At 35.5% G+C, this 144,179-nt stretch overlaps 1 long non-coding RNA gene across 1 annotated transcript; it reads left to right on the forward strand.

The window, feature by feature from the left end:
- The first annotated feature begins 209 nt into the window (after positions 1-209).
- LOC131757802 (uncharacterized) lies at positions 210-96,455 on the forward strand. The gene is made up of 4 exons (XR_010840819.1): positions 210-413; positions 588-627; positions 27,168-27,265; positions 93,279-96,455. It is a non-coding gene; the product is annotated as an uncharacterized lncRNA (long non-coding RNA).
- The last annotated feature ends 47,724 nt before the right edge of the window (positions 96,456-144,179 follow it).

Raw genomic sequence — 144,179 nt, forward strand, 5'->3', positions numbered from 1 at the left:
GAAAATGAGAAAGGGAAGCAAAGGAAGACCATCTCAGAAAGCAGGACTCTGTATTATTTCAATCACTTTGAGAAAACAACAAAAGAGGGAGCTCTAGAGCCATGAAGTTAGAAAAGATAGCAGGGCTCATTCCTCCTTTCAAAAAAGACCCGAACACTCATTTTACTTAAAATTGAGCAATAGAAAAGGGTGAGTAGAACGTCATACCCATTTAAAATAGAAAAAGGGAGAGACAGGAGCACAGGAGCCTCCATACAGATTAGGAGAATTCTCAAGAGATGTGCCCTCAGAGATATGAAAACTGTAACCTAATATTTCAAAACAAAATACATTAAAAACATAATAGAGAATATGGATAAACAACATAAATTTGAATGATGAAAATGAAGAAATACACTTCTCTGAAGAAAACTGTTAGTAAAGTGTTTTTGAATATATATGTAAACTGTTGAATGCTGATTTCAAGTCTAATAATGTGGACATAATAGTAACCTCCCTCTCTAGTACCTTATACCTTAGGAGGGGTCTCTGGTTTTATGAAAGATATAATTTAATACTGCCTTAATTCTCTGTTCCTTCTCTTTCAGACAATCTTCTTATCTTCTTTGAAGCCATCCAACGATTGGGGTATGTATTAGAATGGTAAGAATTTATTTTTGTGAGGAATTTTATTGAATAGGTCATGCTAATAGAAATAATGTTTATAATTTCAGAAGTTAGAATAAATAAGCAAATTATATGTGTGAGATGGATGTTATTTGTTACTTTATTGCTGTTTTGATCAAATCTCAGGGGTGATTAAATCTACTGAAATTTATCAAATTTATCATTTATCTGAAAGATGACCTTTTCTAAACTACCTCGTGCACTTAATCCATTATACGAATGTACACTATTCCGGGAGGAGAGGATTTCCATTTTTCTAATATTACCCTTCTTGCAATCAATGCTATTCTCAAGAGGATTTTTGTTTCATGGACTGGATGTTCTTTGTAAATTCTCAACATGACCTGATATAAAAATCAATGCATCTTTAGGTAAGTTCATTTCTATTATTAGATCTCACTGTAGCTTCACGCTAACGTGTTTCGAAATATAAGCAGCGCCCTACCACAGGGTATGGCTTTTTCCTGGTAATGCATTAAATTTCATTATGGTAAAAACCATTATAGCAACAATAAAATCCACCACAGGTTTAAAAAAAGTCGCTGAGCTCCAGCCGATTGCCAATAATATTTGTGCTTTAATGGTCTAATTACAATACTGGTCTTAATTAAGTTAAAACGTGCTTTTTGTCTAGGTTATATCTCTATTTGTGATCTGCCCCCGTGATAACGAAGGCAGATTTTCTAGCTCAGTAAGGACTAAAGGAAGTGCTTTCTGTGAAGAGAGGTAAACAGCTTCTCTGGAAGCCCACAGCAAAAGAGGAAAGCAAAGCAGTGCACATAGCATTGCTTACAGGATAAATCTGCATGAGCAATTTATTTCATGGAATAAAGAGAGGATGATTAATTCTGCATTTTGCATATTCATGAAGTAAACCTACCCAAATTAAAGAAAAGGTGCCAAAAGATGTCCGGGGGCATTTGAGGTCTGTTTTATTTCAGTCCGATTCTGATGGAGGAGGTGGTTAATTATCCTGCAACTTGGTTTTTCTAGCCATAGTAATTAGAACATTCCAGCGCAAGGAAAGAATTTAGACACTTTGAAGTGGCTGTAGAAGGCTCTGCCCTGGACTATAATTTTTCTAGAGTCTAGAGTACACAGAACACTTCAGTGATTATATTTTCTATTGATCTTATTCTCCCATCAGAGCCCAACTCTTCATAACTCTCACATGTGTTTGGAGCTGTGTGGCTTTCTATTGATCACCTCCTCTTCATTATCCATTAAAAAAAATTTCACGTTCATGGTATGGACTTCTTAATGATGTACTTGATTGAAATAGTCATCTTACGCTTTTCAAGTTTAACATAGCAAGAAGAGAGGTGATTTTGAAGCAAAAACATTATTTTACATATTCAAAAGAGGTGTGAGTCAGCAAGGTTGCAGAAATTCTTTGGGCCTGATCGCAATGCCAGTCAAGTGTTCTCATGATAAGTTAGAAAGTGTTGTAGAGGCATTTATGGGACACGATGGAGAAAATAAAGCTTTATGGTAAAATTTCAATACCTAGTTTGAAGTATTTCCAGAAAATTAGACATGCACAAAATAACTACATATAAGAATGGTCTAAAAAGACAAGTACGGGGCTTCCCTGGTGGCGCAGTGGTTGAGAGTCCGCCTGCCGATGCAGGGGACGCAGGTTCGTGCCCCGGTCTGGGAAGATCCCACGTGCCGCGGAGCGGCTGGGCCCGTGGGCCATGGCCGCTGGGCCTGCGCGTCCGGAGCCTGTGCTCCGCAACGGGAGAGGCCACAACAGTCAGAGGCCCGCGTACCACAAAAAAAAAAAAAAAAAAAAAAAGACAAGTAAGTCATTGTTGGGTTGTCCACCAATTTGGACAATAAGAGCTCCTGTGTCCTTTGATGAGCCCTATTTACAGTTTTAGGCCACTGCTGAAATCATATTTTTTTCTCAATGGTTAGTGTCCTATCCTTAAAATTTTGTAACATCATTTTGAATCTTAAAAACATCCATATTCAAAATGTGCCTTACATTTCCATTATTGGATGCAATGAGCAGCTTTTTAACATTTCATATTCTGTTGTTTAAGGCAAAAGCATTGTGAAAATCATAACCTTAACGTTAAGTACTCATGGGAGACATGGTGCAATATTTTTTATACTCCAACATGGCTGTTTAAAATAAGGAAGAAAATTCCCATGGCTGTCACAGGAGGAATGTGAGGCTCCTTATGAGAAAGTGGGGTGAAAGTGGAAAGAAGCTCTTTCAATATCTTCAGGAGTCCTTTGTTTTAAGGCTTCTTTCTCCGAGGAGTAGTGGAGATTTCAATGATTGTCCCTTTTTGTATTCTCTAGCTTTGCATCAGAATGGCTAGCAAATTCTCCAGTAGGGTACAATTCGTCTTGATCCTCATGAACAAATAAATGAGCAATAGCAAAGATTATTGAAATCTATTACAAATCCACAGAGCATGAAAACTTGAGGACTATAGTCCCTTCAATGAGAGAGCTAGATGCTTCTGTAGCTATCTATTTGAGGGGACCTTTTATTAAGGAGAAAGAAGATAGGAGTAAGTTTCAGGAGCCTAGTGGTTTTAATCCCAATTTGCCTATTACCAATGATATAACTTGGGGAAAGACCCTCAACATTTTCAGGTTTCTATTACATAAAGGGTCAAATAAGGGGATTTCTCAGGCCACTTTCATGATAACATTCTGAGTGGCTTTTATTTGTTATATTGTTAGAAGATTTGTATATTTTAGTTTATAAGAAAAGATCACATTTTTATTTTATGCAATTCACCTAAGGAAATTGATAAAGGGATGAAGACACAGCCTAAAATAATTCTAGAAAGTTAGGCCATTTCCCTCCATGTATCTTCTGGATTCTTTATAGATGTATTTAAGAGATTAAAGAGAGAAGACCAAGAAGAAAACCAGCATTGTTCAGTGATACATCTTTCAGTGTCAAAGAATTATTTAACATTTTGAGGACATTTTCCACCAGAATTCTTGACTGGTCATGGAATGTTATAAAAATTCATCATTTTTCCGGAAAAAGAATGACTTTTATGCTAATCAATGTTCTTTGTTCATTTCCTGGACAGAACTCTTAGCTCTTCGATAACAGGCTTTTCTAATTCTGTTTTGTAATTGCAGTAAGGCATCTTTGAGGATTTATCTCTACTGATGCAATGCCAGCAGTATGTGGCCTTTTCTTGAACCCATCAGAATTGTGACTTTTCTTTGAACTCTTGGCTGCTTGGTGCTACTGACCTTGTTGCTCGTTTATAACTTGGGTGCCATTTATCACTCCCAGACTTACAGATATTATTGTGGAAAGGGACTGAATGCAATCATTCATGCTGTTGCGTCTTTCTAGTGGTGCCTTCCAGCTTCCTTCCTTACAGGATAACTGATAGGGAGAGATTAGTGACAAAGCTGTAATTCTATTGAGGGGTTGTGATGTAACTGTATCATAAACCATGAAGTGAGACTCAGGAGGTTTGAGATCACGAATGCAGAGATTAAGTTACAGCAGCCATAGTCAATCTCTGTCAATATGTGTTTTGTGATGGTTTGTAATCTGCCTGTAAGATATTAGCTACCTGTAGAAAATACCTTTTTTTCTTCTAGTATTGACTTTATTACATAGCTTCTGCAATTTCAGAGCTTAAAAGAAATATTGATTTTTATTTTTACAAATACATACAGACATTTTACAGGCCATTAAAAAAACTTGCTCTTTGTTTTGGTGATATATGTGTGTGTTTTTTTTTTAATCGTAGTATAATTGACATAATGTTATATTCGTCTCAGGTATACAACATAATGATTCGGTATTCGTAGTAATATATGTTTTAACTCAAACTTTTTGTAGGTTTGTTATACAACACTTGAAATAGTCAGGTTTTGATATTTTGCAATTGAACTTTTTATACATGTATGAAATTTTAAAAGATAATTTATTGAGGTTGAAATTCACCAAATAAACGGAACCATTTTGACGTAAATAATTCAATGACATTTAGTACATTGATAGTACTGTGTCACCACCACATCTACCTAGTTCAAAACACTTCTATCCCCCAAGGTAAAACGCCATACCTATTCAGCAGTTTCCCCCCACTCTCCCCAGCTCTATGTATAAAAATTTTTAACTAAAAAGAAATGAATTGACATTTTATTTGCTTAACACTCAGAAGGAATTTAAGCCATTATTTTGGAATCCATATCATTTCAGTTAATTTGTGCCTTGAGCAGCACTTTTGTAAGTTATTTTGGGGAATGGAGTTTGTCCAGGTGACAGAAGTCTGTGGGAGTATTAACAGATATTTATTTAGGATGCCAAAGAACCTGGTTAAGCTAGTATACATAGATTTCCTTCCTGCAGGATTTTTTAGAAACCTTTTGGGTATTAATAAACTCTGCTTCTCTTTAGTCTAGAGTGATAGTATACAGCAACACCTGAATTATGTGCCTCATTTTTCCGGGAGCATTCTGAGTCTACTGTTGAGAACCTCTCTTTGTCAAACAGTAATCTATGTCTAATTGTGATATTGTTAGAGGAGAGTATCAAGAAATAGGAGGTTTTTACTAAGGGAATTTTAAAAAAATGAATCAGATTTTTAAAGCTTATGCTGACATCCTACTCTTAGTTAGAAAGAGCAACGTGCTGGGATTTAGGATTTCTGGAATTTTTTCTAGTAAAGAAAAATAAGAGTTAACATCTTAAAAACATTTTAATATATTATCTGTATTTCTATCAATAACCCTGAAAACTAGGTATTATTTCCCTAATATTATAGATGGATAAACTGAAGTTCATGGTTAAATTATTTAACTTTAGTCACATCAAAATATCTTCTTCTGGGATTAAACGATTTGCCCAATATATCATAATTATAAAAGGCAGAGTAGTAATTTGAATTCAGAAGTCTGGGCTTCCAAATCCTGCAGCCTTTTTTACTCTGCAGCATCACTGTCTAAGCATGAGCTTTAGACTCTGGTTTCCTGGGCCTTGGTTTTCATATTTATGATAATGAAGAAACTGATGATCTCTAAGTTCTGTCCTAGCTTTGAAATTCTGTTGCTTAAATCCTGTACTATTTCCTAGCCTGTCTAAAGATATAGTAAAAAGGAAATTTTATATCCCTACATCAGGAATACCAAGATCTCAATATGTGTTAAAATACACTCTCAAATAAATGAGCAATTATGACAGCTGACATTTATACAAACCTCCCAGAACTCAGAATGAGTTATAGAATCAAGGGAGGAACTCTGCCCTGCTTTTATAAATATAGTTAAGACCAATGTAAATATATGACTTGCCTTTAACACTAGGGTGTCTTAGACATAGATTGAGCTTGCAAAGAGGGTATGTGTGTGTTTGCCTTCCCCTGGCCATCCTTGTTCATCAAATAAAGGAGTCAGTTCTGGAGCTGAGGAGGTCTGTATCCAGGTGAGAGAGGAGAGAATGTCAAAATAGATTCACCACCTTTAAATCAGCTCATTTGTTATTTTATTAGAGGAAAAGATTATAGAGTAAATAGATTTGGTCAAGCCTCAAATGACCAAATGGAATTTTTTCTCTCACCCTTAAATTATTTTTTGCCTGTTTACAAAGACCAGTGTTTCTCTCCCTTTTTCTACACACATGCATTGCCGAAAAAATTATCAAATTTCCCTTCCTTCTAATTATAATAAAGCTTCTTTAAATCACAGTAGCATATGCATATTACCACTTATGAAGATTTTATAAGCTTTATTTTCTATGGTTTGTATTAATAACTGTTATGATATGACAAAGTACTTTTTGTTGGCTTTGTAAAATTTAAAATAAATATCATACTGAATATGTTTTTCAAACCATGTGTCCCCGTTTCCCTCACCTTTCACCCTGATATTCTGGTATCTTCCCTCAACCTTGTTCTATATTGTAAATCACCCCTTTCCAGGATAGAAAGTAAATTTCTGTTCTCATTTCATTTTCATAAGACTCTTCTCCATTTTTAGATGAGAAACTGAAAACAGAGAGTCTGCATAGAGGAGAGGGATTTGGTAAATCAGGTCGTTGTAGGCTAATTGGATCAACATCGGAATAGGAGGAAATGCTCAAAAGATTTAATTCTTTCAACATGTACACCTCCTACAAAATTATAACAGGTTTCAAACATCTTTTGAAGACCAGTGGGCTTTTAAAAAGCCCACATGTTTGACTTTTATGGTTATTAACAGAATTATCTTTGGGAAAAATGTGGTAGCATCATAACTTTTCCCCAAAGCCTCTCTTAATCTTTTGATACTTAGTCATCTGTTTTGGGGTCAATGTCTTCTCTTCAATTGTTTCCGTGCATATAAGTGAAAGCAGTCCTCCAAAACCACTTTCATGGACTTCATGGAATCCCACATCTTTTGCAAAATGTGTAATTTTGCTTAGCCATCCATGTCCACTGTCAGATTTTCATAACTCCTGACAAAGAACTGATAGACTGGTTTCATTAAATGGTTGGTATGATGGGCAGGAAGAGAAGTTAGAGTCGGGAAAGCAGGAAAGTTTTCATTAGAGTCTAATTTTTAAGTTATAATTTTATGATATATTTATTTATGTTATGTGAATTTGTGAAAGTGGTGGGTCAGAAAAGAAACATTCAGATACCACAGACACCTTTTAAACCACAGATCCTTCTACAAAATAACTTTTGTGTATGTAAAATAGTTTATTGTTTATATGTGAATATTTTATTCCTAATAAAACTGCTTCTCTCAGATATCTCACCACCATCCAGATTAAGCATTCATTTCCATTTGTGAGCCCACCTAAATTTATCCCTCATCCATCCCCAAAGAGAGAGGTATCAGAAGTACACAGTTAGGGCCACCAATAACTAGCTCTTGAATATATCCTAGGGTTCACAGCTTACTGACCATAGACTATGTCAAACACTTCATATAAGTAGCCCTGGATATTGACCTTCCTGTTTAAGGACAGGCAGCACTGCAGCTCCGCAGCACCTGGAGGTCTATGAAACCACTTTAGGGACACGTGGCTGGTTCCAACATAGGGAATGGATCTATGCAAGGACTCATAAAATCTGAATGATTTATCCAAAGTAAACACTAGGATATTGCCCCCTCTGGTCCTTTCAATGTAGGGAAGGAATATAACAAGCTACTCTTGCTTTTCACTAGAGGATGTTCATGAAAATTTTCATGACTTGTTTCATTGCCCAAAAGATTGATTTTTCTCATAGGAACAACTGTAATGGGTGGTAGGTGTCATATTTCTGATCAAGAACCCAACATAAAACTAATCAGAGCAAAACATCTAACAACTATAAAAATCTACAATAATGCAAACTATCAAAATCTTTCTTGAAATAAAAGAATAGGGAAAAATATACTGAACATATCAGTTATATAAAAAAACTATCATTATAGATTTGACTAAAAACATATAGCTAGTTGTGATAAACACTCTCTAAGTGACTTTTATTTGCTTCCTTAGAAATTAGAAAGTATTCTCTGATATGATTTTTTTCAGCTAGCTTTAAGAGCTGTCCAGGGAAATGTGAATGCCTTATTTTCCTTTCCTCACTTTTTTTTTTTTTTTTCTGTAGCAAGCAGATGTGTTTTGCAGAAATAATCTAGAGTTTCTTTTATTTTGCCAAGCCAGCGTATCATTAAATATTGAGTGAGACTACCAACGGCGTGAAAATTGAATAAGGATAGTGGTGAAATTTACCAAAAACAGTTAGTTGATAGACAGTGAGCTCCTCATATAAAACTATTCAGGGAAAGTTCCTTGAAGCAAATTTTTGTGCTTCTTAGTGTCAGCTTTGTTTACGGCATGTTCAGGTTACCAGAGCCTTCACTGGAGATGAGGCGGTCTATGGAGGCTACCAGGATAATGCTTCCCTGTAGACCTTGGCATTCCTCCCCCACCCCCCACCCCTCCTTGCAGTTGAGTATGTTGGCACTGGCTCAGTATTTACTCTCTCCCCGTCTTGGGATGGACTACACAGGGTTCTCTGATCCTCATGAGCCAGAGGCATTCTATTCATCTCTCCCAGCCCTTCACTGCCATACATTTTCTAAAGCATAAGTATGTTCTTGCCCAACCCAAGGACCTGGTTTATCGTGCTCATTTTAAAGAAAGAATTAGTATACAGTAATTGAGGTGGGGAGTGGGAGTTAGCTTCAGAGATGGTTTCACATGTTAAACCACTGAAGTGTGGAAAGAATCAAATGTGAAATTGAAGCCTGGTGTGAAGGAAAGAACAGTAGACTAGAATTCCGAAAAGGTGTGCTACTGATAGTTCTGCTGCTGCTTTGCTGTGTATCTTTGGGAAAATATTTAATCTCACCCTGTTTCATTTTCCTTATCTGTACAGTGGACCAACTTTAACGTCCATAGCTGTATGTTTATAGGTGAAATATGTCTTTGTTCCCTTATGCCATACCTCAAATGGCAAATGCCAAATGTACAGACTGGATTAAATATGTATAAATATTAATTTAGACATTCTTTTCTTAGTTACCGTATAGAATTCTTCATCTTATTTATATCAGTTGTATTAGTCAAGGTGTTCCAAGAAAAAGCAGAACCAATGGAATATATATATATATATATCTTCATATATATATATGAAGGTATTTATTACATGAAAGTGGTCCATGAGTGATAATGGAGGCTGAGAAGTCCTGAGATCTGCAGTCTGAAGGCTGTAGACCCAGGAGAGCCTCTGGTGTAGTTCAAGTCTAAGACTGAAGGCCTGAGAACTAGGAGAAACTGATAGACTCAAGACTCAAGATGAGACAATATTTCAGTTTGAGTCTGAAAGCAGAAAAAAACCAATATTCCAGCTCAAGCCATCAAGCAGGAGGAGTTCCCTCTTACTCACAGGAGGGTCAGCCTTTTTATTCTATTAAGGGTTCTTCAACCCCTTGGATGAGGCCCACTCACATAGGGGAGAGTAATCTGCTTTACTCAGTCTACTGACTCAAATGTTAGTCTCATCCAAAACACCCTCACAGACACACCTAGAATAATGTTTGACCAAGTATCTGGGGACCCCATGGCCTGGTCAAGTTGACACATAAAATTAACCATCACATTAGTGAAAAAGGAAACCATATAGGTAGTATGCATTTATCTCTAATCTTTGGGATTATCTATTTGATATCTATTTTCTAAAAGGCTTTAAAGATGTTTGAGAAACTAAGAACATCAGAATCACAGGGGTCACCCTAAGAGCTCACCTGACGCCAGAGCATTTGACTTTAATAAGACCCCTTATGTGGAGAGGATGACAGCTCCTTTCTTTGATCTGTATCACAAAGAGTAGAGACTGGAGGCTCTGAAGTATAATTTCCTCTTGATAAAGATCTTTTATCCATGATGTCATTTAAGCTTTCTTGAAGCTCCTAATTTTAATCCTTACCATCTTTCAGATTGATGAAGCCCACTGAGTGAAAGTGTGCCTTCATTTTCCAAAAATGCCTCCTTCATGTTTCATGAACATGGTCTCTTACTGGTACACCCTAGACTTGAAAAGAAGCATGCCCTTCATGGTTTCATATTTTTCACATATATCTTTTTCCTGGTCTTTATCTTTTCAAACCCCAAATCTGAAACTGTCTTTATTCTATTTTCATCTGGAAATTTGTATGCCACATGGCTTAATTGCCCTTGAGTTCTGAAAGCCACAATTGCTACTCTACATGAGTAGGTGGAAATTGGGCAACAAGGACACTGGATAGCTAACTGGAAGAGAAGGATGGTGATTTCAGGGTCAGAATCTTGGGTTCATGGTTAGTGTTGTGGGGCTTTGAACTTGAGCACAAATTCTTGCCCACAGTCTTCCCTGTCTTGTGAACACTGACTTACTTTGCAAGAGTTAACTCCAATATTCATGTACATTGTGACGCCTTCCTTCAACTTACCAGGCACAGTTAGTTTTCCTTTCCACATTTCTGTAACACAAATGCATATTTACTGTGAAGCAAAACACAGTTCAACCGCAGTTAGTTATGATTTGAGTCCTGTTCCGCTCATTGCAGTCACTAGAGCATTTTCAGGATAAGGCTAAGGGGAAGCCATGTTAGCTGTAATAAGGAAATACTGTTTGGAAAGTTTTTGATATGGCAAGTGAGAAATTATAGACTCCTCTTTGGGACATTTATTTTTTTTTAATGGGAGAAAATTTACCTAAAAATTAACGAAATATGCAAACAAAAGCAAAAGAGAAAGGTGAGAAGGAAAATTAATCAAAATTACTTTGACAATAAGAAGCAAATTGTAACAAAACATGTTCAAAACATACCCAAAATAGTACCTGGTTAAGAGAGACAGATGTTTTTCCAGGGCAAGGAAATTAATAGCTATAAATTGTCAGATGATCAAATTAGTGAAGAAATGAGTCATATGAACACAGTGGAAAATGACTTAAATTTTTTGCCGTTTGGACAGGATTATTGACTTTGATGAAGATAACATGAAACTCCTAATGACATCTAAGTAATGAAGATATCTGTGACAAACTGGTTAATAAATGTTGTCAACTCAGAGTATGTGAGATAGTCAATATGCAGGAATATTCTAAATGCCTGGAATCTTATACGAAAGGAACTTGATAAGTTTTCTCAAATTGGATAATGATCCTAAACATTTTTATAACATTACCAATAACAAGTTGTGAAGATAAAATTTTCTACAATATCAATACTAAAATAACTTTATTAAATTGTACTAGAGAAGAGACTGAATTTGCCAATCTTGTGAGGTTTATAATATTTTCAGCTTTTTAAATTTTGCAACTTTTTCATGATTTATTTTCTCATTCTAAATATTCACATACTTGCCTAATTTTACGTTTGTAAGTTTATATTCTTTTTCATTAAGAAGTTCCCTCAAGAATGTAAACTGGTATAGCCACCATGGAAAACAGTATGGAGAGTTGCCATATGATCCAGCAATCTCACTCCTGGGCATATATCCAGATTAAACTCTAATTTGAAAAGATACTTACACCCCTATGTTCATAGCAGCACTATTTACAATAGCCAAGACATGGAAACAACCTAAATGTTCATTGACAGATGAATGGATGAAGAAGATGTAGTGTGTATGTATACAATGGAATACTACTCATCCATAAAAAAGAATGAAATAATGCCATTTGCAGCAACATGGATGGACCCAGAGATTATTTTACTAAGTGAAGTAAGTCAGAAAGAGAAAGACAAATACCATATGCTATCACTTATATGTGGAATCTAAAATATGACAAAATGAACTTACCTATGAAACTGAAGTGGACTCACAGATATAGAGTACACACTTATGGTTGCCAAGGGTGAGGGGATATGGGAGGGGGATGAATTGGGAGTTTGGGATTAGCAGGTGCAAACTATTATATATAGAATGGATAAACAACAAGGTCCTACTGTATAGCAAAGGGAATTATGTTTAATATCCTGTAATAAACCAATGGAAAAGAATATGAAAAAGAATATATATATATGTATAACTTAATCACTTTGCTGTACAGTAGAAATTCAACACAACATTGTAAATCAACTATTTCTCAGTAAAATAAAAAATATTCCCTCAAATTTTGGGCCCTACAAAACTTGAATCATCCTGCATAGAATACTTCACATTCTAGTAAGCATTTATTTTATTTTAATTTTGCTTTCTGTCTGTTAATCCTTTATGAAGGAAACAAGGACTTTGATCTTTAAAACCTGTGTACCTAGCACAGTACTTGATACATAATTGTAGAAATTGCTTGATAAAGGATTATGGGATGTTTGAGTGTCTGACAGGGATTGGTTTAGAAACCCAAGGTGATTCTCAGAGTCCTCTGCTTTTACTAGTAAGATGATTGACATATTTAAAGGAAAGCCATTATATGATAGCAATTCATCATTTTGGAAAATTTAGAAAATATTGATTTGAGTAATACAGATAATCAAATCCTCCAATGAAAGCATAGTGTTCAGCTTAGAAAAAACATTTTTAAAGGTATTTGATTTCATCCTTCCACAGTTGTGATTAAAAACATAAAATTCTATGTCATAAGTAATGATGACTATTTTGAATGTGAAGAGAAATTTCTATTGCAAAAAGACTTTCACCTAAACTTACTTTTGACTTTGAGTGCAAATTACAAATAAACTCTGATAAGATTCTCCTTTAACGTTAAGAACACATTTAGATATTCTTAGCACTGTTGCCGACATTCCCGAGATGGTCCCAAACAAGGATCCTCCTGTCCCATATCAGTCACGCCTATTGAAGGAAACTGAGTTTGGCTAAGAAGCAAAGGAAAGCTTACTTCTCTGATCAGAGAATACAGAGGCGGGAACTGGTTCTAGACCACAAGCTCTCAGGCTATGGGCGGGGCTGCTTTACAGGGATCCCTCAGTGAGGAGGGGAGGGAGCGGAGTTCTCGCGAGGCCAGTGCAGCTGCGCTGCTCAGGCTCCAGATCGCAGTGCCAGGTGCAGCACATCCGCACACAGCCCGCTGCCGCCGCCGCCATCTTTGATTGCCGTGCTTTTGTGTGCAGCTTCTGCACACGGTCCCAAGCTGAGGTGTTGGTGCAGCCATTTCACACCGGGAACTCTGGTCTGAAGGACCTGGCGGGAGGCCTCTGCACGGGCACCCTATGAGCAAGTGAGACCAAACTAAGCACCAAGGAAAAAAAACAGGTTTGACCTTATTTTATTACCCAGATTCTATTTTTATTCCCTGGGAATTGTTAATGGACTTTGCTGGTAACAGTGTTATAATCATTATTATTATTTTTTTTAATGTTTGAATATATCTGGAGCAATGAGAGTGAGGCAGTACTTTTGGTTATGGAAAGTTAAAAACAAATATAAACCAAAGAGAGCTCTGAGTCTCGCTTCAGTGAAGGTGAGAGGCACTTTCATTTTCAAAGAGTAGAAAATTCATACTGCAAATAAGTTTAGTTTATTCCGTATGCATAACAAATAAGTTCTAGAAAAGGAAAAATGATAAAGTCAATTAAACATATTCGAACCTCATTCTTGTAACAGACGATGATATTTTGTACTACAATACAATAATGAGTGAAGTTTGAATTCATGTTGTAGATGTACAATTAAACTAAATACATAGTTTCTTAACATTTCCTTAAGATTAGACATGTGATTAAACAAAATTTCTTTAAACTTTATCTTATTATACAATATTATGTCTTTATTTTATTTAAATATCATGATTTAGAGTATGCAGTTAAAATGCTGTTCAGTGATAGGTATTTCTTCATTTGTTTCTTTTTTTAAAATTGTAATAAAATCTAGAAATGGGGATTTCAGGCAGTATCTATTTCTGAAAGCTTTAGGATTGCTTCTTACTTATCTAGGCAGACTTAGATATGCTTCTGTCCTTTTAAATGAGACTTACCGTCCTGGAGAGGAGGTGATGACTTTTGAATGCTCCCAGAAGAAAACATCATAGGAAAGAAAAAAAATTTGCTGCTTGAGTGCTTGGGTTTCAAGACTGGGGAATACAGAAAATCTGAAAAAGCTCCTCAGTGACCCACTAGAGAAATATTCCCCTCCAGTTTTTTTCCCTTCAGCTAGATGTTTAAAAAGATAAGCATTCTCTTTCTCTCACTCTCCCAAAGCATTATTTTATACAAGTCACACTCACTCAATCAGTAAAAATTTACATATTGAAAGCCAAACACTAAGAGTGTCGGATACCATGGTATGTTGCAGCAAGGGTATGAAGAAACAGATAAAAACATACCTTGCTCTCGAGTAACTCTTGGTCTAATTTTGGGGAAAATATTATGATAAATGCTAATATTATAAGCAAGAATAGAGTGCTATAAGAGCAGAGGGGGCAATGAACTAACTTGGTTTGAGTGAATCAGGAAAGGAATCATCAAGCAGACTGAGCACATGTTTGTGTTAGAGTCATAAAACTTTAGAACTGGAAGGGGATTTATACATTACCTAACCTACAAATTAGGTATAAATTTTAAAATAAAATATTGAAGTATGCAGTACAAAGTTGAAGCTTTTCATTGATTTATTCAACAAATAATTATTGAATACCAACTATGTGCCCAGCATATTTCTAGGCATTGGGATTAACACTGTCAAGAAAACAAAAACAAAAGCAAGCTTACTGGACTAAGGTGATCTAGAGGCTCCTAAACTCCCCTCCTCCCAGGGACACACAAAATATACAGCTACACCTAGAGCAACCACCTGAGAAAGACATCCAGAAACTAGCTAAGTGACTCCTACATATCAAGTGAATGAGAAATGCCTATATCAAAATGGGTAGGAGAGGCTGAGACACACTCTCACCATAAACCTCACCCCTGACAGGGTGCCCATGGGAAACATTTCAGCTTTAAGGATACACACAGATTGAAAGTGAAGGGATGAGAAAAGATATCCCATGAAAATGGAAACCAAAAGAAACAAGGGATAGCTATACTTGTGTCATACAAAACAGGCTTTAAGCCGAAGACTGTAACAAGAGACAAAGAAGGTTATTATATGTGATAGAGTGGTCAATTCATAAGAGGATATAACAGTAAATATTTATGCACCCAACATAGGAGTACCTAAATATATAAAGCAAATATTAACAGACTTGAAGGGAGAAATAGACAGTGATACAATAGTAGGGGATTTCAAAATCCCACTTTTAACAATGGATAGATCATCTAGACAAAAATCAATAAGGAAACATTGGACTTAAACTACACATTAGACCACATGGACTTACCAGACATTTATAGAACATTTCATCCAATAGCAGCAGCATACACATTCTTCTCAAAGGCACATGGAACGTCCTCCAGGAAAGATCATATGTTAGACACAAAATAGGTCTCAATAAATTTGTGAAGATTTAAATCATATCAAGTATCTTTTTTGACCACAATGGTATGAAACTATAAATCAATTACAAGAAGAAAACTGGAAAATTCACGAATATATGGAGGTTAAACAACATGCTCCTGAACAACTAATAAGTTAAAGAAGAAATCAAAAGAGAAGTCAAAAAATGTCTTGAGACAAATGAAAATGGAAACACCAATCATACCAAAACTTATGGGATGCAGCAAAAACAGTTTTAAGAGGGAAATTTATAATGATAAATGCCTTCATAAAGAAAAAAGAAAGATCTTAAATAAACAACCTAAATTTACACCTCAAGGAACTAGAAAAAGAATAAACTAAGCCTAAAATGAGTAGACAGAAGGAAATAACAAAGATCAAAAATGGAAACAATAGAGACTAAGAAGACAATAGAAAAGATCAATGAAACTATTAAGATGGAATTTTGAAAAGATAAGATAGACAAATCTTATATGTGGAATCTTAAAAAAAGTAGAACTCATAGACACAGAGTAGAAAAGTGGTTGCCAGGGGCTGGGGTGAGGGTAAATAGGGGGAGGTGGGTAAAAGGGTACAAACTTTCAGTTATGGGAGGATGAATAAGTTCTGAGGTTCTAATGTGTAACATGGTGACTATAGTTTGTTGACTGAAAAAAAAATGCACAACGTGAGAGTTGTGAGTTAAGCTTTATTTGGGGCAAAATGAGGACTATAGCCTGGGAGGCAGCATTTCAGATAGCTCTGAGAAACTGCTCTAAAGAGGTAGGGGGAAGGTCAGTATATATGTGATTTTGGTGAAGCGAGAGTACATGCAATCAAGCACATATTTTTTGCAGAAAGTTGCTGACAGTCTCATGAAGGTTACTGCTAGTCACGAGGAGCAGATGTCACCATGAAGGATTTTAGTGCTTTTCTAGATACAAGGAGATGCAAGAATTGGTCTCATAAAATCTTCTCCTGAAAATATCTAACTATCTGAAGACCTGTTTTTGCCAGTTTTTCCCAGAGCACAGAGTGCCTCATTCCTGATCTCCACCCTGATCTCCTTTCAGGGGGTGTTGAAGGTCAGCAGCTGCAGCAGCTCCTGATTTAATACTTGTAGAAGTAGATGGCAAGTGCCAATTTGTAGCTGGCAAGTTGATAACACTGTATTGTACAATTGAAATTTGCTAAGAGATTCTAATTTCATCTCTAATTTAAGTTTTCACATTTAAAAGCTAAATAGTGAGGTAAAGGATGTGTTAACCTGATGCAGGGAATCCTTTCAAAATGTATACATATATATATATATATATATAAAATCACCATGTGTACACTTTAAATATCTTACAATTTGTCAGTTATACCTCAATGAAGCTGAAAAAAAATAATTAGAACCTTCAGAAAAGCCAAAAAAACAAAACAGAACCCCAAATTTGTGTCCTCATGGCATTTACATTTTAATGGGAGTGAGAGTCACACAACTAAACCTATGGTACATCAGATGGAGATAAGTAAATAACTGTTATGGACCAGCTGCACAGGAAAGGAGTATAGAGACTGAGAGAGGTATTATCATTTAAAATAATCTGGCCAGGTAAGACCATTGAGCAAGACCTGGAGGAACTGAGAGAGAAGAGATCTGGGTGTATTAGAGGGACAGCTGCAAAAGCATTCCTAGCAACAGAAAAACACAATATAAAGACCATGATGTGAGATTATATCTTTAGCTTTCAAGAACAGCATGGAGGCCAGTGTGGCTGGAGCATCACATGTGATGGGAAAGCACAGGAAATGAGTTTAGACAAGACATAAGGAGTTAAATCACATAGGATCTTGTAAACAGTTGTAAATCCTTTCAACTCTACTTTTAGTAAAATGAAATATGAAATTGTTTTGAGTGATGGGAAGACAAAGTATGACATGTATTTTAAAAATAATTCCTCTGGCTTCTATGTGGATGCGGACAATAAGAGAAGAAAAGGGTCATTTAAAAGTTGCTTTCGTTACCCAGGTGAGAGATGATGTAAGCTGGACCAGGGAGGAAGCAGTAGAGGTGGTGCGATGTGGTTGGAATTCTGGGTACATTTGTAAAAGGAGCATCAACAGGGCTTGCTAAAAGAATGAATGTGGGGTATAAAAGAATGAGTAATCCTAGATGATTCCCAGGTTTTTGGCCTGAAAGCTAGAATGATGGTGAAGATGAGATGGTGAAGAATATAGAGAGCAAGTCTGGGATCATAATTAGAGTCTATTTTCATACACATTAATTTTGAAATGGCTAATAGGTATTCAACTGAGATGTCAAGCAGTCAGTTGAGTATAAGGACACTGAGGAGGAGAGAAGAGCTGGAGATTTAAATTTGTTGATTCTCAATATGTAGATGATATTTAAAGCTCCAAGGCTGATTGAGGACCAGAAAGGGAATGAGCACAGAAAAGAGAAGACGTCCACTGATTGAGCACTGAACATGCTATCGTTTGGGCATGGTTGAAAAGGAGAAGCCAGTAAAGGGAAGTGAAAAGGAGTAACCACTGGGAAAGCTTTACCCTAGAAGTGAGTGAACTGAGAGTGTAATGAAGGGAGAAGTGATCAAACTACTGCCAACTGCAGCCAAAACCTGCTAAAGGATCAAGTAGAATGAAGCCTGAGGAATGACCATTTGATCTAGGATCATACAAATTTATCAGTGACTTTGAAACAGTTTAAAAGAAGTGGTAGTAGTGGAGAAAGTCCAAATGGAGTAAGTTCCAGAGAGAAAGAGAAGTTGGAAATAGCAAGTATAAATCCTTTTTTGAGGAGTTTTGCTATCAAGAAAAACAGAAAAATGAAGTGGTTGTGAGAAAGGGTTGTGGAATTAGGAGATATTTTTATTTTTAAGTATTTTAAGAAGGATAAATAATGGTTTCTATGCTGTCCTGAATATTCAATAGGAAAATTTACTGATGAGGGAATGAGGATAATTACTCTTAAAATATCTTTGATATGGTCAAAACTTTCTTTCACTGGAATGTAATTTTTATGTCTCTTGACTGAATCAATTTAGAATCTCTTGACTGAATTTTGAGTCTCTTAGCTGCTTTTTGATTAGTGGGAAAAACTAAAGCAGTGGTTCTCAATCTTTTCTGCCCAGGAGAATCACTTAGGGACATAAAAACAATCAATGCCTAAGCCCCAACTCAGGACAGAAAATTGAGGCTTTCTGATTTATCACATACTTTGGAAAGGTCCCTAGGGGATTCAAATCTAAAACTAGCCTTGAGAACTACAGAAGTAAAGTAACTAGAAAATAATTAATAATGAAGATAATAAAATGCACTAGGGCATGGACTTTTAAAACTTAGCCTCAGGCTAACAGAAGAAAAAGCAAGACCACTTATCTGAAATATCTATAACATAGCATGTCCTGATTTATTTAATTTCAAAGACAATCTAATAATAAACATTTGTTTTTATTATGGTAGATTTTAAGATGATATTTGCTGAATCCTTGCAAATCAAAAGAGGTGATTTCTAAAAAAGTGCCAGGCAAGTAAAAATTGAATTCTTCTGGGTTATTTTGCAGCAGGAAAATTAAATGGAAAGATCTTAGAATGGTTGGAAAAAAAGGAGAAACAGATTCGTATTACAAATGAGCTCTCCTATGAAAAAGTTTCTTCTAACTCTAAGCAATTATGAAAATATAATGGTACTATAATTGGTTGAGGATTACCTACATTGCTTTGGGGGATCTGATATACAAAGTGTTTCTACATATTTTGTCATTTACCCTTTTTACAGAGTGGTAAAACCTAGACTCAAACACGAAACTTGGTCTTCGAACTCTGAAGTCTATGCTCTTTGCACAGTTGTTGGCTAATCTTATGAATTAAGCATCAGTCGAGGATGTGGAAATTTATAAAGAAAGCCTCTGACAGAGTTATTGAATGAAATGGATAGTTATTCTTATTTCAAGATTTGTGAATCATAAAATATTCTCCATGTTGCACAAAATGTAACATGCCACAGCTTAAAATTTGCAAGGACACCTTGGTTTTCATCTAGACTGTAGTTTGGACATAGCTCATCTGTCTAATGAATGTCATGGTTAATCTGTGACATTGTTAGTTTTCATATATCTGGGAGGAAAATATTTATGATTGCTTGAAATTTTCAAACCCTAAAGATCAACCCTAATAATTTTCCATAATTTTTCCTTTTTTCTAGTTAATGCTCTTTTCTTCTCTTTGGCCATATCATTTCCAAAGTGCTATGACTCCTTTTCTCTATAATGTTCATCCATTCTTTTCTTTCTCCTATCTCTACCCCATTTCCTTTTTGTCCTTCTTTTGCTCTTTCTCCATTTTCTTGAAGGGAATATTTTGTCCCTATTTTTTTCTATTATGTGATGGTTTATGATATAGTACTGAGTTGTATAATCAATTAACTAGGCCTCAAACAGCATGTTTTAAAAGGAAATAGAAAAGAATATAAAATACCAGACATTATAGCATGTAGAAGGGTAGGTATTATTTTATGAAACTTTTTTCCATTTTACAATTTCATATAAATATATAAAAATATTTGGAGTTTTTATATATATATATAAAGCTATATGTAACATGTGCACATACATATATGCATATATATATAGAGAAAGATATATACGTACACTTGTCCATGATATAAAATATATTTTTTATTGGAAGTCACAGTAAAAAGTTAAAAGGCACTGGAGTAATGAGTGTTAAGGACTTGATAAAATTATGTGGAATTATTTTGAACATCATATTTTAAAAACTCAACCAAGTATGGGCCATAAGCCAGGGTTTATGACTATTTTCCTTATGGTGATTATTTGTTTTAAAATTTTTGTGGTAGCAGAATTTGGCCTTATTAACTTTTGCTATAATGTTCATTTATATTAAGTATATTCAGGTTGGAATGGGTTCAGTTCACAGAACAATCTAGCCCTCAGAAAAGAGGTGAAATGAGGAGAGATTTTTTTTTTATATTCATACCTAAAAGCCCAGGCAACTTTCTCCTCTGGGAGGTGGCTTCCAACTCATTATTCATATATTCTTACACACAAGGTTTATATTAAAAGCCATTTTTTTCCTCATGAAGAATTTCCTCACCAATATTTCATGTACCAACTTACTAAAACTAAATGTTTAATGTGAAAATGATGGGTGTGGTTTTGTATTAATAAAGCAAGATTGTTGCCCACACTTATTTTGGAATTAAATGTTTCACTCTTTCCTTTTCTTTACATTTCTTTTCCAGTAATTGCTATGGGAATAAAAGTGAGAAGTATTATTTAACTCCTTTTTTTATATTTAAGAAATTCATTTCAGAGTTTTATCTGACATAAAGTAGGTAAAAACTCTATGTCCCAAATAATTACTTGATTATTTTTAAAGTTGGCTTAGATATTAATCAAGAAGTAACTGACAACTTACTGTCTGGGTAGCAGAATTAAGAGTATGATATAATTCCTACAATGTAAAATTTACAGTCTGGGATAAATAATGTTTATTTTGCATAAATAAAATTAGAGAACTAAATAACACAAGACAATCTGAGTGTAGATATTTTAATATGTGCATCCCTCATTGGCCCTGGTCCACACTTCCCAATTGCTACCAACCTTATACATTCCTTGACATGTTCTGGCAATGAATGAACATGGTCCATTATTACATGGGGGTACTCAGAAAATTTTGTTGGGAGGGTGGACTTTCTGTGCTCTTGAGACCCAATAAACATCAGCAGGAGCCACACAGAAACACAGAATGAGAGACTATGAAGAGCCTCAGAGATCCCATTTTAGGGATTTGGACACTGTGATTAAAAACCCAGAGGTTCAGGGCCTTGCCCACAGCCATGGACTCAGTAGAAGAGAGATCATCAAAACCGGGCCTTCTGTGTCTGGCTGAGGGCTCCTTCTAGTAACGGTTGTTTCAGATGTCTTGAAATATACCAAAATAGGCTGTGATCAAGTACCCCCAAGATAATGCTACAAACACAAGTCAACCATTTAGTCATATATCCATTCACAAAATTGCATACATATGTGTTATTTTACATGATCTGTCTAAATGTTTCAATTATATATAATTGTGTAAACCTTATGTGCCAGGCAGGTGAGCTATAGTTTTACTCTGACTTGATGAACACCCGGACCATCACTACATAACCTCTAAGAGTATGTATATGTACTATCCCTTGCTATCTTAAGGGAGAATAAGATAGTAAGAGAATGCAAAGAAAAAGAAAATAGGTCATTTCACTTCATTGCGAGATGATGCTTATTGTGTTGTACTTAAAATAGAACCTCTATTTTCATGTCTCTAATCAATGATAACATAGTATCATGGGTGCTCCTTTAATTTGTACAGGATCATGTTACACCAAATTAAATTTTAAACTGGTACAGTACACTTTTAAAGTATATTTGGTTCATATATCATCTCCTACATATTTTTAGTTGCTGTCTTTTTACTCTGTTTTGATGTCAGAGAACCCAGATATATTTGTATGATTCACCAAATCTCCAATAATCTGCACTTTGAGTAAACTCATCCATCACAGGAGGTGCCTTTGCAAAATTGTGCTGACTTGCAACTATCTTTATGAAACTTTTTTTGTAAATCATCACTAACGTTTTTAATAAGTTTTAATTTTTTATGAACTGTTGTTAGTGGCCATCTAGGATTTCAAATAATGCAGGGAGAACAAAGGAGTTATAATGTGATTGTCAGGGCAAAGAAATAAAACATGTTTTTCAAGGTTCTGTCTATGGTATAATCTCAAGCCAAATCATAAGAGCCTGAGTCTTTTCAAAATGTTTCTGAAGTTAAGTACTCATTTAGTGTGCCCTACTTTTCTACAACCATAGCATTCATCTCACTTTACTGTACTGGCTTTTTAGTTGTTAGTCTCCATTAAGAGGCTTTATAGTCTATGACCTCAGACCAGGTCCATCTTTTCACTGCTCTATCATTTGCACCTAATATAGCACCAAGCACTTTACAGGTAGAAAACAAATTTTGTTGAATTAATGAGGGATACTCTGAGTAGTGGTAAAATTTCACCTATTTCATTTGTGTATTTGTTGGGACATAATATTATTCGAGTAGTACCATATTTAGTAATTAAAAACAATGATACTTTGTTGTATTTTTCCAGACTTATTTCTTGAATTATCTAAAAGACTCTGAAAATATCTACAGTGTCCAAAGAATAGAGCTAGCTCTACTACAGAAAGCCTGCCAATGTTAGAGCTTCTAAGACCCTTTAATCATACCAGGTTGGACATACATTCCAAAATGTATGTAAAATCTTTTCCATATGTTCTGTTTAAATTTGTTTGTTTAAAAATAAAAATATGGGGCTTCCCTGGTGGCGCAGTGGTTGAGAATCCGCCTGCCAATGCAGGGGACACGGGTTCGTGCCCTGGTCTGGGAGGATCCCACATGCCGCGGAGCGGCTGGGCCCGTGAGCCATGGCCGCTGGGCCTGCGCGTCCGGAGCCTGTGCTCCGCAACGGGAGAGACCACAACAGTGAGAGGCCGGCGTACCACCAAAAAAAAAAAAAAAAAAAAAAAAAAAAAAAAAAATATATATATATATATATATATATATATATATATATATATATTTCACTACTATTTAATGTTAAGATTGATAGGAGAACATGCATGGGATTTGCAAATAAGTATAATACATTGCGGAGCACTTCATTTTTTTGACAAAAGTATGTGACTTAAAAAATTTTGACTATCACTGTACAAGACCACCATCAATACATATCCAGAATACCAAGGTGACATGAAATACTAAACGGTAATGCATTAGTATGTTTTCTCTTCATTGACATAAATGAAGATGGTGTAAACCATATATACTAAATCTGCATATATTTTAAACTAACTTTTAGAGATCACATGGTAAGAAGATTCTGAAAACCACAAGAAATGACAAATACACAGGGAAACCAAAGGGAATTGAGGAAGCTACAATACAGGTGCAGTAGAAAGCCAATGACAAGTGAGATTTCTCAACAAACTGTGGAAAACTCCACAAATTGGCATTGATGAGAGCTTGAGTAGACTGCGAGTTTGTGAATATTGGGACAACATATTGGAAAACTAAGTGGAGCCAGAGGCCAATGAAGTATGGAGATGAGTGGTATCAACAACAACAGCAGAAGGTAGAAGAAAGGAGAATATTTTCTTCAAATAGTGATGGAAAATAATTGTTAATCTGGAATTGTATACCACTGAACCTTTAAAGGAGAAGGACAAACTAATGCTTTCTGCAGACAAAAATGGAGAGCATTTCATACCAGCAGACCTGCTTTAAAGATGAACTAATTTCAAAGGAAGGTCTGAGATGCAGGAAGGAATGGTGAGCAAATAAAATAGAAAATATCTGTGTAACTCTAAGTAAACTTACCATGTGAAATAATTACAACATTTTCTAATTGATAAGGGTAAAAATTGAGAGAAATTAGTACAGAACAATAAGAGACTATAAGTTTGGAAATGAGTGGTTAGTGTTAGAGCATTCTGAGTTCCTTTATTTAGGAGCAGTATAAAAAGATGGATGAACTTTAATATTTCAGTGAAACATACATGTTAAATTTTCTAAGAAAACAGCTAGTAGAATAGAAACAGAATGTTTAAATACCCAAAAAAACTGATGGAGGGAGAAAACTTGGATTTTTAAATGAAGTGATTTAACTAATTTAGTTAAACATGCAAAATTATAATATGACAGTAGAGGGCAGGGTATCCCTGATACTGTGTTGATAATTTCTTGGAAGTGCAAAGCATATCTAATGTTATCCCTGAAATCTTATGTTTTATGTATTGAGCCACATATTAGAGATTTTATGCTTAAAAATACTGACACAATTTAAGTTTTAATTAAAAACAGAAATCCTGAAATGACCTGTGTAATATTGACAGCTTCTAGATGAGGAAATGTCATATTTATTATTAGTCTTTGGATTTAGGAAATCTGCTGCATTTTGCTAGTGCATTTTGAGAGTCATTTCTTTTTTCCTTGAAAATAATTTTGCAGTTTCTTGGTTAAAAAATAGAAAAAGACAAAAGTGATTGTAAAATAAGACGGTGAGAGCCCTAATTTCTAGGATTATAGATAATCCCTAAATGATGGCCAACATTGTTTCTAGATGTGATTCTCTGGTTGTATGTCTTTCTATCCTATAAATAACTTGAAAAATTATTGCAGTCTGAATCCCTTACACCATCTTTGTGGTTTAGTGAGACAAAACTTGGTTTTTATATCCTGTTGTAACCTATATGTTCACATATAGGAAGCATTGGAATGCTTGTTTCTTTCTTAATAGATGAGATTTTATGTTGCTGCCATGTTTATGTTAATTATTCTGTCAACATACAGAGTATAACGGGACTTTTGCATTCTTGTAATTAGTCACTTAGGGTAGCCTAGGTAATCCTATGGTAGCAGATGACTTAAAGTATCAGTGACTAACAGGAACAAAATTTTACTTTTCACTCACTCTACATGGTCTCACAGGTTGGTCTTAGTGCTGTTTTATGTTGTCTTCATATGGACCCCAGAATGTTGGAGCAGCCCTTATCTGGAATATTCTGGTCTTATAGTGTAGGAGAAAACAGACATAGTGGCTTTTAAAATTTCAGCTTATAGGTGACATGGGTCACTTCTGCTCATGTTACAAGAATCATACAACCGAGGCTGATAGTAGTGGAGTAGGAGGGTATAAACCTTCTGGAGAGATGGGCTGCAAATATTTGTGAAAAATAACACAATCTAATATTACAGTATCCTTATGATATTTCTTAGAAATTTAACCAAAATTTTAGTAGATTTATTTGTGCAAACTACCTTTTACAAATAACTTGGTTCTATAAGTACTGTTATTGTTTAGTTTTTAGTCACTGAGATTTCTAAAGAAAATGTGTAGGAATCTAATAGACTGAATATTTAGAAATGTTGGTGATTACTAATGGTAAGGAAAATTTTAAAGGTCCTAAAAAATAAAACAGTAGTAGAATTATGGCTTTACTTTGTTTTTTCACAATGATGGGCTGGCAAAAATTCTGAACTCTGGGTCTCTGCTGTTTCTGGTGAAAGGGATTATAGATCTGTGAAAGAAGGAAAAAATAAAAGTATTTTTCTTTGTAAAAACAGATTGTATTATAAGCCTTAGATGTCTACCTTAATGAATATACCATTTTAAATTTATAAGATAACTTTATGAATTTTTTTATATAACTTTCACAATGACCCTGATATGGTAACAGATGATATAATTAACATTTTTCTAAAGAAGATGCAGAATTGGCTGAAGGTCGTATGACTGGTCCACAGTAACATTAAGACTGAAGTATAAATTTTCTGACCATTCTCCTGCCCAGAGAGCTTGTTACATCTCCATTATTTAAGAAATGCTACGTCATCTTGACTCATTCTGTCATGGATGTGGGTCTCAAATTCTGGTGAAGAACTACTACTAAAAAATCAAACAAGTGACTCAATCTGTTGATTAATTTTCATTGCTACTTTAAAATTTATAAACACAAGAAAAACTAGATGTGATTAAAATATCTTTCCTCATGACTTTGAATTTTAAACAACTTAAAATGGATATAGCTATATTGCCCAATATTATTGTACTTATGAAACAAATTCACGGATAATAATTTTGAAATTAAGAAAAAAATATAGAGATTTGTTAAACTAAGTATTGCTATATTTTAAAAGAACCCAGAGTCATCTTCTTCTTTCTTCTTTTCCATTTTAGCAGGCTGAGTACTGCTCAAATTTCAGATCTTCACATCTATCCTAACATAATGTTGTTAAATCCACATTCTGTTAGGTGAGCTACCTACCTGGTTTATGCTCTCTGGGCATCCAAATCTTTCTGCTCACCAAATCACAATATGTGACAATTCCTATTAACTAGTTAGATTCTTTAGAACAAAACTGTATAGAGAGGCAAAGAATATTTGAAAACTAGTGAACCCATGTTATGGGAGGAGAACCACATTTATTTCATTTTCTCTTATTGTATGGCAGTTTAGTTATTAAAGGCATAGACTTGAGTTTGAATCTTGGTTTACTACGTTCTAGATCAGAGGTTGGCAAACCACAGCCAGTGGACCCACCACCCATTTGTGTAACATAGCCACATTGACTCCTTGAAATATCGTCTATGCGTGCTTTTGTACTACACAGCAGAGTTGAGTAGTTGTGACCGAGACCTTGTGACTGGCAAGCACAATGTTTACTCTCTGACCCTTTAACAAAAAGTTTGCTGACCCCTGTTCAAGAAGTATGATCTTGGCCAAGTTATCTAAATTTCTGGGCCTCATTTTTCTAATTGTAAAACATGAATAACAGTCTACCAAGTTGGGTTTATTGGGGACTAAATGAGTTACTCTGTATAAAAAGTTAGCATAGAGTAATAGCATGGAGAATAAGTGCATCATAAAGACTGATGAAACTATAATCATATCCAGAAAATATAGCCTATATTTCCTCCACACTAAGGAACTGGTAAAAATTCTTATGAGAGAATAAATCTCTGGTTGTTTGGTCAAGGATATGGATTCCTTTTGCGTTGTTTCATTTCTGCTGAGTCTCTTTTCTGTGTCCCGTGTAATACTAGCCTCCTGCAAGCCTGTTCCGGACTGTCACTTCTTGTAGCCGACCCTTCTTTATTATTTGTGGAAAATTCTCCATGTCTACATCTGGAATTGCTCAAAGGTCAGTGTAAGTACTGAGTCTTTATTAATGGTTTGTTCCCATCCAAAATGCTTTCCAAAATGCCTGCAGCCAGGGACTTAGAGCTCGTTCGAAGAGTTAGTTTTCTCTCTGTTTTCAGGGATCTCACAGTTTGCTCTTATTTGTTTTATCAGTGGAGAAAAGAAAGGTTTTATTCTGCTTGCTATGAGGCATGAAGATTTTCATGAGTTAAAGCAAGTTCTTTGTTGGGCAAATGTATTTCAGGCCACTATGTTTAAACATTCCAGATTGGAGCACAGTAGGAGTTTACTGTTTTGTAAGTGTACGTCTAACATTAGATGACCTGAAGACTTGTTTCTTTGGCTTTGCGACTTACAATATTTTCTGAGCGTATTGTTTATCAGATTGCAAGTAAAATATGCAGAAATTCTAGGAAATTTGACAAATATAGAAGAGCATTAAAGAAATTTTAGAAATTTAATCTAGTCCTTTCCCTCAGTTGTGACAATTTCTGCCATATATATGTGTGTACATATGTGTATATATTCCTCTCCACATATATAATTTATATAGTAATATATCAGTGGTATGCTTTATCTTATTCCTTGTTTTACTTGATACAGTCCTATGCCTAGTTTGCCATGTCATTAATTTTTGCAAAATAGTATTTTAGTCTGTGGAAATACCATAATTTATTTAAACATGGTCATATTGGACACTTAAGGAGAGAGAATAAATTGTTACAACTTTTCTAGAGGGTAATTTATTTATTTATCTTATTTTTTATTCAGCAGGCTCTTATTAGTTATCTATTTTATATATATGAGTGTATATATGTCAATCCCAATCTCCAAATTCATCCCAGCACCACCACCTCCTTCGCCCCTTGTTGTCCATATGTTTGTTCTCTACATCTGTGTCGTCTCTATTTCTGCATTGCACACCAGTTCATCTGTACGATTTTTCTAGATCCCACATATATGCGTTAATACACAATATTTGTTTTTCTCTTTCTGACTTACTTCACTCTGTACGACAGACTCTAGGTCCATCCACGTCTCTACAAATGACCCAGTTTCCTTCCTTTTTATGGCTGAATAATATTCCATTGTATATATGTACCACTTCTTCTTTATCCATTCATCTGGCGATGGGCATTTAGGTTGCTTCCATGACCTGGCTATTGTAAGTAGTGCTGCAATGAACATTGGAGTGCATGTGTCTGTTTGAATTATGTTTTTCTCTGGGTATATGCCCAGTAGTGGGATTGCTGGGTCATATGGTAATTATATTTTTAGCCTTTTAAGGAACCTCCATACTGTTCTTCATAGCGGCTATACCAATTTACATTCCCACCAACAGTGCAGGAGGGTTCCCTTTTCTCCACACCCTCTCCAGCATTTGTTGTTTGTAGATTTTCTGATGATGCCCATTCTAACTGGCGTGAGGTGATACCTCATTGTAGTTTTGATTTACATTTCCCTAATAGTTAGTGACGTTGAGCAGCTTTTCATGTGCCTCTTGGCCATCTGTATGTGTTCTTTGGAGAAATGTCTATTTAGGTCTGTCCATTTTTTGATTGGGTTGTTTGTTTTTTTAATATTGAGCTGCATGAGCTGTTTATATATTTTGGAGATTAATCCTTTGTTGATTTGTTTGAAAACATTTTCTCCCATTCTGAGGGTTGTCTTTTCATCTTGTTTATAGTTTCCTTTGCTGTGCAAAAGCTTTTAAGTTTCACTAGGTCCCATTTGTTTATTTTTGTTTTTATTTCCATTACTCTAGGAGGTGGGTCAAAAAAGATCTTGCTGTGATTTATGTCAAAGAGTATTCTTCCTATGTTTTCCCTTAAGAGTTTTATAGTGTCCAGTCTTACATTTAGGTCTTTAATCCATTTTGAGATTATTTTTGTGTATGGTGTTAGGGAGTGTTCTAATTTCATTCTTTTCCATGTAGCTGTCCAGTTTTCCCAGCACCGCTTATGAAGACACTGTCTTTTCTCCACTGTATATCCTTGCCTTCTTTGTCATAGATTAGTTGACCATAGGTACATGAGTTTAACTCTTGGCTTTCTATCCTGTTCCGTTGATCTATATTTCTGTTTTTGTGCCAGTACCATATTGTCTTGATTACTGTAGCTTTGTAGTATAGTCTGAAATCAGGGGGTCTGATTCCTCCAGCTCTGTTTTTTTTCCCTCAAGATTGTTTTGGCTATTCGGGGTCTTCTGTGTCTCCATACAAATTTTAAGATTTTTTGTTCTAGTTCTGTAAAAAATGCCACTGATAATTTGATAGGGATTGCGTTGAATCTGTAGATTGCTTTGGGTAGTATAGTCATTGTCACAGTATTGATTCTTCCAATCCTATTACAGGGTATATCTCTCCATCTGTTCGTGTCATCTTTGATTTCTTTCATCAGTATCTTATAGTTTCCTGAGTACAGGTCTTTTACCTCCTTAGGTAAGTTTATTCCTAGGTATTTTATTCTTTTTGTTGTAATGGTGAATGGGATTATTTCCTTAATTTATCTTTCTGGTCTTTCATTGTTAGTGTGTAGGAATGCAGGAGATTTCTGTGCATTCAATTTGTATCCTGCAACTTTACCAAATTGAGTAGCTCTAGTAGTTTTCTGGTGGCATCTTTAGGATTATCTGTTTATAGTATCATATCATCTGCAACCTATGACAGTTTTATTTCTTCTTTTCCAATTTGTATTCCTTTTATTTCTTTTTCGTCTCTGATTGCCCTGGCTAGGACTTCCAAAACTTTTGAGTAATAAGAGTGGCGAGTGTGGACATCCTTGTCTTGTTCCTGATCTTAGAGGACATGCTTTCAGTTTTTCACTGTTGAGAATGATGTTTGCTTTGGGTTTGTCACGTATGGCCTTTATTATGTTGAGGTAGGTTCCCTCTATGCCCACTTTCTGTAGAGTTTTTATCATAAATGGGTGTTGAATTTTGTCAAAAGCTTTTTCTGCCTCTATTGTGATGATCATATGGTTTTTATTCCTCAGTTTATTAATATGGTATATCACATTGATTGATTTGCATATATTGAAGAATCCTTGCATCCCTGGGATAAATCCCACTAGATCATGGTGATGATCCTTTTAATGTGCTGTTGGATTCTGTTTGCTAGTGTTTTGTTGAGGAGTTTTGCATCTATATTCATCAGTGATATTGGTCTGTAATTTTCTTTTTCTGTAGTATCTTTGTTTGGTTTTGGTATCAGGATGATGGTGGCCACATAGAATGAGTTTAGGAGTGTTCCTTCCTCTGCAATTTTTTGGAAGAGTTTGAGAAGGATGGGTGTTAGTTCTTCTCTAAATGTTTGATAGAATTCACCTGTGAAGCCATCTGGTCTTGGACTTTTGTTTGTTGGAAGATTTTTATTTACAGTTTCAATTTCAGTGCTTGTGATTGATCTGTTCATATTTTCTGTTTATTCCTGCTTCAGTCTTGGAAGGCTATACCTTTCTAAGAACTTGTCCATTTCTTCCAGGTTGTCCATTTTATTGGCATAGAGTTGCTTGTAGTAATCTCTTAAGATGCTTTGTATTTCTGTGGTGTCTGTTGTAATTTCCCCTTCTTCATTTCTAATTTTATTGATTTGAGTCCTCTCCCTCTTTTTCCTGATGAGTCTGGCTAAAGGTTTATCAATTTTGTTTATCTTTTCAAAGAGCAACATTTAGTTTTATGGATCTTTGCTATTGTTTTCTTTGTTTCTATTTCATTTATTTCTGCTCTGATCTTTATGGTTTCTTTCTTTGTACTAACTTTGTGTTTTGTTTGTTCTTCTTTTTTTAGTTACTTTAGGTGTAAAGTTAGATTGTTTATTTGAGAGTTTTCTTGTTTTTTGAGGTAGGATTGTATTGCTGTATATTTCCCTCTTAGAACTGCTTTTGTTGCATCCCATAGGTTTTGGATCATTGTGTTTTCATTGTTGTTTGTCTCTAGGTATTTTTTGATTTCCTCTTTGATTTCTTCAGTGATCTCTTGGTTATTTAGTAATGTATTATTTAGCCTCCATGTGTTTGTGTTCTTTATGTGTTTTTTCCTATAATTGATTTCTAGTCTCATAGTGTTACGGTTGGAAAAGATGCTTGATATGATTTCAATTTTCTTAAATTTTCCGAGGCTTGATTTGTCACCCAAGATTTGATCTATCTTGGAGAATGTTCCGTGTGCCTTGAGAAGAAAGTGTAATCTGCTGGTTTTGGATGGAATGTCCTATAAATATCAATTAAATCTATCTGGTCTATATTGTCACTTAAAGCTTGTGTTTCCTTATTAATTTTCTGTCTGGATGATCTGTCCATTGGTGTAAGTGAGGTGTTAAAGTCCCCCACTATTATTGTGTTACTGTCGATTTCCTCTTTTATAGCTGTTAGCATTTGCCTTATATATTGAAGTGCTCCTATGTTGGGTACATATATATTTATAATTGTTATATCTTCTTGTTGAATTGATCGCTTGATCATTATGTAGTGTTCTTCCTTGTCTCTTGTAACATTCTTTATTTTAAAATTTATTTTATCTGATATGAGTATTGCTACTCCAGCTTTCTTTTGATTCCCATTTTCATGGAATATCTTTTTCCATTCCCTCACTTTCAGTCTGTATGTGTCCCCAGGTCTGGGAAGTGGTTCTCTTGTATGCAGCATATAGATGTAGATGGGTCTTGTTTTTGTATCCAATCAGCTAATCTATGTCTTTTGGTTGGAGCATTTAATCCATTCACATTTAAGGTAATTATCGATATGCATGTTCCTATTATCATGTTCTTAATTGTTTTGAGTTTGTTTTTGCAGGTCCTTTTCTTCTCTTGTGTTTCCCACTTAGAGAAGTTCCTTTAGTATTTGTTGTAGGGGTTTGTTTTTGTAGGTCCTTTTCTTCCCTTGTGTTTCCCACTTAGAGAAGTTCCTTTAGTATTTGTTGTAGAGCTGATTTGGTAGTGCTGAGTTCTTAGCTTTTGCTTTTCTGTAAAGCTTTTGACTTCTCCGTTGAAACTGAATGAGATCCTTGCTGGGTAGAGTAATCTTGCTTGTAGGATATTCCCTTTTGTCACTTTAAATATACCTTGCCACTCCCTTCTGGCTTGTAGAGTTTCTGCTGAGAAATCAGCTGTTAACCTTATGGGAGTTCCGTTGTATGTTGTTTGTCATTTTTTGTTGTTGCTTTTAATAATTTTTCTTTGCCTTTAATTTTTATCAATTTGATTACTATGTGTCTCGGTGTGTTTCTCCTTGGATTTATCCTGCCTGGGACTCTTTTTGCACTTCCTGGACTTAGGTAGCTATTTCCTTCCCATGTTAGGGAAGTTTTCAACTATAATCTCTTCAAATATTTTCTTGAGTCCTTTCTCTCTCTCTTCTCCTTCTGAGACCCTTATACTGTGAATGTTGGTGCGTTTAATGTTGTCCCAGCTTGTCTCTTAGGCTGTCTTCATTTCTTTTCATTCTTTTTCCTTTATTCTGTTCTGCCGCTGTGTATTCCATCATTCTGCCTTCTAGGTCACTTATCCATTCTTCTGCCTCAGTTATTCTGCTATTGATTCCTTCTAGTGTATTTTTCAATTCAGTCATTGTATTGTTCATCTCTGTTTGTTCTTTAATTCTTCTAGGTGTTTGTTAAACATTTCTTGCATCTTCTCCATCTTTGTCTCCATTCTTTTTCCGAGGTCCTGGATAATCTTCACTATCTTTATTCTGAATTCTTTTCTGGGAGGTTGCTTATCTCCACTTCATTTAGTTGTTTTTCTGGGGTTTTATCTTGTCCTTCATCTGGTATGTAGTCCTCTGTCTTTTCATTTTGTCTATCTTTCTGTGAATGTTTTCATTCAACAGGCTGCAGGATTGTAATTCTTCTTGCTTCTCTCTAGCCTTCAAAATCCGATTCTCTGGGAAATCCCCCTCCCGTTGCTGGACCCCCAGAAGGTTGGGAAGCCTGACATGGGGCTCAGAACCTTCACTCCAGTGGGTGGGCTTCTGTGGTATAATTGTTCTTCAGTTTGTGAGTCACCCGCCTAGCAGTTATGGGATTTGATTTTATTGTGTTTGTGCCCCTCTTACCATCTCATTGTGGCTTCTCCTTTGTCTTTTTATGTGGGGTATCTTTTTTGGTGAGTTCCAGTGTCTTCCTGTCAATGATTGTTCAGCAGTTAGTTGTGATTCTGGTGCTCTTGCACGACGGAGTGAGTGCATGTCCTTCTACCCCACCATCTTGAACCAGTCTCCCCTAGAGTGTAATTTGTTAATATAATGTAACATATAATTTTTAATACTGTTCAACATGAATAATTGCATTTCTAGGAATTTTCCTAAGGGAAATAATAGTGCAAGCTCACTCAAATATGTGTACTGAAATGTTCACGTTAGAGTATATGATAGTGAAAATAATTTTGCAACCTAAATGTCCATCAGAAGATTGCATGCATAATTATGGTGCATACTTCCAGTAAAATGCAATGTGGTTAAAAGTGAATGAGCTAATTTTTACTTATGTGCATTTAAATTGTTTATATTGTTTTAAATAAAATAGAGCAAATTAAAAAAATAGTTTAGCAGATCTTGGTTTGGTAAACACACCCATATATATGAATATAAAAATCGGGGAGAATATACTTCACAATACCTACTGTAGTTATCTCTCATTACTGGCATCATGGGTGACTGTTTCTTTTTAATTTTTTCTTTGTAACATTTGACAGTGAGGCATGGTTATTCTTGTGGTCAGAGGAGAAAAAAGAGAATTTCAAAAAGAAAAAAATGGATTTATTAGGTAGAAGACTCTTCATAAATCTGTGTTTCAGTTTTTTTTATAATAGTTGAGAGAGTACAGGAAACAAATTTTACTTGTTAGTGAAATCTTCATTTCTATAGCACTCACAAAACTTTGTAATTATTATACTTACAGTTCAAAGGTGCTAGGGAAATATTTTTATGCCAGAATTGTTGGACCCATAGACAGATGGGGGTGTTGGGACCCCTCATAGCGGCTGGACAGTCCTATGGCTAGAAGAACATGCTTCTGGCTGTTGCTTAATATGATTTCTCCAGGAAGTTGTTCAATTCATGGGATGAAAGAAGGTGATAAAAAGGAGATTGAGTAGGAGACCTCATGTTGCCATTAAGAAATTCTTTAACCAATAAAGAGGTTATATGACTTTTCCCATTTCTTACCATTTTTTATTATTCAGATAAATAATGGGGCTAGGAAAGTGCATATATATTAAGTAAATCATTATTTTGGCTACCCAGAATGAAACCCAGAAGTTTTATTCCTGATTCATCTATAAATAGATTTTGGACTAAGGCTTTTAAAATTCAGACCAAACACCACACATCCTTGGTAAAACTTGCTAGTTCTTTTTTTTTTTTTTTTTTAACATCTTTATTTGAGTATAACTGTTTTACAATAGTGTGTTAGTTTCTCCTTTACAACAAAGTGAATCAGTTATACATATACATATGTTCCCATAACTCTTCCCTCTTGTGTCACCCTCCCTCCCAGCCTCCCTATCCCACCCCTCTAGGTGGTCACAAAGCACAGAGGTGAACTCCCTGTGCTATGCTGCAGCTTCCCACTAGCTATCTAATTTACATTTGGTAGTGTGTATATGTCCCTGCTACTCTCTCACATCGTCACAGCTTACCCTTCCCCCTCCCCATATCCTCAAGTCCATGCTCTAGTAGGTCTGTGTTTTATTCCCATCCTACCACTAATCTCTTCATGACATTTTTTTTTTTTAGATTCCATATATATGTGTTAGCATACGGTATTTGTTTTTATCCTTCTGACTTACTTCACTCTGTATGACAGACTCCAGGTCTACCCACCTCATTACAAATAACTCAGTTTCATTTCTTTTTATGGCTGAATAATATTCCATTGTATATATGTGCCACATCTTCCTTATCCATTCATCTGTTGATGGACACTTAGGTTGCTTCCATGTCCTGGCTATTGTAAATAGAGCTACAATAAACATTTTGGTACATGACTCTTTTTGAATTATGGTTTTCTCAGGGTATATGCCCAGTAGTGGGATTGCTGGGTCATATGGTAGTTCTATTTTTAGTTTTGTAAGGAACCTCCATACTGTTCTCCATAGTGGCTGTATCATTTTACATTCCCACCAACAGTGCAAGAGTGTTCCCTTTTCTCCACACCCTCTCCAGCATTTATTGTTTCTAGAGTTTTTGATGATGGCCAATCTGACCGGTGTGAGATGATATCTCATTGTAGTTTTGATTTGCATTTCTCTAATGATTAATGATGTTGAGCATTCTTTCATGTGTTTGTTGGCAATCTGTATATCTTCTTTGGAGAAATGTCTATTTAGTTCTTCTGCCCATTTTTGGATTGGGTTGTTTGTTTTTTTGTTATTGAGCTGCCTGAGTTGCTTATAAATTTTGGATATTAATCCTTTGCTAGTTCTAATTCTATGGTTCATCTCCGTCTCTCTCGCTCTCTCTCGCTATGTGTGTGTGTGTGTATATATATATATATATATATATATATATATATACACATGTATGTATATATTATGTGTGTCTATGTATGTATGTATTGACATTTGTATGTATGTATTTCATCTTCAGAAAGTTTGTCAAATTTATGTCAGTATGCTCTTCCCCCTTCTAGCCATGTATCATGGTATTTATTTCATAATGTTGTAAGGAAAAGTAGAATTTCATTGTTTTCCTTTGCATTTCTTTGACTACTAATATGGTTGAATGCTGTTTTATTTACTCTTTTGGGGACCAGTTTATTTTAAAATTTTTGTTACTATTCTTTGCCCTTTTCTTCTAGAGCAGAGTTTGGCAAACTATGGGCTACAGGCCCATAGTTGTTTTTGTAAATAAAGTTTCACTGAGACACAACCAGATCCATTCATTTCTGTATCATATTGTCTTTTTTTTTTCTTGCTACAACAGCAGGGACAAGTAGTTATGATAGGATTGTATGACCATCAAAATCTAAAATATGTAATCTCTGACACTCTACAGAAAGTGTTTATGAGTCCCTAGTCATATTTTTGAGGGATATTTTAAGTTTTTTTTTTTGAATTGACTTGAATGAGCTATTTATGTAAGAATTTTTACTCTTGTTTGAAATTTTTCTTGCAAATATTTTATTTCAAGTCTTTTGCTTGCTTGATCAGGCCCTGATGATTTCCATCTCTACTCCCTCTTTCTCTCAAACCCCCTGAGCTTGGGGTACTGGAATGATGAATAATATAGTGTCCTTTGACTTAGAAGGACTACTACCATCCTTTTTACCATGAATGGTGGATGGACCACTTTATTATCTTGGTCATCACTTTCTCACCAAAATGTTTATAACTCTCATTCTTGACCTAGATGTTAAGGAATATCCATTTCTGAGAATCATTTAGAACACTTCTATTTCTGTTCAGCCTTGATGTCCTAACTATGATAAAGCTTTGAAGCTGTAAGTAAATGCTTTATATGGACTCTTTACTTATTATCTTTTTAAAAAATAATACCTTATGTTCTACAGCATTTTAAATCTTTGCTGGATGTTTTTATGTGGCTTTACTCTTACTTTTCTCCTTTTTACTCATCTCTTTTCCTTCATATTTCCTGTCCCATTTCTTAACTCTTTCTTGCTAGTGACTTAACTTTATTCAAACATTTGTTTTCCATGTGGTATCATTAGTTCCCAGCAACTTTTTAAAAAAAATTAAGAGCTAATTATATTGTCACGTAGCTTTCTTGTAGCTTATTAGTCAACAGGTGTGTTCAAAATTGAAGAAATGGATCAAATTCCTGCTTCCTATTTACACTTATATGATCCAATTATTTTTTTCAACAAATGTTTCTCCATCACAGTGATCAAATAACATTACTGTGACTTATCTATATTTCCATGTTTATCTGAACATTAAAAGTAGAGGAAGATAGAAATAACTAGTCCGTACAATATTCAGTTATCCTCTCCTTCCTAAGCGCACTTAAAGACTTCCCAGTCTGTCTTGTCATTAGGGCAGGGTCATATGTCTAACTGTGGACTATGGTTGTGAGAAGAAGTGACACATGTGACTTCAAGTCTGAGGCATTTAAGTGTGATTGTAAGTTCCTTTTGACTTGGCAACCTTGACAGCCATGGATTGAGATGGCCAGCTAAAAAACAGTGGCACCACCGATAGCCTGGTTCCCTGAGTGACTATATAGAGAAGAGTTCCCTTGAAATGTGTACGTTTCACATGAATAAGAAATTGACCTGTGTTATAAGATACTTAGATTCTGTGGTTAATTTGCTACCACAGATTAACACACAGTTTTACCTTATCTGTACTCACACAGAAATTAGCTTTAGGAAAGAGGGCTCTACTATAATAAAACAATTGATACGTACTTCTGGACCGGCAGTGGACAGTAGGAAAAATGATCCCAGAGGAGACAAAGAAGAAAATGAATGTTATGTAGCAGTGAAACATTTGGTGAAACTCTTGCATGTCAGAGCTTGGAAGGCAGATCATATACCTAGGTAACTGTTAGCTTGTAGGTAAGATGTAGAAAACAGAACCATAACAGTGTATGCTAACTGCCATTGGCTACGCTTGACAAGGTATTACAAAAATAAAGATGAACTCAGGAAAGAATTGGCTGGTTCGCAAGAAGAAATGAAGATATAATGAGGGTCTAGAAATATGGATTCCCATGGTATTGGAAAAGCCAACTGCTTCTAGACCCAAACTACACTCAAAGGAATTTTACAGAGGCTTTAAGTAACAAACATTCAACAAGACCTTTCAGTTGATTATAGTACTTAAGGCAGAGAAACTTTTAAAAATCAGGTCTTCTCACCTGTTATTACAGATAAGCTTCAGTTACCCACCATAAAATTGAGAGAAAAAGACAGGAGGTTGAGAAAACAAAGAGCTACTGGAGATTTGAGAACTAGGTATTTAAAAGTGTGGGTGTGGTTACTGGCATGTGGAGCTGACTGGAAACAAATAGAGAAGAAGCCTCTTAAGTATTTGAGAGAAATGTACTGCCAAAGAAACCACAAGCCTGGACTGAAGGGGCCTTTGACTGTAGAAGCTGAAAATGGCCTTTGTGCTCACAACGTTATGTGAAGAAGAAGGAGCCTGAAGAAGCTGTGCAGCCCTGAGACTTATTTCCAGATACAGTCAAAGAAGGGAATAGGAAAAAAAGGAACTGCCATAGGGTGGATACTGAAGGCACACGCAGGTAGGGAGCCTTCCATGAGTGTGCTCGGCAGGACTTCAGGATTTATATGAGCTGCTGATTATGTCTGATTGTCTTCTTTCTAAAAGTGAGTGTATTATTGTAATTATCCTGGTCCTGTCACTCCTTTGTTTATTGAGAATGAGAGAGAAAGAGTTTGTGTGTGTGTGTGTGTGTGTGTGTAGGGACAGGAAAATTCTGCTTTTAAATTCATAGGTCTCCAGACCAAGAGAAGCCACATCTAGGTTTGGTAAGGACTACTGAACTTTCCCTAGATACGCTGGACTTTGAGATTCTGGCACTGATTGAATGAGATTCAGGCTGTCTCCATTTGAGTTGCTGAGTATGTGTTACGTGTGGGAAGAAGAAGGAAACTGAATATTTAGAGAATAGAAAGTGACTGAGATTACTAGTCTTCACCATAGTTGACTCTTTTCCCTTTGCTTGAAAATTTCCTAATATCCCTTGAAGTTTATGTTGGGGCCGTAACTTGCCAGTGAACTGTGAACAGAAATGAAGTACTTCTCTTATGAGCAGCTTTGGGTTTTCTAAGCTCTCTCTTCCTTTGCTGTGGCCAATGCCGAAGTATCACAAGATGCAACATCACCAGATACTGAAGTCTCCGTCAGCCCAGGTCCCTAAAAACGCTTGCAGGGGAGAAACCTTTGTTAATCCAAGTCAGATATATATTAGGGTAAGAAGTGACATATACTGTTGTGCTAAGCCAGTGAGATTTGGAGTTAATGATTTTTTTTTTAAGATCAATTTTATAAAACATTTTCTATTTGGAAAAGCTCACCTGGGATTTTTTTCAGTAAACATTAGAGTAGACCACTTAAATAAAAAACCAAAGCTGCTCACTATAAAGACTGTTTAATATAGATTAAGCTAGGAGAAAGCTGAAAGCTCCTGTTTGCAAATTCTGATCCCCTAATACTGTATTTCATGCCCTAACAATTGTTCCTAAATCATGAGAGGTAAATTATCTGATTTTAAACACATCACATTTTTAATATTTTAACCATCTCAAAAGACTGATTAAAGTTGTATGTATTTTCTTTTCAGTAAACAATATTGGTTTTATCTATAATGATGAGCAGGTAAGAAAGCTACATAGTACCTGATTTAATTAGGCTGGTCTCATTTTCTAAGTTAATTTATTTTTACCTAAGGACATCAGAGTAACAAATATTTTTTAAGGATCTGAACAGTGTTTGCATTAGAGAAATAAAGCATTCACTTATTTAAAATGTTCAAAGGACATAAATCTGCATTTAACACCAGTATAAATTAGGCACAGGTTTAATGTGTGATGATGAGTCAAGAACCTCTATCCAACACACCACCAGAATATTTATTTTTCTGCTTAATTATTGTCATAAACTTTAATGAAAAATGAAGTTTCATAGGAGAGGTAAATAAGAGTGCTAAAAATGGATAGAGTTCACTGAAAGAGAAGTTGGGAAACTGAAACTTAGTTTTATAGGAGCAAAGAAAATTTCAACAGATAAAATTGAACTGTGCTACTTAGGACATACACACACATCATTTTTCTTTACATAAATGATCATTTCTAACTATATTGTATATAGTGGAGATGGTCACATTTCCATTCTTTACAAATTAAAATTTGCACATGAAATTACCTGTATGATAGACATTCCCCAAGCTTTTCAGTTTAATTTGCTAATGTTGACTCTTATTTTCTTGTTTAAACTCAACTCTTTCTTTAGAGTAGTCTTTCATCTCTCTCTGTAGCAGGCTCAGATCTTGTGCTCGACCTGCCCACAAATATAAGACAGATGGAAATAAATAGCCCACTAGAAAATTCACTTGACATGAGTACTACATTTTATGTCTTAGAGGACTGGAAATGAGTCTGACTTTGAAGTCATTGACACTTAGAGAAAATAAATCTTTCTTTTTTTCCATTCAATTGAAGCTCTCTGGCCTTCAAACTCATGCAATAGTAAATTCATTGACAACTGCATTTGCAAGGTTGATGTTCCATTTCTAGGGAAAAAAATGTTTGCTACAATTAGATAATATGATTCTCTTTTGGTCAGAGAGACTTTCTAAAGTGTACTTCACGCAGGAAAAAGAAAAGTGAGTATTTTATTTTTAGGAGTAAGTTTGTATTGCTGTTTAGCAATCTGAATTTATTAATGGCTTTATAAATCCAATATTCATGCTAATAAAGATTTTTGTAACAGCTGAAAGCAATATGATTTTTTATTACATGAATTAACATTAATTACAAGTGATTTGTATATGTTTCCTAGTATGGTAGAATGCTGCTTTCCTTTTCATGGCATCCCACAAATTCTCAATGTAATAATATTGCATTAAGAGTAATTCTTCGCTGAGATGATTTAAATGAATTTCTTTGCTATAGTAATCATTAAAACTTAGTGATCCACAATTTTTAAGTCATTGAAAACAAAAGCAAAATTACATTGGAATTTGGGACAAATATTCCACAAATCCTTTTCACCCTAAAGCTTGAAATTAAAGCAACTGATAACAACAATTAGTGAGCCTACTAAAGGAATATCCCGCGGAGCTAATTTTAGGTAAGTGACAAAGAGTAAGGCAGGCAGATGCTTAGAATAGTAAATTTAAAGATATTAATATTAACCTTTTTAGATTCATCATTGCTGCTTACTTGAGCATTTTTAGGCAGATAATTTATCTGCATCTTTCCATGTTTAATGAGGACCATCTCTATGTTTTGGTGAAATGCTTGAAATAGTTTGACTTTGAGGGCTATTACCCCAAATCAGTTAATAGAGTTAACTGATTAATATGAATATTGGAAGTATAAAGACAAATTAAAACTTCTCTCTCTCTTTCTGTCTCAACCAAATCTTTCTAACAAAAATAAGCAAAAGTGTAGAAACACTATGAAAATGAAAATAAGAGAAACAAATGCCACCTATGCCTTGGACTATAAGCAATTTCTGGAACAATTAATGGAAAAAATGATCTGGTTTAATAGATTACTTGAGAGTCTCAGAATATATCACTTATGAATTTTTATGTATTTTACAAAAATGAGAAATTCTAAAATTGAAGTAGCTAAAAGATGTTTTCTTACCTCAAAACTCTACACCTATAACTTACTTGAATCACCTGCAGTCTGTTCTTCCTGCCCTTAGATAATGCCATGAGTTAATTGCTCCTGCTGCCAAAACATTTTAAAAAATGTATTTTCAATTGTTTTAGAAACCGAATTTATAATAACTTCTTCAGATGCTCAAAACCAAGTGCAGGACTGTGTTACATCCTTAAGAGATAACAGAGTTTTCGTAAAAATAATTAAAGAATCAGTAAATAATAAACAGGAAGACAATCTTAGAGATACTTCAGTTACTTAAAGAAGAGAAGTTTATGTTGCCAGATGTCACTAAAGGGCATTGAGAAGATTTAAGTTGAACATTGAAGAAATCTTTTGATTAAGAAAAGGGTTATGAGCAGAGTTGCTTTTCTTTGATAGAGATATTAGTAGAGGCAGTGGTGATATTAGGGTTTCTCGAGAGCTTGCTATGTGCTAAGCACTGTGCTACATGCATTCCAAGAATTCACATTTAATTCAGTCCTTTACAGTCCTGAACGCATGTTGCAGATAAGAAAACTGAGTCTCAGAAAAGTTCACTTGTCCAGGATCACAAACCTAGAGGGTTATGGGACTGAGACTAGAGCAGCTAAGCCAGTAAAAGTTGCTTAAATTCTCTAGGTCTTAGGGGCTTCCCTGGTGGCGCAGTGGTTGAGAATCTGCCTGCTAATTCAGGGGACACGGGTTCGAGCCCTGGTCTGGGAAGATCCTACATGCCGCGGAGCAACTAGGCCCATGAGCCATGGCCGCTGAGCCTGCGCGTCTGGAGCCTGTGCTCCGCAACAAGAGAGGCCGCGATAGTGAGAGGCCCGCGCACCGCGATGAAGAGTGGCCTCCACTTGCAACAACTAGAGAAAGCCCTCGCACAGAAACGAAGACCCAACACAGCAAAAATAAATAAATTAATTAATAAACTACCCCCAACATCTGAAAAAAAACCACAAAACAACTCTAGGTCTTAGATTCTTCTTATGTAGAATGAAGATAATAAGACCCATCTCTTATAATGTTTGTAGTAGATGAGGTAGTAGGTGAAAGCACCTAACTCATGTTTAATGAATATTATTTATCCTCCTTGATTAAGTAGGATTATACATATCGCTCAAACTCTGTCATTTATAACATTGCGTTTAAATTTTGTGTCTATCCTATTCCTAAGCTATGAACTCTAGGAAAACTTGGCTGGAACCATGTTTTATTCCTTCCAGGTATCCTTGTCTTGCACCTAGTACATGTCCCAGGACATAGGAAGCATGCAATGTTTGTTGCCTCTATGAAAAACTAATGAGAGATAGGGCAAGGGAGCACATCCATCTACTGCAGTTTGGAAGGCACCTGGAAACATGATTCAGATTTTAAAAGACGCTTGCTGTTTGACTCAGCAACTATATTTCTAAAAATATATCCTGAGGAAGCATTGAGATTTTTGTGCCAAGGTATATTTTCAATTATAGTCATTAAGACACTGTCTTCCATAGGGAAAAATTAAAAACGTCTTAGCTGCCAATTAAAAAATTGTGCAACAGGCATACAATGGAATAGTGTACAAATGCACTTATTAGTGGTGAAAGAGTCTCATGATATATTTGTTGACAAGTGTAAAAAGCTGGTTATGCAACTATATGATCCTTTTTCTGTAACAGACATACAACAGGCCCCACACGGAGTTGTGTATGCTAAGCCCCACATCACCAAACTGAGACTTAACTGTAGTTTTGGCTCTCCTGGAAATGAAATCTTAAATCAGGTGATCAGGAATCACTTAATCAGTACTAGTTAGGTCATCTGCCTGATAGACTCCTGCCATCCTGCAAAGGAAAGGAACTTTGCAATAACCAACCTGCTTTTTTGCCTGGTATAACTTCCTTGTTCCCCTGCCCTTCTGTCTTTCATTTTTTTACAGGTCCTCAGAGCTCCTTTCTTATCTGCTAGATTGGATGCTGCCCAATTCGAATCAATTTTTCCTCAAGTAAAAATTTTAATATGCCCTCAGTCTATCTTTTGACAATATATATGCATGCACACATACATATTATAAAAGTATATAAATAAAAAAAATTAACAGCTGTTATATCTGGGTAAAGAATCATAGGTTATCTTTATTTCCCCATACTTTTCTTTATTCCTATGAGTTATTTTGTAGAAAGCACTTTTTTAATATTTGAGAAAACAATAATTTATTTTAAAAAACGAGGGGAGCATCATTTTCAATAATGACTTTTGATGCCAGACCTCAGCAGCAGACAATGTTTCAGGTTTTTAAGATCTTTAGCAAATCACATTAAAAAAGATCGTTCAATATTGTGGAATGATTAAAAGCAACAAGGCCTTTTTGGCTAGTGGCCTCTTTCTTGTTTCTTTGCAAACAACTAAACATAGAAGGCTTTCAGTACTTTCTTAGTTTGCCTCTTTTTTTCCCCTTTGTGCTTACATGAGGTCAGATACACAGAACTTTGAATCACTGAAATGGGATTTGTCTGTGTGGTTTAATAATGGGGAAAGCCACAGGATATGTTTGAAAAACTCACAGTTAGATAAAGCAACAGAACTCCAAGGCACTTCATTCTGATTTTTTAAAGATAAGAGTGCACATTAATATTAAATGGACAGATTTATTTCTGACTATTTCAGAGAAATATTGACAGTGGAACACTTGGTTATATGCAAGTTGTATGTAAGCCCATGTAGGAAGGAGTTGTATAATTCAAAGTAAACAAAACTTCCATGTTCCATCTGTGGGGAGATTGGAGCCTTGATAACTGTTGTTTGTCATAGTGGACAGAATGAGATACAGAAAGACAGACCCAAGAAGAGGGGCAGTAAATATGGAAAAGTATGCATATAGTATATGAATATATGAGTACATGTGATTCCAGAAATCAAAAGTGGGATCAGAATATGGGATTTCAGGAAAACTAGCTTCCTGGGATACCTGTAGAATAATTTTTAAACATTCAGTGTTAAATTGTAGGAGTTTTAAGTAATTATAAGGGCGTCTCCAGTGCAAAGGTTTGGGCAGAATCAAAATCAATTGCCCTGTCCCTTGTCCTTAAAGGGAATTCCTTTCCTGGCTTATTACTGCTAATTATGATCTTTGCAGTTGAGAATTCCAAAATGAAGTGGAGCAACTAGAACACAGAATAACTGTGAATATGACTTGGGAGAATTTTGCAACGGTGGTTATCTTCTATACAATTCTATTTTTCTTGTCAAAGACTATAATTGCCATTTTTATAAAACATTTTTCTCACAGAGAAACTTTGTATATGAAGAATATAAAACTTAATTTTGAGTATTAGACCTGTGGGATTCAATACTGGAGACACCAGTTCTTTTTTATTATGTGAAATAAATGAGATTTGGCCTACAGTAGGGTCTGTAATTATTCAGCTCCTCCAAAAGTAGCTCCTGACTTTGATTTTGCAAAACACATTAATATTAATTTTGTTACTTGAACATTTGCTTTTAATATGACAGAATCCACATGCTTGGTTAAGTCCAACATATGCTGTTTATTATGCAGGTTTGTCTGTTCTTGAAGATGCAGCACATAAATCAAATCTAAATTGAGTCAACGCCACTTCTCCCTTATGCCATGATATCTGGGGATGAGGTTGTTGGCTAAGGAATCGTGAGGAAGAGTGAGACACTTCTGTGCATTGAATGTGACACAATATATTTAGAATCCTTTGTGAGATATTCTCATTTCTCTCAATAGTGACACCATTACCAGTCAGGAACTTGAAATATTACCACTATAAGTATTCCTGTATATGAAGTTATTTTGCTTAGCTTTTGAAATCTTTTTAGTAGTTGCATATGAGCTTACAAGAAACATGGAACTCAAAAATTAATTTGGTTTAGTAAGACAAAGGGTATCACACTTATTGGGTTGATCTTAACATCTGGGATATAAGCATATAACATTAATAAAATACATGTTTAAAGAGGTTTGGTGGCCATTTTTATTCCTTTGGTCTTCAGTGGAATAAAAGGTGGGTTACAGCAACATTCAGATAGATGTTGGGGCACTTATATAAAAATGCTTTTTTAACCCCAGAACTAAAGAAATATGGGGAGACAGACATCTTTGTTAGCAGTTTCTTAAATTGTCTTTATAATCAAACTACTTATTTTTATATTGAGCTGTTCTGAAGTGAAATTTCTGTGCCAATTTCTCATGCTTCCATATTCTGTATTCAATGTAGAGATATTTCTCGAGCTCATGAATGCAGCATATTGTTCATTGGAGACCATAGGCCTGACCTCAAGACTCTCCAACTCTGATCTGAAAGACAGACATATTGGCACAACCAATTTGTCCTGTGGACCAGCTTAGTTTGAATATCACCTTCTCCAGAAAGCTTTCCTCTATTATTTTGTTTGTTTGTTCGCTAGTTCACTTTCTCTTTCCTGAGCTGACACTTCTCTTCCCTACCTGTCAACTTTCATGATGGCTTTTATCTTTAAGGTTTGGTTTCAAGGAACAGATTCACTCAAGTTACATAAAAGTAAAAGTGAGATTCTTACGCAAATTTTTATGGCCTGGAAATGGAATCTTCTCAGGAGTAGATCAGGCATTCTGGCTCCTTCTCCAGGTTACCCTGGGCCTCAATGGTTTCTCTACCTGACATTTCTGTCCCTCTCTTTTCAGACTAGCATGGCCTTGGTGACCTGTTTCTCAGTTTCTCTATGTCCTCTCTTCCTGCCCCTGCCCTTACTGCTGGGTTTCTGTTATTAATTCCCAGTATAAGAATGATCACTTTACTTCCCATGTCAGTTCACCTCCAGGAGTCTCAGAAAGCCCGTGGAAGTCTTCACCACAGTTGCCCTGTAGCTTTCACTCATTGCTGACACTCGGGTAAGCATCTCTAATTAGTGAAGCAAAACCGTAAGATTAGTAAGGCCATAATGCACATTTGGATATTCTGTGAATGCCTAATAAGTGGAAGGTAAATATTTTGTTTATATATAAACAAACGTATTTGTTTATATTTGTTTTTATTTTGTGTATGCATACTAAAAAAAGTGTCCAGGACCTCTGTTTCTGCTAAAGATTGTCAGAAAGCTGGAGAAAAAGAGCATAATGATTAGTCAAAATGGACTTAACATTGGGATTAAAATGCTGTCTACTCTTCTTTGAAACAGAAATAAAAATGTTTCTGCCTGAATAACTGTCAAGATACTTAATGTATCAGAAGCCGTTATGATATTAAAACATGGAGAATTGGTTCATTGAATTCTGTTAAGTCCTCATCATGTGTGACCTCTCTGTATTTGGTGGTATGGGACACTCTTCCCTTGACCCTTCCTTTTTCCTTGGCTTCAAAAATGTTACTCTGCCCTGTTTCTCTTCTAACCTTTCTATTTCTTCACAGACTCTTCTGTTTGATTTGCTCTTTCTTTTTTTTCTCCACTCTCTAAGGATTTCTGTTATTCAGGCTATTGTTTTCAACATGTTTGCAATTATAAAACTGTCCTAACCAACATCCTTCTTTCATCAGCTGTAATCATGAAGTCTAGGTTCCATCTTCAACTTCTACACTGCTAAGTTTCAAATTACAGGACACTTCTAGCTGGCTACTTACAGACACAGGCAGTCCTTTCTTGCCAAATTGAACTCTTTGTCTCCACCTCTCACCCTAACACCACTTCTGACTTTTGTATTTCTTATGTCAGCATTTCCAATTAGCCATTAAGTCAGAAAGAGTGACTGTCTACTTCTTACTCTTAACTCCCAGAGTGGATCTGTAATCATCTTTTTTACTTACCACTAGTATAGTTTAAAACTTCCTCATACTTCGTGTAACTTTTTTCCTGATTTGAGGGTCATGCTTCTTTATTCTACCATCCTTATTGCTTCTAGAGTGAGTTTACTAGACTATAAATATGTCAAGCTATTCTGCTACTTAAAACCCTTCAATGGCTTCCCAATGCCTACAAAATCAAACTCCCATGCATTTTGTATGGTATCAAAGATTTTCAATGATCAGACCCTCTTCTCACCTTTGTTCTTCTCCTTCTCTTTCATATATTCATTCCTTCATCTGTGCCTGATGTAAACATACAGAAAGTAAGAAAATCTGGTTTGTACAGAAATTAAATAGAATACAATGTTTCAGTGTTCCAATGAAGACTGCAAATTAAAATTTCCATTATAAGCTATGTTGAACTTTTTACTTCTGATAAAACATTTAAGAATATTTTTACTAAAGATAACCATACTCTCTGGCTTACAAATAGTAATGCCAACGTATACTTTTAGTTGTGAATTGATTATATGACAAAGAAAATGTATTTATGCTGTGATCTATGAAATACATAAGAAGTATAAACTGTTAACTTAAATTGTATGATCATACCTTAATTTACATGTAGTCATATTAACTAAGAATCAAAATTTTTGTAGGTTGATAATAAAAGAAAGAAGGCACAATATGTTTTAAAGACTAAATAGAATCCAACATTTTAGTGCTGCTTGTACTGATTTTAGAGGCTATTTGGGAACCTAATATACCGACTTATGGCATGCAAGAAGAATCTGTAAAATGAAAAAATGGGGTTTGGATGAAAAAAATAGTTGTGTTCTTAAATATGTAGGGTTTTGAATTAGATATTTTGTGGGAAAGATCAGAAATTGAATTTAAACTTCTATAAATGCTTTTGTTCTATTTCTACTGTATTATCAAAATATGGTTTTCCTCTTCTATCATATAAGTCCTATATAACTACTTGGACAGTGTGATTGCTAAAATTTACCAAATAAATTATTTAAGATTCTTTTTTTTTCTGTTCAGATTTTGTTCTTTACCTAATTGATAAACTTGAGATTTGGTGTTCTTCTAAATACTATTTTTTTTAAAAAAATTACGTTAGTTTTCTTCTTAAGTAAACATTTCATAGCAAACAAAAAATTCCTCCTTGGAACATAAAAAACAATCACTAAAATTGTTGCAGTAAGAAAAGGTCAATATTTCAGTCTTCTTTATTTCAAGTAGCATAAAAATGAATTGGCCAAATTTTCATTTAGAAATAGTGTAATTTATCAAGTTAACTATGTAAAAACCTTTAAAAGTGTTCAATGACTAAAGGTGTTTCATATATTTGACAAAATATGTCTATTTTTAAAAGTCTATCTGATAAAAAATGAATTATTATAAGACAGGATATGATCAAAACATAAAGCAGAAATGGAAACAGTGTTCTCCTGTCTCTTGTTTGCTTGTTTTATTTTTTTCATTTTACAATATCTCCTTTGTCCATCATGCTGTATATTTTATCTTGTTGCTCTTAGCTATTTTCATTTCCTGAGAAGATTTTTAGTTTGTTTTGTGTCTCTCTGAATTCTAAAGGGTTTCATTATTTTTCTGTCACTCTTCCTTAAGTGTTTTTTCCCATTAATAAAATACATTCAGCGTAATAAAATATAAACAGCCCTTTCTAATACATTGCCTCAGGAGGAAATATTACTGTATGTGATTTCAAAATTTGGCCCAGTCCATTCCAAAGGCCTAAACAGAAAATATAGGCAGAAAGATAGAGGATATATATGCACTTCAATAACCCACAACTATATTATGATTTTTACTATGTGTATTAGTTTCCTATCATTGCCATAACAAAATACCACAAACCAGTATGATTCTAATGTTCTTAACTATTTATGCCACACTGTTGGAAAGGCTAAAGATTAGGATGGATTCGTTTGTCACAATAACTATAGTTATCTGGAATTGCAAAGCATTAAGATCAATGCCATTGGTTAAAAAATACCTGTCCAGTTGCAAAGTAGGAGCTGTCAGTTTCTGGTCCAGGAACCTAAGGGGAAATCAATGAGGGAGAACTCACTACAAAGGCAGCATTATGTAATGATTAAATTAAATTAATTCTGGCCTAGAGCCTAATGTTATGTTTACCTGTTTCTAGAACTACCTAAAAGCACTTGACAACTCCTGTCACAATGAGACAAAATTCCCTAGGAAGAGGTGCTTACCTCTTTATATCCTAGCACTTAATTTAAGCAAGCCAAGCAGTAAATGAGATGTCTCTATAGGACCCAATATTTAGTGAGCCACCATTCAATGCAGAATCCTCAAATCATAGAAGTTTGATGCTACAAGGAATCTTGTAAGACCATCATCCTAAACGTGTACAGAGCATGTAGTTCAGGGAAGAAAAAAAGTCTTGCTCAGAGTTCAACAATGCGCCGTAATGGGCACACGGTAGCAAAGCTACAGCTTTACTAGGGTAGGAACACTTTTTGTCCTCTGAAGTTCATAACTTATTGAATGTGACTGTGATTATGGACTTTTATATACTATTTATATATATATTTGTATTCAACAAGTTATGAAGCATATATAAAGAATTATCATTCCCACTATGTAGCTTTATAATTCTTAGCTGGAGTAGCTAAAGGCTTACTTTTCTGTTCCTCTGATCCTTTCTCTGCTACTAATTCATGTAATTTGAGCTGAGCTGAATGAGTGCTTTGGCTTCAGGTCCCTAGTTACTGATGACAAAAGTTTCTTAATCTTTACTTATGTACTCCTTCAAAATAGAACTTGGAGCATCAGCTAATAGCAGTGAGGTCTTGCTTATATGTTCAATGAATGCTGTGGTTCTCATTTAATGAACTTCTCTGCCTTCCTACCTATAACGCACTATGTCTTCACCTGTGTTCTCTCTGGTTGCTTCAGTCTCATGATGGATTTGGTGTTCTGAATCATGTGGGTCACCTCTTACTTGGGGAAGACATCAAAAAAATCCCTCCCCAACTCAAAAGTGTGATGTTACTTTCCATGTATCATCTTAGAAATATCTTCTAAAGGAATAGTGGAGGGGATATTATCATGTGATCACTTTGTGTCCAATATCCTGGAGGCTATACTTGCTCAGTGTAGAGAATAATGAAATTCAGGAATATAAGCTAATTAATAATCTATAATCTTACTCCCTAAACATGTTACTGTGCACAGTTTGATGTATTTCCCCTCAGTGTTTGATTTAACTGTAATCACATTATTTTCATTCAATTCTTCTTTGTTTTTCAAATTTACAAGTATCCATGCCTTATGTTTTTAATATTATCTGCATATTGTTCCACAAAGTAAACTTTTCATAATGTATATAATCATTTTCCTCAAGAATTGGAAATGCTATTTCCTCTAACTTTACCTCTATAACCATCTTTGTACATTGAGTGCCCCTAGTCCCCATATTTTTGATAATTGCTTAGAAGATATTGTCAGAGTCTATGTGGTAGTTTACAAAATTGGCCACAATTCTCAATGCCTCCCTCACCCCTGCCCCCTTGCAGGGTGATTTTACAGCTTCTTCCATCAAGAAGTGAAATCTGTTCCCCACTACTTGAATCAGAACTTGTGACTTGCTTTGGCCAATAAAGTGCAGCAGAAGTGACTGTCAGTGCCTGTTCCTAGCCTTGGTCTTAAGAGGCCTTGCAGCTTATGTTCTGTTTCATCGAATCCTAGCTGCCATTAACCGAGCTGCTGATCCATGAGAGACACATAACCCATTTGCTGCTGTTGCTCCAGCCAATTGTCAGTCAATTGCAGAAGCAGAGGTGCTTCCCTGAGTGGCTACTGAGGCATATACAGAGTGAGCCCAGCATGACCAGAACTATCCAGTTAATAGGCTAATAAATGGTTGTCACTTTACATAGCTAAGTCTTGGGGTGGTATTTCATAGTAAAACTAATGTATACAATCTATATTTGGACCAAGAAAATGGACATTTTTAAGCCTTGTAATTCACATTGATAAGTTGTTTTCCAAAACTTTTGTAGCAATTTGCTACCCTCTTCAGCTAGGTTTATCATTATTGTAAATATTTGCCAGTGGATAAAAGATAATTGGTGTCATTTTAATTTTAAGTGCAACATTTTAAAAGCTATTTTTCCTCATTCTGATGATAAAGTCACCATGTTAGCTGTCATTTCATTAAAACAAGTCATATTTCAGAGTGAATTGTTTCCCAAATTATTTTCCTAAAATTGAGATAATAGTTATCAGGTTTCTTTCCTCTTAAAAGGTGTAGAAATGCAGAACAGATGTTGATTTTCAATTTACTAGATAATAGTTTTTTGAAGTCTCTTAAGGTATAACATCTTCCCTCCAATATTTTTAATTCAGTAACTATCAAACTTATAAAAGTTAAGTTTTATCTGGAGTTTCTACTGGCCTCATATGATGTTGTTAGATGTTGATCTCAGTGATTATGACTAAGCTGTTAAAAGTTATGTGATCTTTCTTGTCTCAGAAGAGAAAGCAAGACGGTAAGATATTTATATTCAAATTAGAAAATTGGCTTCTGGGTCAAGCAGATGTGCAGAAAATGTAGACAAATTATTGGCCATTATAGCTGTGGGACTTGAAGTGTTGCCATCAGTCAATGCTTTCCCATTGTTTCCAAGATGAAGGCACAAATTGCATCATTTATGTTGTCTTTGGTTGTAGTTAACAGAAAACCCACCCAAGCAGTGCTAAATTCTGAGACTCACTGCTTGGCTGAGATTTAGCTAATTCACACCAAGATAGTTATACTAGTTTTTTAAAACTTAAAGTATGTTTTCATTGGTTGCTAAAAACTATAATAGTAATGGCAATGAGTAGTAAAATTAATTAAATAGAAATTAGCTATAAAACTTACACCTGCCATCTATGGCCACAAAAGCTCAGTGGTGTGCAACAATATAATTCATTTAGCTTGTGATTTTCTAAGATTTAGATTATCTCATCTGCTCTTGTGATCTCAGCTGGGTATGTTCATGTGGCTGCTGTCAGCTGTGTGTCAGGCGGGGTCTTTCTGATGTTGCCTGGCTTTACCACATCTCTCAGGGATGTCCCTGGCTTGCACAACTGGAGTGACTCATCTCTGTTCCACGCATAGGCCATCCTCTAGAAGGTTAGCCTCGGTTTGTTCTTATGGTAAAGACAGAGGAGCAAACGCATGCCTATCGCACACATACTTTCAAACCTCTGCTTGCATCACACTTACTACTATCACATTGCCTAACCAAGTCACTTGGTGGAGCCCAGAGACAGAATGGGATGGCACTACACAGTTACATGGCAAAAACACATAGATGCAGAGAATGGTGAACTAGTGAGGCCATTGATAAAATCAAACTACAAAAAAATTGTTAATCCAAGTTAATTGTCATAGGATGTCACAATATCTATTGATTTCACAATATTGATTGGTAAATAGTTCTCTTTTTATAGTGAGATCCAAAACATTTGCAGTTCCGACTACTAAATAGATCAGTATCATGTAACGTGCATTCTCTAAAAAGTACTCTATGTTTTAGGAGAATCAGCATTTTGTCATTGTCTTTTAATTAATTAATCATTATTGCTTTGAAATACAGGTATCTCTTACTGTACGAATCTATTGGGATGGTGAGAGTTTGTGTAGCAGCAGGTGTTATAAACATGAATCTTTAAAATTTGTAGGAACACAGGAAAGATTTTATGAAATGAAATAATAAACTCCCTCTTGGGACATCTTCTGATGTTAGGGAAAAAATTAAAAAGTCCAGAATGTATTTTGATAATGTCCAAGAATTAATACAAAAGAAAACAAATCATTTGTATTTCTTGAATAAAATACAACTTGGTTATTTCAACAAAATGTATAAGTAGCGTTTCATTGCTTCTTAGCATTAAAAAATGCTAAATTAATCCCACTACTGGGCATATACCCTGAGAAAACCATAATTCAAAAAGAGTCATGTACCACAATGTTCATTGCAGCTCTATTTACAATAGCCAGGGCATGGAAGCAGCCTAAGTGTCCATCAACAGATGAATGGATAAAGAAGATGTGGCACATATATACAATGGAATATTATTCAACCATAGAAAGAAACGAAATTGAGTTATTTGTAGTGAGGTGGATGGACCTAGAGTCTGTCATACAGAGTGAAGTAAGTCAGAAAGAGAAAAACAAATACCGTATGCTAACACATATATAAGGAATCTAAGGGGGAAAAAAAGGTCATGAAGAACCTAGGGGCAAAATCGGAATAAAGACACAGACCTACTAGAGAATGGACTTGAGGACACAGGGAGGGGGAAGAGTAAGCTGGGACAAAGAGAGAGAGTGGCATAGACATATATACACTACCAAGTGTAAAACAGATAGCTAGTGGGAAGCAGCCGCATAGCACAGGGAGGTCAGCTCCATGCTTTGTGACCAGCTAGAAGGGTGGGATAGGGAGGGCGGGAGGGAGGGAAATGCAAGAGGGAAGAGATATGGAGATATATGTATATGTATAACTGATTCACTTTGTTTTAAAGCAGATATTAACACACCATTGTAAAGCAATTATACTCCAATAAAAATGTTTAAAAAAAGCTAAATTTTCTGTCAATAAAGGTTGAAAGTGCTAAACACGTGTATTTCATCAGAATGTTAATCATGTTTTATTAAAGCTCATGGTTCAAATGGAGAAAATTTGCAAACATCAAAGGGGTAAATCATTACTCAATCATCAGTTCAGTTTCATATAATTTCACATCAAGCATCACATAATAAAACATTTGAAATAATATAAACTGCCAAAAGTATTTTTTCAAAGAGTATCAATAAAGTAAATTAAAATCATTTAGAAAGTATCATCAGAACTTTATCTATTTTGTATTAAAAATATTCAAACGTGTGGTTATAAAATATTAATAGCATTTCACAAATAATAATACTAATATGTGCATATTTTTGTAATCCAGATTTATGGCTCCACTTGCGAGGAAACATGTAATTACTTTTGGAAACATACTTGGAACTTTGCCACATTGTTTGAAAAATATGCACAAGACTGGAGAATTTAAATTATCATTGATGAGGCTTCAGTTGTTTCACATAAAAGTGATTAATGATTAACTTAGACAAAGTTAAAGACAGGATAATTTTGTGGTTTTCATTGATTATGGAATTAGAAGGAATATCATCTGGAATAATTTATCAATCTCTATTGTTAGTGCTCAAGAAAAATAACTTAAATGAAAAACATCTGCATGAAAATTTGCATGATATATTTTCATGTGGTTGTATCAATGTAATATGAAGGAGAAAGTTTGGAGTTTAAGCGGAATTTTTATTAAAATTTCTGATGTTTTAATTTGGCAGTATATTATCACATTCAGTTATTTCTGGGTAAGGCAGTAAAATATGTAAATAACACATCATTAAATTCTTTTCTTGATGAATTTTATCATTATCATCATATATTAGATACACAGCAGAGAGAATTAAATGACTTACTAACTTGCCGGGAATTGACATCCTGAAAATTGGAAGGGTATTTGTATCTCTGTTGGCAGCCTGTGCCACTTGAGCAGCAAATGTGGTTTGGAAATTTTAAGACGCTTCTAATAGTCACTTGTAATAGAAATTTTGCAATGGGAATAATTAAGAACTTGGAAAGTGGACTTTTTTCCCAGAGATCTGAGTTTGAATAATAGTACACTTTTCGCTACTTTGTTTAGTTTTACAAGAAAAAAGTTGTTTTATTAAAGCTGTCTGATTAATTTAATGCATGACAAAATTATTAAATATATAAATTAAAGAAAGAATACTAGGAAGGAGAATAAGATATTGAAATAAAGGCATGTGATATAACATTTGAAGCAAAATAATTCTAATAAAAGACTAACATTCATTGATAAATCACACAAAAGTGATATCACAAGTGAAATATTTAATAAACATCTAAGTTCTTTCAATTTATTGAGTTGAATTCTTTTCAAATAATATTAAGTTTATTTATGGATTGAAGATTAATAAAAATCAATATAATAAGGCTAAGTAATTAAATACTATATTCCAATAAATAATTTTTATGAATTAGTAATAGACATTTAATATATAAAAACCACAGAGTATATAAGTTAGACATATTTTGAATATAATTTCTGTTAGTTTGGCAGAAACATGGAGAGGATTCAATATAATGAATTATATTTCTCTATTTAGATTATGTCACAATTTTATGGGGAATTTTTAGAAGAAGTTTCTTTGGTCAAATATGACTTAAACAGTTGCCTCATTTAGTCAGAGTCAATACATCAAAGAAAAGATCATGACAGCACTTCCTAAAAATCAAGAAACAATTTGGAAGTTATTAGAATGATTTTATGACTGATATACTTTGTGAGTTTTATTTACATTACATATATACGTATATATATATCATGGCATACAGGTTGTTTCCTATTTTGAATATTGCTCTGCTTATTGGTTCCTGTACCTTAAAGTCCAGAGACAGGAAGAAATTTGGGACAGGTGTAAGTCAGTTTCTCCAACTATTTCTCTCTCTTTGGTTCTGCTCTCATCTGTGTGGACTTTATCCTTCAGCAGCAGAATCCCCAACTGGTGGCAGACTGGTTGAAGCAATACCACGTGGTCATCCTCATGCACGACAAAGAATGAGTACCTTGCAGTGGTTGTCTATTGAGATGAAGAAAACTTCATCCCCTTAAGTCCACAGGAAACCCTTGGATCTTGCATCTTTTTCCAAACTAGGTCACATACATGTTCTAAGTCAGGTCTCTGGTTAGGGAATGTCATACACAGAATGGCATAAGCTGAGTTACTGAACCAGCCCTGGCTCAGCTAATGGCATGCCCCGAGGCCTGATAGGCCCAGCCCTGCACTCTGGGTGTTCCAATGAATAGGAAGTTGGGAACAGCCACACCTGTCCTGTACAATGCAAACAACATAGGTTAACATGTAGCACCTTTACATTTCTGTGACTCGGTACCTGCCTGAATCTCTAGCTGCATGTCCTACTGCGTTTCTCTGGGCCCATTAAACTCTGTGTCACTCTGAACCAAGTATAGTTCCCTTGAACCAACATAGCAGAATAAAGCTTCTGAGTTCTTTTTCCTCAGTCACCTCAATCTGAAATAAGCTTTTCCACTTCCAGTCCATCAAAATCCAACTGCTCTCTTTTGTCTTAAAGTTGATTTTGCTTTGTGATCTGAGACTGTATGGACTTAAAACAACAAGGTGGGTCTTTTAATTATACAAAGTTAAGTAACTTATCTCTTGCCCTTGGAAAAAAAGGAAGGTCACTTAAATCTGCAATCCGGATCTTAAGTGCTTAGTTTAGTATATTGTCAGTTGAGCTTTAATTTCAGCTGTTTCCTTGAGTAAGTAAAAAACATGATTTTCCTGAGAGGGAAGTTGAGATTGTACTAAATGTGCCTAATGTGGGTTATTGAAGATGGAACACCTGCAACTTTGAGGGATATACTGTGAACTATTGAGGTTTCTTTCACATTTCACTTGGTTGTGCTGCTTGGGTAGTTGTCAAGGAAAGACTCTTGGAATTAATGAGTCAGGAAGTGGATGCGGATTTGTTTCTGGGCACAGTGCAGTTGATGCTATTGTCTGGTATCAGGTTATTCATGGTAAATCTCTGAATGAATGCCTTGCAAAATATAGGTAAAATGTTTATCCTTTCCCTCTGCCTACATACACAACATCGACTATGGTGTTCCACTTCCTCTTTCCTTCGTAATTGGACAAAACAACATTGCCTCGGATTCTTTAATCTTGGGTGAAGTTCAGCGCCCCCCCCCACCTCCCTGCCAATCCAAGTCCAGGTTTGAAGTATTGAGAGACAAGAATCAAATTCAAATTTCAAGGAACTAAGAGTAGGGCTGGACAAAGCCTGTAGGCCCTCCCTCTATTAACCATCTTCACTGCTACCCCGTTCTCCTGCAGTTAACTGCTTAACAAGTTAAGATGTAAATCTAAAAGGCCTTCTGTGAAAATAAAACTGAGAATCTGGGGTTCTAAAATTTGTATTAGCAAAGGGTCTAAAACTCCTTTGTTTCATATTGTCTTAAAATCATTAAAGAATCCAACAACTCTAGAGAACGTTTGCCCAGGGCAAGTCTATATTTTTGGCAAGCTAAAAAATGTTGACTATAAATGAAAATCACTCCTAATCCAAGCATATGCATCTCTACATTGTTATTTCCTTCCAGACTTTTTCCACATTTATACTTTTAAAACATATTTAACATAATACTAAAATTATGTATCTCGAGTTTTCTATACATATGTATGTTTCACAATTTTCCTCTTGGTTGCTATGATCTTCATAATGACTATTAAATGTAACCAGTTTTTCAAAAAATACCCTTCAGGTTCTTACTGCTTAATAACTTTGCAATAAACAAATTAATTAATTAGGCTTTTTTTTCCTCCTTTTGGATGTATTTCCTTAGACTAAATTTCCAGAAATAGTATTACTGAATATAGTTATGAAATGTTTATGGCTCATTATATAAAATGCCAAACTTCTTTATAAAATGGGTTTTTAAAAATGTAAATCTCTTAATACAGCATATATATTAGTTTTGTTATTTCTAACATTATGTATTAATTGTAATTAATTGTAATTCCATCTAATTAACATTTATTGTTATTTTTACAGTCCCACTTCTAGTCTCATAGAAAATCATATGCTCCTAGAGACATAAGACTACGTATTTATTGCTCAACTTTTAATTTTCTGTAGCACTAGAATAATGCCTAACATACTAAATAAATGGTAAATGTTTGTTGCATTGATTTGAATTAATAATAGAAATCTTTTTCACAGTTACAATAAATACCAAATTACTTCATGTTTTGGTGAACTATTTCATTATGATTTTATCATTTTTAAATTAACTGAGACTTGTATTCTGTATTCTTAGTGCATTTTTTAAAAAATGAAATGCTTCATGTTTTTCTATGTCATTCTTGAAAAAGGACATGTTGACCTTCTCCAGACTGTGCCAAGTTTAAGATATTTTTTGCCAAAGCATGCCTCATTTAATTTTACTAATATAGTAAACAATTATATCACTGACTTTACAATTTACATTTGAAATATAATTGAGACTAAACATTTTAATTTGCTTACTAAAATAGTATTCTTTATAATTGTTTGCTCGTTGCTTTGCCTATTTGTATCCTGAGTTTAATTTGTAAAACAGGAATTATAATTAAATTTTAATCTATTTCTGTTACTTTTTCTCTGAATTTTTTAAAGACTTTGAATTTTTATTTATGGCTATAATTCAGAAATTTCAAAATTTTATATAACTTCACTTGGTTTTGGGGAAGGAAATACGTTCTTTTCTTAGATAGTTCAAAAGTTATTGACTACCACTTCACTTTACCACTCCACTATGGGCTAAATGTCCAGTTTTATTTTATTTGGGGCATGCTGGATATTGGTAAAATTTTATATAATGATACATAGTGCATGCCAAAATGTTTAGGGATGAGCTATTATTTTTTGTGATCATCTGAATAGATTTTTTTCCCCAAACATGCAAAACTATTATCTTATTATTTTAATTCAAAACATTAAAAAAATTTTGATGTATGGGTTAATTTTTACTTTTCCCAACTTTTCAATATAATGTAATGTGTTGATTTTTGTAGTACACTGTTTTAGTTATTGATTAGTGCATATTTTAATATCTAATAAATCTAGTTCCTCCATTATATTTCTTCTGAGACTATTCTGAGATATTCTTTACTAATTAATAGTCCAAATACAATTTATCATCTGAATGTTTTGGTCCAAGAAAGAGCTTTTGATTTTGATTGAGTTTTTATTAAACATGCATATTATTTTAGAAGAGAGCCAGTATTATACATGACTGCATCTTCCTATCCAGGAACGTGTCATTTCTTTACATTTTGTCAAATACAGTTTTCTTCCAATAAAGCTTTCTAGTTTTTGCAAAGCATGTCAGACATATTCTCATTCAGATTTATTAATTATAATTTATGTTAGTTAATATTGTGATGAAATACATTTTTATTTTTTTACCATCCTATTTTGTTATTCAGGAATGAGTATTGTATTGTTATCTTATACCATATTAACTGCATGTAATAGTTTTATTTCTTGTTAATGATGTGTCTCTTCCTTTCTTATGCATATGTACATTTCCTTTCAGTATATGATGACAGTTTTTTCAGGATAGTCATTCATTATCATGACAAGTAATTAGATTTTATTTCCATTTTCACTGGCTTTTATTTGTAAATAACTGTTGAATGTGAACAAATGTTTTTTAAATGGTATTTACTGGGATTACTATATTTTTGTAAACATTTCTTAGATTGTTGATTGTGATGTCCTTCCATTGAGCAATTATGGAATTTCTCAGCTAAATTTTCTAAATCATGATATTCTACCATTCTACTCAATATCATATACTGTTTTTTTTTTTCTTAATCTGAAAAGAAGGGGAAGGAAAAATAGCTGCAATGAAAGAGGCCTTTCTCAAATATTTAATAACTTAAGCAATCTACATCTAAGAGTTTTCCAAAATGCTCATGGGAATCTCTATCTGCTCTGGCAAGGCTTGGTGACTTGTGTTTACTGAAGGGTGGTTAGAAAGGGATGCCCAATACTCGCAATATGCTGGTCAATTTTCTCAACACTCTTCAGCCTGAGATAGTTGTCTGGGTAGTGATGGGGTTTGGAGGGGTGTTCTCCTAATTCAGCATGCAGACTTTCACTTATTCCTTCTTTGGCAATACTCTGTCTCATCCTTGTTGTCAACTGTTTCTCTGCTCTATGACACAGTTTCTCCAGAAATCGACACTTTAGCTGTGGTGAGGGATGATTAATCACAGCCTCAAAAGAGGCATATAAACAATACTTTTTCTTCAGACTTTCTACCAGTCTTTCTGTTTTATGCTTTACCCCCACACCCCTATATCCCTTCCTCTGGGTACCTTTAATTCCTGAGTCTTTCTAGAGTTTTATGACATAAATTGGCTTATTTATCCTGGCTTCTCTCCAAAAAGTCACTTAGATTTCTGTTACTGTTATTCCATCCATATGCCTCCAAAGTTTTATTGACTTCACTAGAGTGCTTTTATTTCCTTTATCATTTTATTTGTCCTTGTGGGTTAATGATTTTATTTTTTTAAACTATGTAAGTGCCATTTCAGTCAGGTTTGGGGAGGGAGCAGAGAGAAATGTGTGTCTATCATGTTTTTCAGGAAGTCTCTGTCATGATATATTCATATATTATCTATGGTGGACAGAGCCAGTTAACCCCCTGGCATCAATTCTCTTTACCCATTGTTGACAGGTCTTCAGATTTAACAGCTATGTGGTTTTGAAGGAGAAGGCCCTTACTGAACCCAGGTAATCATCATCATGGCTGGGGAGGAGGGTCAAGAATCTTCCAGTTCTTGGCTTCATTTTTCCATATGGAGAGATTTCAGGTGGAGTAACACTCTCCACTCCTCACTCAGTCTTTCCTATGGAAAAAGATAATAGCTGATTGTGAGTTGGAAGGAGAAATCCAGTGTTCTCAGCTCAACCGTTTTCTTTCTTGTTAGATATTCTCCCCCTCAGCAAGGCAGCATGGATAGCCTTTGTAGTAGAGGTTTTGCCTTAATGAGGGTCTCCAGAGATCTTTGGTTGCAATGTGAGCAAACCCATTGGGCCACAGCCCAAGCCATATTCTCCATTCAGTCTATTTAAGTAAAGGGATTGACATTTTGCTCTCCATATGTCTATCCCTTGTGTGTTATTTTTCATTTGTTTCTGAACTTGGGAAGGAAATAAAGAGCTATTATTAATTATATCTACTCTCACCCCTATCTTTGAAACAAACAAACAAAGTAACCCAACAAGCTTAATTCTATCCCCAGTGCAGCAATGTTTGGTTTAGTGATAAACTTGAAGGCTGGGCCTAAACTATTAGTGCATAGCACCCTTTTGACTGGTGACTTTTCAGAGTTGGGTAGCATCTAAGCATCTGTATAGTGAAGACCATGGATTTCATTTGGTATTTTTACTCAAGAGATATCGACCTTCCTCTGGTTGATTTTGTGAAAAGATGTCACACTGGGAACAACTGCAACTATTTTGTACCCATGACAAAACCAGCCAGTACAAAAAAAGAGGGATTAGGTCAGAGAACTAAGACAGACCCAGATAGAATTGCACTCGAAGTTCACACTACTTCTAGACTTTTAATTTATGTAGGCTAATAAATTTATTTTTATGTTTGAGCCAATTTGAGATGGTTTCTCACCATTAAATGCATTATAGAACTGTTGAATTTGCTTGTCTAGGATTTCTATAGGATTCTCACATTCGTGAAAAGTTTAGTTCACAGTGTTTCACAGAACATTAGGGTAATGCCCAGTCTGCTTGAGCAGTAGCAGTGCTCTGGGCTTCCAACTGACTCTTAAATTCAGAAGTCAAAATAAGTTTTATCCAGGTCTAAGTTTTCTTAGCATTAGGACAGGATATGTGGTGGCCAACATATCCTGGAGTAATGGCAACAACAAATCAGAGGTCTTGGGATTCCTAGGTATGTCTTCTGATATCCTTACTTCATTGTTGAGATGAATATGGTCACATGAGACAAGATAAGTCAAGTATGAACCACCTCAACTCAGGAAAGTCTTAGGCTCTGTGAGTGCTTTCAGCTTTTATACCTTGAAGATGTACATGACATCCTCCTCGAATGTACATGATTGGCCCCCATTCTCCAGTGCAGCAGAATCTCATTACTTTTATGTGTTACTCAATAAACAGTATCAATAATCATGTGCAAGTGTATAGTCTGGAAAATAGTACCTCAGTTAAATTCTTATTAACCTTGGGTCTAGTATACTCCTATGATTCCTTAAGTTTATGTGCAAAGAGGATTTTAACAAAGGTCAATCCCTCAACTGTCCCTGAGGCTAAAAGAGAAATCATAGATGTGTTTTAAACTTTCTCCTTCAAATTAGTATCCTATGAATATTAACAGCAACAACAATAACAACAACAGTATTTGCTGAATACCAAGGAAAGTGATATACATATTGTTGTATAATTAAAAAAAAAACAAAAAACATGGCTGGCCCCTTGTTCTTGGGAGGCAATCTCTAATGACATGGAAGTTCCTGAGTGATAGGAGTGTCTTTGTTATTCGTGATGGGTCCTGGTAGTTTATGATATTGATGTGACTTGTGGAGAGCCCCTAGATAATTTGTGCTAACAAGATGACTCAGGGTAGGAGCTGGCCACTCCAGAAAGACCAACAATGTGATTAGAGGGTTGGGGTTTTGAGCCACATCATATCAGCCTGACCTCCAGGGAGGAGGGGAAGAACTGGAGATTGAGCCTAAGTATATGGCCAGTGATTCAATCATTATGCTTACACAATGAAAACCCAATAAAATTTCTGGATATTGACGTTCATATGAGATTCTCTGGTTAGTGATACTCTTTGTGTAGTGTTACTCATCATGTGCTGGGAGAGTGATGTGTCCTGATTCCATGGGGAGGTGACACTAGAAGCTTCACTTTTTTGTGGGGATGGACCCTCCTAGACTTCTTGTATGTGTCTCTTTGTGAAGGTCCTGATTTGTATCCTTTTTGCTATAATAAAACTGTAATTTTAAGTACATTGCTTTCCTGAATTCTTTGAGTTTCTCTAGAAAATTATTGAACCTGAGCGGGTAGTGGAAACCCCCCAAAGATTAGCCAGTTGGTCAGAAGTGTGGTTGGCTTGGGAACTGTCAAGCTTGTGGCTGGCTTCTGAAGTGAGGGCAGTTGTGTGGAGAACTGCATCCTTACCCTGTGAAGTTTGGTCTAACTCCAGGTAGTTAATGTCAAGTCATTGCACATATACCTATTCAATCTCTTAATATTTCCATGGTGTGGAGATTTTATTCTTGTTTTTACACAGGTTAATAAGGATTCTGGGATCAATAACCTATTGATAATTGCTAAATATTACATTTCATCTCTTTTCTTTTTCATAGCTCATGTAATGAATTCCTTTCTCTGAGAATTTTTACAGCAAAATGCTTATCTGAATTTTTCTTTTGTCTTTTAGAAATGTATATTATATTGCTTAGTAAAATTTCACTTCCTTCTTAATTTGAATTCTATTTCTTCTAAGTCTAAAACTGTTTGGACGATTCCAAGGGAGTACAGTAGAATAAATTTAAAGCGTGCCCAAAAGACCTAGATTCAAAACCTAATGACTGTGTTAAGCCAATTTAAAAAATCATTGGAGATCCAATTCCACATTTCTGAAAATAGAGATAATTATACATATATCAGAATGGTGTTACGAGGAGGTATGAGATAACATATGTAATACATCTAGAAAAAATGTTAGGTCCATTTCCCCTTTAGATTTCAAATAACCTTAGGGTAAGGGCAAGCAATCTACATATTTGTATTAGTATAATCCTTTTATGGATGGTAAAGTTATAGTATGAGATCCACTTCCTTTCCACTCTTCCTCAAGGGCTAATGTTTCAGTGGTTGATATAATGTCAGAACAATGTGTGTGACTCTGTGTGTGTGTGTCTGTGTGTGTGTGTGTGTGTGTGTGTGTGTGTGTGTGTGTGACAGGCAGAGACAGAGAAAGAGAGAGAGAGAGATACTTAAACTCGTATTTTAAAATAATTTTCTAACAGAAGTTTTTGGAAGTACCATTCTAAATTTTTATTAATGCAACTGATTTATTCCTCAAAGCCTTAAATGCTTGGTGGTCATGGATTCACAGATCTCCAGTCATAAGAAGTATAACTCACTAAGGGCCCTAGCTCCTGCAAAATCTACTGCATGTTCGTGATAGAGCCCCACTTCCTATGAGCTGCTCCCAGTCAGTGACTGAGCAGGACATGGATACAAAGTCAGTGTCCTTCCTGGAAGACAGAGGACTCCTCTAATGGCCCTTTGGCTCAAGGACTCCACTCTTATTCTACTGCTGATTATTTTCTCTTGTAGTATACTGTGGAAATTGCGAAGAAGAACTTCTTGTTCTTTGAAAGTTAATGATTTACTTGGGCAGAGTTTGGGGAAAACTCTCTTTGAAATCCTTTGAAATCAATTGAATTGGAATTCAGAGTTTTGATTTTTTTTGGTAATCTGTATATTTATGTTTCGATGGGGAAATGAGGTCAGGAGGAGAGAGAAGATGGTCTAAGTCATTCCCTGTTCTGGGTGTTTGCCACAAGCAAATATTTCACATCACATCCCTTTTATATAGGTATATATATATATATATATATATATATATATATATATATATATATATTTATAAATAACCTGCCTTGTCTTCTAGTAACCCAGCACAACTGGAACACTACCTTTTGCTACAGATCTGTGTCATCTATTAATGGAAGGCACACAGCCTTTTGATGTTATTGTTGTTCTATAAAGGCTATTTTTATAGATTTCAGTAACATGCTCAAACTTGTATTTAGCAACCTGTCAACTTCAAAAATTAAAAATATTAATTTCCTCTATGGAATTTTAGACAATTAGCACATTTATATTTCCTCTTTTCTTCCCTTCCCTCCTTCAACATCTCAAGTTTTGTTGATATGCTCTAAGATTTGGGCCTCAGTTTAAATAATTAAAATGATCATTTTCACATGGAACTTTATAATGTATGGTGTATAATTGTAATGCTGGCATTTTAGAGTATAACCTTTTTTACATGTGTATTACTTTAAAAAAGTGAGTTCAATACTTGGTTGCCACTGTAAATATATTTATTCAATCAGATGGTAAGGCAGAAATAAGACATATCTGTTGAGAGACATCTGTGATAATTAGATGATAAAGGGAGCAGAGCTGTGGTACAGGCACAGGGCGGGAGGGAAGATGGTCACTGCCACTCTTCTATAAGTCATGGAGTTTTCTGACCAGGGGGTGACTGCTACTACTACTACTGCTGCTACTACTACGATTACTCTACTACTACTACTACTACTATCACTACTGTGACCGCCACCACTACAACCATTACTCTATTACTACCATCATTACTAATAGCATTACTACTACTACCACCATTACTGCTACTACCATTACTACTACTACCACCATTATTACAATTACTACCACTACTATTGCTGCTACTATTACTACTACTACTTCTTCTTCTTCTTATTATTATTATTTAAATAGAGGTTGCCCTCAAGCCATGAAACTATAGACATCCCAGGAAATTATTTCCTGCTGCAAATCACCTGTGGCACAACTACCAAAATATTCAGATTTTGAAGATCAAATTCCCTGGAAGTAAGCTGAAGTTGCATCCTGTGTCTACTAAGATCAAAATTCCCTGGAAGTGAGCTGAAGTTGCAACTGTGTCTACTAAGCTGAAGTAGACACAGTTGCAACAAACTAATTTTTCTTTCCAACCTCTCCCCGGTGACCTCCTCCCCCACCATTTGATACTACTGAATTAAGGTTTTCTCAATTTATATATAAAACAACATAATTTATACTAAAGATCTGATTTAATTTACTAAGACTCTTGCCTTAAAATCCAAACTAACAATTCCATGTAGCAAATTATTATAGAAGAAATTTTATATCTACTTAAAAATCATTAATTTTATATTTGGACTCATTCTTAATTTCTTCAGATAGTTTTTTTTTTCTCCATAGAAAGGAAACAATGCAGATATATAACTTCTAATTTCTTGTATATTTCAATCTTTTTGTTGCTTTATTAAATAAATGTCAACTGGAATGAGAATAGAATTATGGACTCATACCCTGTCAATTATCTCTAGCTGTTAGTTATTTTGTCTTCTGGCATCTAATATTGTACATGGGCAAGTTTGGCACCTGCTTGATTTTTGTTCTTATGAGTGTCTTTTTGTTCTGCCAAATTTCCAAGGAAACGTAGGTGAACGTAGACTTCTAGTAAGTCATCCTGATGAGCAGAAGCTTGTAGAATCCTTAATGTATCCTTAAATTTGAATATTTTACCAGACTCTCTAGATTTTGTATTTTATCAATTTTGCCTACCACATAATGAATGCTGTTGATCTGAAGATTCACATTTTCACTTTCTTCAAGATTTTATCTATTATTTAATGGACTATTTTTTTCAGTTCCATTTGTCATGTTCTTTTTTTTTTTTCAAAAACAATCATTGTAGATTCCATCACCATTATGTCTTTCATTTTCATATCTTTTCATAGAACATTTTTATTTTTTTCATTTTTGTTCCCCTCTGTGTTGTGGAGGATTTCACTCTATGGATTAGGTTTTCTGCAATATTGACTCTGCATTTTTCCACTTCTATGGCCATTTTCAGTTCTGATACAGGTTTTGGGTTGTTTTTTTTTTTTTTAACTTTCTTAAATTATTTTCTTAAGTGTTAAATCACTCCTGGTTCTTATTTCTAATAACTTCAGCTCACTCCCAGATCTTGCCTTTCTGGTTAAGCATGGGTCTTTGACAATCATGGGACAAATCCAGCCTTCTGATGGGATTATGGGTTAGAAGATGGGCACATGCTCAGTTGCCATGGCCTTGGAAGGCTGTTGATCAGTTGTGGGGAATGGGGAGCCTTTCTCTCCTATGTCAAGTGTAATATCCCCTTCTCTTGTTTTTCCAAGGTGGGATGGAGGGGTGAGTAATTAGTGAGCTTCATTGGGACTTTCTCCAGTTATTTTATCATAAAATAAAATGCTTTCTTAAGGAAAGGGGTGTGTTTCAGGTTACATTATTTTTTTTTCAGTTCAGCCCAAATTGTGCTCTATCTGATAAAATTCCATTTAAATTTGTGGCATGTGACTTTAATACTTCACTAGGTTCAGTATTGGAGGGGGTTTCCCTCTCTTCTAGCTTTTATTTGGTCTTTTCAGTTCATTTTTGGCAGAGAGTTTTTTGTCAGCCAGTTCTTAAATTTCTGTTTTTCCCAGAACTCCCTTTCTTGAATTGCCTGGACAATCTTCTGAAACTTGTAACTTGACATGTCTAAATGATGTCTTGTCACAAATTTTTCCTTGGTGTTCTTATTTTTTGGTGTCCTTTTTGACCCAGTTTGTTTTGCTGTAATAACTATTTTGCAATTACCACTAGTTGTAAAAATGAATGAATAGAAATGAAAAAGGTGGAATAAATAAGAAAAAAATATGTGTGATTATCACTTCATTCCCGTACTCTATGGGCAAGACAAAATTTCAGGGTTATCTCTCCCCCAGCACGAGATTATCTCTAATTCCTAATTCTCTCTCTGCTAGCCTGAGATTACTTATTGCACACATAAGCCCTCCTGTGGTTTCCTTACTGCTGCAAACTATTTTATTTTATTAATTTTTAAAACATCTTTATTGGAGTATAATTGCTTTACAGTGGTGTGTTAGTTTCTGCTGTATAACAAATTGAATCAGCTATAAATATACATATATCCCCCTATCTCCTCCCTCTTGCATCTCCCTCCCACCCTCCCTATCCCACCCCTCCAGGTGGTCACAAAGCACAGAGCTGATCTCCCTGTGCTATGCGCCTGCTTCCCACTAGCTCTCTGTTTTACATTTGGTAGTGTATATATGTCCATGCCACTCTCTCACTTCATCCCAGCTTACCCTTCCCCCTCCCTGTGTCCTCAAGTCCATTCTCTATGTCTGCTGCAAACTATTTTCGAATATATGTTTTATAGCCTGACGTATTAGAGAAGTGTCAACCGAACTGCTCCTGGTAAAGAAAATGAAGTACATTTTATTTTGAATATGCTTTTAAAATTTTTTTCCCTTTCTTGCTCACATAGATTGATTTTTGTTGAAATCAATATATGGGATAGGCACCGTTAGTGACTTTTTTCTGTGTTGAAGATCATTTTCTTTTCTGAATACAATATCATGTAATTCCATAGATTTATGAAAGATTAAGTGTAATAGCACAAGGGCTTTTGTATCTTTAATTATTTTCTTATTCTTTACGAACACTAAGGAATTGGGGTTGGAGAAATTTCATTAAAATGAGTTAAAACTTCCTCCTCTTTTTGTGCTATTTTTGTTGTTTTTCCCTTTGTTTTTATTTTGGATCACCTTTCAAAAAATATCAACCAGTATCTTTTGGCAAAATCAATGGATATAATCTCTCTCTTAAATTATGGTGTTTTATTATTTGATTTTTTTCCTAAAAGACAACCTTATGCTAACATTGTGTAACTTAATATTACAAGAGAACTTTCCTTTTTAGCAGTTTCAGAGTGTTTTTTGTTAGAGTTGTATTAATTCCCATAATACACTTCTCAAGGAAGTAGGGGAAACAGCCCTTCAGCACAAGATAGTCATCATCACAGGGCTCCTTTCTGAGAGACCACACCTCACCCACAGCCTAAAAGGGCTTAGCTCCAATGGCCTCACCTTCCTGTCCCACAGCATATTATTTTAGGGTCGGGGCTTGATGCCAACATGACTAATAAAATTTCCTCTCAAGGGAATTTGGAATCAGGTAGAAACTAAGTCCATTAATTGTAGCGGATTGGACTAGAATTACACGTTTCCCTTCATTTCAGGGTAGCCATGATATGGTTCATATAAAAGTGTATAAGTGAGCTGAGAGCTGGTTTGTAGAAAGAAATGGGAGCAAATGCAGAAAAAAAAGATGTGGAAATGAGAAAGTAGATAGCCCCAGGGTTGCTGTTTGATAAATTCCTATAGTTTTAAAATATTTTCTGCAATTGTGTTTCTATATTTTCTGCAATTGTTTCTATATTTTTTTGCAGTTGTGTTCTCTGTATCCTTCTGATATATCTTTTTGAAAATCTGATTTGAGTAAGATTTTTTTTCTTTCTAGACCAACTGGTTTCTGACAAAGATAACCTTAAACTAGAAATAAGAAATCATGTATTCTAGTTCCAGCCTTTTCATAAATTTGCTATGGTCTTACTCTGAAGAATTAGGTTTTTCTTTCCTGTTTCCCCTAGTATTATTCATAACCCTGCTACTTTACTTGATATACATACTGTAATTATTGGTTTGAAAATGTGTCCCCCTCACAAAAGGGGATGATTTTTTTCTTCTTCTCTTGGTGTCCTCAGTACCTGGTTTTGTGGTTGGCACATAATACGTGCTCAACAGCTTTCGTTAATCAATAAACTAATCACCAACTATGTGGAGTACAAGTCACCTTTCAGTTCTTGGGTACAGTTTGCTCAGAAGGAATCAGAGTAGAGAATTCCTGAAGTCCCAACTACTTCTAAAGTTTTCCCATTGTTCTCTAATTTCTTCCTGTTGATCAGGACATCTGTGGAGTGTTTCCTTTCCTGTCTTTAGTGTTGCTTTCTTGAGTGAGTGCATTCTTGTCTATTAGGAAACTAAACACTTTCAGCATTTTGGATATTCTTTCCTTGTTTCTCTCTCTCACATGTTTACATATGTTATCACTGGAGGTGGTTTAAATAAATGCTCTAGAGTTGCTTCCTTAAAAAAAAAAAGAACTATTTTATGAATGATGAGTATATGAGATAGAGAGGAGAATATAAAAACCCTCCTGTACTCATTTCCCAGTTTCCACAATTATAAACACATGGCTAATTTGGTCTTCTCTACTGTCAATTCCCCCACCTTGTTGGATTATTTAAAATGAACAAATCTTAGATATCATATCAATTTATCTGTAAATATTTCAGTATGAAGCTCTAATATTTAAGGATTTGGTGCTTCCTTTTAAAAAGTCAATTTGGTGTGTAATAATTTAATTATTAGAAAATGAATTTCCAATACTTCTTAGACTTAGGCTAGTGTCCTCAGCGATTTCCAAACATTAAAAACTAAAATTTAATTGATTTTAGAAAAATGGCGGGGCTTCCCTGGTGGCGTGGTGGTTGGGAGTCCGCCTGCCGATGCAGGGGACGCAGGTCCCCCGGTTCTGTCCCCGGTCCGGGAGGATCCCACGTGCCGTGGAGCGGCTGGGCCCGTGAGCCATGGCCGCTGAGCCTGCGCGTCCGGAGCCTGTGCTCCGCAACTGGAGAGGCCACAACAGTGAGAGGCCCACGTAATGCAAAATAAAAGAAAAAAAAAAAAGAAAAATGGCAGTGATTTGTAGTGAAAAGGCAATTATAATTAAAATGTATAAAATATCTTTTTCTTATCCTTTTAGTCACTTCTCCTGTTTCTAGTCTCCTTTTTCTGTGCTTGGCTCAGATCAGTGGAGAGCTGCAACTCGTTTCCACTGCTACGCATTCCATTCTAGTGATTATGGGACAATTCTCCAAAAGTTACGTCGAACTTTAAACTATATAGCAAACCTTATTTCAACATAATAATATGAATTCATATCTCACGGACCATAGTCCTTACATATTTCCCTGGAACGTCCTGCTTCAGCTGTTTCAAATTATTTTCATTTCATATGTCATGTTTAATAGCAAGGAGGAGACTATTGCTAATGTTTTTTTCTTAGAGATTAATCTGTCAACCTGGTGAAAATACAGAGTTTGAGAAGATGAGCAGGGATCCTTCAATTTAATATCCTAAGCATATTAATTCACTTAGCAAAAGCATAACAAGATTAAGTAATCGATGAGAATTTCCATTAAGAATGAGAAAATGTAGCACATAGAGAAGGTGGTTAACAGCTGGTCAATGTGATGTATTCATAAAATTGTTTAAAAAGATATATTTAGGTTTTAGGTAGTGATTGCTGAATTTTAATGATGTGTCTTGGGGCTGAGGATAGACATATACAGGCAATGTCCAGACTTTAATGTAATATTTCATGATGTAATATTCTATATCGAGCCTGCATGTGTGACCCTGGGATGGGAGGAGATCTTTCCCTGTCAGCCAGGTGTAAAATAAGCTTTCCGTTTCTCTGATGATAGTCACTGAGAGGATTTTCACAAGTTGCATTATGTCCTTGGATGGATAAATGTATCCAGGACCCAGAATGCTTTTTATTAATAACCGTTTGAAGAAATTTTCTTCCATTGTGTGAACATCACAGTTTTTAATCACCCATGCAAGACTGTTATAGAATCAAAGGCAAAGATCATAATGGTCTAACGATCTCAGAATGTGTAACCTCAGACGGGTTTTGATGTTTCTCTGCCTTTGGTTGTTAATGTACTGCTTTCTCTAGCATTGAACCTGCTAGATACATTTTTTCACTTTTGTTTCTCACTCAGTAATTTATTTCCTGTCCTTTTTAGTTCACTCCTCTTTTCACTGTTACATAGCTCTCACACTGCAGAATCAACATAAAAACTGCCATAAATTATTTGCAATTTTTCTGTATTTTTATTTTCCATAATTTTAATAGTGTGTGAGTGCAAACTCTAAGTCAAATTGAAACTTACAGCATTAGAGTTCAGTACAGGTTAACTTGATTTGTCTCCTGTGACATATGGATGGTTCTCCAGTGAAGAGAGTGGTCATGTTCCTATCTTTCAATCTCCATCTGTAGGAACAGACACTTCCCCTAGCTTTTTATTCCCACCAAATACCTCAAAAACATACTGCATTTTTGGACTATCAGACTTCCCCCTGTAAAGAAATATGAAATAGAACACTCTTGTTGAAATGGGAAAGAGGCAGATCTTAAATATCAGAAGGGAAGATGTCATTGTTCTTTCCCATCCTTAGGTGTCAAACCTGGATGTTTATTAATAGATAAAAAGTGGAGTGTTTATTAATACTTAATAAGAATTAGGTAAGAAAAACTTTTCTTCTGCTGAAATAGTAATTCCCCTTCTGAATCTAAGGAAGAACGGATAAGGGAGAAAAAGCACAAAGTACTTCTTCACTGCAGCATTTTTGTGATAACAAGGATTGAAAACCACCCAAATATTGCATTACAAGTGAATAAATAATGGCTAAGTAAATTTTGGGACATACATTTGGTATGCTATTTGTTACTAATTTAAAATGACAACCAGAGTTATGAAAATTGCTAAATATAATTACTAATATATAAAAGTGAGACCTGTGGAAGCAAAATTAAAGTGTTTAAAATTTTTAAAAACTGTTACTGTGGTTATCTTTGGTGATATAATTATGGATAGTCTATTTCTTTTATTTTGTTTCATTTCCCAGTTTTCTATTACACAAATGTAACACTACCCCTTAAACTCTATCTTGGAGAAGGTTAAACAACTTAATGTAAATTAGTGCCATGCTGTAAGCTTAATTCAATTTATGTGACTTAGAACAGCAGCCTGCCATTAGAAGGAAAATGTAATTATTTATTTTGAGATACGTGATATAGTGAATATAGTAAATGTTAATGAGAGAATATTGGTGGGGGAGAACACACTCATTGTAAAATTCTTTCAACTTTGTTGAAACCTTGAAATGTTTTATGGTACAGTGTTAGGGAAAAACAACAAAAACATGCTCTGAGTTTTGGGTTGTTACCTTACAGATAAACTTTTGGAGCATCAATTCTTTGTAAGTTTGTGGATGTGTCAACATATGCTCCACTACTATTCATTTTAGAATTCTGTTTTCTCTGGTATAATCTATGTAGATGCAAAATAGTGAAATATTAGAGATTATGCCAGTCAATCTGTAACTTGTAATGGTTTTTTTCTTATGCTTTTGGTCATCTTGACTCTTAAGTTTGTTCCTATGGGTTAAATACAATATTTTATTACATTTTCTCCTAAATATCATCTTTTGTATTACTTTCTTTTAAAATTTTATTCATATGTAGATGTAACATTTGAAGAATTTATGTATAGAGAAGCAAAAGTACAACTTTCACAAATACTGTTACTATAAATGTATATATATATCACATGTATGAAATGTATTATGCCTATTATATACAGATATACAAATTAAACATTATTAAGAAGGTGGTAACCAGCTGCTCTCCCTCCAACTATGCTACATGAGTTGGAATGGGATAAATGTATGGCAGACAGAATTTCGTTATGCCTTTGTATTTTACTTGGGGATACTACATATTTCAGTGAAGTGTGTGTGTGTGTATACATAAACACATACATATATAATTAAATATAGAAACATATATAATTAAATATAGAAATAATTGGCTTGAGAAGTTCTATCTGGGAATACATGTGTACTAAGTTGACATGTTCAAATAAATAATTTTTCTTTTTATGAGCTCATAAATTGAGTGTAAAAGTCTAGAGGCATTATATATTCAAGATCCCACTGGGTAAAGGGAAGATAAAAAATATATATCAGTCCTGGTGTGCTTCTTCTTTTCCAATTTTTTAATCATAGCTTTTTTTTTTTTTTCTAGTACACAGATTAGAAAGATAAATTAGGCTGGTTCTCATCAAGGAGACAGAAGACCTATGCAAAGGCTCTTAAAGGAGTTTTTTTTCAGTTGGCATTGTTCTTTGGTCAGTATTTGTTGCTGGCATTTAGACCAATCATTTGAAGCTATGAATTTGTTAAGATTATACCGGAAATTCCCTGGCTCCATTGGTTATGACTTGGTACTTTCACTGCCTTGGCCCAGGTTCAGTCCCTGGTAGGGGAACTAAGATCCTGCAAGCTGTGTGGTGTGGCCTAAAAAAAAAAAAAAAAAAGATTTTACTTTACTCATTGTAGTGATAATGAAGTGAACCAATGATATAAATTTATGTTTAATCTTCCTAAATCCAACTTTATCTAGAGACTTCCTTTTGGCTCCTTGTATATAAACACATTAGCTGTCATTATGATAAAGTTCCTCTACTTACAAAATATTTTTTGTACACACAGAGCCAATGATACAAGTTTTTTAAACTATGAAAGTTTAATACTAGTTTATATAATACAGAAATATATTTGTATTAGCATTAAATCTGGGTATAATGGGAAATTTCAAATAATCATGGCTTAAACAGAAATATATTTTTTCTCATATTCAAGCAATCTAGAAGTGAGTTCAAGCTTGTCTCAGTGTTCCAAAAGAGACCCCAAGTTTTTCTATCTTGTTACACTATATATGGCTTCCATTGCAAAGGTTGACTCTTTGATCCAAGATGACTGCTGATGTTCCAGCCATTGTATTTGCATTACAGCCAGCAGGATGGAGGAAGTCAGAGGGCATACCAATTTCTCTTAGGCAAACTTCCTGAAATTTTCACAGAGCACTTCAGCTTATATCTCATTAGCCAAAACTTAGTCATATAGTCATACCTAATCACAAATGAGATTGTGGTATGTAATCTTTATTGCCTCTGGCCTTGTACTAAGCTAAAAGTCAGGATTATCTTACTGTGGTAGACAGAATACTGCCCCTGACCCCCAAATATATTAATGTCCTAATCCCCATAACCTGAAAATATGCTACTTTAGATGATAAAAGAGACTTAGCTGGTACGATTAAGAATCTTTAGGGCTTCCCTGTAGGGCTTCCCTGGTGGCGCAGTGGTTGAGAATCCGCCTGCCGAGGCAGGGGACATGGGTTCGTGCCCCGGTCTGGGAAGATCCCACGTGCCGCGGAGCGGCTGGGCCCGTGAGCCATGGCCACTGAGCCTGCGCATCCGGAGCCTGTGCTCTGCAACGGGAGAGGCCACAATAGCGAGAGGCCCGCGTACCATTTAAAAAAAAAAAAAAAAAAAAAAGAAGAATCTTTAGATGAGATGATTATCTGGGGTTATCCAGGTGGGCTCCATGTAATCACAATGCTCCTGGAAAGTGTGATACAAGTTCAAAGAAGGAAATGGGTAGTGGAAGCAGAGGTTGAAGTGTTTGAAAATGAATAAGGGGTGAGGACCTAAAGAATGCAGGTGGAGTCTGGAAGCGGGAAAAGACAAGGAAATAGAATTTCCCGTGGAGCCTCCAGAAGGAACCAGTCATGCAAACACTTTAAGCCCCTTAAAATTCATGCCAACTTCTGACCTCCAGAACCATAAAAGAATACATTTGTGTTGTTTTAAGCCACCAAGTTGGTAGTAAATATTTACAGCAGCAAAAGGAAACTACCGTACTTACTAAGGAAAAAGACGGGAATGAATATGAGGTCCATTAGCTGTCTGCCGTACATTTTCAGTGACACGCCCGTATTTTTGATCCCCGGATCTATCTGAATTCTTTTTATGTTTGGATTCAGCAGTCCATGTCATTGGTAAATGAATACATATTCTAATCTTAGCCTGAATATTTAGGTTAGGATTAAATGTTCGGTAATTAAGTACATCAATTATGCAGCCACTAGTGCTGTGGGTAAAGACCTCCCTCATGTTTAATATTTGCCTTCACATTCCTGAATCCCAGCATCAGCCAATCAGGTACTAAGACTTAGAATGAGGGCCTGAGAGAGAGCTGTGGCCAGTGAAAGACAAAAGACTTGGGTCCGGTGAGGAAGATGAGGAAGACCAGGGAGTGGCATGGAGTTTGACATCCTGGCCCTTTTTATTAGTGGCCGAAGGTCTGCTTCCCAGGCCTCTCCTGATGTCTGTCTGACTGAACTATCCATTCCCATGCCCAGCCCCAGGCTGATGATTTCTGTCTGGTAATCGTACTTCAGACGCTACTCACTCCTTTTTGAGGGGGACTTGGGTTGTTATTCTTGAGCCTAGACTGTTCCCCAACCCAGATTTTATATATTTGGTGAGTATTAATTCTGCATTGTTAATTTAAGATGTGTTCCATGTGGTACGCAGAATAATGGGCCCCTAAAGGTGTCCATGTCCCAGTTCCCAGAACCTGGAAATATGTTACATTTCAGCACAATGAAATATTATGATTGCAAATGGAATTGAGGATGCTGATCAACAGATGCTGAGATTATCCTGGATTATGTGGTTGGAGCCAATGTAATTACCAAGGTCCTTGAAAGTGAAGAGGGAGGTAGAAGTGTCCAGAGTCTGAGGGAGATGTGATTAGGGAAGAATGGTCAGGGAGATGCAATGTTGCTTGCTGGCTTTGAAAACGGAGGTAGAGGCCATGAGGCAGGGAATGTGGGTGGGTGGCCTCTAGAAGCTGGAAAAGACAGAAACAGAACAAAACAAAACCAAACCCAGATTCTCCCCTAGAGCCTGCAGGAGAAACAACCCTGCCAGCACCTTGATTTTAACTCACTGAGACCCACTTTGAACTTCTGAACTCCAGAACTTCAAGATGATAAATCTGGGTTGTTAAAAGCCACTAAATTGGGCTTCCCTGGTGGCACAGTGGTTGAGAATCCGCCTGCCGATGCAGGAAACACGGGTTCGTGCCCTGGTCCGGGAAGATCCCACATGCCGCGGAGCGGCTGGGGCCGTGAGCCGTGGCCGCTGGGCCTGCGCGTCCGGAGCCTGTGCTCCGCGATGGGAGAGGCCACAACAGTGAGAGGCCCACATACCGCAAAAAAAAAAAAAAAAAAAAAAAAAAAGCCACTAAATTTGTGGTAACTTGTGACAGCAGCAATAAGAAATGAATACATTGCCCCATCTATTTAAGAAAAGACTCAAAAGTTTAGAAGTTAAAGCACTGAACAAAAGGAGACATTTAAAGGTACAAAGATCCCACTGAGGGAAGCAGAACAAGTACAAACTACAAAACTGGCAAAACACATTTTGCTTCACTATTTCTGAAATCAAAGGCAAAAAGAGAAACATTTTTGACTACATAGTTTTTTGTTGTTGTTGTTGTGGTACGCGGGCCTCTCACTGTTGTGGCCTCTCACTGTTGTGGCCTCTCCCGTTGCGGAGCACAGGCTCGGGACGTGCAGGCTCAGCGGCCATGGCTCACGGGCCCAGCCGCTCCACGGCATGTGGGATCTTCCCGGACCGGGGCACGAACCTGTGTCCCCTGCATCGGCAGGCGGACTCTCAACCACTGCGCCACCAGGGAAGCCCTTGACAACATAGTTTTTATATTCTGATGACAGCATCTAAGTACACTCGAAGATGTAACATTTTACTTTAGACTGTGCTAGCTTTGGGATTTATTGAAGTGACCTTGCTTAGAAGACACTGAGGAATACAGAAGACCATTCTTTTAACCACGGTTTTGGAAAAGATAAAAAGAGACTTTTCCCATTGGGTCCTAAGGGAGCAAAGTTTCTGTTGTGGATCATGAAGGCATCTCAGGGAGGTTCCAAGATTATGTTTTCAGGGACTTTGCTTTTTGAAAGCCTTACTTAATATGGCGATACCTTCTGGAAGGAGTAGCTGAAAAGAAAAGTTGATTCAGCTGATGAAAAATCAATGTTTGGTTTAGGAGAGTAAATCAGGTGCTTTCTCCTTTGGAAAGGAAATCTTTTAGACAGAGACAGGCTTAATGAATGTGGGCACCTGCTCTTGGCAAATCCCACTGAGGAAGAAAGGTAAGGGTTCCCCTCCCCCAACACAGGTGAAGGTGCAAGGGTACCATTCCTCATCACTTCAGGCAAGGTAGCCTGAACAGCCATTGCCAGGAATCGGGATGTTGCCCACAACCATGGTTCCTTTTCTATGTATACAGTAGGGACAGAACTTTCAGCAGCAAGTCCCAGTAGGTAAAACAAAGCTATAAAGGTATCCGCTTTAATATATAATTCTATAGGCTTTATCTACTCTAGGCCGGAGTCTGAAGACCTGAAAAAGGCAAGTTGACTTTCACAGTGGTGACTTTTGATTAAGACACTTGGATGGGCTGTTACATCAGCAACCTCTTATGAAGATAAAAAGTTAAAAAAATAAGTCCTTGAAGAGTGAATATCATTCTCAAAATTCAGATATTAATAAGATCATCTTTGTCCAAATTCAACTTTTTTGATTCAGGTGAGAATCATATGTTTTCTCTAAGATTGAAAGGAGGTTCTCAGTGTAAGAGCCAGACTGCATCGTTTTCCTGACCTACCTATGCTTTAGATGAATTCATGGAAGGGACTAATTCATCTTTTCTTTTAACCCTAAAAAGGATTTTAAAATTTTCTGAGCTTTTATCACACTTCTTCACCACCCTGGTATATTTATCTTCAAAATTCTTAATTAGATAAATAGAAAAAAAATTATTCTAAAAGCTGTTTGGATTAGGATATCGATTACCAGGGAGACTGAGGGAAATGACATACATCAAGTATATATGTTAGGCTGGACATTAAGGAAGATATTTTAACATATTATTTCATTTAATCATCACAATAACATTCTAAAATAGGTTTATTTTCTCTGTTTTATAGATGACTGTTCCATCTCAAAGACAACATTCAAACCTATGCTTCCTTCCCATGCCTGTGCTTTTCCCATTGTTTTACTTTACTATTTATTTTACTTAATTTCCACCTCAGAAATATCATTGCTAATTATTTTAGGGAGAAATAAGTGTAGGTAAATACTCTAATTTCTATACCTCCATATTGAAGGAGGAGGATGCTACAAATTTTAACATTTCTTAAATATTAACTGAGGAAATGTCTACATGATCTTAACCATCTGGAAGAATGTGAAAAAAAAAGTGAATAAGCCAAATGTTTCCAAATATCTGTACATTTGGCATCATCTAGTTAAATGATACATATGCTTATGCTTGTTGTCATTTTTTAATGTTTTACTTGGTTATGTTGTTCTTAAAAAGTTAATTTTTATATTTTATCCAACTTTATAATTGTTTTCAGCAGGAGCATTGTTCCATGCTAGTTACTCCATCTGTAACCAGAGCTAGAAGTTCCTATCTCAAGTGTTTGAAATTCTGCACTAATATGCTATGGTGTGAATCCATACTCATGGATTTCTCAGGGAACTCTTTCTGGAGACTCATGTTCTTTAGTTCCAGAATATTTCCTTGAATTATGTCATTGATGAATTTCCTTCTTAATCTTCTTTATTTCTCTTTCCATGGACTCCAATTGTTTGAATTTTGCATTTCCTAAATTTCTCTTCTTTCTCATAGTTTCCCTTCTGTTGTACATTTGTTTGTCTGTTTCTCTACTTTATGAAAGCATTTTCTCAAGTTTAACTTCCAACTTTTTTAGCTTTTTATTTTCATTATGAGGACATTAATTTAATTTTCAATTAAATTAATTTTTATGATTATATAGATGTTCTTTTTGTAGCATCTTGTTATTATCTCATGGACATAATAGTTTTTTATATTTTTCTGACAACATTAATGATAGTCCTTTAAAAAGTTTTATTCTTCTTATATAGTCTTATTTCCTCCATTTTGCCTTTTTTCTTGTTACTTGTTTTACTTACTGTCTTCCATGCTATACTTTCAGTGTCCTGTATATTTCTTTTCTGCTTAAGATTAAGAGATAGTGACTATAAAGCTGAAAGAATCTCTGAGTTCAGGAATGAGGCTTATTAACTGTGATTTTCACTATATATAATATGGCTGGTGAAAGTGTGTATATTACTTAGGTATGCTATCTATTGTATTTAGTAAAGCCAAAGTGTTTAATGACAAATGCACATAAAAATTATTTCTTGCTCATATAATAGTATTGAACAAAAAATTATGTTGGAGAACATCCCTTCTCCACACAATTATTTAGTGGCCTATACCAACAGAGGCTTTGCCATTTTTAAAACATGCTGTTCAAGGTTACCTTGGAGGTTGTCTATATTTCAACCAGGTCAAAAGAGAAAGGGACATGCAAGAAAGCTATCTGAAAAGGTTTTATGGACCTGCCAGGCCTAGAAGAGGTGCACATTGGTTCCATTCATATTTCATCACCATCATTTTGCATATACATTTGTAAGATGATGAGAAATATGACTCTGGCTGGGCAGCCCCTTCCCAATGGCAAATCTATGGAAGCAGACGATAATTTTTGTTATATACCTAGTTGTCACTTCCACATTGTATGTATATTTTATTTAATTTTCTTGCTAAGTCAGATTTCTCAGAAGAGAAGATATAGAAGCTAGCACTTTGAGACCCAACCTAGTTAGGGAAGAAAATAGTGTGGGAAGAGTCTCAGTCTCTAGAATATATACATTGACTTACAGCACCTCCTTAGAGTATGGGAATCCATCCTCAAGTATGTTAACTTTTTTTCACCATCTTTAGATAATAAGGCTTCAGTCTTATGTGCAGTGAGAAAGGGGAATTTGCCCGCAAACATGGAGTAAAGGAAGAGGTATAGGGGTTTAACTTGTTTGTAAACATAATATAACCTTTCTTTTTAAGCTCTACCCCTCTCTGTCCACATTTCCCAAAGCATCTAATGCATCTTCTTCTTTAAAATTTCTTTTGTCTTTATCTACCGCTGGCTTAGGATCTAGTTTTCTCAGATCCTGTATGTCAGTCACCAGTTATCAAACTCGCAAAATTTTGTTCTACTTTGCAAAATTTTCTTTTGTTCTCCTTTATTCTTTTGTTTTAAACATCTTTATTGGAGTATAATTGCTTTACAATGGTGTGTTAGTTTCTGCTGTATAACAAATTGAATCAGCTATAAATATACATATATCCCCCTATCTCCTCCCTCTTGCATCTCCCTCCCACCCTCCCTATCCCACCCCTCCAGGTGGTCACAAAGCACAGAGCTGATCTCCCTGTGCTATGCGCCTGCTTCCCACTAGCTCTCTGTTTTACATTTGGTAGTGTATATATGTCCATGCCACTCTCTCACTTCATCCCAGCTTACCCTTTCCCCTCCCCATGTCCTCAAGTCCATTCTCTGCATCTGCATCTTTATTCCTCTCCTGCCCCTAGGTTTTTCAGAACCCCCCCTTTGTTTTAGATTCCATGTATATGTGTTAGCATATGGAATTTGTTTTTCTTTTTCTGACTTACTTCACTCTGTATGACAGACTCTAGGTCCATCCACCTCACTACAAATCACTCAATTTCATTTCTTTTTATGGCTGAGTAATATTCCATTGTGTATATGTGCCACATCTTCTTTCTCCATTCATCTGTCGATGAACACTTAGGTTGCTTCCATGTCCTGGCTAGTGTAAATCGAACTTCAATGAACATTGTGGTTCATGACTCCTTTTGAATTATGGTTTTCTTAGGGTATATGCCCTGGAGTGGGATTGCTGGGTCATATGGTAGTTCTGTTTATATCTTTTTAAGAAACCTCTGTAGTGTTCTCCATAGTGGCTGTATCAATTTCATTCCCAGCAAAAGTACAGGACGGTTCCCTATTCTTCACACCCTTTCCAGCATTTATTGTTTGTAGATTTTTTTGATGATGGCCATTCTGACTCATGTGAGGTGATACCTCATTGTAGTTTTGATTTGCATTTCTCTAATGATTAGTGATGTTGAGCATCCTATCATGTGTTTGTTGGCAAACTGTATATCTTCTTTGGAGAAATATCTGTTTAGGTCTTCTGCCCATTTTTGCATTGGGTTGTTTGTTTTCTCGATACTGATCTGCAGGAGCTGCTTGTATATTTTGGAGATTAATCCTTTGTCAGTTGCCTCGTTAGCAAATATTTTCTCCCATTCTAAGGGTTGTCTTTTCCTCTTGTTTATGGTTTCCTTTGCGTGCAAAAGCTTTTAAGTTTCATTAGGTCCCATTTGTTTATTTTTGTTTTTATTTCCATTTCTCTATGTGGTGGGTCAAAAGGTATCTTGCTGTGATTTATGTCATAGATTGTTTTGCCTATGTTTTCCTCAAAGAGTTTGATAGTGTCTGGCCTTACATTTAGGTCTTTAATCCATTTTGAGTTTACTTTTGTGTATGGTGTTAGGGAGTGTTCTAATTTCATTCTTTTACATGTAGCTGTCCAGTTTTCCCAGCACCACTTACTGAAGAGGATGTCTTTTCTCCATTGTGTATTGTTGCCCCCTTTATCAAAAATAAGGTAACCATGTGTGAGTGGGTTTATCTCTGGGTTTTCTATCCTGTTCCATTGATCTATATTTCTGTTTTTATGCCACTACCATACTGTCTGGATTACTGTAGCTTTGTAGTATAGCCTGAAGTCCAGGAGCCTGATTCCTCCAGCTCAGTGTTTCTTTCTCAAGATTGCTTTGGCTATTTGGGGTCTTTTGTGTTTCCATACAGATTGTGAAATTTTTTGTTCTAAGTCTGTGAAAAATGCCATTGACAGTTTGATAGGGATTGCACTGAATCTGTAGATTGCTTTGGGTAGTAGAGTCATTTTCACAATGTTGATTCTTCCAATCCATGAACATGGTATATCTCTCCATTTGTTTGTAACGTCTTTAATTCCTTTAATCAGTGTCTTATAGTTTACTGCATACAGGTGTTTTGTCTCCTCAGGTAGGTTTATTCCTAGGTATTTTATTCTTTCAGTTGCAGTGGTAAATGGGAGTGTTTCTTTAATTTCTCTTTCAGATTTTTCATCATTAGTGTATAGGAATGCAAGCGATTACTGTGCATTCATTTTGTATCCTGCTACTTTACTAAATTCATTGATTAGCTCTACTAGGTTTCCGGTAGCATCTTTAGGATTCTCTATGTATAGTATCATGTCATCTCCAAACAATGACAGCTTTACTTTTCTGATTTGAATTCATTTTATTTCTTTTTCTTCTCTGATTGCTGTGGCTAAAGCTTCCTAAATTATGTTGAATAGTAGTGGTGACAGTGGACAACCTTGTCTTGTTCCTGATCTTAGAGGAAAGGGTTTTTAGTTTTTCACCATGGAGAACGATGTTGGCTGTGGGTTTGTCATATATGGCCTTTATTATGTTGAGGTAAATTCCCTCTATGCCTACTTTCTGGAGGGTTGTTATCATAAATGAGTGTTGAATTTTGTCGAGAGCTGCATCTATTGAGATGATCATATGGTTTTTCTCCTTCAGTTTGTTAATATGGTTTATAACATTGATTGATTTGCATATATTGAAGAATCCTTGTATTCCTGGGATAAACCCCACTTGATCATGGTGTATGATCCTTTTAATGTGCTGTTGGATTCTGTTTTGTAGGATTTTGTTGAGGGTTTTTGCATCTACTTTCATCAGTGATATTGGCCTGTAGTTTTCCTTGTGACAGCTTTGTCTGATTTTCATTTCAGGGTGATGGTGGGCTCATAGAATGAGTTTGGGGGTGTTCCTGCCTCTGCTATATTTTGGTAGAGTTTGAGAAGGATACTCTTTTCTCAGTGTTTGATAGAATTTGCCTTGAAGCCACCTAGTCCTGGACTTTTGTTGGTTGGAAGATTTTTAATCACAGTCTCAATTTCAGTGCTTGTGATTGGTTGGTTTATATTTTCTATTTCTTGTTGGTTGAGTCTCGGAAGATTGTGCTTTTCTAGGAATTTGTCCATTTCTTCATGGTTATCCTTTTTATGTCATATAGTTGCTTGCAGTAATCTCCCATGATCCTTTGTATTTCTGCAACGTCAGTTGTTACTTATCCTTTTTCCTTTCTAATTCTATTGATTTGAGTCTTCTTCCTTTTTTTTCTTGATGAATCTGGCTAACGGTTTATCAATTTTGTTTATTTTCTCAAAGAACCAGCTTGTAGTTTTATTGATCTTTGCTATCGTTTCCTTCAATTCTTTTTCTTTTATTTCTTTTCTGATCTTTATGATTTCTTTCCTCCTGCTAACTTTTGGTTTTATTTTTTGTTGTTCTTCTTTCTGTAATTGCTTTAAGTGAAAGGTTAGGTTGTTTATTTGAGATGTTTCTTGTTTCTTAAGGTAGGATTGTATTTCTATAAACTTCCCTGTTAGAACTGCTTTTGCTGCATTCTACATGTTTTTGGGTGGTCGTGTTTTCATTGTCATTTGTTTCTAGGTATTTTTTGATTTCTTCAGTGATCTCTTAGTTATTTAGAAGCATAATGTTTAGCCTCCATGTGTCTGTATTTTTTACAGAATTTTTTCCTGTAATTGATATCTAGTCTCAAAGCGTTGTGCTCAGAAAAGATACTTGATACGATTTCAGTTTTCTTAAATTTACGAAGGCTTGATTTGCGACCCAGGATATGATCTATCTTGGAGAATGTCCCATGAGCACTTGAGAAGAAAGTGTATTCTGTTGTTTTGGGATGGAATGTCATATAAATATCAGTTAAGTCCATCATATTTAATGTATAATTTAAAGCTTGTGTCTCCTTATTTATTTTCATTTTGGATGATTTGTCCATTGGTGAAAGTGGTGTGTTAAAGTCCCCTACTATGATGATGTCACTGTCGATTTCCCCTTTTATGGCTATTAGCATTTGCCTTATGTATTGAGGTGCGCCTATGTTGGGTGCGTAAATGTTTACAATTTTTACCTCTTCTTCTTGGATTGGTCCCTTAATCATTATATTGTGTCCTTCTTTGTCTCTTGTAATAGTGTTTATTTTAAAGTCTATTTTGTCTGATAGGAGATTTGCTACTCCAGCTTTCTTTTGATTTCAATTTGCATGGAATACCTTTTTCCATCCCCTCACTTTCAGTCTGTATGTGTCCCTAGGTCTGAAGTGGGTCTCTTGTAGACAGCATATATATGCATCTTGTTTTTGTATCCATCCAGCCAGTCTATGTCTTTTGGTGGGAGCATTTCATCCATTTACATTTAAGGTAATTATCGATATGTATGTTCCTATTACCATTATCTTAATTGTTTTGGTTTTCTTATTGTAGGTCTTTTCTTTCTCTTGTTTTTCTGGCATAGAGAAGTTCCTTTAGCATGTGTTGTAAAGCTGGTTTGGTGGTGCTGAATTCCCTTAGTTTTTGCTTGTCGGTAAATGTTTTAATTTCTCCATCAAATCTGAATGGGATCCTTGCTGGGTAGAGTAATCTTGCCTGTACGTTTCTCTCTTTCATCAGTTTAAATATGTCCTGCCACTCCCTTCTGGCTTTCAGAGTTTCTGCTGAAAGATCAGCTGTTAATCTTATGGGGATTCCCTTGTATATTATTTGTTGCTTTTCCCTTGCTGCTTTTAATATTTTTTCATTGTATTTAAATTTTGATAGTTTGATTAATATGTGTCTTGGCGTGTTTCTCCTTGGATTTGTCTTGTATGGTTCTCTCTGTGCTTCCTGGACTTGATTGACTATTTCCTTTCCCATATTAGGGAAGTTTTCAACTATAATCTCTTCAAATGTTTTCTCAGTCCCTTTCTTTTTCTTTTCTTCTTCTGGGAACACTATAATTCGAATGTTAGTGTGTTTAATGTTGTCCCAGAGGTCTCTGAGACTGTCCTCAGTTCTTTTCATTCTTTTTTCTTTATTCTGCTCTGCAGAATAAAGTAGTTATTTCCACTATTTTATCTTCCAGATCACTTATCCGTTCTTCCGCCTCAGTTATTCTGCTATTGATCCCTTCTAGATAATTTTTAATTTCATTTATTGTGTTGTTCATCATTGTTTGTTTGCTCTTTAGTTCTTCTAGGTCCTTGTTCAAAGTTTCTTGTAGTTTCTCCATTCTATTTCCAGGATGTTGGATCATCTTTCCTATCATTACTCTGAATTCTTTTTCAGGTAGACTGCCTATTTCCTCTTGATTTGTTTGGTTTTGTGGGTTTTTACCTTTTTCCTTCATCTGCTGTGTGTTTCTCTGTCTTCTCATTTTGCTTAATTTACTGTGTTTGAGGTCTCCTTTTTGCAGGTTGCACGTTCGTAGTTCCCATTGTTGTTGATGTCTGCTTCCAGTGGCTAAGGTTCATTCAGTGGGTTGTGTAGGCTTCCTGTTGGAGGGGACTGGTGCCTGTGTTCTTGTGGTTGAGGCTGGATCTTGTCTTTCTGGTGGGCACGACCACATTCAGTGCTGGGTTTTGGATTGTCTGTGACCTTATTTTGATTTTTGGCAGCCTCTCTGCTAATGGGAGGGGTTGTGTTCCTGTCTTGCTGGTTGTTTGGCACAGGGTGTCCAGCACTGTATCTTACTGGTCATTGAGTGGAGCTGGGTTAGTGTTGAGATGTAGATCCCTGGGAGGGCTTTCGCTGTTTGCTATTATGTGGAGCCGGGAGGTCTCTGGGGGACCAATGTCCTGAACTCGGCTCTCCCACCTCAGAGGCTCAGGCCTGACACCCAGCCCGAGCACCAAGACCCTCTCAGCCACACGGCTCAGAAGAAAAGGGAGAAAAAAAGAAAAACATAAGGTAAAATAAAATAAAGTTATTTTAATAAAAACTAAAAGAAAAAATTTTTAAATAAAAAAATTAAAAAGTAATTAAAAAATGAAAAAAAAGGAAGAAAGAAAGAAGAGAGCAACCAAACCAAAATACAAATCCACTAATGAGTACAAGCACTAAAAGCTATTCTAGAAAAAAGAAAAAGAAAATGGACAGACAGGACCCTGGGACAAATGGTAAAAGGAAAGGTATACAGAGAAAATCACAGAAAGAAGCATACACATACACATTCACAGAAAGAGGAAAAGGAAAAAATATATTTATATCTATATATATATATATAAAGGAAGAGAGCAAACAAATCAATAAACAAATCTACCCATGATAATAAACTCTAAATAGTAAACTAAGATAAACATAAAACCAGAAGCAAATTAGATGTAGAAAGCAAACCCCAAATCTACAGTTGGTCCCAAAGTCCACTGACTCAATTTTGGGATGAATCATTGTCTATTCAGGTATTCCAGAGGTGCAGGGTACATTACATTGCTCCTGAGGCTGCTGGGAGAGACTTCCCTTTCTCTTCTTTGTTTGCACAGCTCCTGGGGTTCAGCTTTGGATTTGGCCCCACCTGTGCATGTAGGTCATCTGAGGGTATCTGTTTTTCACCCAGACAGGACAGGGTTAAAGCAGTGGCTCATTCAGGGGCTCTGGCTCACTCAGGCGGTGGGGAGGGAGAGGGAGGGAATGTGGGAGGAGCCTGCGGCGGCAGTGGCCAGCATCACGTTGCAACAGCCTGAGGTGCGTCGTGTGTTCTCATGGGGAAGTTGTCTCTGGATCCCGGGACCCTGGCAGTGGTGGGCTGCACACGCTCCCGGGAAGGGAGGTGGGGATAGTGACCTGTGCTCACACACAGGCTTCTTGGTGATGGCAACAGCGGCCTTAGCGTCTCATTCCCGTCTCTGGGGTCCATGTTGATAGCCACGGCTCGTGCCTATCTCTGGAGCTTATTTAGGTGGTGCTCTGAATACCCTCTCCTCACACACCAGGAAACAATGGTTTCTTGCCTCTTAGGCAGGTCCAGACTTTTTCCCGGACTCCCTCTCAGCTAGCCATGGCGCACTAGCCCCTTCAGGCTGTGTTCACGCAACCAATCCCAGTCCTCTCCCTGGGATCCGAACTCCAAAGCCTGAGCCTCAGCTCCCAGCCCCCGCCCACCCTGGCGGGTGAGCAGACAAGCCTCTCGGGCTGGTGAGTGCTGGTCAGCACTGATCCTCTGTGCGGGAATTTCTCCGCTTTGCCCTCCGCACCCCTGTTGCTGTGCTCCCCTCTGTGGCTCCGAAGCTTCCCCCCTGCCCCCCCACCCCGTCTCCACCCACAAAGGGGCTGGATACTTTTCCTCCTTCACAGCTCCCTCTCACTGGTGCAGGTCCCATTCGTATTCTTTGTCTCTGTTTTTTCTTTTATTTTTTCTTTTCTTTTTTCTTTTGCCCAACCCAGGTACGTGGGGATTTTCTTGCCTTTGGGGATGTCTGAGGTCTTCTGCCAGGGTTCAGTAGGTGTTCTGTAAGAGTTGTTCCACATGTAGATGTATTTCTGATGTATTTGTGGGGAGAAAGTTGATCTCCACGTCTTTCTCCTCCGCCATCTTGAAGGTCTCCCCTAGATCACTTTTAAAATGGAGAAATCATGTTTTCTTTGGACATCTGTTATGTAGTACAAATAATTTTTTTACTTTACTGCATTTATATTATGAGATACAATTTGATACCATTTTTATTGATGACAGAGTAAGCAACCACTGCATAATATAATTTTGGATTTATCTCATGGCTTGAGTGGAAGATTTCTTTCTTATTCTTCCTAGATGTTAAAAACAATCTTTACTTAGAAAAAAATCATTATCCAAAGACTGTGAGATAATTCCAGATGCTTGGTGACAACTTCTCAGATGAAAGATTTTCATTTCTCTTTCCAAGACTTCTGCTATTCCTTGTAAATAGAAGCACAAAGAATAATAATTATAAAGCATCATGCTTACAGTTGCCAAAATCTGTGGCTGTTTTTTTTCTAATAGAACATTTCTCTTAGTTGATTAGTCCGTTTGAAGCTTTTCTTTTCTATTGGGTATTTAGATGTCATAATTTGTTATGTTTTCTTCATGAAGTGTACCTAACCATAATTCAAAAAGAGTCTTGTACCACAATGTCATTGTAGCTGTATTTACAATAGCCAGGACATGAAAACAACCTAAAAGTGTCCATCGACAGATGAATGGATAAAGAAGATGTGGTACATATGTACAATGGAATATTACTTAACCATAAAAAGAAATGAAATTGAGTTTTTTGTAGTGATGTGGATGGACCTAGAGACTGTCATAAAGAGTGAAGTAAGTCAGAAAAAGAAAAACAAATACTGTATGCTAACACATATACACAGAATGTAGAAGAAAAAAAAAGGTTCTGAAGAACCTAGGGGCAGGACGGGAATAAAGATACAGAGAATGGACTTGAGGACACGGGGAAGCTGAAGGGTAAGCTAGGTTGAAGGGAGAGAGTGGCATGGACATATATACACTACCAAATGTAAAATAGATAGCTAGTGGGAAGCAGTCACATAGCACAGGGAGATCAGCTCTGTGCTTTGTGACCACCTGGAGGGGTGGGATAGGGAGGGTGGGAAGGAGACGCAAAAGGAAAGGTATATATATATGTATATGTATAGCTGATTCACTTTGTTATACAGCAGAAACTAACACACCATTGTAAAGCAATTATACTCCAATAAACATGTTAAAAAAAAAACAACTGGAAATGTTGCAAGAGAAACAAGTTTTAAAAAGTGAGGTATTAAATGTTTTTTTCATAGGGGATGCACTGCTAACATTTTTGAGGTCAATATAAACAAGATTAATCATAACTAAGCTCTAAAATGTATTATTTGGAAACAGATTTATGCACTGCGTGATCCAAAATTGGCACCTTTAAAAATCCTGTGTTTCTCATATCCCATAAAGATGATCATTATTAAAGACTTCAAGATTACTCATTTTGAATCCAGCATATAAACACTGACATTTTAAGTAGTGAGTTTGTGGGCACAAAAACAGCCAGGTATTTAGAACTATTCTGATGATTAACTGCATCTTGTTTTGGCATCTGGATGCTTGTCATGTGTAGACAAAGACAGAAACTGTGGTTTCTTGACGTTGATTACACTATGAATATTTTCCATACTTATTAAAATGGCTTAATTTTTTAAAAAGAATGAGTCACATCAGGAGATTGACAAGTTACTTTTTAATATATTATTTTTGCATCTCTCTAAGTTGGCTCTGCATATAGAATGCCCTTTATTTTGTGATTGGCTGCTATTTCACATTCTTAACAGCCAATTTGTGCTGAGTTGACTCTCTTGGTGAGATCATTGTGATTATAAGTCTAAGGTTATGCTTTTGATCTTTATAAAGAAGTTAACTTAATTCCATTGTCGGAACACAGATGACAATCATATTCTCCATTCGTTATCTTATAAGTGCATGTCTTTGATCTTATGGGAGGATACCATAAATTCCTTATCTTTGGTAAAACTCAACTAATTAAGAATATCCTGACAGCAGGTCAGAACCATATTTTTAATATAGGATGGCAGTGTGATGGGTGGAAATACACTAACTATTTACTAATTTTCTTTAGTTGTCATGTCTAAAATTAATGGATCCAGTCTCTAAGATACAGCTTAGGTCCAAGTTCTCTCCTTCAATGATTCCAAATAAGATTTTATTGCAAAATTACTTTGGTTTGAGTAGTATGTTAATATCTCACAGTTACATTTTGTATTTGAAGTGTGAGAATAGTAAAACCTAATATTAAAATATTATAAAAAATGCAATGTTGTTTTCAAATATATCTAGTAACTCAAACTACAACAGAATGTTATAATAGGGAGTAGGAAGGCTTGCATGGTTTAATGAATTGTAGTACTTAAGAAAGGCCTCTTTTATTTCTAGTGTTCATTGTTTGCAAATCCCTATTTATTTAAGGCGGTCAGATATGGACTGTCCACTAAACTTGTTAAGAAAATTAATATATTCATCAAAATCCTTTGTATAACAGTGAATTTCCAAGTGCATTCTATATGTTAGTGGAATCTAAATGTATGTGATATTATGAGAGCTTCTCCTCTGTTTTGATTTTTACTTAGCAAAATGGATAACAAGCAATTAAGTATTACCTTTTTGATTTCCGTAAGCTTTTTTGTGCAATGATAGATCAAAACTTGAGATAACTAGGTAGAAGAATTACAAATTCTTATAATAAAAGGACAGTCATGATTTTATATATGTGTATTTCTGTGTGTGTGTTTGTGTGTGTGAGAGAGAGAGAGAGAGAGAGAGAGGTAGGGAGGGAGGGAGAAAGAGAGAGGAAGGGAAGGAGAAAGGGACAAGAGAGAGAGGTGTAGATGAGGTGTACATATCTTAATTTGATTACCAGTAAAATTTTCATGATTTACTTGAAGATTTAGAAAGACTGGCTTTTGATAGGAAAACCATCAACAAGGTGCGGCAAGTAGCTTCTTAAGTTTTTCTGCAATCACTTAGAGAAGAAGCAGCTTACTTTATATATCAAGTAATCAAATTACATCTTTGATTTCAGGTGTTTTGATTTCAATGTATGTAGCAATTCAGAATTATAGATGTTGAATTTTCTTATATTATTTGTGTTTTTTATAATCGAGCCTTGTGGTCTTTTACTGGTCTAGTTAGGAATTTACCTCACTTATCCCTCCTACCAAAACTTGATTTTGGGAAAGTGTAGATAGAAGAGCTGTACTTTAAAAAAAAAAAGAAAAAAAAAAGCTTGTAAAATGCAAAATCAGCATGAATACATTTTATAATACAAATCTTGCAAACATTAATAATAAGGGAATGATAAATTATAAATTGATAAAAATAACTATTGGGATTCTTTCTCTCTAATGTGGGTGAATTATGTGTTATATACATGTATCTATATGGATATAGATGAATTACTGTTTCTCCTAATATACCCACTGTAATTATGAATTCCATTCCTGATTACAGAATCATGAGCTAAAAATAAAAATATATCAATAAAAATAGGTAAAAATTGGTAAAATTCCATCCTAGAATATAATCAATGCTTAAAGCTTAGCTTTTTGATATGGAACAAGAAATATGTAAATTATAAAATAATGAGAAAATACAGAGTTGCTGAGCACACATCATTTTAATAATATGCTATTAAAATTAGTAGCCAGAAAACAAAATGCAATTTTATTTACCTGCAAAGACTCGAGCCAGAAATCTCCATTTCAAAATGCTTATTTCTTTACTGTGTGGCTGAGTGACCGTGAACAATGCAAATTGGTTTTACTTTCTAGGTTCATTATACTTACACATTGTTTGATAGGTTGTCTACCCAGATCCTTTATTATACAATGAGGTAACCCCCAAATGAAACTCCAAGCATCTTCTCTTTCTGGTCATCGTATGCTGCCATTCTTCCCCTAGAAATTAATACACTCGGTATGCTGAATCCTGCCTTTTCATCTCCTGCTGCAGAATCAGCGGTCATAACAGCTATTCTGTTCATGAATATGTAAATGCAACATGTATTATATAACAAAAAAATTAGCAGGCGGTTCCCACTTCAGACTGTACCCAACTCTGTTCGACTAATACACGAAAAGCAAAGATTTAATTTTTCAAGCATTTGAGTCAGTGTTGCCAAAAATGCTATAATTATGTAACATGGAAATTCATAAATGAGACATATGCAGATGCTCAAGACAGTTGGACTCCAAATAAATCGGCATCTAGGCACAGCTGTGGTGATGCGTGCAGATACACTTATTATTTCACGCTAATGCCTAGTGATAAGGGGGAAAATGCCTTAGATGCTCAATAACCTTTTATTTTCTGACTAGGTTCCACTCCCATACCTCACCCCAATAAATGGCTAAAACAGTGTTTAAATTATACGCATATGCATATACACATACACACACATGAATGTATATGCACACTTTTTTTCTTCTGAAAGGAAGAAGTGATGACTATTTCCACTAGAGTGTTCTGGGGGAAGCATTAATCTCTGGGAAAGGAATAATTGGGGGATTTTATTACTGAAATAAGCAAGCATGTTCATGCATATTTTTACGGCTTGCATGCCCATGCGCCACTCTGTGCAAACAGTGCTTTTGCAGCTCAGGCGCGGTAATTAGGTTGATGTAATTATGGCGAAATAAAGACAGCCTCACTGATAATTTCACAGTGAATATTAAAGACATATGTGCCTTCCAGTGTACAATAAATGAACCTGAACTGCTGTCAGGGGCTAGGAGGACAGTGTGGCCAATGCACCTATTGTGTCCCTGCTGCAGAAAGGAGGCTGCCGATTGGCCACTGTCTGCAGCACATAGCACTGGCTGGTTATAAAGGACTTGTCTAGGGGAGAGCCTGTAGGTACTCCATTGTCTGGTAAAGTTCATATGACTGCATTCTTTTTTGCAAGGGGGGTGGAGGGAGAGTGGGGAAGGTGGGGATGTCAGCTCAACTGTAAAAGCTGCACAGATTTTTTTTCTTTCTCTTTCTCTCTGCCTCTCCATAGATCGTTTCTGTTTCATGCCCTGTCTAATTTCGCATAGCTAAAAAAGAATGCTAATTAAGATCCCTTGTCTTAACCTGAAAATAATGATTCGGATATAATTAGAAATCTGATGAGAGTTTAAAATTCTGGGAGGGGACCAAAAACATCAGTTACGGTGCTTAGGAGGGAAATGAAGATTTATTTTTCTGTAATCAAGGTAAACATGGGAGAGGGGGGATTCCCCCTATCTTTTTAAACTAATTTGAACCAATGGTGTTCTACTGCAGATGAGAGGATACTGTATTTCAAAACCTGTTTTAGCCATCATATTGAAAGGACACAAATCAGTAGCAATAGAAGCCTTCTTAATCCTCCTTAGGATGCAATTCAGATGAAAAAACTGCTTTTTTTTTTTTATTTTTCTTTTTGTATGTGTGTGTTATAGATGGATCTGAGAACGCTGTCTGGGCTTGGTGCCAAGTGCTGGTATTTCACAGCGGCGACCGCCTCACACGGGCTGTGGGAAGCAGGAGGGAGACTCTCTTAGGGTGCCACTACTATGGAGACACAGCTGGGCTGAACAAGATTTGCTTCAAACGACAACAAGAGAGACAGAAAGTATCTGGTTCAACCGCTGCCCAAGCAGGCAGGCACCAGAAGAGCTAGCAGCCAATCCGGCCATGCTCGAAGCCAGCTTTGCAGCTCAGCCAATCAGTGACATCACTGGTGAGAAACTCATTTACATCATGCAGTAATGAACTTTGTTTAACATAGCTTCCCCCCTTTCCTGTTACCCCCCTCCCCATATTAGGTCCTTCCATTAATTATTCTGCCGGCATAATTTAAACCGCTATGCAAAAATGTGGCTGTATTCTCTCTGACAGCCTCCACGTTTTTTTCCCCCACTGGTGTCTGCTGTCACTGAAAGTGATTCTGGGTACAATTCTATTTTGTTTTAGCCTTGCAAAATTACCTTCTTCTAAAACACCTTAGAAAAATTAAACCTTCGCTTCTTGTATCTGAACCCCACTCCCCACTTAAGAATAGCATGCTTTCGGCAAGTTGGGATTCAGGATTGTGCAAGGTAATGGAGAATAAGAGGGTGCATTGCCATGGAAGTTGCAATTTTTCCAAGCAATCTGCATCTTAGAGCTTCCTTTAATGTTTCCGTGTTTTATGCTGCAGTGGCCATTTTTACATATAGTGTTTTTTCCAAAAAGTGCTTATGTGCATCTGTTCCAGGGAGGAAAGTTCAACTCTTGTTATATTTTATTCTTCATTGCTCTCAGCCAATGTGTCATTTTATTAATGAATAGAACTGAGGTCATTTCTGGACAAATCTCTCTCTTCCCATCTTAGCACAATGCACCTGATTTGCATCCATTTACTAGAAAAACTGAATGCAAGAACCAGTTTGAAAAGAAGTTAAGGGACCAGTTCACATATTATTTCAGAATATATCGCAGCAGTTTGTTTTTCAGAATGCGTAATATGTAACATCTGCCTTAGTGCCTTAGTGTTTCTATAAAAATGCTTGATCTCCGTTCCCAGTGTAATACCTGTAGCAAATGTATTGCTTTGTTATATAACCAAAATAGACCAAGTGAAATAATATTCAGCCATGAGTTCATATAATCATCAGAAAACCTTTGGAAACACAATTTTGTCTTGTACATTTGTATTTAGTTTGTCAGAGATAAACTCATTTGTTCTATAGAAAACTTAAAAAGGCTGGAACATATGACATGTGAAGATTTTCAGGTTGCTTTAGAGAATCCCAAAGAGCAGAAACTGGGTCACACTTAAATGTGATTTCTCTTAAGCCGTATCTTTATTGCATATTGGCATTAAAGGGATACAGTTTTATAGCAGAGAAGGTAGTTTCATTGTCTTATTTTTCAAAGAATATTTTGAATATAATTATTCAGAGACATGGAATTTTAGAAACATCGACAAGGGTTTCATAACAGTGCATGATTCGTTTAAGAAGCTTAAAGAGTACCATGATAGGCAGAGACACTTTTTAAAGCATGTGAAGGATTTAGACACTAAACCACGGCCCTTTTAATTCATGAGGCATTCCATCATCCCATCATCAGCATTCAGGGAGCGACTGTCCTGAATCAGTCATGAGCTCCCCTGCTGCAGATCCTGTAATTTGAATCATGTGTAATAATATATTATCCTACTGGGGGCCTTCTTTCAGTAGGAGAATGGTTTATACATTCTGCTGTAAGAGAACTTTTGGCTCCTAGCCGACTCACAGCCATTAGTCTCAGGCAATCATGATCATCTTCCTTAAGGAATAACATCTGCACGACCTCCTGCGCCAAAACTCTTCAACCTCCCCCATGTTCTGAATTACGATTTCTTGGAATTGGGAACACTTGACAAAAATGAAAGGGAAAAACGGAAGGTTTAGAGGGATGGAGCACAATTTTATTGAGGCTGCCATGTGGCGAAAGCACAGTTCCCTTTCCTTTGAAATGTTGGAGAATGGTGAGGAAAGGGTGCCGCCAAATAGACCTAGATGTGTTCATTTTGTTTTGAGACACAAGCTGAAATGGAAAGTGTTTTATGAAGACATGGCTGCCTCTGTGTTTTTCTCTGGACATCCTAGCAAGGTCCTGCAAAGGGTGTGGCAACATAAGGGAATAAATGGAGGGTGGAGATGGTTGTGAAGACAGAGAAACCTTGTCTCACCTCAGGAAGGAAGCAATTTGATAGAGCAGGAACCATTTGACCCAGGAGTGAAAAGTTCAAGGAGTGGCTCTGATTCTTTCTCTTGTTCTGACCTTGGTCAGATCATGTTAATGTCTCTATTTTTTCTTATCTGTGAAAATTCAGTATACTGCCAGCACAGAGATGTATGGAATACTCCTCCATCACCGCCCCCCACCAGCCCCCTTCTTTAAACATTTGAAATCCTTCTTTACTTCAGCGACCAGGTTAAATGTTCCCTCTTCTGTGAAATCTTTTCAAATCACTGTGGCCAGAACCTTTCACTTTTCCATCCTTCTCTTTGTGCTTCCATTATTGCATGTGTGGCAGTCAACATTGCTGTAGGGTCACATGTGTGCATATCTTTACCACTAGACTGAAAGCCCCTTGGGGACAGAGACCATGTTGAATTCACCCTCCGCCTCTAGCTCTAAGAATAACATTATGCTCCTAAGTTTTAAATCAGTGTTCTAATTAATGAGTTAAAAGTGCATTGTAAATTGTAGAGGGAGGGTTAACAAATTCCAGTTACTATTGTCAGCGATTACCACCGTGTACCAGATGATGTCAGTTTTGCCTTGTCAGTCTTATGTCTTTCATTTCACTGGCCCTTCACTATCAAGCTCAGAGTAAATGGTTGTTGCATTATTTTTCTTAAATAACCAGTTGTAGGGAATTGTAAATTCTTTTATTCATCAAGTGTGGAATTAAGCCAACTTAGCCTGGTGTTTTAAAACTTAAAAGTAAATGAAATTGGTGTAGATTAATTGTAAAGCAGCTAGGGTAAGCAAATTACAGTATCAAGCTCTACTGTTAATGATATGAAAGAATTAATTACTTGGAAGAGGTAAGCAATTAATGTTGAAATGCTCTATAAAGCATAATAAATCAGGAAATATGGAATCCTGAGTCAGTGTTACTCATTGAGATATGTCTTTTTAATCTACAAACTAGTATAGTAATCTTTTAAGAGTGTATTTCTGTGTGATTTTGATATAATCTGATAACATTATGCCAAAATATGGTTGATTTTATGCTACTCATCTATTTAAGTTTACACTTTTGGCTACTGTACTTACTGCTAAGTGGAAATTAATTTCTTTGCAAACAATGATATTCTTGTTAATATGTTTGCAAGCTGTGTTTAGATTTTAAAAATTATATTTCATAGTGTTTGCCCAGTTCATGTTATTGGAAAAGAATGGAATAACTAGAAAATATATACATCTTTGCTTTTTATAACTAGGAAAATAGAAATTTTAGTACTGGAAATCAGCTAAAGTCCATATTTTGTAAAAGTCTTAGAGGGGAAAAATATCTTACCCAAGAGTATGTTCTTTCAGTTTTCTGGGACAGCTGAGACTGGTATCTGGAATTCAAAAAGACTGGTTCAATAATTTTTCCAGTCCAGCAAATAATCTGTACTTTTAAAATCAGCCAGATAGGATTATACAATTTTACAGGGCTAACATAAATTAAATTCACTTACGTGATCCAACACTGTGTGTATGTGGGATTCCTATTTTATGGTTGAAAACAAGGAGACTGGACTTAGTGAGGTGTATATATTTTCCACTAGCCAATAAGGATGTAATCAACTACTAATAAATTATCATTTATATTAGTATTCTTTAAAATAATTTTGGTTTTGATGAAGAAAAAATGGAAGCCTGATATCTGAGTTCACATTGCAGTGGTTTTGAATTTAATTAACACAAATATTGTATCTTAAATTACAGGATTGGTTATGTAGATTTGGGTGGGGCCAGTTTGAATTTTTTTTTTTTTTTTAGCCAATGTACTGTGCTGTTATAACTGACAGTTTTTTTCCCTGCTGAAGTTTCCAGTTATCTCAGTGATGGTATCGTCTTCTAACCCAGTATTTAAAAAGAGATTTCTGAATCTTACAAATACTGAGAGATGAATTATGCGCACTTAGGGAACAAATGTTTCTCAAATACAGTAAAAATAGTAAGGGTCTGTCCAGCTTCTTCTGTTCAGAAAATGATTTTTAATAGCTCAGAGAGTGAATGAGTAAATGTGGAACATCTTAATTAAAGAAAAAATGTTTCTTTAGCATCATGGTTTGAGACATGGTAACTGAAAGCCATTTGCATCTGAATAACAGTGATACATTAGATAAAAGCAATGAAGCATTCTCCTTCATGCTGACAATTTTTGATATCATAATCATATGATTCTTGTTCCAAAATTAACTCTTGATTAGCAAGGTGGGGTTAAATATTGGGATCTATGCTTACACAATAAAACTATAAGGTTTTGATTGAGAATCACTTATTTGTAAGATGGTAAAGGAATAGATGAAACTGGCCTAAAAAGTTTGCATATTCTAGCATTGTTTTAAACTTAACCCTTAAAACATGCTCAATATCAAGAGCAATATCAAGTACATCTAGGAACTTAATGAGTATTTTCATGACATTGATGATAACGTGTCTTACTGTTAATGAGCAATGACATGGCTCTATAACTGGTTACTGATACAAAAGAAGGAACAAAATGATGTGGATTAATGGCTAATATTCACTGGGTAATGACATATGCCATGTGCTACACTATGCACTATGTGGGCATTATTTCATTTAATCTTCAAATCAATCCTTTGGTATTATTATCTTCATTTTGTCAAAGTCACATGATTAAGAAGGAGCAAAAATGAGATCCAATCCAAAGATTCTGACTTGAGATCCCATGTTCGTAATCACTGTGCCCAAATTGCATAATCACTACACATGCTATTGCTGTTTGGCTGTAGGAATAGAATGTTTTTCCATATATTATGCCCATAAATAGTTTATCTGGTTCATTTTTTAGATAGGCACACATAGTTTTACTTTAGTATTTTATAAATCACTTTGAAAGTTATTGACCTAGCTATAATACCTAGATTAATATTTTCCCTATATTTTTCTATTTATGTAACAATACAGATCACTTAAGGTAATGCATGCAAAAGCAATTCTGAAACAGTAAAGTACTAGATGAATGTAAGGTCTTGACATTATTAAAATGCCTTTGTAAGTGCGAGTCACTAAAAATTATTATTAGACTAAATGTTTCCGTTTCCTCTAGGTATATTACTTATTAAATATGTCACCTATTTCATGTGGAATTAATGCTCATTGATTTGGCAATTGCAGAATGTCGCTTAACAGTCTCACTAGATCTTGACTATCCTGACACTTAAGGCATTTCAGCTTCTTCAGTCCTGGTTACACATCTCCCGTTTACAACCCACTGAGATCCATGGGATGTTGAAAGAGAAGGATCTTGGAGCTACTATTTGCTAATAAATCCTGTACCTAATGCTACATTTTCTAGCTTTTACTTAGTGGTCAGAACTAAGGGACATAGTCAACAAGTTGTTGAATTTACATAATCAGTTTAATTTTGGGAAGGCGAAAGAGAAAGCAGAAGTATGGTTAGTTTTTCCTTTTCGGGATGAATTATTGTCCGGTTTCTCCTTCAGTTTTCTTAGTGTTTCTTTCTCAAACGTGTGTCGTGCACTTACCATATGCTGGGAACTGCAGACAATAAACCTATCCTCTTGAACTCTAGTTCAACATTGTTATTAATGTTCATTATGGAAATGCTATATATCACTATATGTATATTAGTATAAAATTAGAGTTTAAGTGTTTAGTCTTATTGCATAATGTATGGTCACATCTCCTCAAAAAACCTAGAAAAGCAGTAGTTTTGGGCCCTATGATTCTCATTTGCGTTTATTCCCCTTTATCTCTGTGGTGTTATAACCCTGACACCTAGAATTTAAGAGACTGCTCCTTGGAAGGTCTAAGGAATGCAGGCAGAAGCAGGGCTAAATCTGTGCTCTAAAGACGCTAGGCCCACTGATGTGTTCTAAAGGCTCATTAGCAGTTTTCAGGGTCACATTGTGATTTCCTACGCCCTGCATTATCCTCCTCTACAGTTAGAGCTTGATAATTATTTTTTTCTCCTAAGGTTTCTTTATTTTAATGTTACGAACAGTTTTCTTTTTGGCAAGAATGAAGATCAATGTAGCAGTTTCTCTCATTGCTTTCTGAACCTGCCCAGAAAGTGTATCACTAGCAAAGTATTTAAGGTGTTTATTTTCAGAATGTTGATTTTTACACAAGGAAAAGCAGAGCTAATAATAAGGGAAACTATGTCAATTACTACTTAATTGTCCCTTAACTCTGTGGGGCAGTTTAGAACTGGTTAGGAATACAGGGATCTCTGGTCAAATGCCTGGTTCTGAATCTATATTCCAATTCTTACTATGTATATATTACCTTGGACAAGTCATGTAACTTCTCTGTGCCTCGGTTTTTCTCATTTGTATAATAGCACCTACCTTACAAGGTTGTGAGGATCCTGTACATTTTTGCAAAGGATGGTGATATAAAGATGGATAAATTCATGGTTTCTGTTTTTCAAAGTGCAGAATATAGTTGGGGAGTGTGAGTGAATGAGTATGTGTGTGTATATTTTTAAAAGTGGTAATATGGTATGGTTCAATATAGTGCAACAGAGATGTGTCCTTGCTTGTATAAATACTTTTGTTTATTGATTCTACTCCACCCATTCAATTAGCTTTTCCTTTTATCTGAACAAGTTATCAAACTATTGTTATAATTATCAGTTTTATCCTATCAAATATCAGTTTGATTTTAAAAGTTTTTTAAAAGACTGTATAATCTTTTTTAATGATATTGGTATAATTTTTCAAATCCAGGCAACTAATAATATGTAATTCATTTATTCTACTTTTTCCTTCCTTACTGATTGGAGTTGCCAGAAAAAAAATGTCCTAAGACATGTGAAAATGCATGAAAGCACTTATTTTGATTTTTTTCAGACTATGATACCCTAGAATGACCAGTGGTAAGTCCCTAATCAACGGCATTCTCTACAGAAACTTAACCCACAGTCCAAGTGTCTAATGTTCATGAATCAGATAATTGATACCTGTGGACTTCCCTATAGCAATTTCTGTAATGATCAGGAAGAAAAAAATAGATTATAATCAGAAGACCTGGGTTAGAACTGTGTAAATTCTTTAAGCCTCACTTTTCTTATTATAAGATAGGGATAGTTATAATGACTACCAAAAAAAACTAATTGTGTGGGTGAAATAAGAAGACCTGTGGAATAATGTTAGGTTTTCTCTTTTTTCTGTAGGTATTGTAAAGCCTGTTCAAGTGTGTGTTTAAATGTCAATAAGAGCAATATGATTTCAATAAATGCCAGCCTCTAAGGAGATCTCTAGTATTATGTGTCCTATAGAACTACAGAACAGAATTCTGTATAGAATAGGGAATAAGATTGCTTTTATTTGCAATTCAAATCAAAACCCCATTAATTTGGATGATTTGAGAGGATTGTGAGTGCAGCTTAATTAAATCAGATTTTTAAAAATCTTAACTTGGGTATGACTGAGACTAAACATAGTTGCATTTTTAAAAGAGGTACAAGAACCTCTCTCTTCCCCCCCCCTCCCAAGGACTTAACAGAATTAAATAGACGAATCAGAAAAGGTTTCTGATGATTGAGGCAGAGAGATGTTCAAAAGCGTACAGGTTTTGAGTTGCAAACAATTTTCAGAAGTATCATTAAGGTGCAGAAATAATATGCTGTACTCAATATCATATTTGAACTCCTATGTGCCAATTTTATGATGTTTTATAACTTCATCTCATCTTTTAAGGTTTGTTACTCCTTCCTTCAAGCTCTGTGCGTGGTTTTTCATGGTGTCAATAATGATGATGGTGATTGAAAGAACTCTGTCATGGTATCTTGTCAGTATAGTTACTGGTTAAACTATGAGTATAAGAAGAGCAAAGAAATTACACGTTGTTTGGGTACCTTATAGTAATGTTGTCTTTCATTAAGCCCTGTTCCCATTTTTCTTACGCACAGCAATTAGCTAACATCCTATTAAACATCACACAAAATAGTCTTGAATGTCAGTGTCATTGTGCATTAGGTTCTATGTGGCTTTTCAGTTCTTGAAAGCTATCCATTTTGCTATGGAGTTAAATTTTGCCAGTACCTTCCCAGCAGCGATGGTCTCAGATTCTTCAAAATTTCTTTAACTATCTTTTACCTTTCTTATTTAATAATCGATTTTCTAGAATTGACTGACTGGGATTTTTACTACTGTAGAAACATGGCCTTTCACGAGGTATAGACTTTAGCATGGTATCTGTGAAAGAGACCACGTACATACTGTTTCCCCAGGGACACTTCAAGTTAATGAAGTGTCCTGGGGTAATTACTAAGGATGTGCTCTTTCATTTCCATAATGACCCATTTTAGATTAGAAATTATGTGGCCCTTCTATAATATAAAGTTAACTCCTGAATTTTTTGCCAAATTTATATTTTCAGCAACATATTCTGTTGCATTCATAAGGTAATTTGTACTCTGCAGATCATTCAAACTGAGTTTTTGTTTTGAAAGTGTGGTTGCAATAGTGATAGATAATTTTGTTGACATGTGTTGGACACTCAATGAGTAATTGATGAATTAAATTCTCTCATTCGAACATCAGATATCATTAGTATTCTGGTCTACACTAAGAGCAGGAAGGAGTCCAGGATGTTAATTTTTTTGACAGATATTGGTTAAGTACCATGTATGTGCCAATCTGCTATCAGCACTGAAAGACATAGCAGTAAAACAAGTAGACAGAGTCCCATGCTCTCATGAAGATTTTGTTCTTGAGGTCCTCTACAGGGTAATAATATGTTATACTGATGAGATTCTGCTCTCTGATACAAATTGCTTTGATAAAAGGAAAGCTCTATTTTAAACCCAGCCTGTTCTTAATGAGACTGCTTCATGCTGTAGGCTAACTTTATACAATGAATTCCTACTGGGTACATTCTTCTTTCTTTCACTCAATAGCTTACCTAACACCTTAGGCCCTACTGGAGTTGATGGTGCCAGTTGCCTGTGATATTTGTATTATAATTTAATAAAAAGAAGCACAGAAAATCAAATTTCTAGCAGTCTTGATATCTTCTGTGTTCTAGCCAACATGTAAATGTACATGGATAATTTATTACTTCATCTGTCTTTGAAAATTTTCATTTTTCCTTACTGAGAAGGAGAGATTTTTGTCATTTTCTACCACCATGTATATACTTCATTATTAAAATGCGTCCTGGAGCTTTTCAAATGTTTTCTCTTTGGAGAAAGCACCTTCTCTTGTTATTTGGTTCTTCACAAAGTCCTTGAATATTTAAAAATTTTATTGACTTATGGGCATAAAAGAAATAATCAGAAATTTATATAACAACACATACTTATTTAAAATGAGAACAATCATATAGTAAAATCAGAATCATTTAAGTGTTTGAAACTGGCTTAAAATGATCTAGCTTAATTCCCTTATTTTTCAAATGGGTGCAGGAAGTACGGCAAGGAAATGGTATTTGACTCACGCCCAAGTTCACAGAATAGTTTGTGGCAGACTTGGAAAAAAGATCCAAGATTTTTTTTTTTTTTTGCTTTTTAAAAAAAATTCTGATTTTAAGAGTAATATATTTTTCTCTAATATATAACATTTCTGGTTATAAGAGTAAAATTATAAATTTGAAAAATTCAAGAAGAATATGGAAAAAAAGTAAAATGTCTAGTTAACTTACTGCATGTAAATTACTGTGGTTACACAAACTTGCTATTTAAATAATAAATATTTAAATGAATAATTTACATCTTTTGAATAATATTGAAGTTCTTCCTTATAAACAACTTTATATCTTTCTTTTAAATGCTAAAATACACATGATATTATGTGGTGTCATATGAGGGATGTACATTTGAATTAAAAATAAAGGAGGAAGTAGCTTTTAAGATAGCTATAGAAAAAACCCTGTATTTTTGAATTACGAATTTATAAATTATAATGAGATGATACAGGATATAAATACATCAACACATTTGATAAAAATACTTGTTTTGTGGCAAATTCAAGGGAGATATATCAAGGTGACAATGCTACTACATATGTGGATACTCCATCTCGCTCCTAGAGAGTGGTGTCTCTTCTCTCCACGTGCATTCTGTAATATATATATATTTTTTAAGTCCTCAGGGAACTTGCTCCACTGATGATCCTTATTTCCCTTGTATCATCATTTCCCTTTCAACCAACTCCTTCCCAGCACACAAAAATCCCCAATTTTCACCCATCATAGGCAAACAGACAAACAAAACAGTAACAACTGCCTCCCATAAACCTGTTTCCTCTTTATCTCTCACTCTTGCATCCTATTGCTGGACAGGAGGTCAGGAGAGTGGAGAAACATTCTAACTAACTTGGGACAAGTAGTGTAACTTCTCTGCATGCCAGCAGAGTTAATAGTTTTATGTTTTATAAAACCTGACATAATTTTTTAAAAGACGGTTTTATTAAATGATTTGTGATATCTCTTTGACCTCTAAAATTAAGTGAATCTAAGGGAGAAGAGAGGCAATACCCCACAGAAACTACTTATTCATAGTATAACTACAGTTAACAGCCATGATTTCATTTGCATTGACATGTTTTGAGATTCTGTCCCTACTCAGGTTTCTAACGGTGTAAGGGAGATAGTAAGTAGAGTCAAGTTATTTTAAATAAGGATCAAGGAAATACTCTATTTTTAAATGAAATAAGCTCTTTGTGCTACTGAAAAAGAGCACTGGACTTGAAGTCTATTGGACTTGAAGTTACCCCAAAATTATTTGAATGAGAATAGGAATGAAAATATCTCTGTTCTACTGCTAGCTATGCCACTAGCCATTTGTGTGACATTAGAAAAACAATGGCATATCTTTTTATACAATGATGAACATGAGACCAGATAAGGTCTTTCACCATTACTTTTCCTTTTTAGAAGTTAAATCCTTTCTTCAAGTGAAATTGAGTTAGAAGCCCAAAATATAGGATAAAATTGCAGTGCTCTATTGGGCTGGAGGTGGAACCTCGGAGCCATAACCTTTCACCCCTCTCACACCTTACGTGGTGCCCAAGGTGCCTTGGTGAAGCCTCGGAACTCCATGAGGCTGAAGCCACTGGAGTAGGTAATCATCTAGGTTCCGTGGAGTTTGAACTTAGACTGACAGTAATTTTCATTCTTGTTTTTGCTTTTGTCAGCTGCTAATAAATAAATATAAATAAAATATCCACTAGATGGCAGTAGATCAAATCTTTGTTCTAATAGTTTCAACTGACAGTCTTACAGTACAATATTTAAGTACATATTTGGATTACTTACAAAACTTTCAGAATAATTCCATTTTATCACAGTTTATATTTTGAAATTCTTCAGCCTTTCAGTTTATTTTCACTTGGTGTCCCATTTTCAAGACATTGTGGAATTATTGGTTGGTCCAAACAGTCTTTATCACTTGCTCTGGACATGGGAATTTTATTTTAATTGCAAAATATTCAAATAGGTACGTGTCCATGAGCATTTAAATTTATTTGTAATACCCACTTGATTTTCCAGCTTTATTCGAAGCCTGATCTTTAACCCAAAATGATGGTGACCTGGTTGCTCATCTTTCCTATCTCATGCCATCTGCTCCATTGCACAGCACTGAGATTCCCATGATAATGGTAGGCTGCATTGTGTTGTGTACTAATGTTTCAAGAAGGAGATGCTGTCAGGTTGTACTAGGTGATGGGAGATCATGATAAGGATAACCAAGCAAGTGAGGTAGCCCAGGAAACTGCTCGATGCTTCCAACATTTGAAGTACTGCAGCCTCATGGAAGACAGAACAATGACTGTTTCCTTCAGGATTCAGCTGGTTTTCTCAGACTCAACAGTTGTGGTAACTTCATGCCAACACTGAGCCCCCAAGAAGTTGCTACCTGGTCTTCTTTTTTGGCATCACTTATTTATACTCTCCAGGAGAGAACTGGTTGAGTGAATTTGTTGTAATCTTACATAGTGATAAAGTTAATTTATATATTGGGATCCAAAAAATGGAAGCTGCCCCAGTGGCCCAGCCCACATGAGAAATCTAAACCTAAGTCAGCCTAGAAAACCTAACATGCATCAATCACAATCCTCCAGCTCAGCTTTAGCTAGTTCCCCTTACCCTAGAAATAAGACCTGCTAGCCTTATAAGGAAATCCTCAACCTCCTAGCTAATCATGCCCTGTTTCTTTGTTGCCTCTTCTGTAACTCTATAAAACCTATAAAACTCACTCTAGCCCTAAATCCCTCAGGAACAGGGCTTCACTGCTTACGAGGCAATGTTCTCCCCCAATCCATGGATTGTTTTCCCTTGAATAAAGGACATTAAACTTATTACTCTATTGTTTTCATTTTGTCATTTGACAATTGAGCACCCCTTACATGCAGTCTCTAAGTTTCCTTAAATCTGGTTGGATCCCATTGAAGGCAGTTTATACATAGAATGGTCAAGGTAAAAGATAAAAATTTTGGCCTGTTTTCTAGGTGAAATTAGTAATAGCTCCCTATTTTACTCCCAGGATTGTCCCACTCAGGTTGATAAATTACATGATTAGCTGAATACATAGTCATCTTTGTCTTGAGCTAATTCCTGCTCTTTAGGCCAGGGTTATGTGGCATAAGACTTGGCTAATGAGAAAAGCACTGCCTGAGGAAGCAGCCATGGGGCACAGACATTTAGAGTTGTGTGGACTACCAGTTGTGCAGTCCTTAGAATAAAGGAAAAGAGAATTTAAAGAAGAAAGCTCACTTTAAATTCAAATTTCTGTCTCATTAGTTCAATTTTATCTGCTAGATCTGATGCACTGTGGAAACAAGAATATGATTTTCATTAATAAGGAAAATTATAAAGCTAGCAAAGAATTTAAGTGGTTTGCCTTAAGTACCTTTGTGGTATTTTGCCTGTATTACATTATAAATATCAGAGAAAATTCCAAAATTAGAGCCTTAAAGATGGTGAATTCACAATCTCTCATGCATAAATGGTAGATTAAGTCTTTTAATTATCACTCTTAATAATAATTAACATCACCACTGAATGTATGGGAAGTAGTTATCTTTCCATCTAAGTCATTACCCAAAATTCTGTTTAATAATCATATCTTTAGATCTTTAAATACTTTTTTTCCCTCGCATTACTCCTCTATCATTTTAATTGAATAGATTTAATACAGCAAATCATGCACTGCAAAATCTATTTTTGCCCTCAGAACAGGTTTATAATGAACAAATGCTAAGGGACAGTTTGAAATGTTTCACCCAAAGAGACTGAGGGTCACTGTTTTTCAAAATGTAAAGAGATGTTTTTTCAGGGAGGGCTGTGATGAGCTTTTTGCTTATCTCCATGTAGAACGCAGAAAGAGATTAAATGATAACTTGAGACATCTTGTTTCGAATAACTTCAGGAATCTTTATTTTCCAGCTATCAGAATAGGCCCATAAAGACATTTGTGCAAAGCTTTTTCTCTGAAAATCATTTATTTCACTTGTGGTATTTTAGACATTATCACACTGAGTTGAAGGGCAGTGAACATAATGTTCTCACAAATGTTAACTGTATTACTTTGAGTAGATAAAGTATAGAAATAGCTGCTTGTTGGGTTGAAAATCTCCTATGTCTTTCTGAAAGATTCACTTCTGTTCACCAAATAATCCCATTTCTTTTTCTTCCTCTTGAGTGCAAAGAAAGAGTAGATTCCTTAACCCCTTAGAAGTTAGGTGGCACCATGTGACTCGTTCTGGCCAAGGAAATGTGATCACTTCCTGGAAGAGCCTTGAGGAGCCCACCCTCCTTGTTCTTCCATCCGCAGTGGCAGTGGGGTCATGTACTGAGACAGCAGAGCCCTAGGGTAGAGACGGCCTGCATTTCCAAGACTCTGATTACAAAGGAGCTATGTTGAAGGAAAATAGAGTGAAGTGAAATTTTCTAAATACTAAATGAGAAAGAAATAATTATATGTCATAAGTCTCTGAAATTTCAGGTTTGTTATCACAGTGTAACCCAGCCTTTTTTGACTATCATAGGGATTATAGGGAAGTTTAGTTTTACAACTTAATTTTTTCTTTTCTGACTTGGATAGTCTTTGCCATGACTGAGTTTGTTCCAAGCAAGTATTAAGACAAGTCATTACTCTGAAGTAAAGAAAACATGAAATTAGACTTTCATATAAATAATTTTTAATTTAAGTAAAATGTGGGAAATGATCCAAAACGTGTAGGATTATTTTAACCGCCAAATAGAATCTGTAAGAAGAATCCTTATAAGAAGGGAAGAAAAAATCTATAATATTCTATGGTTTGTGGTTAAAAAGATAAATTTATAATTTTATAGTTCTCAGTTTTTATTTGTAAAGTAATAGTTTTGTGGAACTAGAAAAATAAAGTTTCTAAGACACATAAACTGTTTCAGCATAAGAACATATAAATGTTCACGTTATAGATATGCAGCTGTGTCCTGCTTTGCTTGGGACAGTCTCAGTTTATGTACGCTGTCTGATAATTCATAATAGTGTCCTCTTCATTCAAAGATTGTGCTGAATTGGGTGATACATTGTACGTATGTCTATGGGACCAGAGTCATCAGAGATAGTTTGGAAAACGTGTGTAGTGCAGCTAAATTTTCTTCTTTCTTAGTTTTGTGAAACATATCATTGCATGAAAGTAACATTATATGAGGTTGTTAGGTGTCCAGGCCAGCCCACAGAATTTTTTAAATTCATAACTGAGCCAAGCCATAGTGATTAGTAAATGCAAAATAAAAATTTATCGGTTATTGTGGATTGGCTCAGGCTCCTAATCATCATGTATGTAAAACATTGAATTAAATGAAAAATGTGGTCTAGTTTCCAATAACTAACTTACCAAGAAGTTCAGAACATAGCCACTTTTTCATTTGGGCATAAACAGTGGTTTTTATATGCAGCTTTCATTATTAGTAGTATTAATATTTTATTTTTTATCTTGGAAACTTTTGGAGATACAAAAGGTAAGTAATAGTATAGTAAACCGCGATGCAGCTATTGCCCCAGTCCGAACAACCACCAACAAATGGCCAGTGCTATCCTATCCATACCCCCAACTAATTTTTTCCTCCTGTATTATTTTGAAGTAAATCCAGACATCATATCATTTTATCCTCATACATTTCAACTTTTATCTCCAAATGGTAAGTACTCTTTGATAAACGTGGTATTATGTGGTTATCATATAATCGTATGTGTTTAACAAATGTTTGTCAAAATAGGTTTGGGTTGAAGAGTAACACGTAACCGTTTAGCCACATTAAATGGATACTATCTCTTGGACTAACAGTCTCCCCATTTCACCTTTATCAGAACAAATTACCTTTAAACATTCCAAAAGTAAACTCTAAATTTCCCTTTAGACAATTTAGAAGTGTATGTACACACTCCAATCCAGAGATCAAGGAGCTGTGAAGATGTGTTCTGCAGCTGTCTCCCTTTGAAGTTCTCTGCTCTGACACTTCAGATAACAGTATAACTCAGGTTTCCAGGGAACTGAGCAGTCTACTCTTCAAAGAAGAGGTGAATACCTTAGCTTGACAGGTTAACTTCAAGAAAGGTAATCCTAATAAATGGAACTTACAGAGTAAATGTTAAGAGGAGTGAAAAATGGCTTTTACTGACCTATTTATTGAGACTAGCAGCATGTTATAAACATCTTATAAACTAGCAGCATGTTATAAACAAATCTTATTTTCTTTGTGCTAAAATCATTCCTGCATAATCTTTTAATGCACTTTGAAGGATTTGTAGAAAATGAAAATTATTGCTTTTCTGTTTCATATTTCAGGATGTAATTAAGCTGTATTTCTGATTAGTTTAAAAAGAGAAAGCCAAAACAAGTTTTTCCTTTATTTATCAAATATGTAATTAGAAGAAACAAGGGAGTTTACTTGGTACAGATTATATTTTTAGTAAAATTAGAGAAATTTGGCTGACTGCAACAGATTATTTATATATTGTACCAATTTCCTTGACTCATATATATATATTTGTTCATATGCAAATGATATAAAATGATTAAGAAGATAGAAGTAGTGTTGCTTATTTGTGGGGGGAGGGGGCATTGGAAATAGGGTTCACCTAACTGGATTACTAGTTTTCCTTTTTTCACCTCTTGTGTCAATGCCATGTAGATGGCGTTTACCTTAATTTAAGCATTTAATTTAGATTCCAGTGCAGATATAAGCAGCATATTATAGGAAACAGTCCTGTTTCTACTATTTGGAAGTCTTATACCCAAGGTCAAACATTGACTATCTAATTATATAATGATAGTAATAACATATTTATTTATTTATTTATTTTTTGGCGGTACACGGGCCTCTCTCTGTTGTGGCCTCTCCTGTTGTGGAGCACAGGCTCCGGACGCGCAGGCTCAGCGGCCATGGCTCAGGAGCCCAGCCGCTCCGCGGCACGTGGGATCTTCCCTGACCGGGGCACGAACCCGTGTCCCCTGCATCGGCAGGCGGACTCCCAACCACTGCACCACCAGGGAAGCCCAACATTTTTAATCTATAAAGGTACTAAAAGGATTAAATGGGGTCATCTATGTAAAGAGGTTTTTTTAAAATTTGGATCTATTTTTATATTTATATATAATACTAAAATTTAAGTGTACAATTTGTTTTTTTGACAAACCTATACATTCATGTGACCAACATCATAATCATGATAGAGAACATTTCCTTCACCTCTAAAAGTTCTCTCATGGCCCTTTATAGTCAGTCCTCTCCACTCACCTTCAGCTTCTGTTAACCACTGATTTGTATTCTGTCCTTACAGGTTTGCATTTTCTGAAATTTCATATAAATGGAATCATGTGGGTATGTGGTAATTCATGTCTGGCTTTTTTTACTCAGCATAATGCTTTTGAGATTTATCCACTTCGTTAAGGGTATGAATAGACCATTCTTATTTACTGCTAAGTACTATTCTATATTGAATGAATATACAATCACTTGATGGACATTTGGATTGTTTCCAGTTTGGGACAATTAGGAATAAAGCTTCTGTGAATATTCACTTACAGATATTTATGTGGACATAGTTTTTATTTATCATAGGTAAATGCGTAGAAATGACATTGCTGGGTTGTATGGTAACTCCATGATTAACTTATTAAGTAACTCAAAAGCATTACCTCTTTTTTTTTTTTTTTTTTTTTTTTTTTTTTGTGGTAGGCTCCGGACGCACAGGCCCAGCGGCCACGGCTCACGGGCCCAGCCGCTCCGCGGCACGTGGGATCCTCCCAAACCGGGGCACGAACCCGTGTCCCCTGCATTGGCAGGCGGACTCTCAACCACTGCGCCACCAGGGAAGCCCAGCATTACCTCTTTAAAGTCGCTATACCATTGGCAATCCCTCCAGTAATGAATATATTAACGTCTCCAAATTCTCATTTATACTTGGTATTGTCAGTCAGTTAAAAAATTTTAGCCCTTCAAGTGTACGTGTAGTGCTATATCATCATTGTTTTAATTGCATTACTCCAAAGGACTAATATCTTTAGCATATTTCCTTGTGTTTATTGTCCATTTATCTTCTTTTGTTATGTATCTGTTAGAATCTTTTGCCCATTTTTATCACATCTTTTCTTCCTATTGAGGTTTAAGAATTCTTTAAATATACATGATATAAATCCTTTATCATGTATGTTTGCAAATGTTGCTCCCTATCTGAGGCTTGTCTTATTTCCTTACGTGTTTTTTTGAAGAATAAGAGATTTCCATGTTGATGAAGTCCAATTAAACAATTTGTATTTTATAGTTTGTATTTTTTTGCATTGCGAAAATTCTTTGCCTATCCCAGTACCACCAAGACCTTCACTTATATTTTCTTCTAAAAGTTGAGTAATTTTATTTAGTTCTATGAACCATTTCAAGTTAGTTTTTAATGTATGGTGTTAAGTCAGGGTCAAGGTTCATTTTTTTGCACAGAAGTATGTATTTGTTCCAGAACCATTTGTTGAAGACAATATTTTCCTGTTGAATAACCTAGGCAGCTTTGTCAAAAATCAATTGATTATATGGACACCCTATTTCCTGTTGAATTAATTTATATGTCAGTTTTAACACCAATACCACAATGTTTGGATAATTGTAACTTTATAGTAATTCTTAAAATGAAGCAGTGTAAATTGTCCTCTTTTAAAATTAAGGCTATTCTAGGTTCAATGCTTTACCGTTTAATTTTAGAATCACCTAGTCAATTTCTACATAAATAACTACTTAGTTTTTCATTTGGAGTTCATGGTGCCATATATATACAGAGAAAATTAAAACCTTTGTAGTGTTATGTATTTTGATTCATGAACATGGCATGTCTTCCCATCGTTTTTTCAGCTGTCTTTTAAATCCACTCAGCAATATTTTAGAGATTTCAAGATACAGATTTAGCATGCATCTTGGTAAATATAATTTTTAGACCTATATGTTTCATTTTCATTAGTGCTACTGTAAAGAACATTTTAATTTTATTATTTAGTTGTTTGTTACTAGTATATGGAAATATATAACTGATTTTTGTATATTTATCTGGAATCCTCTGCCTTTACTACATTCACTTCTTAGTTCCAGTAGCATTTTTTTGCAGATTTCTTTGATTTGTCTACATAAATGATCATGTCATCTGTACATAAAAAGTTTCATTTTTTCCTTGCCAATATGTATGATATTTTAAATTTACTTTATTATCAGTTGCACTCTTTTTGCTTCATTGCACTGCAGTGTTGTGCAATGTTTGCACAAAGCTGAACAAAAGTGGTAAGAACAGACTGCTTTGCTCCTGATCTTAGAGGAAAGCATTCGGTCTTTCATTAGAGTGATATCAGTTGCAACGTTTTGGTGGGTATTTTTATCAGATTGATGACAGGGTAACTTCCACTCATAGCTTGAAGGTAGTTTTTATTATGGTTGGATTTTGAATGTATCAACTGCTGTATTACACATATGTTAAAATAAGCGTATGATCTATTCTCTATTATTTAATAAATTGATAGATTATATTGATTACTGATATTGAACCAATCTTAACAGTACTAGAATAATGTATTTTTCTTTTTATGTATTGTTAGAAGTTGTTTACTAATATTTTGGGTTTTTTTAATTTGTTTATCCAATCTCCCAATGATAGATATTGTATATTTCCATTTTGTTAACAAAAATTCTGCAATATCTATCATTTCACATATTTTCATGTGCACACACAAAATTATCTCTAGAGTATATGCTTAGACATGGATATATCTCCAGAGTATATATCTAGAAGTATGTTATAGAATAAGTTCATCTTCACCTTTATTAGATATTGTCAGAGTACCATCCAAAATGTTTGCACAAGCTATGCACTCAACTGCAGTAAATTAATCTTCCTTCTTCCTCATAGCCTTACCAGTAATCAGAGAAATATTTGTGTTTTGGCCAAATTTTATGGGTTTGGAAAACTAACACATTGTTTAATTGCCTTTTCTTGATTAGTAGTGAAAGAAAGCATAAAGGATTTTCTTTGTCAGATTGCTTACAACCTGTTCAAGTGCTGGCTGATATTTTCTTTGAGGTTTTTGCATCTATGTTCAGAAAAATTTTTAACAATTAATTAATTTATTATTGGCTGCGTTCAGTCTTTGTTGCTGCACGTGGGCTTTTTCTAGTTGTGGCCAGAGGGGGTTACTCTTCCTTGCGTTGAGTGGGCTTCTCATTGCAGTGGCTTCTCTTGTTGGGGAGCATGGGCTCTAGGCGTGCGGACTCAGTAGTTGTGGCTTGTGGGCTGTAGAGCGCAGGCTCAGTAGTTGTGGGGCATGGGCTTAGTTGCTCTGCGGCATGTGGAATCTTCCCGGACCAGGGATTGAACCCGCATCCCCTGCATTGACGGGCAGATTCTTAACCACTGAGCCACCAAGGAAGTCCCCAGAAAGCTTATTGATCTGTTTTATGTATGTATGTATGTATGTATGTATGTATGTATGTATGTATTCACTTATTTTAAAATTGTCTTTGGTTTTCATATCAGATAATTTTGGCATCATAAAATGAGATAGAAAATATTCTCTCCTCCTCTATTTCCTGGAAGAGTTTGTGCAAAACTGGTGTTACTTCTTCCTTACATAAAATTTATTTGGACAATTTACCAATGATGTCATCTAGGCATGGAACTTCCTTTGTGAGAAGGATTTTATTATGACTTCAATTTCTTTAATAGTTATGAGGCTACCCAGTTACCTATTCCTTGTTGAGGGAGCTTTGGTTGTTTGTATTTTCAAGGAATTATTCCATATCATCCAAGATGTTCGTAAACGTATAGTTGGTTCATAATATTCCCTTTTTGTCATTTTAATATCTGCAGGACCTATATGTATGTCTATATTTTTATTATTGATATGATTTTTTCTGTGTTTTCTCTTGTTTCCTGATCACTGTGGTTAATGCTTTAACTTTTTTTCTCTGTTCAAAGAACCAGATTTTGAGTTCATTGATTTCCTGTATGTCTTCCTCTTTTTCTTTTCTTTTTTTAAAAAATTTTATTTTGGGACTTCCCTGGTGGTTCAGTGGTTGAGAATCTGCCTGCCAATGCAGGGACACGGGTTCGGGCCCTGGTCTGGGAAGATCCCACATGCTGCGGAGCAACTAAGCCCGTGAGCCACAACTACTGAGCCTGCATGTCTGGAGCTTGTGCTCCTCAACAATAGAGGCTGCAACAGTGAGAGTCGTGCGCACTGCAATGAACAGTGGCCCCCGCTCACCACAACTAGAGAGAGCCCTCGCACAGAAACGAAGACCCAACACAGCCAAAAATTAAATAAATAAAAATTTATTTTAAAAAATATTTATTTTGAAGTATAGTTGATTTATAATGTTGTGTCAATCTCTGCTGTAGAGCAGAGTCACTCAGTTATACACATATATACATTATTTTTTTATATTCTTTTTCATTATAGTTTATCACAGGATATTGAATATAGTTCCCTGTGCTGTATATTAGGACTTTGTTGTTTATCCATTCTAAATGTAACACTCTTTTTCTTGATTTTTGCACATACCTTTATTATTTTCTCCCTTCCATTTACTTTGGGTTTATTTTGCCTATCTAATTTTTGTTTTGTACAATGGAAGCTTAGATAATTGATTTTAGCTCTTTCTTAATGCTATAAATAATTGATTTTATATCTTTCTTAATGCTATACATTTCCCTCTAAGCACTGCTTTAGCTGCATCCCACAAATTTTTATGTTATGTTTTTGCTTAAAATTTTATCTAATTTATTTTTTACCCATGGTTTATTTAGAGATGTGTTATTTAATTTCCACATATTTGAGGATCTTAAAAATATTATTTATTTCTAAATTAATTCCATTATTGTCAGAGAACTTTGTATGATATCGGTTTTCTTACATTTATTGAGACTGCTTAATCTGTTATTTGGGAGGTTTTTTTAATCTCTTACTGATTTTTCTGCTTGCTTTTTTTTATCAGTTATGAGGGATATCTGTATATCTCCAAATATGATTTTGGGTCTACTTATTTTTCCTTTCATTTCTACATATTATTATTCATGTATTTTAGTTCTGTTATTAGTCTATCCACATTTAGGCTTTTATATATATGCTGATGAATTGATCCCTTTATCATTATGAATGACAATCTTTAAGTTACATTCCTTATAAACCCTGCTTTGTGTGTCTCATATGAATATAGCCACTCTAACGTCTTTAAAATATTTGTCTGCTTGCTATATTTATTTTAATCCTTTTGCTTTAAAACTATATATGTCTTTATATTTAAAGTAGGTTCCTGCTAGACTATACCACAGTTGGGTTTTGATTTTTGATTCAGTCTGACAATCTGCTTTTTCATTACTTTTAATTGAAGTGTTCAATTTATATTTAGAATAATTTTAATATAATTGGGTTTATATTTATGATACTATTTGTTTTTCTACTTGTCTCATCTGTTGTTTATTCCTTTTTTCCCTTTTCCTCTTCCTTTATTTGGGTTAAGTAATTGTTGAGAATTATTTTTATTTCCACTATTGGTTTTATCTTTTTGTTTTATTTTTGATTGGTTTCCCTAAGATTTATAATATAAATCTTTACGTTACAACACACTTTGAAATAGTATTATACCAGTTTAAGTGCATAGTAAGAACCTTGTATCAGTATACTTCTATTCCCCAACTTTATCCTTTGTGCAATTTGTGTTGAACATTTTATTTCTCCATATGCTATAAACAACACAATGGACTTTTAAAGCATTGAATTACTTTCTATAGTAATTGAAAATTAATTAAAATATAAAAAGTTTATATTTACCCACCTGATTGCCATTTCCAGTGCTCTTCATTCCTTTGGCTAGTTACAGATTTTTTTCTGATATGATTTCCCTTCTTCCCTAAAGGTCATTCTATGACATTTCTTGTAGTATAGTTAGCTGATGATTCACTCCCTTGGTGGTTGTTTCTTTGAAAAAAGTCTTAATTTTACCTCAGTTTTGAAGACATCTTTTCTGGGTAAAGAATTATGGGTTAGCAGTTTCTTTTTCTCATTCAGTACTTTAAATATTTCACTCCATTGTGTTTGATTTAAGTAATTTTTGAGGAGCAGTCTGCTATAATTCTTATCTTCGTTCCTCAGTGTGTAAACTGTATTTTCTCTATGGCAGATTTTAAGATTTTCACTTTATCAGTGATTTTCAGTGATTTGATGTTATTATACTAATTTTATTTTTCTTCATTTTTATTCTGTTTGGGATTTGTTGAGCTTTTTGAATTTGTGGTTTGATAAATATTATCAAATTCAGAAAAGTTTTGGCCTTTATTTCTTCAAAAAGTGTTTTCTATTCCCTCTATCTCTTCTCCTGGTACTCTAATTAGATGTAAGTTATACAATATGATGTTTTCTCACCAGCCACTTTTTTGTGCATTTATTTATTTTTTTAGTCTTTTTCCTCTCTGTGCTTCATTTTGTATGGTTTCTATTTCTATGTCCTCAATTTCACTGTTTTTTTTCTTTCTTCTGCAATGTATAATCTGTGTTAATCACACCCACTGTATTTTCATTTCAGATGTAGTATTTTGCATCTCTAGAATCCCATTCATGTCTTTTTTACGTCTTCCACTTCTCTTGTTATAAGGCTTATATTTTCTTTTTCTTTATCTTCTTGAACATATGGAATACGGTTAACCCTTGAACACCATGAGTTTGAACTGTGCAAGTCTACTTATACACAGATTTATTTTCATAAATACATACTACAGTACTACATGATCTGTAGTTGGTTGAATCCACAGACGTGGAACTGAATATATAGAGGGCTGACTGTAAAGTTATGTTGTTTGCGACTTGATTTTGTTGTAATTCTTTAAACAGTGTAAATTTTTATTTTCTGTAGAATTAAGTTACTTAGAATCAGTTGGACCCTATCTAGGTATGCTTTTAAGCTGTGATAGGGGCTTCCCTGGTGGCGCAGTGGTTGAGAATCCGCCTGCAGATGCAGGAGACACGGGTTCGTGCCCTGGTCCGGGAAGATCCCACATGCCGTGGAGCAACTAAGCCCGTGAGCCATGGCCGCTAGGCCTGCGCGTCCGGAGCCTGTGCTCCACAATGGGAGAGGCCACAACAGTGAGAGGCCCGCATACCGCAAAAAAAAAAAAAAAAAAAAAAAAAAAAGCTGTTATATACTTTATTTCTGGACCAATAGTGTCACCACTAAAGTGGTGACGGATATTATTCTGAGGATTTTTCCCAGTTCATGTGTATTATAAGGAATGCTCACTCTGACTTGTGGGAACATAATTTATTCCCAGCCCTCTGTGAGCTCCAGAAATTGTTCTGCCTAATCCTTTGGGGTGGTACTTTTTCTAGTCTCTCATAGTTTCCTCTCATGCATGCATGTATCAGTACTTAGCCAAAGATTTTAGGGGGTCCCCTCTACACACTCCAGATCTCTTTCTGTATATAACTCCTTCCACAAATTCCAGTCTCTGTGATCTCTTCAGTTTCAGTTCCTGGCTCCTCAACTCAGAGAAACTGCCAGGCTCTACTTGGATCTACCCTCTTTGCTCCGTGGCCTGGAAACCACCTCAAAGCAGTAAGCTTCAACAATCTTAGGTCTCACCTTGAATGTTTCCCTTCTATATTGTATCACACTCTTTTATTACCTATTGTCCAACATATGAAAATTGTTCTATTGTATATATTTTTTCTGGCTGTCTAGTTGTTTAATTTGGGACAGCAAATTAAGTTCTTTTTATCTTGGGCAGAAATTAAAGTCCTGTAAAATAGTTTTATAAACTGTAGAGTCCTGTACTATCATCCATATTATACTTCGTGAATGATGCCTTATAAGTGGTACATCCTAATAACCAGAGTTTCTGTTTCCATGTTTCTTCCCTGCAATCTGTATCCATATAACTGTAAAAATGTTTTTTTATAAATGCAAATATGGTCATGCCCCTCCCCTGCTTAAAACCTTCCAGTGGCTCCATCATTTTGCAATATATACAAATATTGAATCATTGCACTATGCACCTGAAACTAACATAATATTATATCAGTGATACCTTAATTAATTAATTAATTTAAAAATAAAAGTTTGGTTGTTTTTTTTTTTAAAGAATTCTGGCAGTAATGAATGCTATAGTCTAAGAACCATGGGTCTCCCTACTTCTTGGACCACATAGGCCTGAGATCCTTATATGATCTTATATGAGCACAGAGAATTTGGGGAAAGCCTCAAAAGTGGATTAATATTGAACTTTGCACAAACTCAGCTATTGTGGTTACGATTTGGAGTTAATGTTATTAAAAAATAATTTATATAAACAGCATTACTTGTTTTGCTGGTATCATAGAACAATTCATACCTGATAAACCTATCTGAATATTTTTTAAAGGCACACATATTTTTAGCTTTCTTCCCAGTAGCAGATTCTTGATAAATAATAATTAAATGAACAAATGGCATATTCTATTTTAATCATAATAAAAGCAACTATGACACTAATAATAACAACTAACATTTACTGAGTGCTTACTCTAGACCAAGCTCTAGACTGCGTGTTTATGAATGAACTTCATTTAATTCTCACAACAAACCATAATGAAGGAATGAATTTTATCCCCATTTTAAAGATAAGGAAACTGAGGCTTAGAAACATTGTCTTGCCCAAGGTCACACAACTAGTCAGAGGATTAACCTAGATAACTTGTCTCCAGAATCCACAGTCCTAATCACTAATTTAGAGTACCTTTATTTTAGCCACGTGAACAAATCAATTTAGTGACCATATTGGTTACAACTCTTGGTACACAGTGTTTGGTTATATAATATGATTGACATTTTTTATTTGATCAGATTGCTTTTCATTAGGATTATTATAGTGATCAGCCTGTTCGATATTTTTCCAGTCATGACCCCTTCCATTTCAAATTCTGAAATGCATAGTCTCAGAGACAAAGAATTGGTTCATAACTTTTAGGCCCAGTCCTTGGAAAGATCAATCCCTCTAATGCTCTTCTTCCTCCCAGTTAGTAAGGCTCGGGTCTTCGCGTCTCTTTGGATTCTCTTTTCAGAGGCAATAGAAAAGGAAAACGTTTGGGGTTTCGTCCAGTACTTTTTTGATTCTTAATGCTCTTGTTTGTAGTGAGGACAACAATAACTGAAAGTAGCAGTGATTATTCATATTTTCATTTTTTCTTTCTAACCCTTTTGGGAGCTACATTTTTCACTGCATGGGTTTGTCTGTGATGGAGAAAGCTATGGCAAAAGCTATAGTTATCACTCTCTTTACACGGAATGGAAGGATAGATATTTTCCATTATGATCCAAAATAGGTCACTTCTGACAGAGTTGAAAAGAATTCCCTCACTGTGCTTATCCCATAGCTGCTAATTCATACTACATCTCCATAATCAGAGGATGCTTACTATGGGTGATCTTGATCATATTCTCACCTAAAAGAGTTGGGAGGTACAATGATGCTTACTTTTTTACTTACTATCTTTCTGCTTTCCTCCCCCCTTTTCTTCCTGGGGGATATGTGAGTGTGTGTGGGGGTCTGTGTCTGTGTCAGTTTCAATGTGTGCACATCTCATAACATAGTCCTTTCATCTCAACCTCCCTGTTGTAGATGGAATTCATCCATCTCTTCATCTCTTCTGTCTCTACTTATTTCAGCCTGTTGGATAACCTCTTCATTGGTGTTTCCACTTCTGCTCTTGTTTCTGTATCCATCCCCCCCACAACATCCAAAGGATGTTTTCAGAATGAAAATCTGATCTTGATATTGCCTCCTGCTTAAAAACATTTGATGCCTGCCTGAAATTCATAATATGTCTAATTTTCATGATCTTGCTCCTGCAAACATATGCAGTCACATTCATTTACCAGATAAATAGCTTTTGTGTTTCGATCACAGTAAGAAATATATTTTGCATCATCATTCAGTACATATGTATACACATAGATACATACACATATGTGCCTAAAACAAAAGTTTCACAAAAAATACTTAGCTTTTCTACACACACACATGCACACACACACACACACATACATATGTGAAGTATATTGTGCATGGGTGAATTTTTTATGTATGCTCCCTTACTACATGAGACCAAGGAATATGTTCTACTTGAGCATTACCTTATGTCCAGTACCTGGAATAGTGCTATACAGAATAGTTACTTAGGGTATATTTGTTGAGTGAATACATATTAATGTTTGAACTTTATGGAGAAACAGTTATCTCCAAAATATTACGCAGTGATGCTGATTTGGTTTATAAATTCTGATATTTAGGTAAAATAATTGCTAAGTAGAAATTATCAAGGAAAAACCATAGAGTTAAATTTATTTATTTCTCTGATGTCTCTATGAATCAAGAATATTTGTTCTGAACTTTGAATTTTGATTTGGTGAAGGTCTTTGTCAAAATGTATCTTAGCAAGCTCACTGCCAATTGCTTTTGGCTTTTGGAATTTGTATAACAAAGTCCATTAGTAGCTTTTATTCTTTCTATTTCATTTTTAAAGAACGTTATTTGGAATTACATTTAACATATAAAGAATCTTTTTCCGTAGTTTTTTTTTCTTTTAATAAATTTATTTATTTTTGGCTGCGTTGAGTCTTCGTTGCTACGCACGGGCTTTCTCTAGTTGGGGTGAGCAGGGGCTACTCTTCATTGCAGTAGGCGGGCTTCTCATTGCGGTGGCTTCTCTTGTTGCGGAGCACAAGCTCTAGGGGCTCAGGCTTCAGTAGTTGCGGCACTTGTGCTCCAGTAGTTTTGGCTCACGGGCTGTAGAGCACAGGCTCAGTAGTTGTAGTGCATGGGCTTAATTGCTCCGCGGCACGTGGGAACTTCCTGGACCAGGGCTCGAACCCGTGTCCCCTGCATTGGCAGGCAGATTCTTAACCACTGCGCCACCAGGGAAGTCCCCCTAGTTTTTAATATTATATTTTAAATAGGAGCTGTAAACTAATGTTATGTCTGTAAAAGCATGTTATAGAAAAGTTTCTTCCATAGTTGATATTAAATAGTTTTCTATAGAAAAAGTAAAGCTCAGAAAATATTTCCTGTTTCTACTTATGGATGCTATTTTATGCGTTAACTACAAGGAATTCACACTTGTTATAATTTTCCTTTAGAAGTCTGTAATAGTAGCTATTTCAGTGGCAGTTTCACATATTAGACATTTTAATGTATACTATAAGATATATGGAAACAAGTTACATTTAAAAATCTATGTGTTTCTTTGTTTAAAGTAGAACATCACATTTCTTCTGCCTCTAGGCAGACATATATTTTCATTATTAGATGAGATTCAACATTTTAAAAAGTCCATTAAGCAGTAACTGAGCATCTAAAAGCTTTAGGTGGTAATAGAAGATGTTTGCAAATCTGAAGAAATGGGGATCCGCGCTGAACAGGTAGGGTTTATTAAATTTGAGGACATACTAGAGTTGGCTTTTTCTTTTTTTTTTTTTAGAGTTGGCTTTAAGGTAGATTCGTCATGATGGTTGATAAAAACATCCAGTATTTGTAATTGGTGTGGGATAGCATAGATAAACTTCCTTCCTAAGATATTTGAGCTGGCTATTGAACCTTTTAGCTTTCATTGCTGGATATAATTTATATTAGCCTCAAGCACTAACCCAAATGATTCCACATATTAACTATTTGGTGGTCCTAATACAGTCCAGCTTTAGACCAGGACTTGAATGGAGGCAGAAGTACATTAATCTTCAGAGATACCAACACAGCAGATGCTGAGATCGATTTCCTAAAGTCATGTATTATTTGCATTTTTTTTTTCTCTTTGTGAAGCTCTAATCGCTGTGCTCTGGAAGCACAGATCTGTTTTGAAGTCCTGAGAAACTTCTTGTACCAGATGCTGGAAGGGAAGTTTGTGAATCAGGAGTTCAGTGGACTTCTGATAACATCTAATTTCATGGAGTGCCACAGTGTCAGGCCTATAATGAAGAGGTTTCCTCACCCCTCCAGAAGAGGGCAGACTCTTGTGAAAAGCGTTTGTAGCCAGTTGCTTCTTCCTTGCTTTACCACTGGTCTGTTTGTATCCTTGGTACAGAGACCTACTTAGAGAGCAACTGTGGTGCAGTGGAGGCTGTGAACAATTGAAAGATGGCTGACACAGAGCCTACCCCCTAACATGCCTAGCACTACTTCTGTGCCCCGCATCAGCCAATCACATGCCATCTATTGCATTTCTTGATACCAACTGTGGTTATTATCTCTTCTGAGATCACTCAAAAGGAAAACAAGGTTAATTCTTAGTGTTCTTTTCTCCCCCCTTTTAAAAAAAAAAATTACTGCTTTTTATAATTAAAAAAAAAAATGGAGAGGAAAACAGACTCAAAAGGTGGTAATGGTTGCAGTCCAGTCCTTACATGTTGCTATTCAACCCTTGAACTCATATGATTCGATAACGTGTCCTTCTTACAATCACTTATTAGTGAGGTATCGACCAAGTTGCAGTGGAATTTTATAATAATTATGAAAATTTTAAAGAATTCTCAATAAAAGTTATTTTAAAAAGTTTTCTAGGTAAATTGAAAGTGTTTATTGTGTGCTTTTTTAATTTGTTGCCCAGCCTTTAAACTTCTGTTTCACAATGATGGTTTTAATCTTTCTTTCTTAGGAAGGTATAGACATGGTAATTTTTTTTTTCCAGTCACATTCCTTATATTTATGACCCTCTCCTGGGTTAGACTGTATTGTTAGTGCTATCTTTGGAACCATGTAGAAGTCTTGGCCACTTAGTGTTAGAAGATGAACTTGGGCAAAATCATTCAGAGAAAGGGCAAGGCAACTCATAACCTGAAGAAAAAAGGATTCAAAAGCTCAAGTATTGCTATTTGAAGGTATGCAAGACTTTATCTCTGCAGCCAGTGGCTTCAATAAGTAGGATCGGGCAGTTTCTGGCAAATGTCATTGTAGTAGATCTCCATATTTTTATTATATCTACCACTGTACCTTCTTGTCTTTGAAGTTCCCCCTTCTACTCTCTGTTCATATTGGCTTCTTGGTGAAACATAATCTGGCTCTCTATATGGCCTCTATTAATACAGTGGTGAGTGTTAATCAGTAATGAGCATCTTACCCAATCAAGTTCATTCTCTTCCATTTTGAAATTGGGATTGTGAGTCAGCTCAGTTTTTTCTGAGTGCCTGGGTTGGGACGTGTAAAACTGAGGAGCTGTCAAATGCTATAGTTTCTTCTTCTTCCAGTTTTATTGAGATATAATTGACATACTGTACTGTATAAAATTAAGGTATACAGCATAATGTTTTGACTTGCATACATCATGAAATGTTGTTCACTAAACCCCTATAAGTTTAGTGAACAGCCATCAGTTCATATAAATACGAAAATAAAGAAATAGAAAAGAATATTTTTTCCTTGTGATGAGAACTCTTAGGATTTACTCTCTTAATAACTTGCATATATAACATACAGCAATGTTAATTATATTTATGTTTTATATTACATCCCTAGTACTTTTTTATCTTATAACTAGAAGTTTGTACCTTTTAACTACCTTCATCCAAACCTGCCTCTCCCACCCCTGCCTCTGGCAACCACAAATCTGATTTATTTTTCTATGAGTTTGTTTGTTTGCTTTTGAAGTTTAATTAACCTACAACACTATTTAGTTCTGGTTACACAATATAGTGATTTGAGATTTCTGTACATTTCAAAATGATCACCATGATGAATCTAGTTACCATGCGTCATCCTATAAAGATATTACATAATTATTGGCTATATTCCCCACATTGTACATTTCATATCTGTGACTCATTTATTCTGCAACTAGTAGTCTGTCCCTCTTAATCTCCCTCACCTATCTCTCTCCTCTTCAAACCATGTGATTTTTCTCTGTATCTATGATTTTCTTCTGTTTTGTTATGTTTGTTCATTTGTTTTGTTTTTTAGATTTCACATGTAAGTGAAACCAAACAATATTTGTCTTTCTCTGTCTGACTTACTTTACTTAGTATAATACCCTCTATGTCCATCTGTGTTGTCAAAAATGGCAAGATTTCATTCTTTTTATGACTGAGTAATATTCCAGTATGTGTGTGTATATGTGTGTGTGTGTGCGTATGTATGTGTATGTGTGCATGCACACATACACACACTTAAACAACACATCTTTATCCATTTATCTATTGATGGACACTTAGGTTGCTTCCATATGTTGGCTATTGTAAATAATGCTGCAGTGACCATAGGGGTGCAAATATTTTTTCAAATTAGTTTTTGTTTTCTTCAGGTAAATAGCCAGGAGTGAAATTGCTGGATCATGTGGTAGTTCTATTTTTAACTTTTTGAGGAATCTCATACTGTTTTCCACAGTGACTGCACCAATTTGCAACTAATTCCACCAACAGGGCACGAGGATTCCCTTCTCCCCATGTCCTCCCCAACACTTGTTATTTATTGTCTTTTTGATAGTAACCGTTCTGACAGGTGTGAGGTGGTGTTTCACTGTGGATTTCATTCTCATTTCCCTGATGGTTAGCGATGTTGAGCATCTTTTAACGTGCCTGTTGGCCATCTGTATGTCTTCTTCAGAGAAATGTCTATCCAGATCCTCTGCCCATTTTTTAATTGTTTTTTGTCTTTTTGATATTGAGTTCTGTGAATTCTTGGTATAAGCTATAGTTTCTAGGTGAATTGGGGACAGAAAAGTCATTCTGCAGCAAAAAGGAGCATAAAGCAGATGAGTAGAAAGGAGAAGAAATGGGCAGTATTAAAAATTCGGAAAAGAAGAATGAGTCCCTGGTTGTGATGCGGATAATGTAGTAAATAAGACATGACTTTAATTCAGCAGTAGTAGATGTGATTTCCTGTTGGTGATGACTGTGATCTTGTCAGATTATAAATCTTGGTGGCTAGCATATTATGTCAGTGATGAGGTGGTTCTGGGGCTAGCTGCTATACTGGAAGCTTTCCAATTTGCCAGGCAGCTTCCCATTGTAGAAGCATTAGTTTTCACCGTGGCCTAGTTCTGAATTGTGGCTGTAAGAGTACTTCCTGAAAGTTTAGCATAGAGTGTTTTCTTTTCCAGCCCTCCCAGTAATTCCATAAGCCATCTAACACCCTGTAATAAGTCATTTGAGGCTCAAAATGCAAAGTGTGGATTCTGTTCCCTGGAACTGAACCAAATGCAATAAGTAAAGAACACTGCTTGTTGCATTGCAAGCACTCAAAATGTATTAGGTGATATTATAAATGTGTTCTTTCATTCATAGGTGCTTGAGAGTCATTGGTAAACAGACAGAAAGCATGCTCTTATGGAATTTACATGCTAGTGAAATGAGAAAGACAATAATCAATAAACAAAAAAGAAAATACATTTTATACCATGTCAGAAGGTGATAAGAGCTAAGAGAAAATAATTGGAGAGGGTGTTTGTAGCATTAAATAGGGTGATCAGGTTGTGTGATATTTGAGTGAAGACTTGTAGAAAGTGTCTATTTTTTAAAAATATTTTTTTACTATACAAGATGAAAAGAAAGATAAAGATGAAACTAATTTCTCTTTGCTACTTTACTTACAGTGAGACCTTAAATATAACATTAAAGAAAAAACCCATCTTGCTATCATCTTTGTCAAGTGTCATCATTCATCTTCTTCAGATGATAACAGATATATAGGCTTATCCACAAGTCTTTTCTCCAAATTGACCTGCACAGATTGTCAGGTGGTAGGATTTCCCTCTCTTATGTCTCATATAGATCCAGAGTGATTGAAGAGTGGCTTGAAACTGAACAAAAACTTACTTAGAGGCCATTAGGCTAGAGTTGTAGAAGGAACATTTTAAATTTTGGTGAGCATAATAATAACAATAGAGAATTTTCCACAGGATAAGGGTTTCACACAACTGTGTTGCAAGAAACCTCAGAATGCACAAATCTCTTCTATAACAGCAAAGGATCATTCCCATTTGCCAGAATGTCCCAAATTGAACAAATGTTTCCTTTGTGATTTAAAAAGGCCTATGAAATGGAGTTTTTCCCTTCCCTATTCAGGCCACTCTAGCTTACATTTTTATTGGGCATTTTTGCCCCTTTGTCACACATCATGTTACTGACCAATATACAACTCGAAACCCACTAAAAACTCTGTCATTCATGCTCACTCTACTGTGCTCTTCTATACCCTTGCAGTTTTCTTTGTCAAATTCTTATAGCTGAATTTTGCAACATTTTCTGTTAAATTTTACATTTTTAGATTTGAATGATTGTTCTGACTATTGAATCTAAGTATGCCCTGACTCATTAAATAAACAATTTTGGTATCTCCCTTTTCCCTCTTTTTCAAGCTCTCTTTCATTGCTATTTCATGGGACTAATTAATCCTTAAATGTACCAAAACAGAGGAAGTCTGTCCGTATGCTACTAGCAATGTCTCATTGACTGCCCATTGGTTCTACACTTGTGGGAATTATCATCCAGCCATTTACACATTTGCTGGTATAAAAAGCAGTGTCCGGATTGAGTTAATGAACTGCCATCTGGTTCGCTGTGTGTGTTATCTATAGCTCTTTGGCTTTTGGTCTTTAAAGGAGAATCATATCATGAAGCTACTATTAGGATTAAATGTTAGTAAAATGCCTGGTGTATAGTAGGTATTCTGAGTTTTTCCCACCATTTCTCTCTTTGCCTGTTTTCTTATTAAGCTCTACCACCAATCTTGTGCACAAGAATTTAATGATTAAGTATCTTCCTGAAATTTAGATCACAATGACTACAATATTCCTTGTCAAACTGAGTTTTTGTTTGTTTGTTTTTTTTTTTTTTTTGTGTGTGTGTGGCGGGCCTCACTGTTGTGGCCTCTCCCTTGCGGAGCACAGGCTCCGGACGCGCAGGCTCAGCGGCCATGGCTCACGGGCCCAGCCGCTCCGCGGCATGTGGGATCTTCCCAGACCGGGGCACGAACCCGTGTCCCCTGCATCGGCAGGCGGATTCTCAACCACTGCGCCACCAGGGAAGCCCTAAACTGAGTTTTTGAAGTCAGAATTTTAACGTGATCATCCTGTGCTTGACATCAAGGGTAATGCTGGTACACAAAGGCAGGGGATGCAGGATGCTCTAGGGATAGACCTTGTCTCTGAGGTCAGGCAGAGCTAAGTTGAAATCCTGTTTCTATTCCTTTACACTAGTCACTGAACTTCTGTCAGCCTGAATTTCCATACCAATGCATGGGGTTAGTAATAGTTTTCTACTTCAAAGACACAAGCACAATCTTTGGCATATAGTCATAATTATGAAATGAATGAATCTCTCCCTTCTTGAATAACATAAAACCTAAGATGACATAACAGCTTTAGCCAAAAATTCATATTTATTTTATTTCGCCAGCTAAAAAGTGGTAAAAATTAGGTCACAGGTAAGAATTTGGGCCATCACTTCCTCCACCTTCTTTAATCATTCTCATTCTACAATGTAGTGGCCTGTGTTGTCACAAGGTCTGATTGTTTTCATTAAATACTCAGTTTAGGAAAGCAGCAAAGTTGACACATCATTTTCTTCATTTGACTTCGTTTTCTCCTCATTTCACAGCTCAGTGACTTCTGATATAAAGGTAAGGGTAAAGCTGTAAATTTTTTATTGCATACTTTTTTAATATTTGAGATTTTTTATAGTATGAGGAAAACATTTTAAGTATACTGTTTATTTTCCTTTAAAACTTTCTCATCACACACCGGTATTACCTGCAAAAGAATTTAAGCTCCTAGTCTCAAAGCTTTATTTATTTTCTGTTTTTTTTTATTTTTGATTTTTCTTGAAAAATGAATACATGAACAATTAGTCATACAATTAAAATAAATCTCCCTCTTGCTATAGACACTTCTCCTACCAAACTAAAATAAAAATGTATTAGTAGCAGAAAAATGTAGTGGGAACACAGAATGTCAGTCTAAAAGTCTTGTCCAGACACGTCAGATATACGTATTAGTTTTCAGATCAATTTCCTTCAAACGTATAATTAAGAACCCCTTTTGATGATGTTCTCTTTCTACATGAAGCACATTGAATCCTGACTGTTTTTTGTTCTAAATTTATGAAATAGAACCTCATTTTGTTTGTTTGTTTTTAAATAGAACTCAAGAAAATAGGTTGCCTTGATTCTTACAGGGATTGAAATAAAGAAAACAAATCAAATTGAAGAGAAGTTAGCTGAGATATGTTTATCAATTTAATTAAAGGGAAGCTACAGTTGGGTTGTTTAACAAAATGGTTTTGGAAAGGATAATGCCACAATAAACCATAAGAGAAATCTCATTCTATGCCATCCCTGAAAAATATTTTTTCCAAAAGTCTAGGGAATTAACTAATTCAGTGAGAAATAGAAACTATGTTTATTAATTATGACTACAAACTGAGAGACTCGTTGCTTGACTTACTGGTTATAAGAACAAGTCTGTCAGGAGGAGTGATCCTCCTAACAAACCAGGAGGATCCCAAAGATTTCAGGTGTGGAATTTTGAAGTGTGTCTGTATTCCATTGGAGATCAAAGAAGTCTAACTCAGAGAATTGTGAGCTGACTCACATGACAGCTGTGGATTGAGCAAAACTTTTTGAAAGGGCTATCTTATCTTGAAGATTATGACTTCGGAGGAACTAAGGTGATTGGTAGTGGGAAGAATCAGAACATGTGAAATTCCTTAAAAATGTATTGACTTAAATAATTTTGCCTGTGTTATACATAATAAAAAAAAACCTTTAAAAATAAAAAAATCAGGAAAGGGGGAAAAGTGAGGAATATAAAGTTTTCAAGTAAAGTCAACTCTACTTGATTTGAAAGTCAAAGCAAAAGCTTTCCAACAACTCAGTAAAAAACTTATGGCCAATTTTTCCTGACTTTTAAATTTCTATCTTAACCAGAAAGGAATTTAATTTTGATGTAAGCAAAATTTAAAATGCAATGTGAATTTAGATAAAAATTTATGAGAGGTTGTGTATTTTCACAAGTATTTTTTCTTTCATCTACATTTTAAATTAACATAATTAAATGCATCTCATTTCTTCAGTCATTTATTCAACAACTATTTATTAAGCAGCCACAATATGCCAGGCACTGTTCTAAGCACTGGGAAAACAAATCAGGAAACTCTTTGCCCTCATGGAGCAAAGGGGAGGAAGAACTGCGGTCTCCAAATGCACAAGTAAGACACATAATAAATCAGATTCAAATAAGTGCTGTGGAGAAAAACAAAGCAGGAACGTGGGAAAGGAGATAAGGGGTGAGGGGCTATTTCAAACAGGGTAGTTTGGAAAGAATTGAATAGAGACTTAATGGAGATGAGAGAGAATCATGGAGCTCTCAGGAGAAAGGCTTTGCAGGCAAAGAGAATAGCAAGGACAGGATCTGACACCAAAGGGTACTTGGCAAGTTTAAGTAACAGCAGGAGGCCAGCATGATGACAGGGAAGAGCCACTGGAAATGGGCTCAAAGCAATAATCAGGGTCCAGTCTCAGAAGATCCTGTAGGCCATTGGCAGCAAATTGGTTTTCATTCGGAGGGTTCTGAGGGGTGACATTATCTGACTTATATTTTAGAAGAATCACCCTGGCTATCATGCTGAATATAGACTACAGTGGCAGAGGTTTGGGTAAAATTAGGAAGATATATGTGTGTGTGTGTGTGTGTGTGTGTGTGTGTGTGTGTGTGTGTGTGTATATATAGTTGATCCTCATTATTTGCAGATTTCCTATTTGTAAATTTGATTACTTGGTAAAATTTATTTGTAATGCCCAAATCTTCCACAGACGTGCATATTCAGAGTGGGTAAAAATTTGAGATGCACAAAGGGCACATTCCCACCTAAGATCCGACAAAGGAAAGCTCTGCTTTCTCATTTCAGCTCTTATACAGTAAACAAGTGTCCTTTTGGTGGTCTGTTTGGTGCCATGTTTTTTGCATTTCTGTGCTTTTTGTTAGTGATTTTATTGTTTAAAGTGACCTGGATGCATATGCTGAAGTGCTGTCCATTGTTCCTAAACACAAGAAGGCTGTGATCTGCCTTATAGAGAGAAAATATGTGTTAGATCAGCTTCGTTCAGGCATGAGTTATAGTGCTGTTGGTCACAAGTTCAATATTAATGAATCAGCAGTAATAATACATACAGAAAAAAGGAAGAGGCATTTGCAGATCTGTGTAGGAGACAGCTCTGGAAAGCATTAAAGTAACGTCTATAGTGCATGATGAAGCTATGGAAAAGATAGAAAAGTAACTAAATTTGTGGATTCATGAGATGACAGCAATAAAAAAGGCACAGTGGACAGAAATGGTGTGAGGCTAAAGGCTACAGAAATTTACAGTCATGTTACCTGGGGTCAGGAAAATGTTAAACCCTTCTCAGCTAGTGCTGGCTGACACACACATTTCAAAAAGCAATGTGGTGTGAAAAATATTCAACTTGCAGGCAAGGTAAGTTCTGCAGATCAGGAGGCTTAGGAATTTAAAAGATACCTGTTAAGTGTTATACAGAAAAAAGATTATGTGGAAGCGTAGGTTTTTGGTGCTGATGTGACTGACTCGTTTTACAATGACATTGGCAAACAAACCCCTAATAACATAAACATCCTTCAAAGCTCCTGACTGTGAAACATTCAAAGACCATGCAGTTAATTATTTATAAGAAATATATGTTAAATAAGGTGTCTTTATATAGAAACACACAAAAAACAAAAGTATGTATTGACCAATTGACAAAAACATGCCAGAGGTTTGCAGGAACATAACCTTGTATTTCCCCTAGGACCAATAGTTTCATATTTGCTAATTCAGTGCTTAATGGCATTTTTTAGTACATAACTATCACAAAAATGGGAATCAACTCTGTGTGTTGGTGTATTTTGTGTGTGTGTGTGCGTGTGTGTGTGTGTATGTTATGGACTAAATTGTGTCCCCTCAAGATTCATATGCTGAAGTCCTTGCCTCCAGTACCTCAGAATGTGACTGTATTTGGAGCTAGGACCTTTAAAGAGGTAATTAAGTTAATCTAAGGCTATTAGTGGGCCCTAATCCAGTTTGACTGGTGTCCTAAGAATAGAGGATTTGGACACACAGAAGACACCAGAGAGGCATGTGCACAGGGAAATGACCATGTGTGAAGAGGTGACAAGAGTTTGGCCATCTGCCACCAAGGAGAGTGGTCTTTAAAGAACCTAACCCTGCCAGCATCTGGATCTTAGACTACCAGCCCCCAGGACTGTGAGAAAGTGAATCTCTGTTGTTTAAGCCATGTAGTCTGTCATATTTTGTTATGGCAGTCCTGGCAGACTAGTACAATATACATCAGGCAAGTTATGTTAGTAGCTGGAAACATGCATGTTTTCCAGGTGGTAGCTTGGACTTTTGTGAGACATGGTTGAATTTGGGGTATATTTTGAAGGTCGAGCTGAGACGAATTGCTGGAGAATTAGATATGGCTCATGAGAGAAAGACAGAAGTTTGCCTTCCTGGGTAAATATTCCCTTATTTTGTTCTCTCTTACTATTCAAATGTACCATTTTTTAAGAAAAAACAAAATCTTATGGTATGAGGAAAAAGAGACTGTCCTATACCATTGAAATATTTCCAGTGGAATCAGTAAAAATATGATGTTGATTAGGAAATATGATAGTGCTGTTTGTGATAACACAGAATGTGAATGTTCAGGGTCCAATTTTTAAAAATTTGACTAGGAAAACTTAGTTTTTAGAGTTAAATAAAGGGGAAAATGATTTATTTATTTTTCAATATTGTTTTCCATCGTTCTCGTTCTCTATTAAGCAGAGATCAAAGTTAACTGCCCAAACTGTAATTAAATCCAGGAATGAGTGAGTACAGAATGGGTCTTAAGACTTCCTGGTATATTTACATTATCCATGACTAAAATTACCTGAAAACTAGTTGGTTATTGGATATTAAGCCTGTTTTAGGGAACAAAGGCATTCCAAATAAATATATCGAGACTTTCTTTGCATTATGGATTAAGGTTTATTGTTTTTAAGGTCCACCCCCAAAAAATCAATGATAATTACATAACTTAGGGAATGCACTTTGAAAAGTAATTTCTGCCCATTTTAGTTCTGCCATTAAAGTGTTCAATTTCATTATTTGGATTTGCATTTTAAAGTAATAAAATGTTTTTGTTAGATAATATCTTGGGGTGATTTTTAGGAGAATGTCATTTTCATCTATTTAATTCAATTCACATTTTGTTTTTAAATGCAATCTACACGTTTCACTTTAACAAGGTACCAAATACAGTCTTAACTTTGCTTTTGTTCTCTCACCTGCAGTGGTCGTTGTGACTCTTTTTTTTTTTTTTTTTTTTGCGGTATGCGGGCCTCTCACTGTTGTGGCCTCTCCCGTTGCGGAGCACAGGATCCGGACGCGCAGGCCTAGCAGCCATGGCTCACGGGCTTAGGTGCTCCGCGGCATGTGGGATCTTCCCGGACCAGGGCACGAACCCGTGTCTCCTGCATCGGCAGGCGGATTCTCAACCACTGCGCCACCAGGGAAGCCCGTGACTCTTTTTTATATTAAGAGGATTATGTGGCTATCACAGGATTTTCATAATTGCCAGCATTCTAAAGCTGTATTCTTCTCTTCATGTTCATATGTTTTTTTAATTTGTTTCATCATATTTCATAGTCAGGAAAAAAATCTGTTGGAATTAACTTAGTCTTTAACCCAGAGTTACCTTGGCTAATTAAATGCAACAACATTTTTAGCTGCAGAATCTTTGTTTCCTGACAGATTCTTCTTTCTTAGTTACTTTTAACATGTTATCAAGTAGCTATTAGAGCTCAGCAGCCAAAATTGAAAACAAGAAATGTTGAGAAAAGAACCAAAGAATCAAGGAAGTGTAAACCAATCTCAGTCCCTTTTTAACCTACCTTCTAAAAGCAACTATGGTATCCCTTTAGGTCATTTTGAAATACCCTTTAAGAAGAAAAAATGTACCAACCATTGTGGACTTAACTTTTCAGCAGCAAGCATTGGGACAGTCTCTCACTAAGTTGGAGAATGCTGGGAGACCCTTAGAGTGGAGTCAGCAGTGAAAAGGGTGCCTATTTGTCCATTTAAATGGAACTTGTGAGACTGTGAGGAAGGCTCTCACAACAGAGTTATCAGCTTTTAAAACTGTGGGATGAGAAAGGGAGAAGAAGTGGGAAAACATTGGCAGTTATTCCTGGGCTGGGCGACTTGAGTCAGCATCAAGACCCTGATTATTTGTAGGATCAGAAGCAGTTCCAGAAAGAGTACATGATTTATCCAGAGAGGGAAGGAACTGCTGGGAAAGAACTTTCCTCCAAGTCATTGAGCAAGGATTTTCAGGGAAGTGGCTGGGTTTTCCCAGCAAGTTCCAAATCCCAGAATATTTGTTTGATATTCAATGAAATTGATTAAGATGTCTTATCCATGTTATTTAGAGAAACAAGAGCTACTTAGTTCTATGTAGCTAAATGTTATTTAGAATAAATATATTAAAATTATTTTTCTTCTTTTTTTCTAAATGTAGACATTATCTGCTTTTCACTCTTAGAGCTGTGACTTGATTGTCTGCTTGTTCTTGTTCTTCTGCTAGAGAGTCTCTCTCATTTCTACTCTAGAAACAACTTGTTCTGAAAATTAGACTCATTATCTGTTGAGTTACTATCCATTTCTTTTCTAAGGCTTTGTAGGGTTGATTTACAACACCTTGCAAATTACTTTCATATATATTATTTCATTTGAACCTGACTGACTTCATCCTGTGCAAAAGATAGGAGATTATTATTTTCAATATATAGATAAAGAGACAGAGGTTCAAAGAGAGTCTATGTCTTGCCTTTGGGCACACTGCTGTTGGGAGTGGGATGGGTAGAGTTAGGACTTACTCAGTTCTTTTGACTTCCAAATCCTTCCCTCTTTCCACTAACATCATATAACCTTTGAAGGTAATTGAAGCTTAGATATTTTGGAATAAGGAATTCTCTCAAGACTCTCAGTCTTGAATATGACCATGAGTACTATAGCTCTTAATAAATGATACTGTGTACATTAAAGTAGGCGTATGTGAAAGTGCTTTATGAATTACATCCCTAAAAACAATAATGTTATTTATTTTAGCAAAATAACATTAAGTATATATAATTTAGAAGTACTTAGTGTATTCAGAATTATTTCAGATCAGCATTTCTTTTTTTAACATAATATAATTTTAGCTTTTATCAAAATAATAAATTGCACATCACTTTTAAAAGGCATATAATTTTACAAGGTTTATACATTCAGTAGGATACTGGTTTCACTGCTTTAACAGAGACCAAGTGGACAATGGCTAAAACAAGTCAGAAGCTTTATTTCTATTTTTCTCATGAGAAAGTCCAAGATAAGAATCTGTTGTGGTTGCAAGGGAGGGGTTGAGGTGGGAGGTGGGGGTGGGAAAGAGGCTGAAGGGAGGGGATGGAGAGAGAAGCTCTGCCCCTTGAGGTCACCTGGAGTCCCAAGTTCCTTTTGTATTTTTACTTTATCATCTCTCTGAGTGTTTCCCTTGTCTATATAGGCAAAACTGGCTCACCACTATATCTACACTCTGGCACAAGGGAAAGGAGGAGGAGGGATTTGAAGACAAGTAGCTTCCTTTCAAGGCTGTGTCCTTTTCTGCTCACATCCACACCATTTCTGCTCATATCCAAGAAGCTGTTTCTTATTTATATGGCTTCTCCTAGCTGTCATGCTTTCAGCTAAATCTTTGGGGATTCTATTACTGAAAGAACAGAATGAGAGACTGGTTGTTGGTTGACAAATCCTCTTGTATCCCAATCTCCCATTTACTCCTGAGCTATATTTTAAAATATTTTGGTACATTTAAAATATACCTTCACCCTTCCCACATAAGATGTTCAAAAGTTTCTTTTAGTTACTTGATCCAGCTGAAAGGATGTATAGTTCTCTCCTTTGGGCTAGATAAAGCTAATTGTGATCTGGCAACCTGTAACTAAAGGAGGAATTATTAATCTCCCCTTTTCTGACTCCACATACAAACTCTTATACAGTGGGTCAGGATACCACAATAAAACTTCCTTTTTCAGAAAAGCCAAGAATATTATAGGAACTGAAGTCACTGATTCTTTAGAGTTATTAAATCTTACTAAGCAAGAATTGCTAGATCTTCCTAAATTAATTGCCACTATTCTGCTTTTAGTGGGTAACTACTTTTTTCTGTTCTCCATGCTCCTAGATTTTCCATCTGGAAAGTTTTTTGTTTGTTTTTTGTCCATTACTCCCCATAGTCAAATTTTAGGTGAGTGTTGGAATGTATGCTCTTCTTTGAAAAAAATACAGATTTCACAGTCTATTTCCTGTGAGTATAGATTCAGAGAACTGAAGGTGGCTTTGAGAGTTGAGAAGTCACAGACTTCTTGTGAATCTCCCTGGTGGTTCCTTTGAAAAGACAACTTACATAAAAATGTAATAGTTTCAGTCAGTTCCATGTGCACATAAGCACAAGCCGAGATTTCCTCTCACCATAGATATTAAGCCTTAAATCTTCTATCCATTTACTAGTCTTGTGTGAGCCCCAATCCATAACTGACATTACAGCTACCAGAGAAAGCAAGATAAATTACAAAAATAATATTTGTAAAGTTATAATAGAGCAATAAGAAAAAGGTATCAGATCAGGTAGAAACATTCTGAAATGATCTGAAGATCACCAGCTGTTTTTAACCCCCTAAGGGTACTGGCCAATTCTGAATAAGGGCAGAGAAACAGCTCATTCTAAGCAGAGAGCTACTACCAGGGAAAAGGAAATCAACAAAAGTTTTAATTGCCATGGAAAGCTAGAGTGACAAACACTAAACTTGAGGGAGTTCTTACACCACTGAGTTCTGGTACTACTCAAGAGGTTTGCTCATGTGTGTGTTTACTCAAACACACAGTCAATCTCCCCATGAATAGCAGTGCCAGGATTGGAAGGTCAGGTGGCTAAAGAACTGACCTTGGAACCTGTGACAGCAGAGCTTGATCCAAGTCTTTCTGGGATGAAGAAAGAATTGCCAGACTTTCTGTCAAAAAGCCAGGGAGGCCGTGCCGGAGGAGCAGTAATCAACCAAGAGGTATATTGAGTCTTACCAAAACTTCAACCCAGCCCCGAAATAATTCAATCTCTATTTAGTTGAGATTATCAGCCCCTCATTAAATGTTTCTGATGAAAAAGGGGAGAAACCCTTTCTGGTGAAAGATAACATCATTTGGACCCTCTGTGGTTCTTTTATCACAATTTTCAACATGCAGTAAAAATTGCTAGACATGAAAAGAGGCAGGAAAATATGACTGATAATTAAGAGAAAACATAGATAATCCAAGTAGATGCACAGATAATCTAGATATTGGCAGTAACTTTAACTGTAATTAAAATGTTTATAAAACTAAGGAAAAGTTAGAAATAAAATGTGAGGATGTAGAATTTCAGTACAGAGCTGCTCTCTATGAAACAACTCACATGGACATTCTAGAGGTGAAAAATGAAATTAAAATAGCAGTATTTGGAATTAAAATGTCGATGAATGTTTTTAACAGCAGATTAGAGAAAATGGTAAACTAGAAGACATGTCAATAGAAAACACCCATACAAAATCATGGAGAGAAAAAAGAGTGTAAAAATGAAATCAGGGCTTCCCTGGTGGCGCAGTGGTTGAGAGTCCACCTGCCGATGCAGGGGACACGGGTTCGTGCCCTGGTCCGAGAGGATCCCACATGCCGTGGAGCGGCGGGGCCCATGAGCCATGGCCGCTGAGCCTGTGCGTCCGGAGCAACGGGAAAGGCCACAACAGTGAGAGGCCCGCGAACCACAAAAAAAAAAAAAAAAAAAGAAGAAATCAAATAAGTGTGTAAGAGATGTGTGTAATATTCAATACATTCAAATAATCAACTTAATTAAAGCTACTGTGAAGCCATCTGAAATAACAGTCATCTGAACAACCTTTTAAATTGATCTTTCCTGCCCAGAAAACATTGGAATGTGACTGAAAGAGGCCTGAGGCCCCTTTTCCTGCTGTTTGAGATACAAGAGCTGGTTAGTTTTTCTAAACTAAATGATGTTCAAATTAAGTTATCTTTAGTCAATATAATTTGAAGGTAACAGACTGAATCAGAAAATTTTTAGCAAAGCTGTATTCTCTTCAGCCCCTTCTTTGAAATGGAGTAACTCTTGCTAAGTTTATTTCTTTTAGGCCTCTTAAAATGAAGGAAGAGCCAACAGCACCCCATTTTGACTTTTTCTAATGACTTTCTCTAGAGCTGTATAGTCCAATGAGGTAGCCACAAACTATTTGTGGTTGCTTAACTGTAAATCAATAAAAATTAAATGAAATTTAATATCCAGTACCTCAGTTGCAGTAGCCACATTTCAAATGCTCAGTAGTCACTCAAGGCTAATTTCTATTGCACTAAACAGCACAGATGTAGAAATTTTCCACATTTTCTATATCTATATGAAAGTTCTATTAGACAGCACTACTCTAAAGCTATCATAGTTTGCCTATGCCTAATTTTTACCAAGAGTCACTAACTTTTCAGCTGGCAATATTTGCTAAGTTAAAAGCTTTAATTTAGTATAATTGGCCAAGGATATTTCAGTTTTGTTGAGTCAGCTGTGAGAAACTATGCACCATTTCTTTTTTTTTTTTTTTCCGGTACGCGGGCCTCTCACTGTTGTGGCCTCTCCCGTCGCGAAGCCCAGGCTCCGGACGCGCAGGCTCAGCGGCCATGGCTCACAGGCCCAGCCGCTCCGCGGCATGTGGGATCTTCCTGGACCGGGGCACGAACCCGCGTCCCCTGCATCGGCAGGCGGACTCTCAACCACTGCGCCACCAGGGAAGCCCTATGCACCATTTCTTGAATGTCAATGTTTTAAAAGATGGAGCCTTAGATTTTTTTTTTTCTTTTTCCTGGTGGTATAAGCAAGGCTACCTCTTTTCTTAAAGCCCAGTAAGGAGTGAGTTTTGTCATGATGAGGTAAGGGACATGTCTTAGCATTCAACAGGTGAAATTTTATTTGATCTCTGTTTTCAGATGACACCCAGGCCTTCTACTGTGTGTGGTGTCTGAGACTGGTGCCCTTCTGATTCAGCCTTGCTGTAGAGCAATCCTCCATTCTTTTGGGGAAGTTAAGGAGACCTCATCACTTGAATGAGTGGATACAGAAGGGATATCTAGAACTCTAATGGCTTCTCACATAGACTTTCAACCATTTCAGCTATTTTTGATTTTACCTACTCTTTGTCTGCAGGGTTTGTGGTGTCTCACATTTTTTAGCCTTTTCTTGGTATAGAGTGCATAATGATTTGCTTTGGCTTCTTATGCATTCACATATTTAGTTTTCAGTTTCTCCTGTATGCTGCTTTCAACCACTTGTCTACCTTCTTTCCAGTTTCCTTGTTTTATTGGACTCTCCTATCTGCCACTTTGTTCTCTCTAGTTTTTTGTCTTCTTGGGTAATCCTCCCTCATTTTTTTTTTTAACCCTTTCATAGAAATTGTAATGGAACGTTTAAAGGGAGAGGAGGTAAATAAACATGTTCACTACTTCAGGTTTAACCAGGAACCCTGCATTACTTTATAACTGAGCTGTGAATGATAAGCACGTGAAAAATTTGTATCAGGGAACTGACATATATTGTGTATTTAATATGTACCAGGAACTTACAACCTTTTAACATTAAAATAATTCTATGCCATTGTTGGTATTATACAAATGAGAAAACCAAAGTTACAATAGGTCACATCCTAGAGTTCCCAGTGTTAATACATAAGTCAAAATCTTAGCTTTTCAACTCTCTGATCTTGTCATGCTCCCTGGTATCGTATAGTGCAGTGATTAAATGCACTGTTTGTCAAGGCTTCCTACTTGGGTTTGAATCCTAGACCTGCAAAGCAATACTTAATTTCAACTTAATTTCTCTGTAACTCACTTTCTCTGTGTGCAAGATGTTGATAATAGTAGTATCTAGTCTTATAGAGTTGTTGAAAGGATTAACTACATAGATGTATGTAAAAGGTTCTGAGCAGTGCCTGGCATATAGTAAGTCAGTTGTTGCTAATTGTAGTATTTTACTCCTCTATCTCAAAATAAAGAACATCACTTCCTCTTATGGATGGTCTTTTAAATCTAGGAGGAGGTGTGACATTGAAAGGCTGATGTCCATTTGTACTTTTCTTTTCATGTTGTCTTTCTAGAACTTTCTATGACTAAGGATTGAACATGGAAGGACTGTTACTGAGTGAGCTAATGAAAGAGAAACATACTAATATATTTTACTTTTAAGAGGGAAATAGACCATGTAACCGTTGAAGATGGCTATCATGCTACAATTTTTAAAATAAATCCTCTGATTTCAGTGGTTTTCCATACTATATCCATTCTATCCATTCCTATTCCCATAACCCTTCTAATTTCTCTGTCCTCTACCTTTGATTTAATATCCCTAGAAAATACTCTCCCCATAACAAAATTGCTTTAGAACCCTAGTTTTCAAAGTGTTGGTGCACAGAACATGAGAAGTAGTTGTGGGAACTTTAAAACTATCCTGAAACAACCTTTTCACTTGCTTGGCTTTTATATTTCTAACTAAATCCAGACCACTTCAAGCCTGAGTGCCATGAGCCTTTGACAAAACTGAGTTTCTAGGTTCTATGCAAAAGTGAATCATTTTTTAAACACTCTGACGACCAAGATATAAATCCTTTAGTTTACACAGGTGACCTCATGAATACTCTTTTTCACCTTTTGTGTATTAGAGATTTAAAAATATTAAAGGTATTGAATATTAAAACTTTTTCTAATCATTGTAACTAGAGGCTGCAGATCCATTCTCTGTACATGTGTTTTAAGGTTAAGGAGGAAAAGACATGAGAAAATACTTTATAGGCTGTGCTGAAACCAAAGCATGTGGAGCACAGTTTAATACATTTGCCAAATCCCAAATACAGCTGGGCTCTCCCACAGTTCTTTTAATTGGAAACAGATTTCTGTGCTAATTCTGTAATGCAAAGAGAGCTCTAACAGTGTTTCTTTCCTAAAAGTAGGACATTATATTTGCAATGAGCACTTCTAATATCAACAACTCCTTAGCAAAGTTTTTGCTATAATTCAAATAATGTCTGACTGAAAAATTTCCAGTATTTTTAGTAGAATTATTACCTTACAGTATATTTAATGAATATATTTTAATTAATAATTAAATATATAAAAAATAAAATTTGTAATCAAGCTTATAGGTAACCTTGTGTTTAGAAAACATAAAAGTAGAATTTATCTAAAGAATTAAAAATATGAATGTGCATATTAAAAAGTAAAGGTTCACATTTGGTTTTAGTTCACACAAAACAAGAAAGAAGTTTACTTCTGTAAGTTTGCAAAGTTTGCCAAATTTTTAACATTCTGACATGATGACTTAATATAAAGAAAAAGACTGATTATGTTAAAATAAAAATTAGTATATATGCAATATTTATTTTTATATGTAGTATATATGTTATATATTTGAAAAATATGTATGTATATTCCGTTTGAAACTGCTAGCTTTTGAGTCACCACATGTGCAAATTCATATTAATAAAATGGAAGTACAATTCTTTCAAATGTATCTGTATCTAATACCTACATGTCCACTCTAATGCTCAGTATATTTAGTCCTTAATAAAGACTAATAATAAAATTAATAATTTCAAAGTACCTCATTACAACGTTTTATAAACAAAGCATTACTTAGCCATAAAAAGAAACAAAATTCAGTTATTTGTAGTGAGGTGGATGGACCTTGAGTCTGTCATACAGATGAAGTAAGTCAGAAAGAGAAGATTCTAAAAAAAAAAAAAAGTTCTGAAGAACCTAGGGGTAGGACAGGAATAAAGACACAGATGTAGAGAATGGACTTGAGGACATAGGGAGAGGGAAGGGTAAGCTGGGACAAAGTGAGAGAGTGGCATGAACTTATATATACTACCAAATATAAAATAGCTAGTGGGAAGCAGCCACATAGCACAGGGAGATCAGCTCGGAGCTTTGTGACCACCTGACCACCTAAAGGGGTGGGATAGGAGGGGTGGGAGGGAGACACAAGAGGGAGGAGACATGGGGATATATGTATATGTAGAGCTTACTCACTTTGTTATAAAGCAGAAACTAACACAGTATTGTAAAGCAATTATACTCCAATAAAGATGTTAAAAAAAGTTTTTTTAAAGAGTAACGTTGAGACATTATTTCAGCTTTTCTTATAATGGCCATTAGGTATTGGAAAGAAGAATGCAGCATCTAATTTTTAAAAACAACTTTTTTGATAAGAATCTAAGCTATGGATAAAAGATAAAAGCATTTTAAAAATAGTTTTGTGTTCATTGAGCAATTTTTAGGCTGCACTTATAAAGTATACCTTTGTAACAGTAAATACTTGTATAGCAATAATCTATACCAAATAGCATCATGATGATTTTCAAAATTTTCTACCCTTTGAAAATAATATAACTGATGATGCTGTTATAAGTTGGAATATGTAGCTAATTTTAATAGCATAGTGAAAGATCTCTTTTAGGAAACAGCATAATTGACATACTGGCATTTGCTAAGGAGATTCTATAAAGACCATTTTCATTAAGAAACAAAAAAAGTTCCTTAAAGTATTAGTTTAAGCATTAAACTTGGTCCAACAATGTACTTTGAGAAAGACAGTCCTTCCCTATTACCCTGAAGGGCAGCTAAATAAAGGGTCCATGTATGCATCAATCTGTTCCCAGGATCTTTGTTCTTTTCTGTTTATCTTTGTGTTGTTCCCAGTGCTAATATCACAGGGCTTAATATAAATATACTTTAAGGTTAGTTTTAATATCAGTTGAAAAAGTCCTCCCCTGCTTTATTTTCATACAGGATACTTAACCTATTCATGGCCTTTTAAATTTCCATTTTTACTTTAGAATCAGCTGTATAGTCGAAAATTGTATTGTGATGTTGGTTGGTAATACATCCAATCTGTGGATCAGCTTGTGAAGAATTGACATATTTATGAGTCTTCCAATCCATGTACATGATATATCTTTCCACTTATAGAGGTCATCCTTAATTTCTCTCAGTAAGTTTCTATCATATGCTCCATAGAATTATTGCATACCCTCTCTTAGATGTATTCCTTATTGCCTAGTATTTTTGATGTTGTGATAAGCTATACCTTATAAAAATATTTTTTAATGGCTGATATTTAAAAATAAAAGACTTTGGTATGCTGATTTCATAGAGAATGACCTTGCTAAACTCTTATTCATTCCATCAATTTGTAGATTATTTTCATTTTCTGTGTAAAAAAATTATATTATCTACAAATGTTGACAGTTGTCATATAGACATGTTGAATAAAAATGGTGATAATGGCTATCTTTGTGCTTACTGTTGTAGTTTTAGCATTAAGTATGATGTTTGTGGAAATTTTTATTTTGTAGATATCTTTTGTTAAATTGAAGGATACAGCTTGTGTTTCTAATTTGTTAAAAGTTGATTTTTTACATCATGAAGCAATGTTGAATTTTTTTTTTAGGGATGTTGAATTTTAATAAGCTTTTTTCCTATATTAAATAAGCTAATAATATAATTATTCTCTTTGAAATGTTAATGTGGTAAATTGTATTGATTGATTTTCCAATGTAAGCCAGCATTGTATACCTGTGATAGACCTAACTTGGTCATGATGTATTTTGCACATTATGCATTGCTGGTTTTGGTTTGTGAAATTTTGTTCTGAATTTTTGCATCTATATTCGTGAATGAGAGTGACCTAATTTTTATTTTCACATTTTCTTTTTCTGGTTTTGATATCAAGGTATTCTAGGCTTACAAAATGAGATGTAGAATGTGTTCTTTTTGTCTAATCTCTAGCAGACTTTACATTATATTGGAAATACTTATTCTTTAAATATTTGTTAGAACTCACTGAGGAGGACAAAAAGTTCTGGGCCATTCTTTGAGCTATTGCTGCCATGCATTCTAACATTTTTAATTCAATATAACTATATATATTCAATATATGTGTGTTTCTGTATGTTCGTGTATGTGTTTGTGTGATGTTTATTGACTAGTGAAATAAAATACACATCAGAAAAACACATCATTAAAGTACACAACAATGAATTGTCACAAAGTGAACATACTCATGTAACTGTCACCTATGTTAGAAAAAAACCAAAAAAACAGAAAAATAAAAACCCCAGAGAAATAGACATACACCAGAAGCCCTCCTTGGTTCCTCATCAGTCATTACCTCTGTCTTCAACCCCAGTCCCAAAGGTAACTACTGTCCTTACTTCATACATCAAAAGTTAATTTTGCCTGTTTTCCAAGTTTCTTTTGTGCCTGGCTTATTTTATTCAATATTATGTTTGTGAAACTCATCTATATTCCTGTGTGTAGCAATAGTTAGTTCATTTTCATGGCTGTTAGGTACTACGAAGTATGTCAATTGTACTGTTTATGCATATTCTAGTTAATGTCTAGTTAAAATAACATTATAATAAGCACTCTTATAGAAGCCTCTTGTGCCACATATACATATAATTTGGGGGGGTATTTACCTATGAGTAGGAGTGGAAATGCTATTCGTAGTGATCTTCTTTATTAGATAATGCCTGATTATTTGTGTATGAGACTTCCTGTTGCTTCACACCTTAGCCGATGCGTTGTATTGGTGGGTGTAGTATCTCATTGTTTTTAATTAAAATTTTTCATTGTTAGTGAAGATGAGTATCTTGTAGTATGCTTAGTAGCTATTTGGATATCCTGTTTGTAAAGTGCCTATTCAAGTCTCCTACCCTTTTTTACAAAATTAAGTTGCCTGACTTTTCCATATAGATGTGTACAAGTTTATTATATAACTTATAATTATATATCATTCCAGATATAAGCACTTACTAGTAACATGTATTACAAACTCACATAACTCCCTTTTGTGGGCTTGACTTTTCACTTTCTTAAGGAGGTCTTCTGGCAAATATAACTTCTCAATTTTAATGTAATCAAGTTAATCAATCTTTACTTAATAGCTTGTGGTTTTTTGGTACTGTTTAAGAAGCTTT

This window comes from Kogia breviceps, chromosome 5 (genome assembly GCF_026419965.1).
Source record: "Kogia breviceps isolate mKogBre1 chromosome 5, mKogBre1 haplotype 1, whole genome shotgun sequence".
Lineage (NCBI taxonomy): Eukaryota > Metazoa > Chordata > Mammalia > Artiodactyla > Physeteridae > Kogia > Kogia breviceps.